Source organism: Scleropages formosus, chromosome 16 (genome assembly GCF_900964775.1).
Source record: "Scleropages formosus chromosome 16, fSclFor1.1, whole genome shotgun sequence".
Taxonomy (NCBI): domain Eukaryota; kingdom Metazoa; phylum Chordata; class Actinopteri; order Osteoglossiformes; family Osteoglossidae; genus Scleropages; species Scleropages formosus.
Window position 1 is genome coordinate 2,092,801 of NC_041821.1, and position 140,360 is coordinate 2,233,160.

At 49.7% G+C, this 140,360-nt stretch overlaps 6 protein-coding genes across 11 annotated transcripts; 1 reads left to right on the forward strand and 5 right to left on the reverse strand.

The window, feature by feature from the left end:
• Window positions 1-509: 509 nt before the first annotated feature.
• On the reverse strand, window positions 510-13,061 carry mtus1b (microtubule associated tumor suppressor 1b). Of its 3 annotated transcripts, XM_029258915.1 has the most exons (11): window positions 12,911-13,061; window positions 12,709-12,819; window positions 8,074-8,288; window positions 4,737-4,803; window positions 3,603-3,817; window positions 3,194-3,299; window positions 2,946-3,019; window positions 2,744-2,839; window positions 2,217-2,333; window positions 1,692-1,789; window positions 510-1,477 (listed from the first exon to the last, which is right to left on the reverse strand). In XM_029258915.1, the coding sequence occupies exons 2-11, from the start codon at window positions 12,710-12,712 to the stop codon at window positions 1,270-1,272; spliced, it is 1,200 nt and encodes a 399-aa protein (XP_029114748.1). In that variant the 5' UTR covers window positions 12,713-12,819; window positions 12,911-13,061; the 3' UTR covers window positions 510-1,269. The 3 variants fall into 3 exon arrangements, with proteins under 3 accessions (XP_029114748.1, XP_029114746.1, XP_029114747.1); XM_029258913.1 differs by lacking the exons at window positions 12,709-12,819; window positions 12,911-13,061 and adding an exon at window positions 11,510-12,054; XM_029258914.1 differs by lacking the exons at window positions 8,074-8,288; window positions 12,709-12,819; window positions 12,911-13,061 and adding an exon at window positions 5,893-6,633.
• LOC114912375 (synaptopodin-2-like) lies at window positions 13,061-23,404 on the reverse strand. Its single transcript, XM_029258906.1, has 5 exons — window positions 23,362-23,404; window positions 18,074-19,885; window positions 17,664-17,811; window positions 14,925-15,116; window positions 13,061-13,654 (listed from the first exon to the last, which is right to left on the reverse strand). Exons 2-5 carry the CDS (start codon window positions 19,706-19,708, stop codon window positions 13,524-13,526), a joined length of 2,106 nt encoding a protein of 701 aa, XP_029114739.1. The 5' UTR covers window positions 19,709-19,885; window positions 23,362-23,404; the 3' UTR covers window positions 13,061-13,523.
• Window positions 23,405-32,092: 8,688 nt separating this feature from the next.
• On the reverse strand, window positions 32,093-35,504 carry LOC108924432 (fibrinogen-like protein 1). 2 transcript variants are annotated; one of them, XM_018735763.2, is made up of 8 exons: window positions 35,354-35,504; window positions 34,615-34,858; window positions 34,101-34,272; window positions 33,530-33,689; window positions 33,299-33,396; window positions 33,035-33,123; window positions 32,468-32,655; window positions 32,093-32,377 (listed from the first exon to the last, which is right to left on the reverse strand). In XM_018735763.2, exons 2-8 carry the CDS (start codon window positions 34,681-34,683, stop codon window positions 32,218-32,220), a joined length of 936 nt encoding a protein of 311 aa, XP_018591279.1. In that variant the 5' UTR covers window positions 34,684-34,858; window positions 35,354-35,504; the 3' UTR covers window positions 32,093-32,217. The 2 variants fall into 2 exon arrangements, with proteins under 2 accessions (XP_018591279.1, XP_018591278.1); XM_018735762.2 differs by having other exon boundaries at window positions 34,615-34,901.
• Window positions 35,505-36,444: 940 nt separating this feature from the next.
• pcm1 (pericentriolar material 1) lies at window positions 36,445-52,498 on the forward strand. Of its 3 annotated transcripts, none has more exons than XM_018736006.2 (40): window positions 36,445-36,639; window positions 38,390-38,504; window positions 39,370-39,600; window positions 39,843-40,073; window positions 40,386-40,556; window positions 40,793-40,909; window positions 41,237-41,414; window positions 41,530-41,639; window positions 42,233-42,443; window positions 42,659-42,830; window positions 43,010-43,204; window positions 43,303-43,454; window positions 43,715-43,950; window positions 44,083-44,201; window positions 44,291-44,420; window positions 44,555-44,680; window positions 44,767-44,924; window positions 45,197-45,376; window positions 45,519-45,777; window positions 45,881-46,026; window positions 46,108-46,271; window positions 46,370-46,553; window positions 46,645-46,955; window positions 47,412-47,570; window positions 47,879-47,929; window positions 48,319-48,491; window positions 48,598-48,729; window positions 48,898-49,012; window positions 49,128-49,265; window positions 49,439-49,539; window positions 49,646-49,780; window positions 49,887-50,072; window positions 50,155-50,217; window positions 50,372-50,519; window positions 50,630-50,781; window positions 50,874-50,946; window positions 51,124-51,308; window positions 51,473-51,565; window positions 51,833-51,950; window positions 52,033-52,498. In XM_018736006.2, the coding sequence occupies exons 2-40, from the start codon at window positions 38,406-38,408 to the stop codon at window positions 52,056-52,058; spliced, it is 5,928 nt and encodes a 1,975-aa protein (XP_018591522.1). In that variant the 5' UTR covers window positions 36,445-36,639; window positions 38,390-38,405; the 3' UTR covers window positions 52,059-52,498. The 3 variants fall into 3 exon arrangements, with proteins under 3 accessions (XP_018591522.1, XP_018591523.1, XP_018591524.1); XM_018736007.2 differs by having other exon boundaries at window positions 46,108-46,232; XM_018736008.2 differs by lacking the exon at window positions 47,879-47,929.
• Window positions 52,499-54,002: 1,504 nt separating this feature from the next.
• asah1b (N-acylsphingosine amidohydrolase (acid ceramidase) 1b) lies at window positions 54,003-59,282 on the reverse strand. Its single transcript, XM_029258912.1, has 14 exons — window positions 58,949-59,282; window positions 58,533-58,579; window positions 58,327-58,417; window positions 58,105-58,191; window positions 57,329-57,407; window positions 57,148-57,222; window positions 56,968-57,013; window positions 56,662-56,806; window positions 56,518-56,572; window positions 56,142-56,223; window positions 55,647-55,778; window positions 55,355-55,478; window positions 55,207-55,263; window positions 54,003-55,064 (listed from the first exon to the last, which is right to left on the reverse strand). Exons 1-14 carry the CDS (start codon window positions 59,246-59,248, stop codon window positions 54,975-54,977), a joined length of 1,410 nt encoding a protein of 469 aa, XP_029114745.1. The 5' UTR covers window positions 59,249-59,282; the 3' UTR covers window positions 54,003-54,974.
• Window positions 59,283-60,399: 1,117 nt separating this feature from the next.
• Window positions 60,400-64,835, reverse strand: frg1 (FSHD region gene 1). The gene is made up of 9 exons (XM_018735723.1): window positions 64,735-64,835; window positions 64,256-64,323; window positions 63,997-64,119; window positions 62,439-62,496; window positions 62,240-62,354; window positions 61,868-61,972; window positions 61,662-61,753; window positions 60,664-60,774; window positions 60,400-60,564 (listed from the first exon to the last, which is right to left on the reverse strand). Exons 1-9 carry the CDS (start codon window positions 64,794-64,796, stop codon window positions 60,528-60,530), a joined length of 771 nt encoding a protein of 256 aa, XP_018591239.1. The 5' UTR covers window positions 64,797-64,835; the 3' UTR covers window positions 60,400-60,527.
• Window positions 64,836-140,360: the final 75,525 nt, after the last annotated feature.

Below are 140,360 nucleotides of genomic sequence, written 5' to 3' on the forward strand. Positions count from 1 at the left end.
CCTGCTTGAATCTCAGAAGGTCATGGTAAATGCAGCAGCAGCAGGACACAGCAGGCATCTCCTCCAGCCAAACCAACGCAAGGTGTGAGGAAGACAGGGATGATTGCGACAATGAGGCAAAGCGAAGCCACTGCACAGCTTTCATGCAGCTCTGCAGATAAACCAAGTCCCTTTCTGCCCTTCTGTACAAAATACCCAAAGAACATATGAGAAACAAACACTTTCCTTATGCACCAGGTGAAAGGCTGAGTAATGATGTTCTCAACACAGGATAAGAGTAACAGTCCACATTACTGCCCATTACACAAACTAGAGTGCAAACACTAATACCAGGTTAAATCGGAGTGAAAAGTAAGGTAGTGGTGATGGCGATGTCACATGCTGTGGGCTGAAACCACTCAGTGCTCAGGATAAAGGAATCGCAGATGAGCAGCACAGCGCTGTGGGCAGAGGAACAGCGAGACCTGACGTCACATTGTGGAGCGTTCAATCAAGAACCTGCCACGTGGTCAAGCACCTATGGTTTTATTTAATTACTTCTCGGAAAACATAAAATGCTGTACCAGAAAAGCAGGATGTGGCAAAAAAGAGCGTCAATTTGTATCAAATCAGACTCGGAAGCACGGCTGAAATTCTCAGAAATTAAACAAAAAGTTCTGCGTGTCATTAAGCCCAAGGGATTTCTGAAGGGTGTCCGCAAAAAGCTTGCCTGCGGTCCATATCTTCGGCACCGGTACCGAGAGGCCGCGGTAGCCCTCTGCCGCAGCACACGCGGTTCAGCCACAGGAGGGGGCCTCAGTCCTCAGAGCCACGTCCTTCCAACGAGGCCTCAAAGCTCCCGTTTCAAATTAAGGGGGGGGAGTGGGGATTCTGCAAAAAGAGACCCAAAGCGTTGACACCATCCTTCTACACACGAAGATGAGGGGAAACTGAGGAGTTGGGCTGGATGAGAGTCAAACAGTGCAACACTACCGAAAGGCCCTGAGAATCGAGAAAGGTTCGTTTTCCACAAGAAAGGTGAAAAAAGGCAAAAGGACAAGGCAGGCCTTGCTCTGGAAGTGCTTCTGTGCAACAGTGTCTCGAGTGACAAGTCCTTCTGGAAACATCCAGCTGTACAGGAGTTTCTTCAAGGGGACCTCTGTTTGGGAAAGCCGCTCCACGTAGGAGAGCTACGCACCGGCACGGAGCCCCAGCGAGAGCTCTTCCTCTGCCGCCTCGCCCCATTCGGTCTGCAGGCCTCCGGAGCCTTCCCAGAAGCCCCTTGGGGTGTTATCTGGGCGGCAGCGGGTGGCTGGAGAAGGCAGCGGAGTTGCGGGGTGACTGGAAGGGCGATGTAGGAGAGAGTTTGCGTGGGCTGCTCAGGTCCCCGTTGTGGAGCTTCCACAGCAGCTCTTCGTTCTCCATGGAGAGGCGCTTGTTCACCTTGGTCTCCTTCTGGAGGCACTGCTGCAACACGGCCTGCTCCGAGGACAGCTGCCTGCAAAGCAGCAACGAGGCACGCGTGAGGGAAGGGCGCAAACGCAGACTCAAATACCCCCTCAGAGATGAGCCCAGGGGTTGAGGGATGGAACAAAAAGGTGGGCAAAACACTGATGTCAGGATCTCCAGGAGGGATCTGCTCCACTCCTAGTCAGGTCGACACCACGATCTTCTGATGACGGTGACCCTGGGACGTTTCTCCACACGCTTACCTCGACAGAGCCGCGTGTTTGTCCATCCTGACACGGTAGTCCTCGTTTTCCTGCTGGACCTTCTTCAGACTCTCCTCCAGCTTCACGTTGGTCTCCACCTGTCAAGGAGACGTGCACACAAATCGAGGACGGCGTTCACACCCGTCGTTTGAGTTCCCCACGAGGACAAACAAGGCTGTCAACATGACCCCCCCCCCCACCCCACCCCCGGCAACGCTTCTCAGTTCTGCGCCCAAGCACCAGTTGCAGAAATACAAAAGGCGCGTTGCAGGAAATCCTCTCCTCACCCTTTCATAAGTCATTTGGCCCACGGCTCACATGTCAAACATATTTTACGGTCGTTTTAAGTTCTTGTTTGGGCTTGTTCACAAGTCCATTATGAGACGAGCGCCTTAACAAGCCCAGCGTAAATAGGTCTGGTCTCCATAAACAGAAATGCTTACATAAACTGTCAGTCTCTCTCTCTCTCTCTCACACACACACACAAAGAATCTTTAGCAGGGATGGAACGGCCATTTGTCCCACCAATTTGTCCATCTGCATCAGCTTCTGGTCCTGCTGGTGCAGCTGCTTGTTCTTGATGTCCAGTACCACCTTGAGGCTCTCCAGTTCCTGCTCCAGGTACAAGGTGTGGGAGTCCTTCTGCAGAAGAGGACAGCAAGAGGAGGAGGAGTTCACACTTCGTGAGAGTTCCTGTGAAATTGTTTGTCAATGTCCTGAAAACCCCTGACGCACGGGAGGAGCCGCGTGGATGTCTTTCAAGACGAGCGCGATCGCCAAAGTCACGTCAACGGCTCACCGCACACTTCCTTGCTGCCATTGTAATCGTGTGTCATCTAATTACAGATGGAATCCATTAAACATTTTACTGTAGTAAAACTGGCAAGTGTGCACACATTTGCATATTTCCCTGCACGCAGCAGCTCCGAGAATCCTATAGGTGGCACCTCACATCTTAAAGGGGGATGGTCTAAGTACATACAGGGTTCACCGTGCTCAGATCGCTACCCCCACATGTGAAGGGGGGGGCACCACTGGGCATGCTCAGTCACCTGATTCTTCTCAGCCAACACCCTCCTTCGCTCCTCTTCGGCCTTCAGCTTCTCATACAGAGTGTTGTTTTCCGCCATGAGCTCCTCAACCTGCCCCTGCGATAAGTGGAGAGGCAGTGAGGGGCTTTCGGTCACAGCCCAGACTTTCCTGCGGCGTGCGATCGTGTCAAAGTCGTGCGTCGGAACGCTGCTCGCTGCTTACGGTCAACGTGATCTCGGCTTGCTTCATCGTTTGGTTCAGAGCCTGCACTTCTTGCTCATGTGCCTTCCTGAGTTCTGAGAGCGGAAGATGTTTAGGGGTGGGTTAGTGCTGGGAATTGGAGCAACAGGAATCCACACACACAGGGTTTTATCACAGTTTCTCGCAAGGTTCAGAGGAGCAAACCCAACCTCCACCATGCAAGACAAGGGGTCACTGGCCCGAAACAGGGTAAAACCAGGGATGACAACCTTCGAAGGAAGCCTCGTACTGCTCCTTCAGCTTTTCTATCGCCTCAGCGTGGCTGGCTTCCACGGTGCTCCTCTGAGCCTCATGCCTGGACCTCAGCTCATCGACCTGGAGAAAAGGGTTGGAATGCACATCTTACAAGACCAGAGCACCACCTCTTCAGGGGAGCAGCATGTGATAGTCTTCCTGACTGTTCTCTAGTTAACCCTTGGAGACAATCTCATGCTCTTGTACTCTTCCCCACCTACTTCATCATTGAAGAAGTTATAGTCACCATTGGGGTCTGAAACAGGAGTACAACACCCCCCTCCCCAAACTGCCTTAATGTTTAGCAATGAGAAGATGGGAGAAGAGCTCGAGCTCCTTGAGCAGGCCTCGTCGTCCTCCGCCTGAGAGCATCGTTACTTGTACCTGCTGTTGCATGAGGTTGCGGCAGCGGTCTGCCTCCTTCTGGTAGGCCTGGTGTAGCTCCTCCCACTGGTCGGAGTAGAAAGCCTTGAGCCGGTCCTCCAGGTCAGCCAGATCCTGCTGGTGCTGCTCCTGAACCTTCTGCAGGACGCCCTCCAGCGTCACACGGAGCTCCTCCTTCTCCTGCTGCAGCAGCTCGCAAGAGGAGGTCGAGTTTACTGAGGAATACGAGCAAGACGCACAAGTTAAACACACACATTGGAATGAAATGCTTCCAGCCATTAACTTGAACAGCACAGGCAGCTAGTTGGAATTCCTCCAGCAGAGTGAAGATGGGATGGGGGGCCTAGTGCCTGTTCAACTCTGAGCAAATAGCGCATTCCGCCCGTGTGTATGTGAGGGCGGTGCTCAAACGTATCAGGTTGACCTCAGGTAGGTCAGAGAAGGAGGTTCGCCGTCCCTGAGGAGCGACGCAGCAGTCGTAGCGATGCCTTGGTGACACCGCGGTATCTGGTGCTCGCTGACACATAGGCGAGGACTAACCAGAACCAGGAGTGTGGCTGCCAGCCAGCCGAACCTCACCCCTCCTAAGGAGGGGTTCTCGATGACACCACCGTAAGGAATGAGGTCCCCCGCAAGAGCAAAAAACTCAAACATTACAGCAGCGCTCCTTGTGATGAAGCCAACAGGAATCCCCTCGTGCCACAAGGGTAAGACAACGTCGATTGACTGCAGAGCTGCCACATGGACATGTTGAAATAAGGGGGGGAGCGAGCATATCTAATCAGCCCCACTGATAGGGCGCCCCCTGGTGTCAGGAATCAAGCCGATGCGGTGAGCCAATCGCGCTCATCTCCAGGCAACGGCACTTCACGTTCCCAATTTGCAGGAAACTCCGTGTGAAACGAAGAAAGTCCTTCTCAGAAATTTCAAACAAACGAGGGGGGAAAAAAAACCTCCATCATCCAGGAGAACAGCGTGGTCACTGTTTGTCGAATCCCCGCTAGACTTGTGACCGCTGATTAGAGGGAGGGAGCGCGATCCATGACCACGCATGACTCCAGTTAGGACCACTCCTCTCCAGTGCGCTTGCTATTTTGGCAGCGGGGCTTGGAGGACTGGAGAGTCGGCACTTACCGAGTTCCTCCTGCAGGTTCACCAGCTCCAACATGAGCTCCTTCTTACGCTTCAAGGCTTCCTCGCGCTGGACAAGAGGGAGAGAGAGAGAGACACACCAGTCAGACAACGTGGTCCAACACAGTCACGGCGAAACGGGCGCGGAGCAGGGTGATCGCCGGTCCGCCCCGCGGCCGACTCGGCGGGACCCAGGGGTCTCGTGCGGAGCAAGTCAAGGTCACCGCTCCAAGTTGCACAAATTTCCAACAGTGAGCTTGTGCCAATACACACATTTGCCCTGTGATTATACTCAACAGGTGTGTAGCTCTGCCATCTAAACTTGGTGCGCGAGAAAGAGAGAACACACGCGAGAAGCGAGGCCACGCCATCGCTACATGTCTAAAACAAACAGGCTCCAGGACGACCGTGCGTTTCGCCGCACTTCGAAGATCAGCGTGAACTTTGCTCCGTGGCGAGGCAGGGGCTGCCGCTGCAAGTTTGCTCAATATCACGTCCCCGTCTTCTCAGCGTGAATTTGGGGAGGCAAGGCATTTATAAATAGCGCTAAGTTTTGGGCGTCGGTGCGAATGACACTCCAGTCACCCAGCATGAACCCTGGACATCTGCTGCTGAGGAAATGGGACGCGGCAAAAAGTCGTCTTCGGAAGTCTCCCGACCCCTTGCCTTATTTCGGCACCGCCGAGCCACCTCCGTGCACGTGCGCGAGTGTGCGAGAGAGGGAGGGAGCGAGCGAGAGCGCTTGCCCCTGGGGGTCCAGGACCTTCTCCCTGCTTAGACACAGCAGACAAGAAAACTTTGACTTCAAAACATGGACATGGTGAGGACACAAACAAAGAAAGGACGTCCCTCCGGCACGACTGCAGACCCTTTTCAGTGCCACTCGCACCAGTCTCCGGCTTTACCGCAGACACCGGTAGAGAGAGGAGAGCTCCTCAGATCCCACCACATGAAGATCAGCCCGAGGAAGCACGTCCCACACAAGTAGAAGATCAAGAGCCTGCGGAGCCCGAGCCCGAGCATCCCTCCCGCTCCCGGCAGGACGAAAACTGCTCAAAGGGACTCGTGAAAGACGACGACGACCGGTGCGATCTATAACCGTCAAGACGGTGCAGGAGCCACGGAGTGATCGGCGACGCACTGGCCCTCTGGGATTCACCTTCTTCCGCACGCAGGCAGGTTTCCTTGGGCACGCTTTGCTGCCGGAGGCCCCCATGGTCCCGGGACTGCCGAACGAGCGCGCGTGCGGCACAGGTGGTGCCTTCGCCTCCCGCAGAACTCGTCCGTCCACATGAGGGGAACGGCTCCGCTCCGCACAGCCGCCTCCTACGGCAGCCTCTGGCTCCGGCTGCCTGCCGTACTCCTCCTAAGAGCTGCGCCTGCCGAACTGGCCAGGCAGCGACAGAAAGGCAGCCGCTTTCCCCGCTACCGTATTCCTCCCAAGAGCCTGGACCATGTGATTTTTTTTTTTCCAGCTGTCACTGGAGAACAGAGCCACTTCAGTCTCTGGCACCAAAGAAGCAGTCCAGAGATAAGTCAGCACTTACTGCACCGCTGCTGAAGATTAAGTGTTGGGGGGTAGACAATGGCGGCACATTGCAAGGGGTTCCATGCCAGCCTGGCATGGTGTTGGAGCCATCCGCACACATAGCCCATTGGACGGAGTACAGCATTGGAGGGGAGTTCTAGTTGCCCAACATCAGTTGGGAACGATGCTCAAGTTACCTTTTGGCAACAGCTAAAGTAGATCTCAGCTACTCCAGCAAAAAGTCTAACTCCATGCTCAATTTCAGTTGCTGAGAAAAGGAACGCCAACCCGAGAACCTTGTCTTTGGAAGTGGTTCCTTTGGTCAGTTTATGGACAGATGTCGCATCCATGAACGGCGTCCTCTCGGACAAGAAAGACCGAGTCCCTGTACTAGGAGGCAAGTGGTTATTTCCAAGGGCTCCCCCAGCTGTACACTGTCAGTCGGCAGGTGATGTGTGGGCATTGGGGGCGGGGCTACAGCAGTTGTCCTGCTCACATGGGGGGGGGGGGGGGCGTGATTGGGCAGGGCTCTGGTTTCCGTCTTTTGAACCTCGGAGTCTCTCCGTCTCCCCTTTTGGAGGTCATAAAGATAACGTGTGGGACTGAAGGGTTGCAGGTCTGCAAAGTCATTTCCTTCCACCGCATTAGGAGATAAGCCCTGGTTTCTCCAGAGCTCCACTTCAACAGTTAACAACATGGTAAATATAGAACAAAGCAAATCCTTATATGCACAAATGGAAAATGGCAGCACCAGGCCGGGGGAGAGCCAGCGCTGTGGCAAATGCACAAACGAGCGAGCGCAAGACCCCTCCCAGTGTCCCCCCCCCCCCCTTGCCCTGGGGCGGGTCGGCTACACAGACCGGTTCTGATGAGAAAACCAGCCGCAACGCGAGCCCCTCCCCCAAAGCAGGACTGCTGGAGGTGGGGAGGCGCCGACCCTAACCAATAATTCCCAACGCACACGCACGTGACCCCCCCAGGCACGCTCACGCATGTTCATCGAGCTCTCGTCCCTGCAGCCTTCTGCGGTTCTCATCTCCTGCAAAACAAACAAAGTGTCCGTCTTCAGGTGGGGAAACTCCCAGAACGAGGCCCTGGAGACCAAGAAAGGCTCCAAACAAAGGAAAGGTGTGGGAAACACGCGGAGTGAAAAGAGTCTCGCATCCAGGACTAATTGCAAACAACTTGGACGGCAGGGTCGCCTTCTTTCTCCCCCCACACACACACACACACACACACACACACACACGGAAGATTGTACCGCTCCACAGCCAAACATCACTTCATTTCCTTCCAGTCACTGGCAGGACTTTCAAGCTGTCGTTTGTTGTAGCAACCAAACAACGGAGGGAGGAGTGGGACCAGGGGACGGCGACTGTTTGTTGTTCTAGAAGAAATCTCAGCCGCATTGTTTAGCCCGATCCTAGAAACCCCCCAGTCAGCAGTGGGTCCGTAAAAACACAAAATGAACACATCGGTGGTCACGCTTGCAAGGGGTTCAGAATCAGAAGGCCACAAGTCCTTGGATTCGGAACAATGCGATACGAGCTCCCCGCATCCCTCGGAGCTGCTGAATCCCTCCCACATCGAAGTCTCAAATTCACGTCATCTTCACACAGCTCTATACGAGTCCGACACCATCTGCTATGCTTATCCATTGGAGAAAAGCACGTGCTACATCAATAAGTAAATGTAGCAACTGAATGACGCCAGGCACAAACGACCTGTACTACACTCTAGTACCGCAGGTCGAGAGCAGAGCGCGTTGAGGGTCTACGGAGAGGGTAGCGGGGAAGAGGAAGGAAGCCCTACCTGAGTGGAAATGTGCTGCACCACCACAGCCAGGGCTTCCAGTCCCTGGGTCCTTGAGGCCACGATTTGGTGCAGCTGCTGGAGCTGCAGGTTCTGCCTGTCGCACTGCGCCTGGGAGCGACCCGACCTGGACGCCTTGGGATCCGGGAGCAGAAGGTCCGGCGGGCCCTGAGCCTGCTGGCTGCGGGTCATGGGTCGTGGCCTCGTCTTGTCCACTGTGGGGGGGGGGGGAGAGAGAAGAATGAATATCTGCCTTTCCAGATTTTTGAAACGCACACCTTTCAGATGCTGATTAACAAATTTACCAAAGGCAGGTGATCAAACTACCAGCATCCTTAGCGCGACCATGAGTTTCCATGACGATGCAAGAGTAGTGCTGCTACTAGACAGCTGGTAGCAGTGCTTGGAGCTGCTCTCTTTGGACCTGAAGATCGCAGGTTCGAATCCCACCTCCAGCTGTAGTACCCTTGAGCAAGGTACTTACCCTGAATTGCTCCAGTACAACATGACACTGATGTAGAAATGGATAAATAGCTGTAAGTGGATTAAGTCGCTTGGGAGAAGAAAAAAAAAGCGTCCAGTAAAGGAATCAATGTAAATGTACTGTCCACGGTACGGCGTGGTGACAAGTCACAGCTGAGCTCATCTACGGCTCTTACCATCTGTTTGCAGTTCTTTCTGCAGAAATGAAGGCTAAAAAGTAATTGTGACAACGAAGACCTGCTGGGCTGCCCCCACCCCCAGTCTCCAAGGGTTGCTAGCAGGGTCAAAAAGGGAAAGGTTAGGGCACATGACCCCGAGTGCCTCCGGAGTGAGAGTTTCTTTCCGGGAGAAACTAACAGGAGACCGGGGGGGTGGGGGGGTGTTAATGACAGAGCTGCCATTGAGTTCGAGGAACAAACCAGCTTCTCAACCAGAGACTGGCACAGCGTCGGACCCCCGAGCATGACCTCCGACCCCTAGCTAGAGCTTTGAAGTGCAGTTTGAAAGAGTCCGAGGAGACGACGCATTTCCATCTTCCACATTTTACGAGCAAGTGCTTCCGCCGCTGACGGCTCACGATCTTCGCCCTGCATGCGCGACACATCTGTGCCTCAACAGATCCTCACGCGCAGCGCCTCCCACCCACAAGGTAAACAGGAACGCTCACCTCATCGTATTTGGCCTGAGCTGTAACGGATCTGGCATGAGGAGCATTAACCAGCAGGCTGCTGGAATTTACTCGCATTCAACGTCATAATTCTATACGAACTGGATTGGGAGCCAGTGAGGAAAGACCACCTGGTCGCTTTGCTTTTTCCTCCCTTTCTTATCATCATCATCAAATTTTCCTTCCTTTCCAGGAAAACGACAGCAGACAAGCATTTGGTATATTTCACTGATTCATTCAAGAATATCTGATAGACTGGATTTTTTTATAAAAAAAAAAAAAAAAAAAAAAAAGTCATACACTTAATCACCCAGCCAAGCAGGTTAGCAGACCCCCCGCAAAGAGTGATTTCCAACAACACTCTTCCTAGAAACGAGAGGCCTGATGTTAACTGTGCTGAGAAAACTCCTCCGCCGCACTTCCTTGAGCCCCAGGGCGTCGAGTACAAGGTACGAGGTGTGGCGCCGGGCCCGAGAGCATCAAACCCGGAACCCCGTGAAACACGTGCAAGACGGAGCTCGGCAGCCCCGCGTGGGTTTCCGTTCGCCGGAGGCCACGCGGGACCTGCAGGTACACCCCCGGGCATCAAGAGAACCCCCACGTCCTTCGTTCGGAATAACGAGGCTCAAGGGGCCTCGTGGAACCGGCGCCACCTGCGGATGGAGCAGCGAAATGGAGGACGGGAGAAAGGCGGTTGTAAAAGGCGGCACGGTGGCACAGCAAGGAGTGCTGCCGTCTCAGTGCCTGGGTGGCGTCTGCCCGGGTTTTCTCCGGGTGCTCTGGTTTCCTCCCACACTCCAAAGACATGCTGTTCAGGTTCACCCGTAGTGTGTGAGTGACAGAGGGAGAGTGTGTGTGTTCCACTGATGTATGAATGAGCGACCCAGTGCAAGTAGTGTATCTAGCAGTGTAAGTCACCGCGGTGAATAAGGTGTGTGGGCTGATAGTAACACTACATAGAGTTCATTGGAAGTCGCTTTGGAGAAAAGCGTCTGCTAAGTGAATAAATGTAAAGACTGCAGTCGTGTGTGAGAAGGGGAGGGAGGGGAGGCTGCAGCACACACCAGCCACATGGATAAATATGGAGCAGAACCAGCAGAGGACAAATACGAATAATTCATGTGCCCCACAGCTGAATAATTCAGAGAGGACTGTTTCAGCAGAAGGTCGAGTCACACGCACAGCGCAGCGGGAGCACCGACGCGTTGCCGTTTCGCTCGCTGATCTGGTTCGATAGCCACTGCTCCACCTGCTGCCCGCGAGCGGAAACGCGCAGCCGGCGAGTCACTGCGAACGAGGTTCGCCGCACATGGCGGCGGAGCGACACGCCTGACCTCCTTCTGCGTTCATTCTTCATGACACACTTTTTAAGTCGACTGCCTCCAGCTGGAGGCCAAACATCTCTCTCTCGTGCACGCACGCACACACACACGGAAGGGACACGGCGCAGGGATTAACGGCAGATTATTTGGGAGAGACCGTCGCCCGCAATTGGATAGGAACACGGTGCCGCTGGGAACGCGGCTGGAGACCCAGAACCCAGCGGAGATGCCGGCGGCCCGGAGATCGGCTTCCAAACGAACAGAATTAACAGTCCGTGTGAAGGCTGCACTCAGGAGAAATTAATAAGAATATTTAATAAAAATAAATCACTGCCCCAGCGACAGGCAAGCAAGCAGATGCAGGAATTAGCGGAGGGCCTGTTGAACAAACACTGATCGTGGGCAACATGTGCAGCTGTGCTTAGCGTGATGACCAGAACCTGCAGGACCTTCAGTCACACCCCCCCCCACAAACCATCCTGTGTGCGGAAGGGATGGAGCATCTCATCATCGCCCCAAACACCTCCACCCCCATCCACAGGCAGAGGTCCAGCAGACGCATCTCTGCGGGACGATCTGGGGACGAAGGGTCCCGGGAAGCGGCAGTAACCGAAGACTGGATGCTGGAGCAGCGGCACCGCTCGTGTCACCGAACACATCAACGCAGCATCTGTCACGTGTAAACATCTATCCGGGACACGACCCGTCCGCATGCGAGACCCCGGCACGTTAGAGCGCGGGCCACGCTGAGCAGAAACCAGAGCAACACCCGTTCTAAAAATAGCCCCAGAACAGCAGGAAGAAAGCAGCAGACCGTGAAAAGGAAAACAATATAAACAGATGCAAATCCATTGGGGGGGAAAGATGTAAATAATAGTAAGTCACCCCCCTCTCCCCACCCCCGCATTCAGGGTGACAATAGCCACCCATACCCAGGGGCAGGGGAGGGGCGAGCGCCACCGACCTGCGTGGAACACCACCGTGCTCTTCTTGCATCCCGACAGCAGCTGCAGGCTCCGGAGCAAACCCTTCGCCGTCAGCTTCACGTGGATGTCGGAGAGCGAGCGCTTGGGCGACCACAGCATCTCGGAGCGCCGTCGGAGGTGGAGGCGCTCGCCTGCCGTCCCGCGCAAACAAATCCCCAAGGGGGGGGGGAGGCCGGGGCTTTTAAAAAAAGCACCAAGGAGAGATGCCGCGCTACCGCATGCCAGAGCGTAGCCGGTCTGTCGCGGTGCCGCCGGGTGGCTTTCGGACGCGACCAGGATGCGGAGGAATACGGATGAGGCGACGACGGCGAAGGCTGCTACGGCGAGCGCTCGCTCCTCCCGCGGCTGACGACACGCACGCCACCTAATCCTTCTCCCATCCGTACCCTCTCTCGTTGCCAGACAAAGCTCTCAGCAGCGACCCCCACCACACATACCCACACACACGCGCACACACTGCGGGAGCTGGGATGAGGAGGCTGGAGTGGGCGGAGCCATCAGTCTTGTTCCTCACGCTCACATCTGCTGGCTGAAAACAGAGCTGTGCATATATGTGTGTGTGTGTGTGTGTGTGTGTGTGTGTGTGTGTGTGTGTGTGTGTGTGTGTGTGTGTCAGGAGCAGCAGGACAAGCAGGAGGAGAAAATGCCTCCATTCTGCTCTCAGAGACCCTCCAGTGTCACGGGTTCCAAACCTGGAAAGACACCCTTTGTTTTGAGTACAACAATGATGGGGGGGGGGGGGGGGGGGATCCTGGTCACGGCAGCATCGTGTTCCTTGGAGGGGGGGGGTACATGGGTGAAGTGGAGCATGATGGTGTTTGCGTGACAGCGGAGACACGGAAAACTTTCATCCTGTTATCCTTGGGATTCGGAGAGCAGCACTGCAGCCTTCGCCACACGTTAGTCATGCTAATGACACGCTAATCCCCGCGGCGCTGGAATCCCTACATGTGAACCAGGAGCCGCTGGAAACGGGCGCCGGCTGCCGTTCCGCTGACTCTGGGTTTTTTGCACGAGGGCAACGGGAGCGCAGGAAACAACCATCCTGCTTCCCAGGCCAACCCTGCACGCGCGCACGCGCAGTCCACAAAGTGCGCCATTCCAGCCAGTCCGTGTCCAGTCCTGCAGCCACCCTGCCGAAACATGCGGATCACACACGCGTTCGACACACACTCACCCATCGGGGGGCCTGCGGGTCGCTGAGGACGAACTGAGCAGGGCCTTTGCGCGGGTCTCACGGAGGGCCTCGGGGGGGTGGGACTGGGCACAGTGCTTCTGGACAGTGAGCCTGGGGTACCGGCGAGAGATTGACAGGTGTTACCGTGTGCACAGAGGGTAACAAGTCGGCATGTTAGTTCGCGGAGGTTCGCGTGCCCCACCGTTGGCCGCGCTCCTCCCCGGAAGCGAAGAAGTGCGGTTCCGCTTCACCACGGCCTTGCAGGGTGGAGCCCCCCCGGCAGCGCCAGGGCGGGGGGGTTTGTCTTCCGATTGGCCGACCGCAACGCCGGACGCTGCGGATAAAGCGCAAGGTACACGTCACTGGGAAGTACAGCGTTTAACCGTAAAGTGCCTCCAGGTCCCACTTATAAGAAACTCATATGTGAAGAAGATTTATGAGAACTGGGACAGTCTCACCCCCCCAACACCCCCAATCACAGCCCTTCAGAGACTCGCAGGTCACAGGACATATTTCACAAGGACACGTCCTCAACCAGCCAATGGAGCAGTGAGCTTCTGCTTCAGGGACACCCATTTCCCAACATGCCATCCAACGCCCACTGTTGCACACGAGCCGCGTTCCCAAAACGGCCATCTCCCCGATGCCCAGCCGTCACCATGGCAACATGCATCCAACACCTATGAGTCAGAGCAGGACCCCAAACACCGAGAAACGGCGAGAGACATGCAGCAGCAGAGAAATGGTTCCTGTGGGCAAACACCAAAAGAGAAAGTTACACCCAAGACCCTCGAGGTTCCTGCTGCAGCCGACTTTCACGCAACCACCAAACACCGTTTCACGTAGGAAACACTTCTGCTGCGACGTCCAGGTAAATGCGGCCAAGCAGGCAGAGAGCAAATGTAGGAGCTGTCAGCAGGAAGGACAGGTAGCGGTGGGCTGAGCTCTACAAGACAAAGGGGAACCTCAAGTGGAGTTCAAGTGCAAAAAAAACTGCGAGAATATCAGGTGAGCTCCTAGTGCTCACCTGATCTTTCAAATTCCAGCCAATCCCCACTCCTGAGAGCGCTGTGCCCCCCCCCCCCCAACTCCAACGCATTGTTGTTCTGCTCAAGGGGACGACACCAGTTGGGGAGTCTCCTTCTCCACGTGAAGGAGACTCCCTGTGTTCCTCAGAACTGCTGAATCCCTCCCACAACGAAGGGTCTCAAAATCATCTTTCAGAACCACTTCTCCCCGATCTCCCGACAGCTCCATAAGTGAGGCCAACACCATCTGCTCCGATTATCTCTTTGCTATTTGAACGTCACTTCCATAGGATTAGGGTCACTGCAGGGATGTGAACCAGCAACATGGTGCTCAAATGATCATTTTGCAGAAAAGTACCTGCTAAATTAATAAATGAACAACAACGTTGACAAACTGACAAAGGATGAACATTTATTTTACCCGCAGCCACAAAACCACAATTCAAACCTGTCTTTGCGTCCGAGGAGCTCAGCAAATAACTGCAGAGCTTTAGTGTCAGAGTTGCTCTTAATCCAGCTGCGCCTACAGGGTTATGGGTTCAACCTCTGGGGGGGGGAAAAAAAAAAAAACCCCACGTCGCCCACAGATCTGGACCCGTCTCATCCAGCACTCGCATCTCATTTCCCTCATTCACCGTGGAACGAGTGCACATCCCACATCGGTACCCTTAGAGGGGAAGCAGTGAGGCGGCAGCAGAGGATGAAGGGATGCGATTCAGCACACCCCCCCCCCCCCCCGACCCCACTTGTGTAAGTGGGTCATGGGTGTATCGGCCTCCTCACCGAAGCCAGCTGTCACCCCACGGTTGGGCAACGGAAACCACGCTACAGCGCCGTGGCAACGCTACCATGACAACCCAAAACGACTGGGGAGGGGAAAAGACCTCTGGCTAATATCAGAGGGGTCATGTAGGTCAGACTTGGCAAATAGGGACACCTGAGGAACACGGGGGGGACCCCCTCACATCCCACATACCGGCACCCGTCTGGGACACCGGGGCGAAGCTCAAGGATTTCGGACAAATGCACAGAGCAGAAGAGATGCGAACAGATGGAGGCGTATCCATGGCAACGCAGGTTCACATTCCACCAGTGATGACAGCTCGGGGCCTGTCACCTCCCCTCCCTCCTGCCCTGTATCCCAGCATTCCCTACTTACAGGTCTCAGACTCCGGTGCTCACACTCACCTGGGGAAGGGGGCAGGGCTCCGCTCTGCTGGGCGCTGTGGCTGCTGGCCAAGGATGAGGAGCTGGGGCTCTTGGGGGGTCCTTTCACAGGCAGTTTGGACAAGGGGCGGGGCGGCCTAAGGCTCGGGTTCAAGGGCAGCTTGGGCACCATGGCGACGTTTGGCCGCTCCGTCAGACGCGTTTTTGAAGTGCCTGCGCCACACAGTGAGACGGGGCAGAGTTCAAGGATCGAGAGGACAGAGTGACGAAGGACAGATGCGTCGGGAAACGGGAGCCCCATTTCAGATACGGAAACGGCTGAAGGAGCATCGGCTGTCCTTCAGAGCCCTGCTCTGGATGGCAGGGCCACCGAAACATCTAAAACATTCATTTTGGATGCGTCCCAGGCTGCACCGTGCCCCCCCCCACTCAATCCCAGTAATTCCCCCCAGGGTAAGCTGTAATCCCTGTAAACCCCATCTGATTCGCACTTTCCCAGATTGTGCGCGTGTCCTGGGACCACAGCGGATGACGTGGGGTGTGAGAGAAGTCCCAGAAGCAGGTGTGATTCTACACAGTTACAGTCCAAGCTTCTCCCTCCACACACAGTTTTCCCAGCATCCATCCATCCAATGCCAAGCTGAGGTCAGAGGTGGAGAAAGGAGTGTGTGTGTGTGTGTGTGTGTGTGTGTGTGTGTGTGTGTGTGTGTATACACACACACACACACACACACGACACAGTTCTACAATTTGTACCCATGGCAGTCGCCTCTAGATCTAGAGCTCTCCACTCTGCTCATGAGCAACAGGAAAGCTGCTCTGTTGAGATTAGAGGGGGAGACTCAGGCCCCCCGGTGGCTGGTTCAGGTACTGCAGTTACCACACACACACACACACACACACACACACACACACACACACACACACACACACACACACACACACACACAGTTTGTGAGTCACCTCTGAACTGGGAAGTCAGTGCGCACAAAAAGAAACGTGCATTTCCCAATGTGTCACATTTCTAAAATTTAAAAAAAATATGCAGCTATTCAAGTTCAACACAGCGTTTGCCCGGCAATGTGTCCGTTTTACATCTCATCTGTATCAGAACTGAAGGTGAGCGTTTGCTCATCACTAAGTCATCCTGTGGAGGAGGGCGGGTGGGCAAAATATGACCATATCCTCAAGATGCAAAGCGATGAGCAATCGAGAGCGGTGCAGAAAGCCCAGCGGTGGCTCCGTTTCAGCCCGTCCTTCCCGAACAGGAAGGAAAACAAAGCTGCTGTTGTAGTGGGCGGGGGGGGAGGCTGCCTTGGGGAACACTAGCTGCTGCTCAACCCCCCCCCAAGTGGAAAAACTGAGGAAGGAAGGCTTAGAGTTACAGGCCACAACTCATGGATAGGAGGCGCTCCCCCTCATGCCAGAGTAGCGGAGTCGGTGCGTTAACCCCTCGCGCACCCAAGTAACTGCCTTTACCCGCCAACTGGCGTGCGCTCGGCTCCCAGAAAGGAGACTTTTGCAGGGCGCCGTTACGACAGAAGAGCGACAAAGTTTGGGCCATTAAAGTTTCGCACGGCCGATTCAACGCACACGCATGTATAAGCAGCAGTAAGAAGTTCGCGAAGAAAAGGCTCCTTACCGTTCTGCTGCGAGTGCGCCGTGAGGACGGAGCAGGCGACCCACGCACACGCCGTTTCCACCATGGCTGCAACGGGACGGACCCTTACGTAACCGCGCAGCCGCGCCGCAGCCGGTCGGGCTCGTGCCGAGCGTCGCCGACGGCAGCTGCCTCAACGGCACGCTAGCGGCACGCCTGCGGATCGCGTGGCTCGCTGCTAGTCCGCGTGCGTGCGCGCGCGCGCGAGAGAGAGAAATCTTAACCCGATGCTAATCCGCCTGGAACTCAACGCTGGGCTGCGCGTCGGTGTCCAGAACCAGGACCTTTCGAACGTTTGAGGGTTCGCGGTCGAGCGCTCGTCCTGCGTCGGCGCTGACGGGCAGCGGATTCCAGCACACGCCGGGAGGTGGGGTTGTGGGATGTTCAGGCATTCCCACCTCCCTCCCCCTTAGACTCCGCACAACTGGGATCAAGTTTTCCTGCTGTAGCGCGAGTACAGGAACGAACACACACACACACCCTAACTTGCAGAAGTGCAATATAAACACTAATTCATCTGCGACAGGCAGCGAGCCTCCAGCCTTCATGTCCTAACGGCAAAGAGGTGGGGCTACAGACACAGCCTTTTCTAGGGTGGCATAACGGCACAGCAGGTAGTACTTGCACCTCACAGATCCCAGGCTCTGGGTTCAAATTTGTCTGCGTGGAGTTCACATGGTTTCCTCCAGGTTCCTCCAACACTCCAAGGACACATGTTTGAGGTGGATAAGAGACTCAGTTTCCCATGGCATGTGTGTGTGTGCGCGGATGTGTGCGTTAGTCTGCAGTATAAATGGATGAATGATTGTAGGGAGTGGGGGTGCGGTGGCGCAGTGGGTTGGACCGCAGTCCTACTCTCCGGTGGGTCTGGGGTTCGAGTCCCGCTTGGGGTGCCTTGCGACGGACTGGCGTCCCGTCCTGGGTGTGTCCCTTTCCCCCTCCGGCCTTACGCCCTGTGTTACCGGGTAGGCTCCGGTTCCCCGTGACCCCGTATGGGACAAGCGGTTCTGAAAATGTGTGTGTGTGTGTGTGTGTGTGTGTGTGATTGTAGGGAATTTAGATGACGGCAGATGAGAAAGGGACCTAAGCAAGGCTGTTACCTGTACCTGGGACCATCTTGCCCCCGCTGGCTGAAGCCGCACCCCTGGCGAGAGCTGGGCTTGGAGACTTCACCTTGCCGGGGGATGGTCTCACACCAAAACGACTCCCACCTCCCTCGCTTGACACCGGTTGCTTAGACGGTGTTGCCTGAAGACGAGATGCCTGTTAACTCAGGAGCCTGAGCCCTGGGACCCTGGCAGTCACCCACAGCCGCTCTCCTGTAAATGCCCTCCATACAGGAAGCCAGAGAGTTCAAGGGTAGCTCATTTACAGCCACATTAACGCTCCTGATTCCAACACCCAGAAACTGAAGAATGTTCTCCTTGGTCATGACCATTGCCAGCCCAAGGTGCCCACCCCCACCCAACCCTGTACAAGGGCTCCTTGCCCAGCCCGTGTGCCGACTTACCAAAGTGCTGCTACTGACCACTCGCGGCGTCTCCGAAACCTTCCCCGCAGAGCAGCCTTTGGCTCCCAGCCCATCTCCCTCATCTCCATTCCTCCTGCTCTCGCTGTTGGCTTTGGTCAACAGCTGTCTGCTACTGACCATCATGTCGGAGGCCACTGAGCCGCAGGGGTTTGGATAGGTCTCGGTGGCAGCTGCCTCCCTCTTGGTCTTCAGAGCAGGAGCTCCGTCCGCCATGCCGCCTAACTTGCCCGAGAACACTTTGCTGACACTCGAGGATGATCTGCGCCTGTTGCCGTCGTCTGGTCCTGCCGGTCTCTTCTGTCCTGCCTTCTGGGCAACAGGGGTCTTCTCATGGCTGCCGAGTGAACCTGCAGGAGAACTCGTCCGCCGTGAGGAGCTCGTTGTTGGCGTGGCCAACTTCAGAGGGGGCGGTGGTCTCTGCACAGCTCTGGGCTTCATGATCTTCAGGTCCGGCTGCTTGGGAAAACATTTCACTTCAGCTTTGGTGGCCTTGCGAGGCATGGGCACAGGTGCCTTGGAACCAACAGTGGGCTTTGCAGGGGTTGTGCCTCGCTGCCAACCCCTTCCACCCACCGCTGGACTCTCTACGTTGGCCCTTCTCATCTGGAAGGGCGATTCTGAAAACGAGGTGAGGATGAACGTCTGATTTTCAGAGCCCTGCACAGGGGTGGAAGTCTGGGCATTGCATCCAGCGTCCGAGTCTTCCGACCCAATTACCACAAAGGTCTTTTCCGAAAGGGTCCCTCTTTCGTCAGCAGGAGAGCGCTGTCCTTCATTGACCCCATCCGCACTGTCTCTGTGCTCTTCTCTCTCGCAGGGTAGCTCCATTGATCGGTCCTCTGCAGGAAACACTGCGTCTCCATCCCTTAGGCTATCAAGTTTTTCCTCAAGATTCTGACTAGCCAAGTCCTTCTGGGGTGGGAAGGTTTGTGTTTTATCCATGAGGCCCTCGCAGACATCAGGCAGGGCTCCAGAGACCATGACCGCCTCGGGGAGGTCGGAGGAGGAGTCTGACGACTGCCCCAAAACGGAGGCGCTGAGCGGCTTGTCGGAGTCACTCTGGCCGAGGCTGCTTCTCATCACCATGCTGCTGGAACTCACAGATGCTGCCGAATCGCCTCTGGAGTCCGAGATGCTCCGGTCATCCTGACTGGCCCACTGCCTGGCTTCCTCATTAAGGGCCAGGTCCGGCGAAAGGTCTGAGCTGTCCTCGCTGCAACCATCGCTTCTGTACGCCTGCGAATCGATCACCACAAAAGTCATGTTCTTGTTCCAGCTCGTTTCAGCACTTCGAGAAAGTCCAGCGAGTTTGTCACCGGGGTCCAAGGCAGCCGTTCCCGTCCCCACACTATGGCAGCCACCTGGCTTCTGCGGTAGCGGAGCACTGGAGCACTGCTTGGAGAAGGGGTCCCCCTGTCCAAGCCTGTACTCCAACATCTCCACATCCTGTGGACTCGGGGAGCAGCTGTCGCTCAGGCTGCTGATGCTCCTCGTGGAGTCCAAGGAGGACCTGCAAGGGAACGCGTTGCCATTCTGGTCCCCAGAGCGCAGAGGGAGGCACATGCCAGTGCACAGAACCTCAGCATCAATGTTGTCACGCGGTGGTTCACTCATTGTCACACATCTGACGTAGAGGCATCCAAATGTGACCAAGACCTCTGCAGCTGACCTGCTCTCTTGCTGGAAGACGCTTCACTGGACCAACCCAGGATTTATCCCAGCTACCTCTGGGATGCTTCCTTACAGATCCATCGGAGGGTCGTCATTCTATTGGGAGGAAATGCCAAACATCTGCAAGAGAGACCATGAGTAGAATTAACACTGTTCACAACACACGAAGAAGCAAAAGGCACGTTGCAGTGGAGCGTTTCCAGTCCCACACAGAGCCAACAAAGATCAGTACTGCCCTCTAGCGGAACCCCAGCTCACAAAAACTGAAGTGGAAAGAGCACCTGCTCAAATGTGATTTGCTCTGGAGGACAACAGGAAGGAGCTCTGGGACTCAGGAGAAGCAGTAGTCCAATAGAGCGAGCTACACCGCACACCGGCGTGGTTGTCACTGTACAGTGTGCCACCACTGGTCACTATACCTCCTTGGGGTTAATTAGCTATAATCCAGGCAAGGCTGGGCACACGTCTCGACTTACTGCACAGAGAAAGCCTCATCTGAGCCTGTGGTAGAAGAGCGGATCACTATTACAGCAACACCCTGGCAGTTGCTCCTCGATTCCTTGAGCGGCAGGCGGCAAAGGGAGGGACAAAAGGCTCCATGTTCAGTGCCAGCAGTCAGAGAGAGAAACTCTCTCTCTCTCTCTCACACACCCCCCCCCCCCCCCCCAAGGCCAACATGGTCCAGACATGCAGGGCTGCCTTTAACGCTCCCATCATAGAACAGGGTGTTTGCCGGCACGCTCCAGAACATTCCCTCTACGGTTAGAGGTTTACAGTTTTCAGAGCAGAAAGGAGAGGGGAAAAAGCCACTTACCTTCACCAAAATGACCATTACAAATTAACCGAATTTCCGAAATCAACATTCAGCACTCAGTCCAGATTCACAGCAGCACGTGAACTAAAGGAGCAATTTGACAGCTGATACGAGAGCGGATTCCACGCCCCTGGCAAACAGCACTTTGATTTGTACACAAACGTTCAGTCACCGTGCTGAGGAAAGGCGCTCAACCCTGAAAGTAAACAGCTCAGAGGTGAAAGGGCAGGAGGTCACAGATTAGAGGTCATTCTCATCGCTTGGGGGAGAAAGTGCTGGTAATAAGGAAGACGCCACTGATGTGCTGCCATCCCCCCCCCCCCCGAGCTCTTTATCACCCCCACCCCTTGACGTCCATCTCCACTCAGAACAAGTCACAGCGAACACCACATACAGAATCAAAGTATCTGCTGGAATGACAAAGTCCTGTTTTCTGGACTAGGCTGTGGGTGGTGGAAGGGTATGTGAGGACAAACTCCTTCCCACCAACTTCACCAGGTGGGGATGGGGACGGAGGGGCTGTTAGCAAGGCGCTCGGCACCTAAACTGGCTGAGAGAAGGGGAAGCGTTGGACCCGAAGGGGGGGGCGGGGGGCTCAAGAGCCTGTCTGCATGCCCGTTCACACCTCCCTCTGGCACTCAGAACCGTTTAAGGAAAGTCACTGGTCACAGCTGACCAACATGCCACGCCACCCCTCCCCCATTTTGGAAAGAGCAGCTAAACTATTTGCCATCACGTCCCGATTTGGTGTCGGACCCCACGAGCAATGGGAATGCATGCAGACAGAGCTCTGCTGTGTCAGCTCCTGTTAGGATCAGCCCTCTGTGCTCCGCTGCACATCCGTCTACAGTGGTGGATGGTATACTGCAGTGAAGGTGGGGTTCTGACCGACCAGCAGACAAATTTACTCTAAGCACCACCGGCTCTAAGTGCTCAGCATCTTGGAGCTTCAGGCCAAGACATCCCGGGTGTTTAACTGAGCCCTGAAGGTAGTTAGGAGTCCACAGCACAGATTTAGTGTTTCCTGCACTCATTGGAGGAGAAACCGGCCAGTCGGCAGGGAGGGGACAGCGAGGCCCCGCAGCGGCGCACCAGTGACATTGGTTATGTCACCGGAATCAAGAATCAAGGTCCTCGAACTGTCGGTGGCACTCTGACATAATCAGTTCTGTCTATAATTGCATCACGTTCAGGAAAGAGCCCAAGTCCGGCAGACTGCTCCACTACAGCATAATCACTGAACTCGCCACCTTCACAACGTCTTGCCCCACCTGATGAAAACCGTTGTCAAGACCTCTCGGTGTCAGGAAAGAGGTTTCCGAAGAGCTGCTGAAGCGAACGCGTAGGTGCACTTGCCCGGAAACATCTCCTCCACGGGTGAAATTGCTTCTTGAGCTAGTCGACTGCCCTAAACCTTACCGGGCCATACTGTAGTATAACGACGCACGTGCCGCACCTCACGTCCATGGGTACGTTTTTTTTTTTTTTTTTTTTTGGGTACTCCCCCACTCCACTTGTCTGTGGTCCACAAGCCTGTTCCAGAAGGACCTCCATGGAAGCACATCTCTGCACCATGTTTTACCCCAAACCCCACCCTAACCCTTCCATGCCTGTAACACTTGACTTGCGTTCTCCAAGATGGGCCACCATCACCACCAGCACCACCCTGAATAAGACCAACGATTCAACCGCCCCTGATGAAGATGAGCTTCCTGTTGGAGAAATGACACCATTTTGCCCGGGAGACCCGAGTCCCTCAGGGAACAAGTTGCCCTCTTGGTGCCGTGAGTCCCAGGGGGATATTCCTGGATGTCTGGTGGAAGGGACAGGAGCAGAATTCTAGCCCAGGTCTGCAGTCTCCCCACACACACACACACACACACACACACACACACGCTCTGTGTAAGTCAGGCCCCACCTACCTTCATTAGCAGCCACTGGCATCTGAGACATTAACCACCCCTGACTGCACTAAGGAGAACTTTACTACCTTCTGGCCTGAAAAACACGCCGATGTACTTTGAACTCCTCTGCTGGGTTGTGCTGATGGGCAGAGATCCATTTCCTCAACACACCAGAAGCATGATTTTTCAAAGTACAAAACTCGTACAGCCGACGTAAAACTTAGTCTGTGACTCTCCTTGAGTTCGTCCAAGGTGAAAATGTCAACTTGCAGGTGGGGCACGTCGCTGGTCCGCAGACCCCACGTTCCTATTAAGATCTGTTAAATTGAGAGCTAAAACCGACTGACCGGCACTTGGGACTTCAGAACCCATCAGCGATAGCTCAAACAGTGATTAATAAAAGCCCTGGGATGAGAAAACCGCAGCTGCTGCTGCTGCTGCTGCTCTTCCGGCCCCGGCGACGCAGCGCTGGCTGGGACCCCGGGCGACGAACCCATCTCCTACCCCCGCGGTGTCCGCGTCAGCCGCCAGGAATCGGCGAGTCCGGAGACACTGGAGCCGCTGTCAGGATGAGGAAACGTTTTCCAAACTGCTAAAGCGTGATGGATTAGGCTGTACGTGGTTCGCGGTACTCGTCCACAAGTCTCTCTCTCTCTCTCTCACACACACACACACACACACACACACACACACGTCCTCCGTTAGGGCATGCGGGAATACATCACTGCAAATGACTCCCACACACACAAAACACATTAGTAACCAGAGGGCGAACCATGACGCAGCAGTACCACGGTACCCGGACTGTACTGAAACTGAGCGCATTACACACCAAAAACGTATACGTTTTTAAATCGCAAGTCATCAGATCAGCTCACCTTGCTTCTCATCCACCTTCTGAAACACGCACACAAAAAATGCTGTCACACCTACCCGAGTGAGAGACAGCCCCCCCGAGTGACGCCAGCGTCTGTTCGAACCAACACTGGTCTGGATCGAAGAGCAGGAGTGGAGACGCATGCAACTTCACCACCAACCAGCACACAGATGTGTGTGTGTGTGTGTGTGAGAGAGTATGTGAGAGAGAAAGAGGTACTAGAGACTAAGTACATGTGACAGTGACTGTGCCGAGTGTGTGTAGGTGAAAGATTGTGCTCTTGTATGCATGAGTGTGTATGTGAACGTGAGCGGGATGCCCCCACCACGCTGCAGCGGCTGCGGTTCAAGGTCTAGGACGGCGCGCTGGGCGGCAATCGCTGTGGGGCCGGGGGGGGAAACCCGACACCGGGACCGTGCCAAACTCAGAGCGGGAGGGGCCCGGCTCTGTCGCACCGAATCAGCATTTGCCGTTGCTAAGCAGCCGGGGCGCGCAGCCCCGCGCCGCTCTAATGGGACGGCCGAACAGCGAGACTTGGAGGCTGAACTGGAAAACAACCAGGGTAGAGAAGGAAGGAGGAGAAACATCCAGAGCAGCAGAGGAGATTAACTTCACCTGACGTTTCTGACATACCAACTTGTCCAGCAACCTCAAAAGATCGTTCGCGGTCTAATCGAGCACAGCAAAGCTCCCGCGTGCACACGCACACGGTCAAGACCAAAAAATAAGTCCCACACCCTCGTAGGTGGGAAATGCAGCCTTTATTATGCTAATTCAGGGAGAGCATTTATTTCCGAGTCCAGAGAGCAGCAACGTTGAAAACGGATCCCTGCCGTTGGCACCGCTGCACCACCAGGCTGTTCCCAGAAAGGGAACCTGTGAAGATGAGCATCTCCCGCTGAGCTCCTCCTCAGTCCTGCCTGAGCTCATGGCCACCAGAAGGTGGGGGAGGACAGACCTGATCTCCCTGCACTTCAACTGGCCTGAGACCGAATGCTTGCAAGATTGAGCCCCAAGGAGAGGAGAGCTGCTCAGCCAGAACAGGAAATACCCAGCAGAGTAAGTGGGTAAAAAGTGTGAGGTGTCTCCAACAATTGATGGAGACAGAAACCATGTCAAGGCAGACCTCGTGTGTAGGAATGGTGCCATATGCAACCGTCTCTCACACAGGGGGAACACCCTGGATACTCATAAGGTCAAGAATTTTGCCACCCCCCCAGTATTAGCGTCTCCATGACACCAAGAGGAAGCAAAGCCACCAGCCAGAAGACAAAGATCCCTCAACTGCTCTGCGGTGCGTAAGACCAGCATACCATTTCCTCAAATAACAGCCTTACTGTAGAATCAGTCACAATGTCTCCGGAGGATTAATCTGCATCATTTAGGGGCCAAGAATGTCTGCCTTGGAAGGAAATCATGCGGCGAGCAGAGGATAACCAGAGACTCGTGGAGAGAGCCACTCGTGAAGGCACATCGCTCTACATTTCAGTGGACCTACTCCGGCTGCTTGGCTTGGAACAGTGAAGATGTCCAGTCAGCACTTCTGTCTCCCAAAAAGACTCAGCCTGAGGACACAGTGTAGGAATTGCCCTCCACACACATCCCAAAAGGATGCAGTATTTCGCAACAACCTTCGCGTTAAATTGACATGCTACGGTAATAGTGACCTTGGATCAATTTCACCACACGGTTCAATGGTGGGACTCCAGGAAGCGTACGGGACGAGAGGGAACGTCCTTTGGGCGTCAGCATCAAGACCAAGAGGGCCAAACCTTCAGTTCTCAAGTCCAGTCCTAGACGGTTGCGTACTGCTGTTGCTTAAATGACTTTTCCCTCAATCACTAGGATCAAACACCTCCTGGCCACCTTCTGGAAGAGCAGAGCTGCTTCAGCACCAAAGGTCAAACCGAAGGACATGTATAGAGCATCCCTTGAAACAGAGTGACACCAGTTACTCCCTCCACACACGACATGGGGCATGAGATGGACCCTGGAGATGAGGGTCTGTGTGGCCACACCCACCTGCCCACATTTGGACCCTCAGCCCTCTATCCGAGTCAGACCTGGACAGAGATGAGGGCTGCGAGAAGAAAGAAACCACTATTTTACCACCTTCAGGACCACAGGGGCTGGTCCAACAGTCAGTGGCAAGAACCCAAGAGTCATCCTGGCAATCAATGGGGCAAAGACCTCTGTTCCACCACAGGCACAACCTCAGAAGGCCAAGAAAAGCACAAGATCATCACAAGATCAGAACGGAGCTGCTGACATACAGCATTTCCACAAACTGTTTTTCCAGGACCCAAACTGAACCCAGAACCAGATGGACACGTTTGACTTACGTGGGATTCCACAGTGTTGCTCAGTCACAAGTGCGCCTTCTGAGTCCACAGAGGTTCAGGTTGCTCCACCTACCGCACAAGTATGACAGCACCAGGTAGCAGCACACCTCACACTAATATCACACAGTGATCTCCAGAGTTTGGTCTGCAAACATTTACATTTATTTATTTAGCAGATGCTTTTCTCCAAAGTGGCTTCCAGTGAACTCTATGTGGTGTTATCAGCCCACACACCTTGTTCACCACGGTGACTCACACTGCTAGATACACTACTTACACTGGGTCACTCATCCATACAAACATGTCTTTCGCACATTTGTTGGGGCGTGACCTCACACCAAGCAGGATAACGTGGACAAACATGTGCCGGTCTCTGTCAGTCTAACGCCTGCTGATAGAAATTAATTTAAAATTTCTTTTTCCCCCCCATCTTATGATACATAGATGCACGATCAATGCCGACCAACACCACCACTGATGGAATAACCGGCAAATGAGAGCTTTCGCCCACAGAGACCAAGCACCAAACTTGAACCCAATTAGAACTTGATCTCTCCTACCTGTACATGGAACCTATATTCTGGGTAGATGTCCAACCTATCAGCTTGGGAAACTGGAGACCAACACCAAGTATCATTTTCCTGGGCCTGTGCTTGACCTGCAAGCAACGAAGTAGAACCCTGTCTGTTTCAGCCATGTCCTTGTTCTTGTGACCATCTGTCACCTGTGGGCAGAAGACCTGAACAGGACACTGGAAAAAATTAGAGTAACTGGTTACCACAAAGGACCTTCTTTTGCTCCCCCACCCCCCTAACCTGACAGACACATATCAGGTGCCTCAGCTTCTCATCCAGGAATAGAATGGAGGAAGTAAACACAGCAAACTCAGAGCAGTGGACACGTGACCAAACCTGGCGGGTAAGACAGACACCCAAGTACAGGATGGTCATTCTCCAGCGCGTGAGTCATTTACAGTCATAGTTAAGTTTATTTCCATTTTTGATTTCATTAATGTCCTACGCTAGTGGAGAAGTTCAAGACAGCAGACAATCATTGTGTTCCCCTGGTGTTGACCATTCCAAGCCTTAACTGCACGATCTCTTGTTCTACGTTGGAGAAGTAGACCTTAGAACAGCTGACATCATGGAGGGTGGAAAGCAGCAGAGTGAGCACCGCTCCACTATCATTATACCAGTCGGGATGTGCTCAGCTAAGCTTCATCACCCGTTATGAGGCCGCAGACACCGTCCAGCCCGATTCAGGTGAACCTACGGTGTGCACAAGTGATGGTGGAACCAGGAGTGTTTGTGGAGCAACATGACCAGTACTGAGCGTCACTGCAAAGCATCACCGTGAGGAAGCGTCCTACATCACAGGACCCCTTCTATGTTCACACCGCTACTATTCCAGCTGGCGTTTCCGAATCAGGCAGCGAACACAACCATCCGCATGACTCCTGCATGAGAAGTTCACGATCCTCCACCGCGCGTGGCCATTCGTGACCTAACCCATCCAAGATGATGGAACGTCACATGTGTGACTTCACCCATCAGGAGGTATATGATCAGCGTAAAAATCGAAAGGCCATAATCCATTTTGGCAGAAATGAAATGCGCTCACGCTGCCACCTCCCACAGTGACGTCACAGTGGAGCTCCTCTCCACAGCTCTGAACGGCGACGCTCAGATCTCACCAACAAAAGGAGTAACTGTACGACTGGAAGCGGCAATTAGGCAATTCGACATGTCTGAGCAACGGCGCAAAGCATGTTTGCAGTAAGGGGGGCTGAACATTCAGCCAGCAGCCGAGCGCCTTCAAAGACAGGAGGAGTTTGAGCCGAGCCACACCTGAGCACCGCTCACCTGCACAGATTTCCCGCACACAGCGGGGGCACCCAGAATGCGACCGCACGGAAGGGAAGGCTTCTCGGTACGAGTGGAATCGTCCTCTCGCCCTTTCCTACATCAAGACGTGTCTACAGGCCGGTGGTGGACATTCGCGGTCACACCATGGATCGAACAGCAAAACGTCCTGGTCCCCGCTCTGCGCCCCAAGGGTTGTCTAGCTCCGTCCACGTGAGATGAAGGCTATTCGTTTAGCTGAAGTCTCTACCCACAGTGGCCAACAAGGCCATGACCACATGGTGCCACAAGTACAAAGTTTACACACCTCCTGCCACAGCAGGGGGGGGGGAAAAAAAAAAAAAAAAAACCAGGAATTTGTTTCCTCCTTCCATCGTGTTCTTGTAAAGCACTTCATAGCCACGGTCACACGCACCCGAGCAGAGAGAAGGGAAGAGTCACTCGATCATATTCATAACCTCCAGAGTGACTCTGCAGATCTTACACAAGAGTCGTTCGCACCAGGCGCCTCGGCCACGTCCGCATTTTAAACACCTCGCGTATACGTGGTGTCGTGTCCCTCTGAAGTGCATTCCAGCAGAAGGAGCTCTTCTCACGAGAAGACCACCGATGTGTGACTGTTCACAGGTGTACAGGTCAGCGACACCGGTTCAGTCAACACCTTTTCCAGAGAGAACCCAAAGAGGCACAAGTTTACCATGTTATTACAGGGTTACATCATTCTACAGTGAAAAACAGTAGCTAGGAATGCCAAACACTCCAGTATGATCAGCCAACAGGAAAGTAAAACCTTGATTTCAGCCTTCAGGTCAAGAGCAGCAGCGGTTATTTCCAGAGGAGGAGCATAATATTTATTTACTGCTTTTTACTGGAAGCGACTGGATGAGAACAAACACCTCGCTGGGACTGAGGGCTTTTAGTGAAGTGCCAACATGGTACTTCACCGCAGTACTAATACACTTTATTTTTGGAGGAAAAGTGCAGCTAAAGCACCAGCAGCAGCAGCAGCACTTTGCCTCGACTCCCCATCCATCTTTTTATCTTCCTCCTCATCATCATCCTCCTCCATCCATCCATCCATCCCCCCAAAGCCCTGATTAAAAAAGTATCTCTGGGCTCCATCCAATATTCACCGACGCACCTCGGACGCCGTTCAGATGTCACCGTTTCCTGGACACCGAGGCTACATAGAATCTAGAGCCGTAAATAAAGGCGCAAACTTAAAGGTCCGTCCGTGTGGTAAAAACACTGCGTTTACACCACAAACTAGGAACCTTTTCCCGATGGAACCGCTAGTTGCGGACCGATGCAGCTTCTTGCGGAACCCCCCCCCACCACACACACACACACACACACACACACACACACACACACACACACACACACGGCTTTTTGCGGAGCTTAAGGACTAAAGTGCCGCGGCTTCCCCGCGTGCGCTCCGTAAGTAAAAAAAAAAAAAAAAAAAATCCCACAGCGCATACTTCGCACAACAAACCCCACCTTAAGGTCCATCCCTGAGACCCAGCAGACCGGACCCAAGTACCAAGTACAGCCTCTCGAACCCGCGACCACGTGTAAGACGTCACGTACCGAGGCGCCGCGCTCCAGCAGAGACATCAAACAGAGCCGCTCCGCCCACCCGCTCTATACCTGTGTCCTCAGTGACGTCATCGTCCCTTTACCCCTCATTGGCGACAGGTGGTGCAGTAGGCGGAGAGGTGTTCGAACCTCGAACCCCTTTCTGACCTCGTTCTCCTTCTGTCTCCGTCTCCATAACATATCAGTTAAGTATGAAGGACAGCAGGTAGAGTTACTGCTTATGGATCCAACAGTTGTGGGTTCCAACCCCCCCTGGCTGCAGTACCATGAGTAAGGCACTTACCCTAAATTTCTCCAGTAAAAACTACTCATCTGTATGAAGGGATAAATAATTGTAAGCTTGTAACTCTAAGAATAACTGTAACCTTACATTGTATTTTGCTTTGGTGAAAAAAGCATCAAATAGATACATCATTTTACATCCTTTTCATTTATGATGCATTTTTAAAAGGCACATTACTGGCTGCATAAATAGTTAATGGAAAAAATATCTGTCTGTGCTGTCAGTCTTGCGATGGGTGTACACTGCCTTATACCCTGTGCTTCTGGGATAGGCTCTGGACCACTGCGACTCTGAATTAGGGCAAGCAGTTATTACGGATGATGGGTGTTTGGACAGATAGATGTCCGATCCATATTGTTGTTTTGGGCAGCAGGTGGCGTCGTGGTTAAATAACTGCTGATTTGGAAACAAAGGTCGTGGGTTCAAATCCCACCTGCTGCTGTAGTACTCTTGAGTGAGGTAGAGTATTTACCCTGGCCAGATACAGTAATAGTTGCTGAGCAGTGTAGACAGGTGGATAGATGTGTGCAGCTTAATATTGTTAAGTTTCTATGGAAAAAAGTGTGAGCTAAATAAATGAATGTAAATGTATTTATTTAGGCAGTAGGTGGCGCAGTGGTTAAAGCTGCTGTCTCACAGCATCTGGGTGGTGTGAGAGGACGTGGGTTTGATCCCCGCTCAGTCTGTACGGAGTTTGCATCTTCTCCTCGTGTTTCTGTGGGTTTCCTCCCATAGTCCAAAGACATGCTGTTCAGGTTCCCCCATAGTGTGTTAGTGACAGAGAGCGTGTGTGTTCCACTGATGTATGGATGAGTGACCCAGTGTGAGTAGTGTACCTAGCAGTGTAAGTCACCGCGGTGAATAAGGTGTGTGGGCTCATAACACTACATAGAGCTTGTTGGAAGTCGCTTCAGGGAAAAATGAGGCAGTAGGTGGTGCAGTGGTTAGAGCTTCTGCCTTTAGATGCAAAAGGTCCAGGTTTCACCTGCTGCAGTGCCCTTGATTTTACACAAAACTGAGTAAAAGAGTAAAAATGGCCCAGCTGTGTAGATGTACCCTTCCCATCTTCGGCTTGTGGACGCATCTCTCCTGCACGCTGAAGAAACAGAACGCCCCCCCCCCCCCTCCCAGCAGCGCTCCTGTGTTCCTCCGAGGTAGGAAAAAAGACGGGAGGGCAAACACAAAGCGCACATTCTGAGTTCCTGTGAAGGGGCCCATTGTGACGCCCGCTGCACCGCGTACCACTGCTTTCCGTTTTTGTTCCACCCGGGGCAGGGGAACAATATAAAAGCATATGTGCGATCCGCAGAGCAGACCGTGGCATTTCGAAACAAATCCACTGCTGTCTTCCTTACTGAGGCACTTTGAAAACGTGGAAGATTGAGGAAATTCATTTCGCATCTCGTTACATCTCATTAAGCCATTTACAATGTTCTTTGTGACGTTCTCTTTTTTCACCCTGCTTCTGCACAGCGATAGTGTATCTGGGGGAGGTGTCATGTTCCAGACCCCTTTCCTCTGAAAGCGCCAGTCAGGAACAATAGTGCCCAGAAGAAGAGATCCTCGCTGTCCAGCACTGGCATACAATACAGTGGGTTCCGTTGGTATCATATTTCCTCGAGAGCAGCTCCCTCCCCGCAACGCTGCTAAGAGTGTTTTAACAAAGTGGAGATGCATCTGACAAGGATTGGCCTCCTGTGGACTGACCAGGTCTCGTCTCCATAAATGAGATGCCAAACAAAGTGAAGCGGGAAAGTTGCACCGCGCTGTTCTCCCTCTCCCTCTTCCTATTTCCCTGCGTGGCAGGAAATTACAGATAATGAGGACAACCGCATTGTCCCTGTAACGACAGACAAACTGTTCCGAACCCACAAACACGTTCTCGTCCCCACGCCCCTCCCTGTAACGAGAGGCATTTTTTATCTTTTTTATCCCAGGATCTGCGTGAACCTGAGAGGCGCTGTGTGTATCTGGTACTCAATGTGTCTAGTCTTTCAGCAACCGAGCAGCCCTGAACACCTAGTAGTGTGGAGTCTACTGCTCTCCAGCACAAGTCGCTTTACCCCGTTTCCAAAGGCCTTCAAGAGCAATTTGTGCAACTTGGGCTGGGTTGTGTCGGCATAATGGATCATGGTGAAATACACAGTGAACAGCATTAAATGGGCACCGGGGAACGTAGTGGCTGAGGACACGTGTGACCCGTAGGTTGGTGGTCTTGCAAAGAAACCATTTAAAGTTAATCAATTCAGCAGAATATTCAGCTGTAAGACGAGAGGCACAGAATCTCGTCAGTCTCCCAGGTCCTCGTACGCAGATCGCTGTTGGCTCGCCTCATGAAGCGAAAGCTGGGAAAATACCCTGCAGCCACGAGTTTCTTCTCTGGAATCTGACTTATGGAGAACTGTTGGAACTGGTACCTTCAGCTTTTGGAAGAAAAGGGCACATTTTTGTAGCGACCAGCTTCATCGCACGGAAAAATACCTGAATGCGGAATTGGAGAAGCCAGAATACATGAAATACTTGAACCTACAAGACTGGTGAGAGATTTTATCTTTAAAGAAATCATCTTTAAGGCATCAGCAGTTATTCTGCTGTATCATTACAATACAAAACATACAAATAAAAGGAGGCAAGTGTCACGTTTTGGAAAGATTTATTTCGGTAACTCAGTTTTGTCCCATCAGGCACACGATACTAACTAAAATGATACTGTGTGAAGTATTGTGGATATAACAGGTGTTACAGTGCAAGTAACAACTTCAGTACAACATTTACACTGTATTGGGCTCAAAATAGGCAGGCCTGACCTTCATGTGCACAGATTTCAAAGAGTACCACCATCCGTGCCAAGTGTACCAGATGATGCCATTGTCCGTGACGGCCGTGTACGGGCCCTGGTAGTACAAGCCGTTCAGGTTGGCAGAGTGACATCTAGAGGAGAGGAGCAGAAGAGTCGCGGTGAGAAGGCGCCGAACGGCAGCGGGAATCCCGCCTGGGAGTAAACAAAAGCCAGCAGCGGACCTGTTAAACCACCACCCGGCCTTGTCCTCCCGCGCGCAGTTGTGCTCGTAGCGGTCGTTGTCACGGTCGTACGTGCTGAACTTCATGCCCTGGTGGCTAGCCCACCACTGCACCTCGGGGTGGTAGGTGCCCGCCAGCGAGTCGCCCGCTGTGCCCGTGTACTCGCCGAACCCCAGCTGGTAGGCATCCTGAGGGACACAAAGCGCATGCTAGATCTGTTCTTCACTGGCGCCCTGTTGCGTAAAACATGAGAAATTTCACAGGCCACACACACTAGCTCCTTTCGCCCAAAAATAAGTAAAAACATCTGTTATGAGTGTTTTCACTGTTCTTCTTTATCTGAGCCCTTTGAAGCAGTATAGTCCAATATAAACTTTTCTCAGTCCTGCTGTAAACCACAAGGCTGCGTTTAGGAGAACAATAAGGACCCGAAATACGAGAGCCTTTGTCAGAAATCCTATCCGCTTAAAATTCCTACAGAAATCTGCACAACGGCTCGTGTGACTTCGAGAGCCGCGTGAAATTCCACTCAAAATAACGACGCGATGGGGAGGAGGAGCTGCGTACCTTCTCGTCGGCCACTTTGAAATGTTTGTACACCGCAAATCTCTGATTGCCATCAAAGTCCTCCATGTTGATCCGCAGGGTGTAATCCCCTGCAAAGCAGAGTCACAAGACATCTCTCAGAGGGACCGTGTGCTTGTGCCTCTGCTCGTAGCGCAAAATACATCGGCTGCTCATATTTTGTACCATATTACAAGACTGCATACATCATAAGATTTAACACATCATGTTACAAGGTGGTAAGTCAGGCGCTGGGCTAGGTTCTACCTTGGGATGTCAGGTAATGCAGGTTGTTGTTTCCCAGCCAGAATTCTCCCGCTGAGGAACGCATGTTTCCAAAGCCTTTCTTGTATTCTGCCCAGTTCCTGCGAAACACCAAACAGGTCCTGCTAAGAACTTCACCAACCTTTATGTCCGTCGTGGTCTTTCTCTGGTACATCTGATTCCCTTTTCTGTTAATAAATCGAGCAACGACAACGTAGGGGAAGGTTTTCTGACCTGTAGAAGGACTCCTTGCCATCAGTCCGCCTCTGAAAGACCGTCCACCCGCCCCCGTCACTCATGTCGCAGTAGACGGTCATCTTGTTTGGTGACTGGAGGGGTTTGATGACGTACAGTCCACTCTGCCTTTTTCCGTCATTGTACACCTGGGAACAGTCTGGCCAAAGGTGGTCAGCCCTGCTGCAAAGCTACTTTTGGTCTGGCATGAGTTTTGGACATTTTAGATGCAGTTTGATGACTTGGTCATGCAGCTCTTCACATGAGTCCACTTTCTGGGCCTCCTAAATTTTGACTGTTCTGGGAGACTAATTAAGCATACCACTTTGTTTAACCGTCCTCTTTATATCACAGTGTTTTATTTCCCTGTGGATCATTGCTGCTGCAATGTAGGTCACCTCTGCCTACAGAGCAGCAAAGGATAAGGAAATAACCAAGAGAGAGGGTGTTTACGCAGAGAAGTCCAGTCGAGGCCGGCTTGTTCAGCCTCATTCGTGTGTTGGTCTTCACATGGTGTGTCCCCAAGCCAAGTAAGGGAGCACGTGTCCAGCAGAGACAAGATGAACCCTACCTGTATACTCCACTTGTCCGCTGGGGTCCACGTAGATGTCGTCAGTGACGGAAATCTGCGTCTGCTGGCTGCGCAGCTGGTTCAGAAGCATCTGCTGCCTGGCGACTCGTTCTTCTAAGGTCTTCACCTGAGCCTGTAGGCGTTGCCTCTCCTGCTGGCACTCATCCGAGGACTGCATGCCCATGGTGCCCACGACATAAACACACGTCACAAACTCGCTATATGGAAGCCATTTGGGCAACTCTATTGAACACAGAACAGCACAACCCCGAGAAACAAATGTGTTCCGTGAACTCATCGCTGAACCGAATGCAAACACATACTGGAGACACATGCTGTCTAGGCTACAGATCTCATAAAGAAATGTAACAGAATAGATATAACTGTGACTACTGTATGTGTGGTGTCTATACATTTGAGGAAGCAACATACAGTTTATAAAGAACAACACATTTAAGAGATTCTGAGTCTGCAATTATGAAAAACACAAGTGAACCAGAAACCAGCTTCTTACCGAGACACAAATATGTGTGAAGAACACCAATGCAAGGATAAATTCCTTCCGCACTCCAGTTTTTCCCATCTTGGACCTCTACTATCTTCTGAAGGACCTTCAGAATCAATGTTGGGAGAAAGCTGAGGAGCTCAGAAGCGTCGATCTCCCAGTACATGCACAAGTTGGGCAATGATCCGTTGTTCTGCCTGGTAGGATGGATGCCTCCAAACCTCCTAAATCCAGTCATCTAGCATCTAGCAGTCTGGTCCAGTGGTGAGTCACGACAGAAGAATGTTCAGATGGAACTGATAAACGTGATGGCAGTAAACAAAGACTGAAGCCAGACTGACCACATGGTAAGACATCAATAATTCTAAAACAGCTCGTCACATTTGCTTTTCAAGGGGATTAAGTGTGTTTGAAAATGCTTCAATAAATCAGCACCCATAAACTGTTCAAGTCTTGAAATTTGCTACAGCATGCTACCATGGTGAGGAGCACCTGGACTGTCAACATTGGAACACTTCGTGGTGAATTTGCCGCAGACAGAAGAAATTCCAAACATTCCCAGAAACAGAAATGGTTCAGCTTTAGCACCTTCAGAATAGCCACCATGATTCTGTGTACTCATGGAGAACATGCCACAGATCACTCAAGAATGTGAGGACATGGCCTATGTCATGGAGACCAAGGGTCACTGATAGGACCATGTGTGGAGTGGAGGTAGAGGGATCTGTGGTGGGTTGATGCTACTCACAGAGCAGCATAGTTGCACTGTGACCACTGATGTTCTGTCCTCCTCATGTCCGCTTGAAGAGGCTGAACCCTCCTTGTCTGCAGAGATAAATTCATGAGGAACGTCACTGGCATCAAGTGGAGCGCTGTCTAAAAAGCACTGTGATGACATCAGTCATAATTCACCGCACTCACCGCAGTACTGCGAAGTACAGGAAAACTTACCAGACAGATCATGCTGCCTACATGGTGTATTAGTAAAATGTCGTACCCTGTACTCTTGCACCAGTACCCAAACATACTTGTGACTGCTGTAAAAGCCACTCCTTCGTTCGACCGGAGCTACTCCGAAATGGAACGTGGTAAATTCGCTTCTTTGAATATGAATACGGGCAAACTGCGTTACGACCTTTCTTGTTCTTCCTCATGTTTATCCACAAAGGCCAACTCTTCCAGACCCTTCCTCTGCCTCCCCCCCTCTCTCTCTCTCTCTCTCATTCGAACCCTTGATCCATGTGTACCTGCCTTTATCCGTCATCCATTGTACGAAAACGCAGGTAACCTTACGTTGACTCTGTTTACACCACGGTCCAAACCGTGCATTGAACAACTGGTGTTTAGATCTCCGCAATAGTGTGTTATTGGAGACTTTAGTAAATTATGACATGGCCTTTGGCAAACATTACGCTGTACTGAGTATCAAAGTTGTGCTTTTCCCAGGACATTTGTATGAAAGATTTAGCAAAATATTTTTATTAATCACTAAAATTCCATGGAAACATGTGAACTATGTTCACACTTCAGCAGAAATTGTCATTTTGGCCGAATAACTACCAAGTTCTACAGGCAGTGCCCGAAGAACTGATTTCTCTGCAAGAACCGTCTGGCAGCCACACAACCGCTCATAATCATCCGAGAGCAAATATAGTCCCAATCTTTAGTAGAATTCGTGCACTCTGAAGTGAAAGTTATGCGACGTTTATTTAAAATGCGATTTTTAAGAACACGCGTTTGAATGTTAGCAGATTAAAATAAAGCCGAAAGAGCGGCAGTTAGTAGTGTTAGTAGCGATAACATGATGCGCCGCTGCGGTATCCCTCCGCAAGGCAGCTCGCGCGCAAAGATGGCGGCGGGGCGCGCGGACGTCGCGCTCAAGCGGAGTCTATAAGTTGAGCTTTATGGCGGCGATCTAAGACACTAAAACGCCTTTCAGTGACGGCTTATGAAACGTTTCTACGACGCGGTGCTGGTTGACTTCTCAGGAGCGATCTGAGGTCCCTCCCGGCTGGTGGTTCCGTGGATTCTGAGGTAAATATTATGTGTCACTCACTCTCTCTCTCAATTTCTGCCCGTTGTTCAGAGTCAGTCACTCAGTGTTGGCCGAGCTAGTAACTAGTCTTAGTTGGTTAGTGCCCTGGGTCACTAGTTAACTTAACCAGGGCAGTGCTGTCCCCGGGGAGCCCTGGCAGGAGCTGAGCAGCTCGTTGACTCTTCTTCTTCAACTGAGGCGACTTGTGGGTCCGAATCATTCGGCGAATGTGCGAGTTTGAACGCAACCCGGCCGGGCAGCGCCAGCGGTGACTAACTGGGCGCGGGGCGACTCGACTGGCCACGTTTTTCGCAGCGTTGGACACATTTCTCCTAATTTCTGAGGTAAAAATGTTGTCCTGACCTACATCTGAAGCCCAGGGAGGCGCGCGCGCGCGAGAATTCACCATTAACCCATTTTAGTCAAAGTTTCTCGCCGTGGCCTACTTCAGCTGCTGGCAGATCCGATCGGGGCTGTTTTTCGCTCTGCGTTGACTTTTGCCACAGTTCTTATATTGAATGGTGACATTATCATGTGAAAATGGTGCCAGTTAGTTCAGTGGCCGTTTCGTGGACTTTATGGACGTGTTTAGGTGAGTGACGCTTGTAACTGTCGACCTGGACTTTCACTGCGCGCGCGCGCCAACGGGTTGCCATGGCAACGATGATGGTTCTTATTGTTAGTAATCTCAAATCTCGTTATTACTTATGCTGCCAGCGTTTTTCTCACCCCTCTCTGTCTCACTCTGTAGTAAGTCTCGTTTGCATTCCCACATGGTAAATGTTGTGTACAAACATTCCTCCAGACCAACTGCTCCTGTACTTTAATACGCATTAATGCAGGGAGAAAATAACTTGCTACTGATGTGTGCTGAGGATATTAATATCTCTGAATGGCTTCAACTGGGCTCTCGTAGCTGTTATACTCCCAGGGCACTATGTAGGAAGGCCATTGTTCATTTTGAGGGGAATGGAGATGCACAGTCTCCGGGGGGGTGTAGGGGGTGGAGGGTGTGTTACTGTTTCCCGGGAGAGCTGGCAGGTCAGCAGTACGCGATGGTTGTTAACCAACGCCCTCGGGAGTAAACAGTTTTCTGCTGCTGCAGTCATTTCCTTCAGAAAAGTAGCTCAAGGTTGTCTTCCGGACCTGAAAATCATCCCCCTTCACTTTCACCAGGTAAAGCGGTATTCGGATTACATGTGGACCCACAAAGATCTGACTTTCCTGCGGCTTTGTGTACTACCAGGTGTCATTGGAGGATCTTTGTTTATGTGCAGCCTTTGTTAATGGTTTTGGGCCATCTGTTGGCTAAACACAGTAAGGATGGCAGCAGATAGTGTTGGTGGTTTCACCAGATTTATTGGTTATTTTTTGTTAAGCTAATGTGATCTCAGGATATCTTTGTGAAGGATTCTGCTTGTTGGCTATACCCGGGTGTACATTACAGCACTGTCAGCTTCATTCCATACCTGTAGCACAGGACTGTTTCTTCTAATGAAATTGTGCTGCTCAGCAATTTGTAGTGTATAAATTACTAGTATTAAACTCATTTGGTCTCCTGATTTTTGTGGATGCTATTTTGCTGCAACACTGGGCACTATGAGTTATTTCACATGTATTTTTCTAATTTCACTTAATGCCAGACTGTAAAGTGTGACTGCTGTAATTCCTTTGTCCTGTTCACCTTGTACAGGTACAAGTTCATTGTTTACTGTATACTGACTGTGTATGGATATGTGTGTCCTGCAGGTTGTGGTCAGTCAGGATGGCCACAGGTGGGGCTTCGTTCGATGAACGTGTTGATGAAAATGATCTGGCGGGGTGGACAGTCAATGGGACCTTGGAGGATCGACTGAACAACAGGGTACGATGAAATGCGGTCGGGGGATGAAATGAAATCTTATCAAAAACACAGGTTAATTTTTTTGAAAAATCACCAACTTTATCTCATGGCACTGGGTTGTGCCACGCTCGAGCTTTACTTGCTCAATGACCTTGAGTGAATATTCAACACCCACTGTGTACTAACTCTGCATCGAGGCCTGCAGAACTGGATATGTGATCTGAAAGTTGCCATTCCTTCCATGTGTCTTGCTTTCTACCACTGAGGAGAGGATTTAATGTCTGGCTTTGGTGAGACATCATGCCATGGGGCCACAGGGTGCATAGGACTGCCTTTGAACTTGAAAGACCCAGGTTGAAATCCCACCTTTTTCTGTAGCACCCTTGAGCAAGGTATTTTTTGTAAATTGCTCCAGTAAGAGAAAATTACCTACCTGTATAAACTGGTAAAATCATTGCAAGTGGCTTTCATTTAGTTGACAGTTTTCTCCAAAGTGACCTACAGTGTTAAGGTACCTACGACTGTGTAGCAATCTTTATACAGCTATGTAGTTTTACCGAAGCAGTTTAGGCTAAGTACCTTGCATAGAGCAGTGAGACACTTTCTCTCTGTCACTCGCACACGGACTGATTTTAGTCACCAATATACCTGAACAGCATAACTTTGAACTCTGGGAGGAAACCAGAGCAGCCAGAGGAAATCCATGCAGACATGGGGAGAACATGCAAACTCCACACAGATCGAGCAGGGGTTGAATTCACATTCTCTTGTACCACCCAGACACTGAAAGCAGTGCTATTTGCTGTCCTACTACTACACTACTAGCTGCCCCATAATAAATGTAAGTAAATTTACTTTTTCCTTTTTGTTCTTGCCCCTTGTGTAGGACTGGGGTGTGCAACAGCAGAAGGCCAATCGGTCCTCTGAGAAGAACAAGAAGAAAGTGGGTGAGGCAGCTGAGAGCCGATTGACCAATGGCATCTCCCCAGAGTCCACACCAGGGACCGGGCGGAGACGTGCACGCACCCCACACTCTTATGGGACGCAGATGTCTGTGCCAGAGCAGGCAGAGCTGGAGAGGCTGAGGCAGAGGATCAATTTCACAGATCTGGACCAGGTGGGTTGAGCTGGCATGTCAGCAGTAATTGCAGAAAGTCATTGCTTTGTTCAACGCGCTCTGCTGAGCATAAGCATTTTTTTTTTAATTACCTGTCTACAGCTTTTGGCTCTACAACTCTTGATATACACTCTAACAAGTGAACTGAAACTTTCAAAATTAGTTGCAGGGTGATTTCACCTAGAGCTGTCAACACCTAGTGTGTACAAGTCACATTCTGAAATTTTGATTGTTGTTAATAGCGAAGCATTGGGAGTGATTCTCAAGGCCGTGTAACTGCAGCCAACAACCAGAGGCAGCTAGCTGAAAACAAGAAGGCCTTCAACTTCCTGCCACTGCGTGTCAACACTAACAACAGCAAGCAGCCTCCCCCAGTCGCTGCCTCGCCTAGCAAAGAAGTGCCCAGCCGCCCTGAACGGGGGTCACCTGCTGTGGCTGATGGAAACGGAGACACTGGGATTGACAGCAGTCAGGTATCTTTCCTTCTATTTTTGCTTCATTTTGTTATGCCAGCTTTCCAAATGGTAATACCAGTCATTCAGCTTATTTGAGGTATAAATGTTGATTGTAATTTTAGGTGTGTTATCAAGAACTTGGAAGGTAATGACTAGCTCCTGTTTTTGAGGGGAGCTGCTACAGGTTTAAGTTGATAGTCTCGCATCAATTGATTTATGCAGTGGAAGTTGTTGTTACATAATGTCTTCAGTCAAGTATTGGATCCCAAACAGCCTTTAGCACACACCGCTCTGTGTACTCAGCCTCTCCACATTCCTTTTCTACTCGAGATTGTTAGCAAACTTGTTCAGATCCGGGAATATATTGGCAAAGCCAGCACCATGCGTGACGACCTGGTGGAGAAGAGTGACGTGCCGGCCAATGTCGAGCGCTTGTCCCACCTCATTGATCATCTGAAGCAGCAGGAGAAATCCTACCTGCGGTTTCTACAGAAGATGCTGGTAAGTATGCTGACAATCTTAGAATATGACTGAACACACATCATTGGAATTATTCTCGTTCCTGTATGCAATTCTAGAATGACATAAGCAAATTTGTCCAGTTATTCATGTTTCTGCTTCAGTTCAGTGTGAACTGTTATGTCTTGCTGTCAGTGAAACTTTTTGGATGTTTGCCAGCAACCGGTACCTTTAAACATATCTCAGACCATCTGCATGTTCCCTCCCTTTTCCTCCAGGCCAGGGAGGACGAGGAAGATGACCTTCGTGCTCTAGATTCGCCAGCTGGTTCCAGCTTGGCAGCCGAAGGCACATCTCTGAATGTCCAGTTCCCGTCTGAGGGCAGCCGCTCTGCCGTGAGTAACTTTCTTCAGAACAGTTTTCTTACAGTACAGCAGAGCATAACTAGGAGTATGGAAATCCCCCTCCCTCAACTTGCAGAGTAGACTGTTGGCATTTTGACCCCCTCTTTAAAAATGTAGTGTTCTGTTAAATATTAACTAAATATATATTTAAAATTGAAGTAGTTGTTAAATATATTAAAACATTGCCTAGGGACATTTCTTAGTTTTCAGATTAGGATTTCGAAAATTATTATTCCCCCCCCCCCCCAAGAATTGTTATAAAACTGGAGGACTTGAAGGAGAACATGTCTCGTTAATAAACCTTTTTGCATCTGATAGTCCCGGGACACTCGTAGTGCTGCGGCAAAGGAGGACCTGGAGAACCTGCACAAGCAGCAGGACCTGCTGAAAAAGATGCTGGAACAGCAGGAGCAGCTGAGGGCCCTGCAGGGGAGACAGGTTGCGCTGTTAGCCATGCAGCACAAAGCACCGCAGGCATCTGCTGCTGATGACACTAGTGAGGCTGCACCCCCTATTTATGCACCTCCTTAAATTTTGAAGCACTCCCCTTTCAACTTGAAATGTGTTCAGTTGAAATAACTGGCCTTTTTTTCCCTATCTGCTTGATATAGTTATAACAGAAACAACAGGAAGTGTGTCTGGCCTGAGCATCACTTCAGAGCTGAATGATGAGCTGAATGACTTGATTCAGCGCTTCCACAATCAGCTTCATGACACACAGGTAAAGTGGGGAATGTTAGCATCTGATTCACCTTACTAGTCAATTTAGACACTTCAGTGGTTTTAAGTGAAGCGTTTGATACTGTCGGTCCTCAACAGCCTTATGACATATGCAACTTTAGACAGTTTGGACCTACGTCAGTCGTTCCATCAACCTGTTATGACCTTACATGAGTGATCTGGTGGTGCAGAAAAGAAGTAAAAGAAAACTGATCTACAAATGAAAGTGAAAATGGCACAACATGAAAATATCATGCTCTACTCTTTATTATTGTTAGTATTATTGTAACACTGATGTATGAAATGAGTGGAAAAATATAAAAGCCCTATTATACAGCATAGCATTCCTGCATATTAGTTGTTTATCTAGCTTTATGGCTTATGTAATACAGTATAAAGAGATTTGTGACAGGGTTCCATTCCAACAATCTTGTAAGTTGAGTACCACCTGTATTTAAATTAAAAAAAATCATGATTCCAGTGAATTAAGTAAATTGAAGGTGTTTATGCTGAAATGAAAGGTTCTCTTCTGTTTGAAATATACTGGTCTGGCTCTGCTTCCTACTTCACTGACCACTCATTACATTTGTCCAGACTAAAACTGTTCCAGACAACCGGAGGCAAGCTGAAAGCTTGTCTCTCTCCTGGGAGGCCTCCAGGGGCCGGACCCCATCCACAGTCACCACTGCAGCAGCCAGTTCTAAGCGTGCCACGTTGAAGGAGCTCCAGGACAAGAAGGAGACCATGGACAAGATTCTTCAGGAGCTGCATGCACTCAGAGATCAGACACTGAACAACAGTTCCTGTAAGCAGCTTTGGTCACTCATGTTTCCCTCACTGCCATGTTTTGCTTGTTCTTAGACAGCTCCTTTAAAGTACAGTGCTTCCATGGTTCTTAGTTTCCCTCAGCTCTCGCTATAATACCAACATCAATCTGATGTGATACTGTGGAGTCCTGGTCTTGCTATGGAATGAAATCTTTATGGAACTTCATGCCCTTTCTTTCGTGACCACCTTTAGGCCGAACTGCACCTATTCCTTCTCCGCGCAGTGTGGACCACAGAGGTATTGCGTCCACTGGGTCTGCTGAGCGTTCCTCGGCATTCGGTAGGGAGTCCAGTGCTCGTGTGACCCCTGCACTGGACCCAAACTCCTACCCTGAAGGCAGTGCCAGCCCAGGTGCCAAACTTCGGTATGTCACTAGCTCAGTTTGATCAGATTTGGTTTGAATCTCCTCTTCTCTCTCATCCTGGTGCCTCAACAGAGATGTTCAGGGCAGTTGAGCTAGTACAGAAGTGTCCACTTCAGGTTCATTCAGCCAAAATTAACCAGCATTTATATTTCAGTAGTGAATGTGTGTGTCCACTGCAGGAAGCTGAAGGAGGTGCACACACGACTCAATGAGCTTCGAGAGCTAGTGCAGTACTATGAGCAGACCTCAGACATGATGGTTGACACAGTCAACGAAAACATCCGGGACGAGGAGGAAGAGAGTGAAGATGGCTCCATCTTTGAAACAATCTTTGACTCCGAGCAGGAAAACCGAGAGCCTGCCACCAACCTGAGGTATGTGCTGTTTTCTGTTGTTGTTCTCCTCATTTTTAGTAAGTTGTTTATTCAGCACTCTGTTTTTATTTTCTCTGTTTGTTTGTTGGGGTCACCAGAAACCCTAAATGTAGCAGCAACTGGATGGATATGAATAGTCTTGCCAGTGCTCGCTGTTCCAACAACCGTGAAGGAAGGCTGAACACGGAATGTGAGATCAACAACCGCTCAGCTGCTAATCTGCGCAGTCTCAATACCCCCAAAGTGATAGGTGGGTCGGGTCTGTTTCAGTACTCAATTGCTGTTGTTTTTTTGTCTTGCAAATGGAAAAAGCACCTAGATGCTTTCGTGTCAGTTGACTTGTGTAATCGTTGTTTCTTGAATCCCTTTAATTGTATGAACTGTGCTCTATTATTCAGCGCTGCATCTCTCTGAGCACTTGACAGTTATAAATGAAATCAGTTGTTTACAGTATAGATTGTGTGGACCAGATTTGGTCAGTTTTTGAGTCCTGTTGATTCTCTGCTCCAGAATGCCAGTACAATCGAGACCGCTCATACAACGATGTGAAAGACAATGAAGATGAGGAAGAAGAGGGTATGGAGGATGAGGATGATGTCCGTGAGCAACGGGGAGACAGCGAGGGCTCTGTGTCCAGCCGCAGGAGTAGCCTTGGGGAGGACCCTGAGTTTGTCCAGAAGGTCCACCGCCTTCAGACTGCCAAGGAGAAGCTAAGGCAGCTGCAGGAGCTGGTGGCCATGGTCCAGGTAGGGCAGAATACTGATTATCTGGATTTTACAGAACAGTCCACTGTTGTTTAGTAAAGGCAGTTGTTTATTTCCAATACAAGTAAGTAAACTCTGAGGTGATCTCTTCTCCCCCCACAATCCCAATTACAGAGTGACGACACAGATGCCACCACAGGTAATGAAGAAGACAACCCCAAGCAGCGACCCAACAATGCCAGAATTCCTGCATCCAAGTCTCCAAAGGATGCGTCTGCCCAGGAGGTCTCCAGGCAAGTGGTCCACACTTGTAGGGTGGCAGGAGGGTGGGGTAAAAGGGAGGGTCATGGGCAGGCAGTGAAGCAATGTCTCTGCATCACAGGGAAAAGCTGTATGAGGCACGTCTACGTGAGCAGCAACAGGAGCTGAAAAGGCTACAAGATGAGAGACTGCGGCTCATGGAGATCCAAGGCAAGATCCAGGACCTTCAGTGGGCCTGCCCTGAACTTCAGGTACCACCGTCTAGAGTGGACTAGATGAAACATTTTACATCATTAAGTATTATATGACTTGATGGCTGAAGGGAGTGTGTGGAAATGGTGGTAGGTGTGTTGTGTATCAATAGGCTATGTCCTCTCTCCCATAGTCTTCAGTGTCCAGCATGAGTGAACAGGGTCTGAATAAGGCCCCAGCTGCTACCTCCACCCCTTCAGTAAACGTTGGTGTCACCCGACCAAAACCAGTGACAGCAGCATCTGCCCCAGATAATGAGGTACATGTCCTGTCCCAAAACCTGATAGATGTCTAGTAGGATGAGGTGGGACCATGGCCTCTTAACCCTCCATCATGTGGATGCAGCTGTGGTCAGAGATGCGCCGCCACCAGATCCAGCGAGAGGAACTGAGGAACCGGCGCAAGCAGCTGGAGTCCCTGATGGCAGAACACCAGAGGCGGAGCGGCCTGGCGGATGTAGGAGTCAGTCAACATGCCTCTCTGTTGCTCAACCGTGATGAAAGGTCTGCTTTTCTTTCCTTGTTTCTCCATTGGTCTTACCCCTTTGTTAGTGCAGTGGGACATAACTTTGTGTCACAGGACACTGTTGGAGTGACCAGGTGTTTCAGAAATGACATCCTGCTATGATGTAATGCGGCATCATTCAGCTAACTGTCCTTTCCCATGTAAACTACACAGAGGAGGTACATTTGTTCAGATTCTGGTTATTTTCTCAAGCTTTTTGCCTATGGAAGTGATGGTCATGATTGCTTTATTGAAACTGGGTGTTTTGTAGGACAATGGCCACCTGGGGCGATTCCACACAGAGCCACCAAAATGAGGAAGATGATAATCCTTCTGAAATGGAGGCCAGGGAAGGAGAGGATGAAGGAGGGGACTATAGCTCCGGAGAGGACGTGGCCACGTATCCTGATCGAAAGGGCCAGCCCTACAGTGCCAGAGCATCAAGGGGCAGGTGCCTGAGCTCTTTGTAACAAAGTAGTGGGAGCGGGGGAGTGGGGGACAGGTGCTTGTTTATACTGGTCGTGTTCCCAATGGTGTATTTGTTGTTGGCCACAGTTCATGCAGTTTGGTCTGATCAGTCTTTCTTCTCTCAGTGGTTTCAAGGCCACAAACCCCTTTTCTGTGGATGGTGCGGGTCGGTCTTCATCCCAACCTAGACCTGACTCCAGGACTAAGATGCGATCCAAGCGGTCGCATGACAGTGGTGGCATGAAGCGCCAGGAAAACCTGCGCTGGGCATCGGATCTTTCTTTCACTGAGGGTCGGCGTCACTGGCAGGAGCAGGTAGCCCAGCTCAAGAAGCAACTGGACTTCAGTACCAGCATGTGTCAGACTCTCATGCAGGACCAGCAGGTGGGCCTTGGGTTCACTTTTCACCTGGCTGTCTTCAAATGTTTCTACCTCCTGAGATCCCAGTAGCACTGTGACCCTAAAGAAGCATGTCTTCCACCCCTAGACGCTTTCCTATATGCTGCAGACCCTGCTGTCCAGCCCTTACAGCCTACTGCCCAGCAGTGTGGGTTCCCCTCAGTTACATTTTGTCATGCACCAGCTGCACCAATGCTACACACAGCTGGCATGGCAGCAGAGCAATGTGCAGAGGTAAGGAAAGATACACGTATGAAAGGACCTTGCAGTCAGTGTCACCAGCATGAGCTTGAGCGGCTCATTCTCTGCCTGCAGGCTCAGACAAGTGCTGGATCAGCTCATCCGCCAGCAGCAGTCCCAGTCCTCTGGAGCAGTATCCCCCAGCCTCTTTGCGCCCTTCGGCTTGCCACCACCACCGCCTCCTCCCATGAGCACACTGGGTATGCCTGGATTCGCCTCCTTCTCCCCCTTGTCCTCTGGTAAGGTCCTTGCTTCACAAAGCTGTGGAGCCTAGAAAGTTGTGTTCCAGGTTCAGTCTGGCCCATGTTCTTTTGGGTTGTTTTTCTCTCGGTCATAGGTATGGCCTTTGACCCCATATTTACCCCTGCGGTGGGAGAATTCACCAGGACCCCAGTTCCACATGGTGGTAGCACCAGTCAGCCACAGCAGACACCAACAGAACACAATACCTCTGCAAAGACCGAGTATATGGGCTTCCCTCAGGCCTTTGACCGGTCTCCTCACAGTGGCGCTGACAGCTGGTGGGTATGCGTGCGCACACCTGCATTTGTAATATTTTCACCTGTTAAACCATTGATTTTAAACATTGGGACCTGTGTTTTGGAATGGAAGGAGCAGGAAAGATGGTGAGGCCAGTGGTCCCAGTGGACGTGAAGAGCCAAAAGCGCCTGGCTTCCAGAGTCGTAGGGACTCCTCCGGCCAGAGAAGCAGCCACGTGCCGCAGCAGGCACCCTCCCAGCCGAAGGAGCAAGGGTCCTTGGAGAGCCTGAGCAGTATGCCGGACCCCACAGACCCCACCACAGTTACAAAGACGTTCCGCACTGGAGGCAAAGCATCAGCTCAGGCCAGCTTGGCCTCCAGGGATAAAACTCCAAGCTCTAAGGGCAAGAGGAGGAGGAATAAGGGGCATGTCAAGGCACAAGGTGGGTGTGTGTGTGTGCGTGTGCGCATGCTTGTATGCTTATATATGCTTGAAAGTGGATCTCAGTGTGTCTTGAATACCCTTTGAGTCATTATGCTGGTTTAATTGACTCACTGTGTAGAGTAACAGTAACAAATCTAGATTTGATCTGTACACCTTGTTAGATTTCATGTTGGAGGTGGTGTGTGTGTGTGTGTGTGTGTGTGTGTGTGTGTGTGTGTGTGTGTGTGTGTGTCAGTGAGACAGAATTTCCTTACATTGATCAATAAAGTACCATGCTATGCTATCTATAGCAAGAGCCTCATCTAGAGAAATGCATCTAAAGTTCAGTGATGTTCTAGAAGTGTCCTAGATGACAGCACAGCACTGCTCTTGTCTTTGAAACTGCTGAGCAGGGCAGGGTCAAAGGCTTGTGTGTGGCCAGCCTGTCTGACTGCCATCCTTCAAATTCTTCCAGGGGTGGGAAGTGATGGTGCCTCAAGTGGCACTGAGTCAGTCCAGGTCAGGGCCAAATCCACCAAGCTCAAGGAACCAGACCAGGGCCTGCTGGACCGGTTGACCCGAGCAAAACTAGATGGCAAGGCCAGTGTCCACAAGACCAATGACCTGTCTTCAGGTATGTCAGATTCGTCTGGGCTAGAAGGCCGACTGCATTCAAATACCACCAGTTGGAGCACACGTCATGTTAGCCCTGGGATTTCTCATGTCATCTTGCTGTTGAGTGTTAACTTTGCGGGCAAAATATTGTGGACATATAAAGTGCAGCAGATTTTTTTTTTTTTTTTTTGGTGCCTTTCTTGTGGGTTTCTTTATTTTTTTGTCCCCGTTGTGCACAACTTCAGTTCTGTCCCACTTTGTCATTAGGCGTGTAGTTTTTTTTTTTTTTTTTTCCACTTTGTCACTTGTTTGTCCGCTTCCTCGCAGCATGTTCTCCGAGAGCCCCCATCCACTCTAACAGCTTTGCATGTGCACCAGGTAACGAATCGCCTGCATGTGTTCACAGCTGGCCCCACATCCTTGACCCCTTGTTCCCAACAAATACTGCCAGTACAGTTCCAGTGTGTCTGTGCAACTCCGTTTGGAGTTGTTACGTGGTATGTTGGTGGTTTGCATAGTCTCCTGTGTGTTGCGGAGTCATGTGATGAATGGGTTTTTGGACTGACTTGATGTATCAGTAACTGTTCTGAGCTTAAACAGAGTCACAGCAGTGAGTTCTTGGCTTTGATCTTGTTTGAGAAACGAGCAGCAAATGGCACTTGACCGCCTCAGTGCATTCTCTTTACAGCAGTGCAAGTGTTCATCTGAAGTGTTCTTGTAGTACCTGCAGTAAATTACACAGTATCTGGGATAAATTCCTTCTGCAGATGCAAGCAGTGACTTCTCGCTCTTTGAGGCCCTGCGGGAGACCATCTATTCAGAGGTTGCGACACTCATCTCACAGAATGAGTCCCGGCCGCACTTCCTCATCGAACTTTTCCATGAACTACAACTGCTGAACACAGACTACCTGCGCCAGAGGGCGCTCTTCTCCCTCCAGGTACATGAGTGGTGCTGAAAGTGTCCATCTCTAGTGCTCTACACTGGTGCAGTGTGGTACGGTGATGATACGGAGTTGTAACTCGGCCCCCGGTGCACCCTGGCAGGACATTGTGAGCAGGCACCTTACAGAGAGCAAGGTCAATGGGGAGCAGCCACTCCCCATGGGACATGGGGCGTGGGCCACAGCCTCCAACTCGGAGCTCACGCCCAGTGAGAGTCTGGCCACCAGCGACACTGTGAGTGTGCCTTGTACTGCCTCTGGAACTGTGTGCTCCTCCAGATCTCTTCCCTCAAGCTACAGGAGCCTGGCTTAGATATTCAGGTTTTCTGTGCAGCTGCTACTTTTGGGTTTTGTGATCTTTTATTTTTGTACGACTTTTTCATTGATCCTTCTGGTTTTTCAGGATGTTTCAGAGAAGAATTGTAGGAGTAAATTCAACCTGGGCAGAAAGCAGAATGAGTCTATGGAAAAAGATGACCAGTCTACCCTTTCCAGCTACTTTGCTAGCAGTGACTTGGGTAACCTTTTTTTTTTCCTTTTGGCTTAAGATGGAAATTGCTGTCTGCTAGGCAGATCTTTTTAACACACCGTGGGACTGTTGTGTAATCTTTTCTATCTTGTTTGCTTGTTCAGGAAACACTGTTATCCACATGGACAAAACCACGGCCCACACAAAACTGTACGAGCACTCCAAGCTGCAGGCCGAGAGTAACAGCAGTGGAGCTGATGCCACTGCTGCTGCTCATCATGCTGCAGCACAGCTTCTGGAAGGTACAGCTCTCTTGTGTGTCTTGCTGCTTGATTTGCCTGGGTTTCATTACAGTTAAGTACATGTTGGCAGAGCGGTTTGTTGTGGAACACCAATGATCACTTGTGTCCTGGGAGATGGAATTCTGGCTGCAGACATTTTCTACCTGACCTTGCGGTGTTGTGGTCTGTCCAAGGTGCCAGTGACAACACAAATGTCCACTGTCCTCAAATAGACACGCAGCAACTGGACAGGCAGATAAAGGGCATCATGACAGAGGTCATACCTGTCCTCAAGGTATGAGAATGTCTATGTTTGAGGGGGAGGTTTCTCCCTCTCCTTTCCTTCCTGCTACCTCCTGTGTATTGTTTTTACTGTACTAAATTACCACTCCTCGCACCAGGAGCACATGGATGAAGTTTGTTCCCCCCAGCTGCTGTCGTCCATCAGACGCATGGTACTGGAACTCACGCAGCATGATGACGATAGCAAGGAGTTTGTTAGGTTCTTCCACCGCCAACTTGGAGGCATTCTGCAGGTAGGATTTACTCGGGCTCTGGACTGTCAGCATTGTTTCAGGTCTCATTGCAGTGGTCTGTGATATGGGTGGAGCCTGTCCTTTGAGAGTCTCCATATCTCCTTAGGACTCTCTGAGCCGATTTGCTGGCAGGACCCTGAAGGAGTGTGGTGAGGACCTGCTGGTGGAGATCTCTGAGATCCTCTTCAACGAACTTGCCTTCTTCCGCCTCATGCAAGACCTGGATGCCGGAGGCGCAGGGCGGCAGAAGACCAAGAAGAAGGTGGCTGGGCCACGGGTGCCTAAAGTTGAGGTGAGCACCGACGGCTGACCTCTTGGGTGTATGTGTTGTGAGAGAACCCTGGATCTGTTCCACTCATTTAGCATATTTGCAGGGAAACCAGTGCTGGGAAGCTGAGAAGTCCCAGTCATCTGCCTGTTACAATGAAGAAGACAAAGTGAGTTGACCAGCAGCCAGCTGACTGCTCCGAAACCAAATGCTGTGTGTGTGTGTATGGGGTTACGCCCTTCAATCCTGCCCACACCGGAACATTCCCAGCACAAAGTTGTACTTCGGTTCTGATCCAGTGACAGGGGCCTCTTTTTCTGCAGCATGTAGAGAACATGGAGCAGGAGGATGCAGCTGCCAACCTGCGGCAGGACAAGGGTACTGGAGTGAGAGGTGAGGGAAGTGCAGGTCCCTCGGACAAAGAAGAGGAGGAGGATGAAGAAGATGGCAGAGTACTACCGCTGTCAATAAGTAAGGGAACTTATGCAACTACATACCTGACCTGTTGTGGAGCCCCCACATCCAGGTTTTTTATTCCTCCAGCACACAGGTGACATCCACCCCCACACTGGTGTTCACAGGCTTATCAAAGGCAGAGACGCAGCCCCTGACTAACTATGGCAGTGGTGAAGATGAGGGAGAGGAAGAGGAGCTGGAGGAGTTTGATGCAGGGCCTGTGGATGTGCAGACATCTCTTCAGGCCAGTCAGGACACGCCATGTGTGGAGGAGCAGGTAAACGAGGTGGAAGGTGGCAGGGCCAGGCGGTGGGTTTCACTCGGCTCTGGTAAGTTCTGTGGGTGATGTGGCTGGCTGTGGTTTTTCAGGGAAAAAATGAAGTTCTGGACAGCAGCAGTAGAGAAGAAAAGGCTGATCTGGAAACCACTGACTCCACCGATGGTAGGAACTGTTGCTATGTAGTAGCACATAGCCTGTGCGCTGTTAACTTTATTGCCACACACCCTGTGAGGTGTGTGTTTCATTGTTAGTTTTGGTGGTTTGGCTGAAGGAGGAATGGTCCTCTTATTTAAAGAATGAGCTAGAATGACAGTATTGGTCTCTTCTCATTTCCTGAAGTGAAAAGCTCCAAGCCAGAGTCCACGAAGGTGGAGGACATCAGTGGGACAGAGGCTGGCAAAGGGGACATGGCGAGCTGCCCCGGGGGTAATGAGAGCACCCAGGCGGAATCGGGAGCGCTCTCTCCGCGGAGCTCGTCGGCCTGCAGCCCTGACACGGACTCTCCTGTCATGATTAATGAACACGTGAGTGGTGGGGCTTCTCTGTGTGTTCACTTGTCACACATTGACTTTGTTTTGCACTACTGCATCCCTGTGTGTAATCATTGTACAACAGGCCTAGCAGGACTTGAATTCCTGCAAAATGTTTTGTGGATCTAAATGTGCATCATACTCACTTGCTGAAACAGGAGGTTGGATCAGCTAATTTGAGCCAGAAGTCAGATGAAGAGGACTTTGTCAAAGTTGAAGACCTGCCACTACAGCTCTCTGTCATGTGCAAGGTACAGGAGGTTCCACAACATACAGCTCTTTTAAGATGTGGCACACAGGGTTTCTGAACTGATTTCATTGATTGCGTAATATTGGAGACGGTCTGTACATTTCTTCACACTCAATGCTTTGTACTATAACGCAATGCAGTTGCTTCACAAGGGTCTTAACTGGCAGTCTTTGCGTTGGAGGTCCATGCCCTTAATGACTAGGGAGCCAGCCACCGTTTTACGCACAAGGACTTGGCGTAATGGAAACTTTTTGTTTTGTAATGGAAGGAGGAGCTCCAGAAGAGGATTGCTGAAGAGCAGCTCAACAACAACTTATCAACAGAAATCCTTAATGGAAATGTGGGAGAAGTTCTTGTTGGAAACTCGCAGACACTGAAAGAACCAGGTAACTTGTAGCACAGTATGTCTGTCAGCTGAAAGGTTTCTAGTTTTGACAGCTGGAATTCATGAGACCTGTCCTTCCACAGAAACGGTTGGCGCACAAAGTGCATGAAATCAGGCGCATGGTTCTGATGGCAACATCCACGCTGGCACTACGACTCACCCATCCAGTTAACATCATTGCCTATAAATGATCATCTCCTTGCTTTTAGAGAAGGTGCGTAGGACTTGGAGCACTAAGCATAGGTTGTACTTGTTTTTAATCAGTTTAATTAGAAAGGCTGTCTGCAAACAGCTCTAGCTGTTCAGTTTGATTTTCACTTTTATCCACAATTAAGGGGCTGTTTCCAGTGTAGCATTAACACTAAGATGTTTGTTAGCCCCCTCTTTTTTTTATTGAGGAAAAAAAAAAAAAGCTGTTCTGTTCCCTCATTTGTCCATTAATGCTGCTTTTTTACTGTCTGCCATCTCTGTAAGGCATGTTGTAATTTTTAGGTGGACTGAATTTGGTTTTTCCCTTTCTTGAAATTAAAATGTTTGACAGTTTTAAAATTAAACTATTGTCTGTTCATTTACCATGTTAAAGCGTACTTCTGTAATTCTGTAAACTTTACAGTTGTCTTAGTTGTAGCATTTTCTGTGGTTTTTTGTCCAATCTAGAGGACATTTCCTCTCCCCCCCAGCTGTGTACAGACGCCCCTCTAGTTGTGTAATTTGACTTGCGTAAATCCAGATTTATGTAAAAAAAAAAAAAAAAAAATTCCCCACATGATCATTTATGGACAGCGCTCACACAAAACATTTGAACTACGTTAAGCTCAAGTTGGCGTAGCCAAACAAGGCAGGAAGTTTCATCTTCCTAGTTCCATGAGTTTTGAGTCATGAACACATCGCTCAATTAGTGTATTGCCCCCCCCCCCCCCCATATTTTGTACCCTTTTCTTTATTCACAATGCCTTGTGGTAAATGTGCGTTTGAAGGAAAATGAGAACCGCCTCACAAGCGTACAGCAATGGATTTGGAGATGGAATTGAAAATAAGGAAGTATGAAGGTGGACAAAGGTTATGGTTTGTAGGAACCAGGTTTAGCTGTATTGACTATAAATACAATTGTGAAGGATGCTGCATGTATAAAAGAGTACATGATGATGGTGAATGGTGGGGGGGTTCTGACATGTAAATTTTGACTTGTGTAAGGGGTTGAATGGTCTATTGGTGCAAGTCCAGGGGTGTCTGTCTTGCTGTACAGCCTTAATGCCAGAGCACATCGTGTGATTTGAAATGATGCTATATATGGGTTTGGGCTTGGATAACTTCTTAATGTATCCAAAAACCTTTTTTAGTTGGGTCTCAGGAGCATGTGTGTGAGTGCAAAAAACACCCATTGCACTTAGAATTCAATTTTGAGTTCTGTGTCCCTCCTTTGGCTTATTAGGCAGTTGACATTTATATTTGTTAGTTTTCTCCAAACAGCTGTCTAATAATTCCTATGTACTATTCAGCTGATATCTACTGCATGGCAGAACACTGTCCCTCCCCCGTGCGCACGCACAAGGTGTGTGTTCACCTGAAATACAGGGGAGACCCATGGGCCCACGGAGTGAGTTTCTACATTTACATTTATTCACTTGGCTGGGAAAAGCATCAAAGTCACTTACAGTTAAGCTACTTACAATTTTCCTGAGTTATACAGCTGGCTAATCTTACTGGAACAACTCAAGGTAAGTACCTTGATCAGGGGTACCACAAGAGTAGGTAAGATTTGAAATGGCAACCTTCAGCTTCAAAGGCTGCAGTTCTAACCACCCCTCTACAGTCATGTAGTTTGACTTAAGACCACAATTACTGATGTTGTTTGGAATGTTAAAACCCTGTCAGCTTGTCCCTTAAGTGTGAATTTGTATTGTTCAGTGATTTGTCTTTCCCTATGCAGGAGCCAAAATAGCCTTTAAAGGTAATATGTTTGTCAAGTAGTTAGAATTCTGCTTAGGAAATTGGAAGAAATGTCCACAAAATGATCTGTTAAAGTTGGAGGTGGGGGATACAGGCAGACGAACCCATCAACTTCAAAAAATAGGACAAACGCACCTGAGTCTTACTTCAACATTACATATTTATAAACTGGCCATAATTCATTGGCTTTCAGTAGAAGTATTAAGGCAGGTACAGGAAATGCAGCCAATAGCCAATCACAGTAATTTCAATCTACATTGTTTACATTTAAACAGTGATAGAGGCAGCTGTGAATATTTCAGTAGTTAGAGGAATGTTGAAAAGCAGAAGCCATCAAGTGCTGCAGGACACAATAGGATACACACCCTAACCCCCCCCCCAATCATGGCCCAGTCATATCTGATTTGGTCATTAAGAAAATTAATTCAGTACAAGCTAAACATTTAATGCTTTTAACCAAAATTCAAAGGCTGAGAAACAGTCAATACTGAGAGTGAGTACACATCTCACAGGTACCATGTTTACCTCATACCTTTACATGGGGAGTAGTGCTGCTGGATACTGGTTTCCTGAAACACAAACTTGCAACATGAGCCATACTCAAATGGGGAGGCTCTTTTCCATAGCAAACATGCCACTGAACCAGACTGGGATTAGAAAACAAGCAGAATTGCTGTTATTCTTTACAGCATGAAAGATGAGAAGCCAACAGGCAAAACAAAACTATTAATTTGTTGTAGATGAGGCTCCAGCAGCACTTATCTTTCATGGAGTTCTAATGAATGTGATCCTCTGTGGTTAAGGGACTACAGCAAGGATCTGTACACACTGGCAGCAGAAATCCATGTGTGCAGATGGTTGGCATGTGTTGTGTTTCCAGGAAAGCAGCAGCTGACTTAAATGGTCAGCATTCATATGGACCAGGGAAATGTTTACCCAGAATGCTCTGCTCCCTACAGCAAAGTACAGGCAACAGTTTCAATCAAGAGTATCACACATTGAAAAGAACCAGGAACCATGAAACTACGAGGAGGAACAAAATGTGGAAGTGATCAAGGGCCAGTGGTTGGTGTCTTCACCACGGCATGCAGGGGTCGGGGCAGTCGCGGATGTAGGACTCCAAGCGGCCCTCAGACACGTCCATGAGCGTCGTGTAGGTGGTCAACTGGAGCCAGATGACATGGAAGGAGAAACAGTCGTGAAAGTGAGGTACAGCAGCAGGGTACCACAGGGAGGGGGTTCACTGAAGGATCAAGAACAGTCTGGAAGATGGAGGAGAAAATATGGACGGAGAGGGCAGAGCTCACCTTGTTCAGAACCGGCTTTGTTGATAAGACATCATAGAGTGTCTTCGGTGAAATGTTCTGCAGAAATGAAGTAACCTCATCAGCCCTTTCTGACAAGATGTATTACCGCAATCTTGGTGTGGTAACCGAGGTGAAACACTCCACTCACCGCCCGCGTGGTCTGATTCATGCACTTCATGGCTGGTGTCCGGCGGTCGTCCAAGAACAGCGGCTCCTTCCAGTGGTCGTAGTTGGTCTCCAGCACATACCACCTGCCCAGGGTGCGGTCCAGCCTTAGGATCCATCAGAATCAAACAGTTAAGGACCATCTTCAGTAGGATGGACACCATCATTGTCAAAACCTTGATTCAAAGCAGTGAAGAGAACAGCAAAACTTCAACCAACAATCCCACCTCATCCACCCCCAGGTCCTCAACAAAGGCCCTGTCCATGATACTCACTCCCAGATGTCGAGGCTGAGCACCCTGGACCTGGTTATCACACAGCCCTGACCGGTCTGGTTCCCACCCAGAATGAAGTAGGCTGGAGCCAGCAGCTTGGTTTGAGACAGCTTCTGCTTGGCCTCCTCATAGCTAGATGGAAAAGGATGGAGATCCTTCTGACACATCTTTCATGGCCCCTCTAAGCTCTGATAATATAAAAATCCCCAGAAAGCTACAGCATCCAACTACAGAACACACCGAAGGTAAAGTGACCTAAACAGAAAATCTAACAGACTTATCTTCACTTCTTCTTGAGCCTTTCTCTACATGACCTCATCTAAAGCACCTAGCAAATTGCACTAAACGGTGGTGGTTTTCCAGAGTGGTAGCCAACTACATGTCAGTCTGGACGCGTGTGGCAGCAATAAAGCCTGAAGACAAAGTATCTGAAGTGCAGATGATCCCACAAACCCAAAAGGTGAACCCAACTCCAGGATCAACCAAGTGTGCTACCTGGTGGCGTTCTCCAGCACAGAGCGGGTCAGAAAGCTCATCCACATCCCGTCCCTCTTGCCCAGGATCCACTCCATGATACCTGGAGATGGAGACAGTAGTCATGAGCACCATGATTAGTTAAGGAGCATCACGCCGATGCGTTTGCCACTGGGGACAACTCCCCGAGTTTTAATTATGCAAATTCTTTGTCCCTTCTCATTGGATGGAGATGAAATGTCAAGCTGGAACAAACCCGATTGTATTCTACTGTAAAAAAAAAAAAAAAAAAATGTAATACATCCTGTAAGAAACATCAACCTGTTGGACTGATCTCAGGAAAGAGAAGCCGTATAAGGAAGCCATGGATGAAACCACCGGAGACTCAACAACTCACCTATGTATCCTCCGTCAAGGCTGAAGCGCTCATTCATGGTCAGGGTGAAAGCATGCTGAAATGGACAGTGGAGGGAGATTCAGCCTTGAGTGGGGATGATGTGCCAGACATGCACACAAAGTCCTGATTACTGTGGACACCTACTGGATGGATGCCTGTCAACATGCCCACATAACCGGCAAAGCTGGTTGACTTGAAGACGGTCTTGTTGTTCCTCTGGAAGTCCACGTTGACCACAAGCGGTCTGAGCTTCTCAGTCATAAGCCATGACTTGTTCCTCACATCCCACCTTCACGATACCAACAAGACCCATCAAACCCTGTCAAAGTCCCTCGAGGGGGAGGAGTGTAGAACTCAAGATCTGATCCAAGAAGAACTGGGCCAATGAATGATTCTGGTAATGAACATTTCTATTCATGGCATTGCTTATTTGGTTTATGATACACTCACCCCATGAACAAACCAAAGTCCAGATTCCTTGCATGGAACAAATGCCCTAAAACAGAAAAAGGTGTCCAACACACAAATCACATTAGCTAAGGACATACAAACACATCAAAATGCCCCGATATCATCTGCGCACAAACAACAGATCTAAATTCTACTGTGCGGGTGGGGTGTGCGGTTTACCATTGGAGTCCTCGGCCACCACCGAGGTGCACGCGGTAAAAACTTCGTAGAAAATGTTGAAGAGCAGCACCTCCCCTGCAGGAAGGGAAAAATCACAATTACAACCACAACAGGCCCAAACGCGGAGCTTCAGGTGCCGAAAGCAGAAAGAAAGCCAGAGTCGGGTTTCGGTTCCACGTACCGAGGGGAACGCCAGACGCGGCGGAGATGCCTCGGATCTCCTCGTTGAAGGGAAAGGGGAGCGTGTCCAGAAGGAGCGGCTGCCCAAGGCAAGCAGACACACCGAACTCAGAAAACAGACCTTACTGAAACTTCACCAAGAACCTCGTGGAGTAACTCTTTGGCTGGTGTGTTTTCGACAGGCCTTGGACCTTTGAAAGCAGTTCAAGACCAGTTTATGACCAGTTCAAAAATCACAATCAAGTGGGCTGGAAACAACACATGGATCAGAGTCTCAACACACTTGACTGCTATTGGACTGTAATGACTGGGAAAGTTGAAAACACAAGGAGAAAACAAGGACCAGCAACCACATGGATGGACTCAATCACTGTAATGGACACACCCTGTTCAACACGAAGTAGAGCACAGAACTTTCTGGAGGGATTTAGTAAGAGTCTGCCTCAATTCAACTGCACAGAACAACCATTGGACAAGTTTTATGGTTGACTTTGCAAAAGCTCTTCCATAAATGACCAAAACCCAAGTTCTTAGTCTAGAGATGCCTTTGGGACACGATGTGTCCAGCGTCCCCAACAATTGCTGGATTAAGACCACGTTTATCTCCTTGGAACCGACACAACGTCAGTTCTGACCCTAAAAGACTGAGTGGTCTCGAAAACACCACGCCTGAACCGCAAGTCCAAAAGGACGTTGTTGGGCCGGCAAGCAAGACCATCATGGATGTTTGGGGTGCGGTTCTTGGACCCTGACCGCGAACCTCCCCCAAAAACTTACCAGGTCCCGGTCCACAATATCGAGGAGCTTCCCGCTAGGGACGAACGCGTTTGCCAAGTCTCGGACCACCTGGATCATGCCGAGCAGCTGCGGAGAAGCAGAATTTGGGGTTAAACTGCGTAGGCGCGCCGGTTCCTACGGCAACAGTGACCGCAGCAACCTCCGCATGGGAACAGTGACCACGCCGTCATGGCGGCTTTTCCCACGCGACGAGACACTTACGTCATCCTTCTTGTCGCTCATCACATCCGTCCACCTCTTGGCTGGAGGCAAGTCGAGGTTCACGGTGTACCACGTGACCGCACCTTTGAACCTGGTAAACAAGCAGTCTTACCATCCCAGTCAGTCCCACATGAAGGACAGCAGAGCTGCTCACGTGACACAGACAGGTGTGTGTGTGTGTGTGTGTGTGTGTGGAGGACACGTACGTGGGGCCTTTTGGTGGGTACATGCCGCTCCGACACTCTTCGGTGTACTGGAGGAAAACAGAAACACGGTAATAACACATGTATAGTAAACAGCAGGGTATACAGGGTGAACAAAGTAACGAAGGCCAGCAGGGACACAGTGCTCACTGTCGGTTGACAGTCAGTCAGTGTGTATCAATACAAGAAGAGCAGTTACTGGAGTGTTACTCTTTCATTCATTTACATATTAATTTAAATATAATAATTAATATTAATAATTATATCACCTCCCCGGCTGTAAACAAGTTAAAACTGCACACCGGCTGCTTGCGGTTGCTGTTTCTTAGTTAAATTCACTGACTCAACTGACCTGAACTACCAGCTAACCAGCAGCTAACCTCGTAACCAACCAACCAACCAACCAACCAACCACTCACCGGTGGCACGAACTGCGGCCGCGCGCACCCCACGGAGCACGCGGCGACCAAAGCGAGGAGGAGCGCGCGCCTCGGACCCGAGCCCATGTTCGCGTGCCGACGGACTGCGGTTCGACTGTCCGGCTGCGTAACGACAACACCCTCCTCCTCCGAAATGCGATCGCGGAACCCGGAAGTGGGGAGTGTCCGCGCGCCGGCCCTCGTGACTCCACGCGCAGACGGAACGAACCACGCGCACTCCACGGGGGGTGGCGTGGGTGTCCGCAGGGTCCGGAGTGACGGGTGAAAACGGTGAAACATATCGACCGTCTCGCGAGTATTGATACACGCAGGGGTGATTTTGAGAGCGTTTTGTGTGTGTGTGCGCGCGCTAGCACCGAGGTGTTGGAAGCGCGTGCCGAACAAACGACGGGTCTCGAGGAGAAGCGCTTCCGGTCGCTCTGACCCGCCTGTTGTCTCGTGCCACTATCAGCGCGCGCGCCTGTATTTGGCTTTTACCGCAGAAAGTGGTGATTTGAGGAGCGCGTCGTGCAGCCGCTCTAGCGTTTACACATTAAGCACGGACGTGGAGATACCATGGTATTATGTGGTATCGTGTGCCGAGACGAGCAAACACAGTGAGAATAAGAGGCTTATCTTGTTTTTACCGTGTTTACTGTGCTCCTTACACTGCTCCGTACGGAAGGAAGGGTTTGGCACGTTTTCACTTCGGGGATAATAAGAAACTGTAGGAGTTGGTGGACCGACCTCCCCCTGTCACTCAGCACTGCTGAATCTTTGTCTACATTCAAGAAGGGTCTGAAAACTCACCTTTTCCGGACTCATTTCACCCAACATCTCCAGTCGTGCAGCGTAACTTCATGATCTTCCCCGATACACCTCGACACAGCCGCTACTCCGCCCAGTGTGTATGTTACTGTTAGTGAGTATATATATATAAAAATTGTAGGAAGTATCGGGATTCATCTACCCTGAGTTTTATGCACCTACTTGAGCGATGAACGTCATCGGTGCATCAAGTGGAAAGAAACAAAGTAACTGCACTTGAGAATCATATGTCTGCAGCAAAGTGTCTTCCAGCTAATGTAATGAACACATTTTATTTTCTATGAGATGTACGTCGCTTTGGGTAACACACACACACACACACACACACACACACGGCTTTCTTGACAGTTACTTATACATGTATCATTTACCAAACACTTTTCTCCAAAGCGACGCACATCTCAGAAAAATACCGTAAGTTCGTTACATCAACAGCTTGTATGGAGTTTTTTTTTTTTTTTCCCCCTAAATCAACAGGTATTTATAACTGCCTAAAACATGGTAAAAGCAGAAGGGCACAAATGAAACCAGGTGCTTCATAAATGCAGTTACTGCAGAGCACCGAAAAGTCCAATTCAAAGGTAAAAAGTGAACAACAAACATTTCAACCAAGATTTCACCCAAACTTTAATAACACAAACGCCAATGGAAAAGTCCTGAATGTCACTTTTAATAAAACACACTCAACAAAAGTCATTGTAACAACAAGAAAACAACAGAGACGTAAAGACCACACACAGCAACGATCTTCTCATTTGCAGTATCTGTCAGCTTTCATCTTGGACCTCCTGTGGAGCCAGAACACAAACGAAGATGTCATTAACCACAAAAACACACAGGGCGGTGGTGATGGGTCGGGGCGCGTGCATCACGACCGCTTTACGTACCGGTCCAACAGCGCCTCGTGGAACTTGCCGTCCAGGCGGGCCTTCTTCAGCTCGCTGCAGTCGCCCTCGTTCACGCGAAGTCTGTGGTCCTGGAAGCTCTGGAACTTCTTCCTGTGGGTCAGAAGGTCAGATGAGGGGAACCCGAAGGAAGCAGCGCAGTAGGTAGCACTGGTGCCTCACAGTACCGGGGTGAATACGGTCCAGTCTGTGCAGGCTTTGCATGTGGTCCCCGTGTTCGTGTGGGTTTCCTCTGGGTGCTCTGGTTTCCTCCCGCAGTCCAAAGACTTGTGTTCTATGTGAATTGGTGTCTTTAAGTTGCTCAAAATGTGCGTATAAGAGTGTGAAGCACTGTTGCCCTGTGCAGGAGTACCCTTCCTCACACCCTGTACCTCCAGGACAGGCTCTGGACCACTGCGACCCTGTACCGGAGAAGCAGTTACTGGCAGCGGACAGAAGTGAAAAGAAGCACTTCCAGAGTTTATCTTCCGTTCCTCCAGACAGCCGATGTAATCGCTTTCGGCATGAGCTTAAGTTTCTCAAAACATTGGGGCTTCTGAGGAGTCGCGCAGGCAACCATCATTGCGGCCGCGCAGCATCGCCGAGTCGTCCTGCGGAACGGCGGCTGCTGATCCTTCCTGCTGCTTAATGGCCCACAAGGCAGCAGCGAACGCCTGAGGCCCAGACGTTTCGGATCATCCGCTCTCACCAGGCTCTAATAGCCCATCCATCCATCCATCCGACGGTCACGGGCGAATGTGGGGCGCGTCGGCCTGCCATTTACACACACGCGGGGGCCTGGCCTGCTGCATTGTGGGAAGGCGTGTGCACTGAACTAGGAGACACCCCGCAGGTGGCTCCACCACGTCACTATTAGACACATTACGCTTCATTGCCATTTGAACGCCATTAAATTTCAGCAGCGGGTAATATTTTCGAGTTCACGCTAGTGTTTGGTGTGTGTTTTGTGTATGTTTCGGGAGCCATGATAAGATACACACACGTAGTTGATCTCGCAGCTCTTCACGTTGCCGCGGTCCTCGTCCGCAATGTCGTCGTTCTTCTTCTCCTCCCTCTCGGCGCAGCAGCGGATCTGGTCACGGGACGGGACACATTCGCATTCAGAAGCCGCGGGGGAGGTGGCGATGTGCGCCGGCACCCCCCCATGAAGCCAGGCTGAAAGAGCCCCTCGAGGAACACGGACTACCTTTAGCATCTCCTCCTCTCCCGCCATCTTGCTCTTGGCCACTATGTCCCCATCCTCGCTGTAGGACACAAAACAGCTGTTGGCGGCCAGCAGGGCCATCTTACCCTGAAAGGGGGTGTGAAAAACAGGACATTTTCACATTTAACTGTCATTGCCTCAGACAGAACAACTCGCCACACAAAGAGTCTGCGAAAGAGAAATAAAAGCGAGCTTCCGCAGCGACCGCAATTAGGTTCTTTTAATGCAGTGGACACCGAAACTCAGGGCCGTTTCCCTGGACTCTTATCTTTTCTTTTTTACTCAAAAGCGATTTGCACACCATGCATATGCGGGACTGGAACCCACAACCTCCTGGCGAAAGGGCACACTCACATCCTGGAACACCGGTTCCCACTGCTCCCTGGATCCAATGGCGTCGGAGCGGCCCGTCACCACCCCCTCGGAGCTCACCCCCAGGTACTTCCCGTAGCCCGACTTGAGAGCGATTCTGGGGTGGGGTAAAGGCCACAAGGGTCGGTGCCCTCAGCCTTCACACAGAGTGCCGTGCGGCGTCAACAGCGGCAGATCTCACCTGGTGTCGGACAGCTTGACAGCAGTGAACTGCTCGGGGGGGTCCGGCCCTTCGTCTTCTGCAAATCGGAACGAGGAGGAGGATGTTGACGCAGGAGAAAGGATACATTAATGCAGGGGTCTGCGGGAACGCGGAGACACTCGTAGTTCTCTTCCCGCTTTGACCACCCTCGGCACACCCTTAATACACTTCTATGCCCCTTTCCCTCCTTATTTATTCAGCAGCTGAGAGATGAATTTTCAGCGCTTCTGTGAATTTAATACGGCTGCGTACTGGTGGGCGGCATGGCGGTACAGCAGGTAGCGCTGGTGCCTCCCAGCTCCCGGACTCTGGGTTCCTGGGAACGGACAGGTGACGGCACTTGAGCCGCTGACTTTACGAGGACCTCGTTCTCTTCTCTAACCCGAAGCAGCGTCAGCGTGAAGAAGGAACCTGTCAGCACGGAACCCGGCAGCTCTGAGAGTCACTTCCCATTAGCCACGTGCACTCTTCACTACGCGGCTCAGCGCACCGCCTTCCACACGACGCCTGCGGGAAGCTTTCCCGACACCCTGCCGTGCTGCCCAGGGGGCGGAGGCAGTACAACCAATTACGTCTCTCACCCGAGAGCAGCCGAGCATGCAGATCAATGACAAGCGGAAGCGTCGGCGAGGAGCCCATTATCATAATCAGCGCTATTCCATCAACAGGCAGGAAATTTGCCTTGAAAAAAGCACGGAGCCCACAGCTTCCAGCCCTGACAGGACACGTCCATTAATGTTGTTTCTTCTTCCTCGGCGGCGATCGGCGAGTCGAGGAGAAAAGGCTCCCTGGGGTTTCTGGCACTCATTAAGTGGCACCGAATGGCAACTGCACACGTCCAGCCGCTAACAGCACAAGGCAGAGGAGCAGCAGCTGTTACGATAATGACCATCACACACACACACGCGCGCGCACACAGAGAGCAATGGCCGGTGCCGCCGTCTCACAAGTGACATAAAGAAAGAGAAAAGACACTTTTCCCCCACTTTAATGCGAGTGGGAGTAGGAACTACTAGCAGTGCAGATTGAGAGGCAGCAAAGTTATTCATTAACTCAGCAATTCCTGGGTGGCCATCTTTTTATTGCTTATAAATTTCATAAAGCTTTTCATGAGGAAAATTGTACACGGTCTGCAAGCGCAATACTAATTTATGTACTCAATATTATAGACTGCTGAGCAGTGCAGAAAAGTTCATTTGTGGAGCTAATAATTCTGGACTTTCATGGCAGAATGAACATCTCACACAAGGCCAAGGGTGTATAAGTTTGGGTCAGGATCTAAAACCACCATTTGTGTTTTTTTTTTTTTTTTTTTTTTTAAAAAGTCTGTATATATATTTATATTCATTCATTTAGCAGAGAAATTACATATATATATATATATATATATAAATGATAATAAAAAGGCGGGAAAATCCAGAAGCGAAGGAAGGCACATAACCGCAGGCACACGTAGAATGTGGCGGCACGTGACGCTGCCACGCGCTGCGGGGACGCGGCGCCTGGGTCACGTGGCCGCGCGGGAGCGGCGCCGTACCTTTGTGCGGAGCGCCGACGGTGAAGAGTCCCGTGTCGAGCGCGTGCACGTAGGAGCGGCCGTGCATCTCTATGGCAACGGTTCCCGTGATTTCTCCCAGGTTGCTGACGGCCCACCAGCCTCCTGCGGGGAAAGAAGAACGAGAAGAGGAGCAAAGTGACGAGTCGTTTCCAGTCGTTTCCGAGACACAATAACTGCCGGAATGCAGCATCCATACGATCTTTTCTTCATCATCATCATAATTGTTGCTTTTTGTTACCAACAATGTCGACTTTCCCCGCCTCATCCTCCCCTTTCCTCTTCCTGTCCTTGTGTTTCTTCTTCTTGCTGCAGAGACACAGACGAGACAAGTGGCAATAATAACCACGCGTTCTGAATTAACCTTCTTGTATTGTGTGTAATCTGTTAAATAAAATTATATTATAACCGCGCGCGCACACACACTGTGTCTGCGCCTTCCCGTCAATTACGACGTTCTCCAGCCCCGGGCCGTGGACAAACTCCCGTTCAGCGCCAACGCAATTCGGACACTACACCCACCCACCGCACGTTTAGACAACATAAACGCGAAAACAGACCAAAGATAACACAATTGATGATTATCATGATCCATATTTAATACAGTGTGTCGCCTGGGCCTGGTTGTACACACACAGGGCGGATGTTCACTCCCAAAACCGCTATTTCTTCGCATATTTACAACCTTCTCTGTTCTCACAAGAACCTGTAGCCCTTCACCTCTTATCTGTCAGTCCTTTCAGCACCAGTTTGGTAGACTTCACACGTGAATATTCCGCCATTCTCTGTTCTCACGGGCATTCCGGAAGTGACTGTCAGAGAACAACACTGAAAACAGGAAACAGCGGAAACCAACGAGGGACAAACGGTGAGGATGGGAAACGCGTTTCGTATTATAACCGCTCCCTTTACAACAAGATTGGCAACGTAGAAGACGAGTCGTTATAAATACAATAATATTACTTAACGGACGCCCCCCCCCAAATGACACTCAGTAATTAACTTATTTGAAAAGAGGAATAGTTCAGCCTAAGCTGTTCTCTTAACAAGTTTATCGTACCATACAGTGTTTGGGGACTCAGAACAAACAGCAACATTAAGGTTACAAAAATACAAGTGTTCAGTTACTCTGCTCCGCCATTTTGACATTATCATATATCACCTACATTAAATTAATTGTTATGACATGAAAACATAGACGATACACTTAATTATTTGTGGAATTGAGTCAGTTAAAGCTTAACTTGGTTAAATGTGTCAACTGTAGTGTTTTACACACATACACACACTTTACACACTGGTACACCTACTTAGACATGCTTGACGCAAACGCACAGAGTCGCAGCAGTTTCCTTCGGTTCCCCCACGTCGCCTGTTTTTCAACGGGAGCAGCCTGCGTTCCTCCTAACGAGGGCCTGGCTGCAGGCCGGGATCCACAAACCATCTTCAGATGACTGACTGTGGCTTTGATCCGCTGTCCTCCCGGAAAGGAGGAGAACGCGCTCGGATGCGAGGAGGTCCTGCGCGCAGCGAGAGATCTCTGCTTTCCCTTTCAATTTGGACTGTACTGTGCGGTCCTGCAGAGGAAGGCAGGAGAATGACCCCTCCGGATTGGGGCGAGATCACAAAACAAAGGCCTTTGACCGAGCAGATTGGCTCTGAGCCCCACTGGCAATGCAGATGGAAACTGTAGCATTTTCCCACAAATCTATAACGCCTGTCTAAACCACCGCACGATTTGCAGCTGAAAAGGTTACGTCTCCACAGCGAACAAAACCGCTGAACGTGAGCCCCAAATCGAGAAGTTGTCATATTTGTACGGTGCTGCGATCCCCCGGTCGGCACCGCTGTGCTCTCGGGCACGTTAAAGGTCACTTTTCCACACAAGATTAAGAGAACCTGCCGGGGGTCACAGCGGCTAATCCCTGGGATCCTCCGCGCAAAACTCATCGATTTTCAGGCTCGCTGACAGAAGATGTCACGGCGAAAGTCTGAGATCGATTTTTGTGCTAGTTGCGGGTGCCGGGTCTGTGACTCTGAATGCTGAGGAGGAGGGGTGTCTGATCAGCGCCCTGGATCACCTACAAAACGCACGTTCGCTGGCTACTTATTCATTTGTCAGGCGCTGTTTCTCCAGACAGACGTAGAAATGGTCAATAAAATTGCAATGTTTGACCACAGGGTTATTGACACACAAGCTGTCCTATTAATTGTCCCCACTGTGACTTCATTGTTATTCCTAGGGCCCTCGACCTCGATTTGCAATTATTTGACTACCACTTCTATTGGAGCAGCGCCTACAGAAGTGGCAGTCGAATAGCAAATACATAGATAATCATAGCAGGTGGTGTTGGGCTCATTTGTGGAGCTGTCAGGAGATCAGGGGATAAGTGGCTCTCAAAGAAACCCTTCTTGAATGCTGGAGGGATTCAGCAGCTCTGAGGGGCACAGGGAGCTCATTCCACTGGATTGGAGCCGAAACTGCGACCCCGCACGCTTTCAGTTTTGGCCACTTCACTCTTGTCGAGGGCCCTACGAATAACAATAAAGTCACAGTGGGGACATTTAATAGGCACAGGGGTAATATTTTGTGTGATTGATGACTAATTATTATAATTTGCCTTTCTCTCATCACTCATAGTTACAGCGACTGCCTTTGGACCCAGAGGTCGCAGGTTTGAGCCTCACCTCCAGCTGTAGTACCCTTGAGCAAGGTACTTACCCTGAATTGCTCCAGTAAAATTACCCAACTGTATAAATGAGTAAATAATTGTAACCGTAACACTGTAAGTCGCTTTGGAGAAAAGCGTCAGCAAAATGAGTAAATGTAAATGTAGTCATAGTTTTGTTGTTCATCTCTCGCTCCAACGCTAAACACTGGGAGGCGCTGTTTTTGTCAAGAACGCTTTCTAAAGACGAATTGATTCGCCTCGTTGTTCGATTAGTCACGGAATTTGTCGGCAGCGTTTGCTTTAATGCAATTTTGAAGCACCGCTACCTTTAGACTTTAATTAACGAGAAATTAAGATGTATTTATATGGTGGCCTGAGGGCGACACTTTCCTGGGGAACATGGAGTCTGAAATAAACACGTGGAGTGCTAAGGAGCCGCAGATGAATAAGCGGCGTCCCACGCGAAAATGAGAAGGAGCCCGTGGCATTGAAAGGCATCTAAAACTGATCTTGAGAGCTTCCTTTTTGAAGGAGTGAATTCCTCGCTGCTCGGCTCCCCCCGCAAAGTGAGATGCGCTCTCATCATCACAGGATTACGGAGACGGCTGAGCGCACAAAGCGTCTCCTGCTCAAAGTCGTGATGGCTTTCAAAGAGCTCGCGAGAGCCTCATGAATAAGGCATGGGTGCGCGTTCACATGTGTGCGAGCTGCGCTTCAGGTGATAAGGCCCGACAGAACACCCCCACCACCCCCACACACACACACTCATTTATACAATGAGGAATTGGAACATAGGATCACACTGCATGCTTTGCTGGGAAAGACAATAAGACTGAGGAAGGCAACATTGCAGGGAGGCCAGTTACTGGACAGTGATGCAGGAACTCCGGTCCCGAGTTAACGGGCTACCAACGGCCCCGTCCATGCACTCTGTGTGTGTGTGTGTGTGTGTGTCTGTGTTACCAAGGCCCTCTGCCTCCGGGACACGTTAAACTGTGCATTCCATCAAATTTCCACAGAATCATGTCAGCAGCCTTTGTCCCACCTGCTGGTTGCATATGGTGCGAGGTCAAAAGTGGGGTGAACAGCAAATTTCTAAAGTGGGATTGAAACTCATTCTCTCAGCTTTTTTCATTCTGGAACGTGATGCCACCGTTTCATTTATGGCATTTGACAACACGTGGAAAGCAGGCGCATGCAGGATGAATACATGTTCATTTACGAAGGCAGAAGTAGTGGCGTTCATGCGTCGAAGCCACAGAAACCTGTCACACCGCTTTCGATTGCTGGGTTACGGTTTATTGTTGGGATTACAGAGAGCAGCTCGACTACCGACAGTATCCGCTTCAGAACCTCCTTCGTCATGTATGGCAAGACACACACACAGCGCACACCCTCACATCCCGGGTTAAATGTGATCCATGCTGGGTCAGTATGACACAGAGTACACTTTGGGTACTGGTGTAATGCTGTATGAGGGGTCATGTTCTTAAGCAGCGCTTGGATTATGAAAACAGCTCCTCTGGCTTCTCATTCTACACAACTGAGGCTGAAAGTCTCTTTGTGACTCTCCCTGTTCATATCTCCAACACCACTTTTGTCTCTAAGTCACAATAAAAAAAGCTTGATTTATTTGTCCCTCTGGGGAGTGCGGTGGCGCAGTGGGTTGGACCAGGTCCTGCTCTCTGGTGGGTCTGGGGTTCGAGTCCTGCTTGGAGTGCCTTGCGCTGGACTGGAGTCCCGTCCTGAAGCCCCTCCAGCCTTACGCCCTGTGTTGCCGGGTTAGGCTCCGGCTCCCCATGACCCCGATTGGGACAGGCGGTTCAGACAGTGTGTGTGTGTATATTTGTCCCTCCATCTGTTCACTGATTAAGTTCTGTAAAAAAGTCTGATGTAACTATAATAAATAAAATATTTTGTAATACTTTAATATTTCCATAAACTGTGAGTTACATTAAAACAAATTAAGCTGAACATAAAATCCTTTGGTATCGAACAGGAGCATGCAGGCGCAACTGCTGACCAGCCGTGCCGTATTCCTTATGCTGTCGTTGATCCATGACCCCAGACACGAGCTGTAAACACTGCGGAAGTGAGTTGAATTAATCCCTGTACTGCTTGGGTGCTCTTTATTCCCACCGGTTGAGTAAAACCTGGTTGTGTTTGTTCCACTACAGGCGGAAATTTCATTGGATGGAAAAATGAAGAGAATGCAGTTGAAAACGAACTGGGGCGTTTGTATCTTTAAAAAATTCGTAACTTGGACGTTCATAACTCAAGCAGCCAGTGTACAGTGCTTTGTACACCCAAGCTAGGGACGGTTGTGCTGATGTAAACGTAACAATAACGGAGTGAAACCAAGCTGGAACACAATGTTCTGTATTCTGTCGCTCATCCACCAGCACTGGGTTACTTCTAAATGTGTTTTTAGTGTAATTTCCCTGCTGTTGTAAATGTGCTGCCTCCGTCTGCGAAGTCGGACTCGCGCTCTTCACAGCACGTTCTGCTCGCTCTTAAACACGGAGGGAAATAAATAATGAAAAGCGTTAAACCAAATCTCTTTGCTATTTATTAATTACTGATTTGGTCGGTTATTTGAACATATCAGTGCACAGAAGTGCAAATTTAATGAACTAATAAACCCTGGTAAGTTTCCCGTGGTGATTAGCGTTGATTATGGCGCTCGGGGACGCGCGCAAAGGCACAGCGCTGCAAAAACTTTCACTATCAGAGGAAAAGGCCTTTTCGGAAAGAAGGCATTGTGAGATGCAGCACGTAGGGCGCATTTCAGGATTGCGCTGCGCACCATGAGCCGCGTCAAAATGAGCCGTAATGGGACGACGGGCCGGAAATCCCGCTTAGCTCTGTCGCCGCGCAAACGGCCATGTCGCGCCCAAATCCGTGGCACTTCAAATAGCGTCTGGAGAGGAAGAGAAATGTCTTTGCAGGAATCATACACTCGAAAAAAACAATTAAAGCGATCAGTCATCGGAATGCAAAAAGAGAACATGTTTAGAAATCTGGGATGCACACGTCTTTGTTTTCTTTCGTATCTAAAACAATGGCACGGTTGCGTGTTACAGCTCATGCGACGTGTGCGCCAACACGCTTTGTGGACTTTGCGGGGAATGGGTTGGGGGGCGCGTCGCATGCCTGCCATCTCCAATTAGCGTGATGTCGGTGCAGGACCTCTGGCAACATACGGCGAGGCAGAAGCCCACCGAGCACCAGGTGGGGAGTGGGAGCACCAAATGGGCACGTGGGGAGGAGACGCCCGCAACCGGACCGCTCAGCGCTGCCTCGCCTGCTCCGGCCGGGGCAGCTCAGCAGGGTGACCCCCAAAGTGCTTCCAGCCCAGCTGCCCCGGCGCCGGTCAGCAGACACAGATGCCCTGAGGCTGAGGGTAACAGACAAATTGCTCTACCACTTGTCCAAACTATCATCACACTTCTGACACCATCGCCCGAGGGATTGCTCAAGCTCCTTCATGATGCATCTTTCAAGAGCAGATAAATGGAGCAGAACCAGGTTAGTATGACTATACGAGCCATTTGCGACCTTGGAACATGTGTTTAAAGGGCACGCTGGTGTACTACCGTTTACGGGATCCTTTTACAGCAGTCCTGGACGCTGTGATATCCCACAGTGCAGCGGGCTCCTCCTCGCTCTGTCTGTATCTATTAAAGAAACGAATGGTGAGCACAAGTGTTTTTATTCGCCCTGTCTTGTGCCGACGTTCATTCTTCTGTCCGCACATTTACTCGACTCTCCATCTCGGGGTTGTAATTTCGGCCTGTTGTGTGTGAGGAGAGGGCCCGGCGCCGTGATTTACAGCCGTAATTGGAGCACCGACATGAGTTCGCTGCTAAGTGAACATGTACCGAATGGGAAAACAACATTAATTATGAAAGGAAAACAATTTCCATTCTGAAAATAATATATTTTCCTGTTTTTCGTGCCTTGATTTGTTCGGCAAAGCAATAGAGCAGCGTCTCCGGGCCATTGTGTTTTGTCCCATCAGTGGCAAATATTAAGGACTCCCCATCTTTCACAGAAATTGCATATTTCGCTTCGACTCTAATGAAGCCTCTACAGCAGAAACTATTGAATTATGTCTCTGTGCCCTTTTGTAATTTCCTACCCTCAGCTCTCCTCCAGAAGGAATGACGCGAGGCAGCAGCTAGGGGGCACTGTACACATGTCAAAGTGGGACAACGCGGACGTGGACAGGCTCCAGTAAGTACGCTGGCGTCACGGATTGGGAAGTTTAATTAAATCATTAAAAGTGATGAGAACGTGTTTTAAACCAAGCATAATAAATAAATTGAAATGCATCATTTAAAGAGAGGGAGAAAACCCACTGTCCAGCACCGTGGGGGCCCATCTTCTCCGTCTGCGGAGTGCGCGTCCGTGCGCGTGTGTATGTGTGTGTGTGCGCGTGTGTGCGAGACAGGAGGCAGGCAGGTGTGACGTGATGAGTCCGGGCATCTGCCCCTTGCGGTATGAAGATCCCGTGGTCTTGCTGATCAACGCAGGGACGCACGTGGGGGTCCCGCTGCCTCCTGCCAGCCCTTTCCGAGCGCGCAAACTTTCCGGAGCTGTCAGCGCTCATTACACGCAGGCGGGTCGCAGCGAAGCTGCACGACCTTGAGGGTCTTCGCCATTTGGCTGAGTGCAGGGCCACCTGAGAAGGACGCACACATAAAAGAAGCGAAAAGGAGGAATGTCCACTGGGTCTCACCATTTGAAGCCATCTGTGTCTTTGATTTTGTGCTTCTCTTACATTTCAAAACCCCAATTTATCCTTTTCCGTAATAAAACCAACAACACAGAGCATAAAAAACTGGGGCGTTTCTCGGTGCACTTCCTGAAACCTCTGCCCGTGGCCGGCCGACACTCCTGGCCGCCGTTTCCCCGTCGCGGAGCCATCGGGACGGTGGCAGTTGTAGCCGCACGTGTCTGAAGGGCTCGGCTAAATTATTCACCAGCGGTATTTTTAAACCTCGCCTGCATCTGTAATGCGCGCAAGTCAGAACCGCCTCTGAGCTGCCATGGGCCCGGCTTGTGGTAAATCATTCATTGCGCTCACCGCGTTTACCACGTTCACCGCGTGGCTTAATGGAGGCTTAAAAGGCATGTGGACTCACCCTGTGGGGCACCGGAGTCTCACTCGGCGGAGGACAGGGAAGCGTCGGGCTGCTTGTGGGTTAACGGTTCCCACACGGAACCGGGCCACGAGTTAGCCGCGAGGAGCTTCACAGACCGCTCCACGTGTCCGTCGACGGAGATCACATTGCCATCGCTCTCGAACCGCCACCCAATTGAGAGCAGAACGGATGCAGCGCTGGGGGCCAGAATGAGCCGCACTGGAGCCCATGTGCCAACTGGCGGTGCCAACCAAACACTGACACTCCTCTGGGTAAAGCAGGTGTTGCTCACCCTCCCGCAGCACCCTCGTGAGCGTGTTTGCGGGTGCCCGTGCGGGTGTGTTTGCGTGTTTGTTTGGTTGTCCTCGGCAGGAGCTCAGTTCAGCTTCCCGTGTTTGTTTGCCATTTTGCTTCGAGGCTGCGAAGAGTGATCTGCACAGATTGAGGTTTGCAGCCCCAACCTACAGAAAGAAAGGGCACAACCGTGAATAAGTGCACGTGCGAGTGTGTGTGTGTGTGTGTGTGTGTGTAACTGCACTGTAAATGCTCTGTTGCCTGCTCCCAGGGACCTTCCCTCCATGCCTTTGAGTGAGCCCTGACCCTGCGTCAGTCTGACGGGAATGCAATTTGGAGTGGCCCAGCTGTGCTCCGTCTCGGGCAGCCGGTCAGCGAAAACCGATTAAGAGGGGTGGCCTGGTGTCGCCTGGGGAGTGGACCGCTGCACGGTGCAGGCCGTTGGTTTCGCTAAATGAATTTGCGTGGCCTGCGTCCAGCTGGGGAGTGTTTTTGAAGTCACCTTCCCCGCCATAAAGTGAGTAAATAAGTTTAGAGAGTTTGTCGCCGGCAACCCGCTGACCCATGTGTTTGACAAGGCCTGCGTCACAGAGCATGGGGACTGAGTCCAGGAAAGAAGTCCTTGTCCTTGACATTAGCAGCGCCTCTCGAGGAAACCAGATGAGGTGTGCTGGATCGAGGAGGGTTTGCACTTCCTGCACGATAAGACGGACATCCGCATTCTGACAACACTCTGGATTTCTCAGGACGCCGTTCCTTTAAGAGCGGCATTCACATGAGTGTCCCTGTTCCCGTGTTGTCGAGCCATGTCTCGGACGTGCGTAGCTGGGCACGTCTCTTCCCGAACAGCTTGATCCGCCCTTGAGATGTGTGAATAATTCAATCAGGTAGGACAGCCATAGACGGCGTGCTCAGCGGCTGCCCCGGATGAATGCAAACCGCACGGACCCTTGCTTTGTCTTTCCACTCATGGCGGCACCCACAGGGCGCAAATAAACATATTTTATCCCTTTGTAATGCATTTAAATGAGCAGAGTCAACCGCACGGTTGAAGCTCGGTCCAAATGTGCCTGCGGAGGGTTGACTTTTGACATGTTGCAAAGCACAGCCAATCACAGCGCTCGCGTGGAAGGGACACCATAGGTGGACGGGACCAACATCATCATCTTTAATCAGGAGAAACGCCAGTCATCGCTTGGGGCCTCGTGGTGGGGACCACATGACAGAGTAAGAGCCTTTTACGACTAAGTGGAAACATTTGGCGCAAGATGCCAGAACCACATGTGCAGACACCAGAATCTCTCTTTCCCTCCAAATATCACTCCCTGAACAAAGACTCCCAGACTCCGGGTTTTCGTCACAAGCAGCTGCTCTGTCATGATTTATACTGAAAATATTACCACATTGCCTTGTGATGGATGGGCGTCCATCCCGTCCAAAAGTCCGGGATAGACTGTGGACCACCACGGCCCTGCGCCGGCTGAGCACTTATTGGTAATGAATGGGTGAATTTACCACATTTGCTTGGTGCCGCTGGCTATGTGGTAACCCAAGGAGGGACGTCGCTGTTCTGCCTCACGGCTCTTGCAGGATCAGATGGGGATCCGAGAAACCCATTAACCTCCCAGCACACTCCGTGCTCCTGGGGGGGGGGGGGGGGGGTCACGGCACTGTTGCGCTTCTGATATAGAGAGACCCGCCTGTTCTCCCTGTCCGAGCGCCGTTAAATGATGGGGGGTGGGAGGCATGAGTGTCAGTTTCTGCTGAAGGTGGCTATTATCACCCGCTGCGAGAAAGCGTTTGCCGGAGAGTCGCGTCACTCAGAAAGACAGAGTTCAATTAGAAGCATTTATGGGACGCTGCCATTAGGAGCAAATCGGGGAGCTGTGGAGTGGGGGGTGCAGTTCTCTAGTTCCTGTATCCTCCGTAATATTTGTTCTAATGAAAGACTTGATGCCTGCTGGTGATGTGAAGAACACAGAAATCCAGACATCTCCCCAGAACTCCTAAACCCTCATTTAAAAAACTCCCCATCTTTAAGAAACTTACACAGAATGACCAGAGTAACATAAACACACACACACACACACACACACACACTAGATATTTATCTATGCTTTTCCTCAAAGTGACCTTCAATGTTAAGCCAATGACACTGATTTACCCATTCATACAGCTGGGTAACTTCTACTTTATCAAATCAGGGTAAATAACTTGATGAAGGACACTACAGTAGGAGGTGGGATTCAAACCCGAGTCCTACGAGTGGAAGGCAGCAGCTGTAAGCACTACACACCTGGTGCCTTGAGTATCAGGTCCTGTCACCTGACCAATGAGCCTGAGGGAGACGCTGAATGCCGGAGCTGCACAAAACGTGACTTTCGAATGGAGCAAAGTGTGAAGAAGGAGGTCTTACTCTTAGCTTCCCTTAAACGTTAGAAAGAACACGAGGGCCAATGCTGAGGTCATCGAGTTGTCTAGAAACAAATGGTGAAGTTGCCCAAACCCAAAGCCGTGGCAGCGTCACATTTTCTCTTTTATGTTTTAGTGTAGAAGAGTAAATGCTCCCAAGAAGAAGAGCGACACCACCCCCCCACCCCCCCAACACAGGGCAGAGGACGGGGGGGTTTACAGGGCGTCCGCTTGCTAACAAGCTTCCTCACCGCGCCGCTCGCTAATGGGCTGAACTGGACCGCACGGCGTGCGGAAGGGCTGCTGACTCGGTCCGGCAACAGCTTTTTATGTGTTCACCGCACACACACGCACACGCACCACAGCCCGGGAAAAAACTTGACATAAGCGTTGGGGAAAATCGATGGCTGCTTTTAAAGTGTTTTCTGGAGCCCCTGGGGTTTACCGAGCACAGGGGTCGGTGTCCTTGCCGCATGTAGCTACGGCGCTGCCTTCTCAATAACTCACTGGGACCTCCCCGAGTGTCGGCGGGAATTTATTATTCCTGACATTACGTGGCGGGGTCCGTCCCTTCAGAGCGCCGCGGTCATGTTGAGGTTCCTCCGAGCAGATCTGCGGCCTTGACAGCTTGGCACAGCAGCTAAAAATTCCAACTCGGTCTCACAGTTCGGCTTTCTGTACCGCCGCGCGCAACCGTCATGGACGCTACCGTGGTCGTGTGCCCCTGAGAGTGCGTGCGCCTTAGGACACCCCGGGCATCTTCCATTGTACTCGAGCAAACTGAGGAGGAAATGCGGCGCTAACTGCGCTGGCGCTGTGCCGGAGCGAATGCAGACGAGCGTCTCGGTAAACATGGGCAAGGGACCCGGAGGCCAGCGGGGGTCACGGGCGACCGGTCAGTGCATTGTGCAGCAATAGGAGGCTCCTCCACTCCCAGCCAGGTACTTTGTTTATTATTCACGCCATGACCTTAAAGAACTGCTGATGTTCGTGAAGGCAGAGGAGTGCAAAGCCAGGCATCGTTAGCGGGTGGGGGGCAACCCTAGGAGCTTCCTTAGGAGACGTCAGTCCGCTGACACTTAGAGCACCGGCAGCCCCTGCGAGACCCGACGTCCTTCCCATCCCGCAAGGTGAAATCCGAGTCCTGATCCCGAACCAGCGCGGGAAGCGTGTCAAGGGCGCACGTCCTCGCTCTGCAAGAATGGGCCAATAATGAGAAACCCTTCATTGGGTGTGATTGGGAAAATGCGGATGATTCAGCCCTTTATTTCTGCTCGGTTTTATTTGCGGCACTCATGAGATTAAAACGGCCAGGCGTGGAGAGAGAGAAGGAGTATCTGTTTGAAATGCGAGCGGAACGGCTGAGCCCAAATGCGATTTGAACATTCCTTTGTGATCATTTCAGCACGGAGCCCCATCCGCCGGCGACAGGAAGCGGTTGAGACGCGAGGAGGCTGGCCTGAGAGATGGATTTCCAGCATCAGAATCCCTTCAAAGTCACATGGGGCCCAGCGTTGGGTCCGTGAATTTCTACTGGGGACTCTCCGCTAAGTGGGCAACACAAAGTCACCGCGCTTCATTGCTCAGGCTCTCTGAAGTGCTTCTCTTCTTCAGCTCCTCATGCCGCTCCGCTCGTCTTCGGCTGACTCCGCTTACCGAGCCGTATGGCTGGTGACAGAAAAGCTCGAATGCCGACTTAAAAGGCGGAGGAAAGCAGCTGGGGAAAAGAGCACTTGACGAGTGTTTTCATAAGAAATCGTGAGCTCTCAAATCCCCGGGTTTCCTGCGCGGCCACTCTTGCGCCCGAGCGCTGATGGCTGAGGGCTGTCACAGATTCCCTTTGTTCTCACACTTGTTGTTGGTCACTGTCTGTCCAGCGCGTGCAAGGAGAGCCGCTGAAATACTCATCAGAGTGTGAGAAGAAATGTCCTTGAAGTGGCTGAGAGAAGAGTGCGACGAAATGGGCAGCGCTCATGTGTGCAGAGTCAACGGAGGCGTTGCGTCAACCGCCAAGAGGAAGAAGTCAAAGGCTGAGAGATTCAATCATGAGCCCCTTCAAGAGGCAAATTAGAAGCCTTGAAAATGCAAACACGCTCCGATATCGGATTTGCTTCATCGGAGCTCACCGGGAGGGGGACGTGTGGCTAAAGAAGCGATTCAGAATTTTGGTCAATTCACAAATTCTACGAGGAACATTTGAGCACGAGAGCCGTTGCCGATCTCCGCCTCTGTCAATTAACACACGGTTACGGACAAGGCTGATGGAGACCCCGCAGAAGCTGAAGTTATCGATCGTATATTTCTTGTCCAGACGCCCTCGCTGGCTGGAGTTTCCCCAACCGATGATGTGCGTTCACACAAAAGCCGGCTCAGTTTTCCCCATTTCTTCTGGCACTAAATCTTGAGGCTATTAAAAAAAAGGCTTTTTCATCGCGGACCTCAGCAAGGAATCCATCAGCAGCGGCCACACACTAACACACTGTGAACGCGTTTTATTTTTCCATTTCACACACGGGTCCGATAAACACCTCGACAGCGGACAGCAATCTGCTCACCGCTAAAGCAGAAAATCGACAGAAATTAAACTATAAACTGATAAACAAGATATATAGGAACAATAACAGCTTTTCGTTTTAATTACGAGAAATAATGACAAAGTTTTGGAAAAGCACAGCCTGGCTGGGGTGCGTTTCGAATGACTACGAGATCCGCTGTAACAGCGCAGGGTCATGGGGTCATCCTTTGGGCCATGGGGTCGGTACCCCGTCGCTGGAGGACCCATCACTCCTGCTCCTCACACACTTGTTTGTCTCTCGGTCAGTTGAAGCTGCACTTTGAATGTTTTCAGATGGACCGACACTTCAACTCAGTCCTACAATTCAAAGCCAAGGGCAGCTGAACGCAGGAAGGACTTGAAGTCCTAGTCGCGCTCTCGTTCTGAGCTGTGTGCAAACGGTTCATGTTCTTTTCATGAAAGAATTAAAAAACGAGTGAAAACGATGGGTGAACTCGTTCCACAGTCAGAAAGGTCAAGTTCTCCACTAGAAGCACTGTGAACCACTTCTTGCTCTTCACCAAGGAGGTGATGAACTACTTCTGGGTCTTTGCTGAAATGAAGGTGGACCACTTCCTGCTCTTCGTCTGGATGGGTCGATGCGATCCCGGAGCTGCGAAAAGCACCTCGATCCACCTCCCCACCCCACGTAGAGGTGCCGTCGAACCCGCTTCATCTACGCCAACAGGCAGAGCATGACCGCAGCGGTTGCTGAAGGACCGTGCTGGAGGACCACCTCAAAGAGAGCTGCTCGTCTAAAGCACAGAAGACTGGCCTTTTCCGGAAATGCAGCAGCCCCCAGGTCTCGCACCCGTCCCCAACCCCGCCACCATGGAGGCCAGTCCAATTAAAGGGAACGAGTGAAAGGGCCAAAGCCCCCGCAGGGGTCACGACCCCTGGGTGCTGGTGTACAGGGCAGACGTCAGACGGCGCTGGAACGCCAGCGGCTCTCCGCAACCTTTCGTCAGAGTCACCTGCAGGAGGGCCGCGCTCCTCCGACGCCCGTCTCAAATGAGTTTGACCTTTGCAACCGGCGCGACTCATCATGTCCCCCGCAGATGGAAAGCAGGACACACAGGGTGTTTCTCCAGCTTCCTGGGAATTGCGTGAGGATGTGATCCCTGCAGGAGGGTCAGCTCAGGGTCCCCTGCGGAGTGCGGACGCATCTTTAACAGCAGAAAAATCGACGACAAAGTTGTTACGCTGTCAGGTCTGATCCCCATTTACTCTTTCCAGGCACGACTGTACAGCTTTATTGTAACGGACTGGGCCAGCAGGTGGCGCAGCGGTTCGAGCACCTTGTAAGCAAAGGATCTGGGTTTGAATCCCACCGCCCGCTCTGGTTCCCACCCTGAAGTGATACAGAACTGATGGCCAAAGGACCTTGTGTGCTCGTTGCCCAGACAGTGAGGAACCCTTCAGTCGCACTCTGACTCTTTCTGTCTCAGAAGAATCACTCTCTCAGCTCTGCTTTGGGACGACTGTTGGAATTTACATTTATTTTCCTTGTTTATGCTTCTCTCCAAAGTAAGTGCAATATTAAGCCACCGACACTTATTCACTTACATAGCTGGGTCATTTTTACCGCATCAGTTCACAGTAGGTACCTTAGTCATGGGTACTACAGGAGAAGGTGAGATTCAAACCTGGATCTTTCATGCAGAAGACAAGAGCTCTGACCACTACACTACCTGCTGCCCTCTGCTTCACTGCGATATTCCGAAGAGACACAGCAGCCGAGCGCAGGTGCTCCAGCATCTCACCCGGCCTGGTTCTGGTCCAGTTCTGCTCTAACGTCGAACCGTGGGACAACACTCGTCACTGGATCCACAGCAAAGAGCATAAGCATGCAGGGATTTTATAGGCAGCAAATTTTGATTTGCAGGAATAAATTTATATTTAGTGTTCGACCCCTATCATCTTGCTGAGCAAATGGCCGATGAGTTGCACCACTTGCGGCCCATAAAATCGAAAATAACGGTGCAAACTTTTATGAGACCAGATACATCCGGAGTGAGGCGGAGCGCCGGGAAGAATTAAAGATGAAAGAAGGATGAATTAAACATAAGCTGTGTGAGAAATGCGAAAGCTGGGGATGCAGATGTGGACGAGGGCTTGTAAACGCTGGCTGGCTGGGATCTTCGCACCCGACACCGCTCCCCCGCCCCCCCGGCCGGTCCCTCAGCCAAAGCTCGGTATTAAAGGAGGGAGTGGGGGTGCGGTGGTAAAATGCTGACCTGCAGTTCCGCAGCATTTCTCGAGGAGTGAACTGATGTCCTCGTTGAAAGGCGTGCCATTTTTAAAAAACTGTCAGCAGAAACAACAAGAGCAGCAGCAGCAGCAGCAGCAGCAGCAGCAGCAGAGGGAAGGAAACTCTGCAGGGTCTCTCTGCATGTAGGGCTAAAGTTGCCCGTTTACCTTGTTTCGTATTCCGCTGCTCGGCTCGCAGCCCGACTTCGTGTTACGGCCTTCGGCGGGGAATCCAAGAGAGGGATGAACATTAATGGGCGGCACAGCGGTGCAGCAGGTGGCAGTGGGGTCTCGCAGCTCCTGGGCAGTGCAGCTGGTCATGGGTTCGATCCCCGCTTTGTCCGGAGTTTGTATGACCTCAGGTGTCTGTATCGGGTTCCTCTCGCTGCCCTGGTTCCCTTCCGCACTTCAAAGACAGGCCGACTGGTGACAATGAATTGTCCTTCGTGAGTGTGAGTGTTTGTTTTACACTCCTCTCTTGTACAGGTGTGTGAATGACTGTGGGCTTTTTATAGGACTGTATGTAACACTGTAAGTCACCTTGGATACAGGTGTGGAATCAATAGCAGTTAATAATCACTGTAAGTCACTTTGGACAAAAGCATCTGCTGGATGAATAAATGTAAATGTAATGGATGAGGTCGGTTCCGGAAGGATGAGTCCGGGGGGGCGGCGGGGGCGGTTGCAGGTCGTGGGTGTCGATCACAGGGCGCTTTGCGTCGGGTTCGTGCGGTAATGTGTGCGACGCTGATGTGGGAGGCAGCCAGCGAGCGGAGTCATTAGTCTCAGTGGATTTGACCGCCGATGCCTCACCCAGCCCAGCTAATGCGCGTTAAATACGTCTCGCGGGCAATTCAATCAGCACCAAATGAACCACAAAGGGCCCCGGTGCCTCTGCCAAGGAAGTGTCGCTTCGCCGTTGGATTACAGCGCGCCCCGCGCCCCCCCCCCCACTAAGCGCTGCAGCAGGGGAAGCGAAACACGCGTAAACTTGAATTATTTTGCTCATCGTTTACGCCGCCGCAGAGGCGAGAAGTTTGGCCGCGACACAAAGCCAAGCGGCTGCTTCTCCAGGTGCGCCGCTAGCAGGGCCGCTCCCTTCAGCTCCGTTCATCTCGCTCACGTACCGGACCCGCGGTCGAATGGCTTTAGCGCGGCTGGTTTCATGTCCATCATCATTTCCATTTTCATTTTTGATGCTTCAAAAGCTCCTGCCGCTTTGCACGGAGATCCGACCGTTCGGTCCGACTGCTCCATCAAAGAGCTTTGGTTCCCTTCCAACCATTTCATGGCATCGGCGGCTTTGGCTCCGGCCTGTCGACGCGTTCCACCTTCTTTTGTTGTTGCGCTGCGGTTGCTCCCTTTCCCCCCGCATGAAAGCGAGTGGGAAAAAACCGGAGCAAATGTCTATTTTTTCACTTCAGATCTGTAGATGATCCTTTGACGGTTTCCACCTAAAGCCCACAAGGTGCACATGGACCATCGTTCACAATATCGATTTTCTGGACCAGCAATGGTCAGCGACTCGCTTGTAGCGGTTCGAGGAGGGACTGCTAACACATAGATGGAGCAGGACCGCTTGCGGACTGCCGGCGAGCGTGAGGTACAGTGTTTTCAGAGTGATTAACCGCGGTGCAGCTTTGGCTCGCGGCGAACGGGCAAATTGTGTTCTTCGTCTCAGGTGACTTCTGCGTCCGAGCCGGGTCTGCTTCTGCGTTCTGCTGGCTCACTGTGCGCTGAGGTCTGCTCGCGAGAGGCTCTTACGTCCCCGGATTGGCGCCGAAAACTTGGTTCTGTCTCTGAGGACGTGGAGACGAGTCCAAGGGATTCTGGGAAACTTCACTGCCTCTAACATCAGTCTGCAGTGAGCTGAACAGCTGCTCTTAGGAATTCCAGAAGAAACGCAGCACAGCGTTCAACAACTGCTCATCAGTCATCATACATCCAGTTACGGCACAGTCTCACATGCTGGCTCGCAGTTTGACGCACGGTCCAGTTCCACATTTTCACTCTTTTCCCATTTCTTTTTCATCTTTCCTTTGCATATTTTCAAAAATATTTCTCTGTAGAGGAGCAAATGCAAACTCTTTGCCCTCCGACCCAGTAGATGGCGGTAAAGAGCCCCCAGAAAGAACAGGTGTGCAGGACCCCCGTAATTCAACTAATTCGACTCACTTCCACAGCATTTACAGCTCATGTCTGGTGTTTCTCAATGTTGGTGATCAATAACAAGATGAGGAACATTAAATATTAAAAAGTCTTTCAATGCATCTGTAACATTTGACATTTTCCCAGATCCAAACTTTTGTGACACATTTCTGGTCCAAGTCGTGTCTCTCAGATGAAGAACCAAACGTTTGACATTTCCCGGGGTTTATGGAGCGACTTGGTTAAAGGGTTTCGTTGTCCAGGCGGCCGTTATGAATATCTTACCGACATTCCTCTTTAAAAGATTAGAACACCATTATGATTTGCAAAATTAATAGACCTTTCAAACGTAAGAATCAGCAAATGACATTTCACTGTTTATTTGATTTCCGTATCCTGGGGCTGTTATTAAACTATTAATACATTTAACAATGGTCTTTTTCATTTGTTATCCGCTGCCCAGAGAGTATAATGAGTTTGCGTTCATAGTGCGGTTGAAAAGGTTTAGAGGCCCCGCGGGTCCTGTGGCACCTGGACCGCGGGGGGCGCGTTACTCCTTTTACAGGCCCACTTCAGTCAGACCATTAAACCCGAAGCTCTGCGCTCCTTTAAGGGCTCCTCCGGCACCGGGCCGCGTGCTCTCCAGGCGTCCGAAACGACCGTCGTAAAGGCCTTTAATGAAAGGCGTCCTTGCAGCGGAGGCGGCCGCGAGACGTCCTTTCGACACACACCCCTCTCCTAATGACCGCAGAGGAAGCGTTGGGTTTCACTGCTGCCAAAGTGCGTCTCTTTCCTGCCCAAAGTGGGATTAATGGGTTGCGCTGCGTACGCTTTCCAGTATCTGCTGGATTGGTCTCGGCGGAACTGAGCAGGACGTTCGCGTCAAGGGGCCCATCGCCGCCTTTCGCCGCGACACTTGTGGGATCCAATTAGAGTCCGTATCATTCCAGCTGCGCGTGTGTGTTTCAGTGTCTCTGTGTGTTTCAGTGTGCGTACGGCAAACACCGCTCACGGTTGGTTCTTCAGCAAGTGACATGGTGGTTAACGCTCTCGTACTGTAAACCAAGGACACAGGTTCAAATCCCGCCTCCTGACCGGTCGCTCTTCCGAACTGAAAGACACTTCTGGAAAGGAGTGTAACGAAGGTGCTGTAGATAGTGGACTAACGTGTCGTTGCATCGACTTCCCTTCAACAGATATTTGTGCGCTGATTTTGTATCACCGGTTAGCTTTTTAGAAAAGGTAAAATACTTGAAATGAGTGCAAATTTCTGTAATTTCTGCAAATGCAGTTTAAACGGGGAAGCGCTTTGTCAAGATGAGACGCATTGTTTGTGGCCAAAATATAAAAGAGCGTCATAATAACTGCAATGGGGTAGAAGTCAGCGTAGTAGGTAGCGTCACCTCCTTGCAGTGGGAAGGTCATGGGTTCGAGTCCCACCTCCTGCTGCAGTGCCCTCGATCGTTGTAACTCGCTTTGCAGAAAAGCAAAGAATTAATAATAATTTGAACCCCTGACATCTGTTCTCTCTGTTTCCTGAGGACTCATTTACCGCCTTGGCATCTGGTCTCCATCCTGGACACCAGCACTGGGGTGTAACCTGGGGGAGGGCAGGTGAGTCTGAGAGGTTCATCTGTTTTGTTAATAGAGTGGGGAAGGTGGTGTGGGGGGGGGGGGGGTGTGTGAGAGGCGAGCGCCGCGGGAGCGCCGCCGCCGATGAAAGGGCCTGGCGTCTCTCTCAGTCGCTTTCTCTCTCCTCGGAGAACGTCTGCCGCACTGCGAACGCGGGGAGTGCGCCAGGAACGCCGTTTTGATGATATAACCACACACACACACACACACACACACACACGTGCGCACCAAACACACACAAGCCTTTGATGGCTTTTATACAACTTCATACCAGTGTTTTTTGCTTTTCGTCTCATGTTTTAGGGATGAAAGCGGCATTTCATGGTGACGTGACGATGCCATTTAGCGCTTGTGCTTCATGTGTGGCTCTGAAGCATCGCGGGAGACGACAGCTGCGCGACCGCACCGTCTGCGGCCGCGTGTGCGCGCGCGCATATGTGCGTGTGCCCGTGCCGATGCGCAGCTCGCTCAGACAAAGGCCTCCTCACCCTCTCAAGGTCCACGGAGAAGTGTGTGTGTGTGTGTGTGTGTGTGTGTGTATCTGCTCTGTGTGTGTATCCGCTGTGTTTCACACCTGACTGCTCTTGGGTAAACTTCCCACATGCGTGGACCTTTGGCTCTGCGCTGTGAACACGGCACACGATACGCCTGCTCGCATGAGCTCAGAGTTACACACACCAATAAGCATAAAAGTGTGGCATTAACACACCTCTCTTTGCCTGAACTGTCAGTGTTACAGGTGTGTGAACAAACATACATGGATTACAAAGAATGCATATAACTAAATATATACTGTAATATCATAATTCAGTTTTTTGGAAATATTTTTTACGATTAACTCGTACCGATGTTTCCACCGTGGATTAGGGAGAACTGGGAGAACGAGTTTATTTTAGCTGCAGCAAAAAAAACCGACAAAGAGCCACTTTTCCCCTCCAAATCGTTTCCCTTTTGACACTGAACGCCGTAGAATAGAGACGGACAGTTTGAACGCTGCTATTAAAGCCCCTCCGGCGGCCTGTGAGCCGTCGGCCAAATAACCACAAGGTGTGAAAATGTCCATGGATCTAATTATTATTTTTGACTAAAAAGTTTAGAAATAAAATTTCAAAGCGCCGACGGTCCGTGATGCTGAGATATCTTCCCTCGGCTTTGGTGAACACCGACTAATGAAGCGTGAAGATGATGAGATCTTCCTGCTCCTGTGAGGAATTAAAATGGCCCAGACTGACCCCCCGTCACTGAGAAGGTTTGGAAAACACAAAGTCCTGTCCTGATTCCTTTCCTCAGTCCTGTCCTCAGTCCTGTCCTCGCTGCAGGTCAGCGGTTAGTCGGCAGTGAAACTCCCCCAGACAGAGCAGGGTTGAGGAACCGGTTCAATGCAACTCGTTTCCACAGTGTTTACAGCTGAGTGCCGCTGATCGGTGACAAGATGAGGAACGCTGCATATTTACAGGATGAATCAGTCAGCAATCAGTACGGATTACTGTGGAACCCGGTAGTGAAGAGGTAAGAGCTCTGGGGGTGGCAGAACTGGGGTGGCACAGGGAGTAGAGCTGCTGTTTTGCGGTGCCTGGGTGCTGTGCGAGGATGTGGGTTCGATCCCTGCTTAGTCTGTGTGGAGTTTGCATGTTCTCTGCGTGGGCTCTCTCTGGGTGCTCTGGTTTCCTCCCACACTCCAAAGACATGCCGTTCAGGTTCCCCCATAGTGTGTGAGTGACAGAGAGAGAGAGAGAGAGAGTGTGTGTGTGTTCCACTGATATATGGATGAGTGACCCAGTGTAAGACTGTATCTAGCAGTGTAAGTCACCATGGTGAACAAGGTGTGTGGGCTCATAACACTACATAGTATCCACTGGAAATTGCTTTGGAGAAAAGCGTCTGCTAAATAAATAAATGCAAGAGCTGCTTCCTTTAGACGTGAAGCTCAGAGGTTTGAATCCCCCCCCAGCTGTACTACTCTTGAACAAGGTATTTGCCCAGCTGTATTAATGGGTAATCGTAAGTGGCGTCGGAGGGAAGTGTCAGCTAATCGAATAAATGTCAATAGGCGCTTGCGGCGACAGACTGTTTTTATTTTCATTCATTTTAAATTAGCTTTAGTTTCATTGCGGCACGTTTTGATGCAAGAGCCGAGCAGAACCCCGTTCGGCCTCTGGCGCAGTTCAGCGGCGCTCGTCGCCTTCGTCCCGTCTCCTCCGTTCGTCATGCAATATAACGGCAATGGGAAAGCGAGGCGTCGCGGGGGACCCACATCTCCTTTCTATCCGTAATCATCCCTTCGCACGGCGGCGCAGCCATCGTGCGCTTTAGAGAGCGCTCTGAGCTCCCTCCCCGATAAGAGGCCATCCCCAGATTTCTAGATGAGCAGCACGCGAAAGAGTCCTGCAATATTCCGGATTACGTACGACCCGTTTCCGAAACAAAGACGCTGCCTCCAAGCAGCGGATTCTGCGAAGATGACCTACTTGGCATCTGCGGACGTGAGAAAAAATGGCAGATGTGGGAATGAGCTTTCGGAGAGCGAAAAGCCGGTTGTCCGCAGTCATTCCCCATTTGATGGCTGCTTGTCGCTTCCTCGGCTGGGAGGCAGCGGAATAAGGATGAAAATGAGTTTTTGGATTAGACCGCTTTGCCTCTTTGCATTGGTTTCGAGACCACATCAATCGTCGCGCGGGGGAAAAAAGGCGGAAAGTGCTTTTCTACCTCGGCGAGCGAGTCAAATCGCTGTCCTTCACAGATCCTCAAGGCTAACCCGCGCTGGAAATGAGCGGCGGCGCGGTAATGTTTTACACAGATGGCTTCCATTTTCCTTTTATCTGAAATTAGCTTTAAACACGCTGCCGGTCGCCCAGCGGAAAGGCTTTTTAAGTGGAGGCATCTCGATGCGTCGAGCTCGCCGTCGGCCCCGGGAGGAAAACGCACCGAGTCCCGAAACCACTTCAGCGAGGCGCACCGAAGGCCCGCGGCTTTCTTCTCTTTTCCGCATCATTTCTCCATTTGTTGTGGCAACGCCGAAGGTTACGAGGGCTCGGAAACCTCAGAGCTCGTTTCCTGCGTTCTGTGTCTTTACAGCTCCGGTTTCCGCGCCCCGCGTGGGACCTCGGCGATGAAACGCTCAAGGAGCGTCATCGATTTCGGGGACAGGCCTGCGATTCCAGCGCGTTTCGGAGCAGCGCCTCCCGCAGACCCACACGCCGCCTCTGCGTGTTTCGTAAAGAGTCGCATCGGGTTTTTTTTTTCTGCCGAGAAGGAAGGTTGAGCGAAGAAGGCCACCCCGTGTGGCTCGCGAGCTGGAAACAGCTAATGCGCTAGCAGTACGCTAGCTAAGTAGGTAGCGCTCGCGAATTCGATCCATCGATCGATCAATCAATCAATCAAAGGCCGATTTGTCAAGTGCACAACAATACAGCGTACAGCAGCGGTTGATATTTCACACAACGCCCCCGTGTATCTGGGCCATCTCCATCTGACCCACTGCTCCTCTGGGCTGAGTGCTGCGCTGTGCATGATCCTGTTTAAGCCACTCTAGTGTAATGTATTTACCGCGGTATTGCAAGTCACTTTTGACAAATGTGCCTCAATAAAGACTGGTAAAAATAAACAGTATTGCTTAACGAACATTCCTGCAGTTCTAGTGACCGGGAAGCAGTTAACGTATCGGGTAGAGACGTCACCTTTGGATCCAAAGGTCACATGTTCACATCCCACCTGCTGCTGTGGTACCCTTGAGCAATAGGCCAGTTAAATTACCCAGCTGTATAAACAGGTAAACAATTATAAGGAATTAACATTATGAGTTGCTTTGGAGAAAAGTGTCAGATAAATGTAAATGTACTGAAAATGTTAGTGTGACTTTGCAGTGTGTTTAGAGCCATTACCTTGCCACGAAAGGTCTTGGCATCAAATCCCACTCCAGCAGTACTACTTACTCTGAATCGATACTGTAAAAATTACCCAGCTGTATGAATGGGTAAACTGTTGTACATAGCATGATAAACAAAGCTCACATTGTCAATGACTTTGGGCAAAGCAGTTATAAATAAAATGATAAATTAAAGGGATGTGAGCAACTGGGATGCCAACAAACATCGGAACGATTCTGTGGTAGAAGGCGGAGGGGCTCATGCCGTCGCTCACCCAGGTCCGAAGGCGGCCTTTTAACAGAGATGAAGGCTGTATGGACTCTAATGCCCTGCACCATGTCTAAGAGAAGGCCCATCCCACCCCACCCCCACCCCTTGTCTACCAGACCACAGAATACCGAGTCGTGTACGTACGGGACTCTCGCTGCGGCCAAAAGGCCACCCTGGTGATGGTCGGTATTATAGGGCTCATCTGTGAGAATGACTTGTAAAGCACAGTAGGAGGGAAGAGCTCATCCACACGGGCAGGAGATGAATGAGAAAAAGCAGAGGCAGCACATGAAGGGGAAGGCAGGGGTCATATTCATTGGAAAAGAGCGTGTTTATTTTTATGATTAATGATGTGAAGGTCAGCGGGAGAGTGGCAGACACCCAAAGAAAGAATGTGAATCCATATTTAGCGCATGATCCTTCATTCGGCGTATTTCACGTACGAAAAGACCGCGTCTTTGGTCTTTTATCACATTGAGGTTAATTTAACATCCAGCACTATACTTCACATTAGCCATATTGACTCGGGAGCCCTTATGGGTGTAAGTCGTATTGACTGGGGGGGGGCTGGCAGTGACTGACACTTCATTGACTCTCATTTCAATCTTTGTGTCTCGGCCTCGAACAAGATGTCATTTATCAGGAAGAAGCGCTGAGCTGCGCTGTCACTTGAGTGGGAAAAAATCAGCGCGACATCATAAGAAGAGAGGCAGGCGTACAAACATGCCCTCTCGGCGTAATCGGCGCCATCATGACCGTTTGCGGCTCGGTCCCTGGGGCATTTGGGCTGCTGAATTTTGGGGTGGCTCGCATTCCGGAGCAGTCGGACCGCCCCTCCCGTCGAAGCCAAGCTGTGCCCGCACGCCGGCAGGTCCCCTCGCTGGCACGGCGCCGCTTCACAAGGACACCATCTGGTCGACTTGGCAGCGGGCAACTTCCTGCTCTCGACCACCGTTTCCCATTTGGTTCGGAGGGGTGGGGCATGTGGTGTCCTGTTGGTAGACCCCAGCACACGGGCCATGAGGCAGCTTGGAGAAACTGCTGAGGTTCGCGGGACACACACACACACACACACACACACGTCGTGAAGGCAGCTCCTACCTCTGCGACCGTCTGGGAAAGATTTTATATCGCTGCCAAGATCCAGACGTACAACAATCGCGTTTGTTACTGTACCGTCCAAGTCTGAGTCTGAATCGGCCCCTTTGTTTTCCCCCCTCTGCGCAGGCAGCTGCTTTTACTTACAAGTTCTTTATATTCCTTTACCGTTTGTCATCATATCCGTCGCACATGCTGTCCGAGACTGTCGTCCAGCGAAAGCTTTCTCTCTACGGTGGTTCGAGCCATTGCTTTGCATCACAAGGTGCTGGGTTCAAATACCTGCTTCTGCTGTAATACCCTTGAGCAAAGTACTTATCCGAAAGTGACGCAATAAAAATTGCCATGGCGGATAAATGGGTAAACCAGGGTAAGAAGCTTAGTTTAAAAACCTCACATCATAAGTTGCCTTGGACAAAGGGAAATGCGAGATTTCAACAGCGGGGCCCATGTAAATACATCAGCTTGGAAGTGAAGCTGCGTTTGGACCGAACGGGGACCAGGAGTAGTGCGTAAACTAGCTAGAGAGCACATGTCTGCCCTGGTGGTCTATGTTGACTTTCCCTGTTTTCGGCAAACTTGCGGCACCGCAGCCCCGGGGTTCGGGAATTCCATTCTTCACACGTCGGCTGACGGACTCCCAGACTTGAGTTTATTTTTCCACGACCAGTCAATGGCCAAATGACTGCCTGGTGGTGGGGTTCGCGCAGGCTGGCCGGCTGCTTGCTCCCTGTGCGCGGTCAATAGGAAGTGACAGCCATTCCCTCACTGACGGCAAAAACCCAGCAGAGAGAGGGTCAGCTGCACCTCTATCGGACTTGAACGTCGCCGTCCCTGTGCTGAAATGTCAGGATCAATGTCCTAATAGCCACCTTCCGCTGGATGCGGTGTTTAGCTCTCGCTTGTCCAATGTTAGTACCGCAGAGGGGGGCAATCTCCTTCGAGCCGAACCCCATCCCCCCGTCACGTTCCTGATGCCGTGAAACCTTTCCTCCGCGTCATTTCAGAACCACTCACAAGAACCATGTCTCATCAGACAAATGGGATTTTAATAAAAGGAGAAGACCATTTTCCATTTCCCAACCTTTGACCTCCCCTCCTTCATAATTCATCTTTCCATTAATTTTCAGATGTGTGAAAGTAGACGGCTCGGTGTGTCAGGAGGTGCCACAATTAAGATGAAAAGCGGAGTTCATGCCAATGCAAGTTTGAATGTTTAAGATGGGGTTAAAATCAGCCATGAGTTACTGGAGCGTAAAAAGCATACTGCGGTATTATTCATGACATTCATGAGCACTTCAGAACAAAAAAAAAAATCAGTGGTATGGTTTATCCTTAAGTCACTCTGTAACCCAAGTGACCTTGCGGTCAACTCCATCTCCCCGCTGTCCTGCAGTTTAATGCCTTTCTAAACTTCTGTTAGCAGAGCACAGAAAAGTTCTCTGTGAAGAATCAGATAGGGATGGTGAAAAGCAGCCATGTCTGGATCTCCAGTTTCGCGTGTGCACGTGCGCACACATGCACACACACACGCACATTGACAAATACAGAAAAAGTCAGCCGGTGTTCCGCAGGGCTCAGTCCACGGACCCCGAGCAATTTAACTGTCACTGTTCTGCAAAGTGCTGTTATTCTGAATGCTGTAGGTTTCTAACCATGGTGCAGGAGCCTGGTGGGGGGGTGGTCGGAGGGGGAGGTGGGTCACCATTATCATCATCATATGTTAACACCTCGATAAGTGCACTTGTAGTGAGGTGGTAACTAAGCAGGATCTTCAGATGAGCAGCAAAGAGGAGAGTAACCAACTGGAATGTTAAAGGGAGAGAAACGGCTGAGGATGGAGGATGTAATTCTTCTACAGGAATTAAGTGCGATAATGATCATGGGAGGACTTCTTTATGCTCCTTCCAGTTCAATTTCCAAGGTATTTATGAAAGGGAGGGTCAATAACTGTCAATTCTCGAACAGCATATCTATTGCAACTAATTAATTTCGTATCTGAAACTGAATTGTCTGAACCGCACTCTCCCAACCCCATCTCACTCCATCCAGATGTGCATCTGGAAGGTGCTCTCTCCTCACTTGTACAGCTGCTGCCTTGTTCAGCTCTTTTTGTCTGGACATGAAATGTCTCACTGTGACTGAAACATATCCACCAAGGAGAACTGGGCCATAGCAGGCGACACAGCCCTCTGAGAAGAAGTCAGTTTGAAGAAATGCACCCTATTTGGTGGCATAATGTCCCAAAGACTCCTCCCAGACGTTTCTGGCAGCCAGGATTAGTTTGAAAAATGTGCTGTCTACCTGGAGAAGTAGTGAATATTGAACATATTGAGGCTCATTTACAAGTGTCACGCGCCCAGCAGCCATTATGCTGAACTTAACCAAGAAAAATAGGTGGTGGAAACAAACAGCAGGGCCTCGGTGTACCGTTTAAACTCCAATGTGTTGTTGTCCTAATGAGGTTGTGTTCACATGTTCTGATTTTATAGCGATGATGTGATTGCACATTAGCAAGCGCCGTATAATTCTGGATCGGCCTGCCGTCTGTTCAAACATCTCCGATCTCATTTGCAAATGTATTTTCCATATGTATAAGCTGATTTATTTATAAACCGAGATTCTTTCGAAAATCTAGGTTGCAAGTAACGACATTACACTGAATGTGCATTGTGTGTAATATTCCAACGTTCAACTTACGTGACAATAAAAAGCAAATGAAGGTGACCATCTCGGGAATTGAAACGTGTGAAAGGACCCAAATGTCAGGAAGGACTGAACTAACAAAACACCTTGTTTTACATGTTTGGTGTGGTCGCTGATAGGTAAGTGGGCCCATTGTCTGCCTCTGTGGTGACGTCCTTGGTGCCGCGACCCGACAAATCCTGTTCCGTGTGGCTGTTAACCCCCTCAGAAGACCCTATCGAATGCTGATCCATCATGTCTCAAACCCTCATCCGCTTGCGTTTCAGGTATGAAAACGTCCCGTGATGCTGTGAAGGACTTGAACAAATGCACTCAAGGTTGAGAGACACGTACAAAACACAAACACACCATTCAGAAAGAAAAAAGTTCACCTCGAGAGATGATCCCATGCTATTAATCGTGTCGTTGGGTCTTTACACAGTTGGTTATACAGTCTACTCCATGTATTGGTAAAATTTCAGTTTCCACACAATGGGATGACCTGCGGAGAACAGCATGTATCAGATGTTGTGAAAAAGACTCCCAGCTTTGTGCTTTTTATCCAGAAAGACATTCTGTTGTTTTTTCTTTTTTTAAACCCAGATTGCCTTATTAAGTTGTTTATTCCTCTACTCCCCGGTGGAGCATGGTAAAAGATGTGCACTTGGAAAACCTCCCAGAAAAAACCAATAAGCCGTGCCCCCTGAAATAGAAACTTTATCGCTGCATAAATTAACCGCCAGTAGATTTGGGTGCGGTGCTTCTGACCTGTCATACGAACAGTGATCATGCAGTTCACCGTGATCACGCCGTGCAACCTCATGTCTCTCGCTGTGTTTTGAATGCTGTTGGAAATGAGCCTTGTAAGAACAGGTTTTACCTAGTACCATGGTTTTACCTAGCTAATCAGATGAACCTGTTTGTCAAGGAAATGTATTGTAACGACCCGCGTTACCAAGGGTTTGAGTGGGAAAACAGGTCTGTGAATAGTTGGATTATGGGAAAAACGGAGTTAAGTGTTCAACCATTGGCGGGACTTACATGGAATATAAGGGTGTGACTGTGTTTGCCCGTAAGAAAGAGAGAAAAGCACAGGGGTGCCGAACAGGTAAGGAAGGCTGGCTTGAGGTATAGGTCTGTAAGGAAAAGGGGGCTTCGGACCCAGAGCGTTGTTTTCCTGCGTCCCGGTCTTCTGTTAGATGCTCGTAATGAACGCAATCCACGTGTCCTTCTTCTCCCCATCCGAACCTGGAATGCAGCATGCTCTAGTGTAAAGGATCACAGTAAACTAAGGTAATGACACAACTGTTGGCAGAGCTAACAGCTGCTAGGTTTTGCTTGGGATCATATTCACTTAGTCCACAGCAAGTGAGAAACGCGTGAATCTGAGCCCAGTTTGTGAAGACTGGGGGTCTGGTTTCTGCGAGACAGAGGCTGTTGTTTAGAGCATCGTGACGTCCCATTATGTTCACCCATTATGCCGATCTATCTGGTGACCCCATCATGGCAAGAAATCGTAGTGATCAGTCACGGCAACTTCATCATAGTCACCCATCACGGTGATCTATCATGGTCATCCATCCCTGGGTCTCATCATCGTGACCCACCAACTACATGAAGATCAACAGCCCTGCTCTCCAGAAACCAGAGAGGACATAGAGACGAGCTGTTGCCTATAGGCCTGCCTGGTAGGTGGTGGAGGGAGGGGTGATAAAGTGCCAGGTCTGCAGTGTCATGTGACTTTTCATTGAGCCAGCAAAGACTCATGAGCTCCGCTCAAACTCCTCCATCCATCTCAGAGCAGGAATGTAAAGGCAAACTGATTCTGAAAGACGTCAGTGCCCCCCGTCTCCGCATCTGTTTTCCATCACACCTCTCAAAACGCACCCAAATTGCTTTATACACATATTTACTTATTCATGTGTTCTTCTGCTCTGGAGGCACTGGTTATGATGGTGCCAGGTGATCAGGTTTGTAGATCCAAATATGTTCTGACATGTTGGGCTATTCCACCTCCCTGCTCAATTAGTAATGCGTGCTTTAGAAACACAGATAAATATGGTGCACGGTTCAAAATCCTTAATATAGCCGAGTGCCTCATCCATTGTGAATAATTGAGGTTTGTGAAAAAAAATTAAAAAATAAATGTTTGCTGCTCCAAGTTCAAGCTGGAATGAATTTAAACAAAGCACACTCAACACTCACACTCATGGCAATTTGTAAAGCCCACTGAAACACACTTCACAATAATCCCTTATGGAGATACAACGGTGTCACACAAAGCACGCAGGAGCACTCTGAAAAGCAGACATGGTTCTGGCCAGATTTAAATGCACGACATGCGGCAGGCAAAGCAGCAACAAAACGAGCGAGCGAAATTTGCATGTCTGCCGCAAATTATTTGAGAGCCATTAAACGCCATTGTAGACGGCCGCTTTATTAAACTAGGGGCATAAGGAGCTTCATTATTAAAACTTCGGTGCGAGGCGATCCGGCCGCTTCCTTCCGAAGAAAAAGGCTCGTGTGAGCTGACGCCTCTGCAACGTTTTCAGAATTAAGTTGCCGATAAGATAAAAACCGTTTTCACGCGTGACCCCGAGTGGCGTCCATCGCCACATGTAGCCAATTAGGCAAGAGAGGAGCGGGAGCGAGATGATGGACCAGGCTCGGCTGGAGCTGCGAGAGAGGGAATTTGCAACCGCGCGCACACACACACAGTTGACCCTGAACTCACAATATCATATTTGATGTCTCACTCAGCCCTTGACAGATAAAAAAAAAAAAAAACAAGACACAAGGTGAACTACGCCAGACAGGTATCTCCACACACATGACCGGGCACCCGGGCACCGGCAAACACAATTTCGCTCTTGGGTACCAGGGGACCACTTAGAAAGACGGCGATGAGGGTGTTTGTTCAATAAAACAGCAGCACTGAAAAGGAGACGGTGGTTTTTCACGGCCTCGGCGGAAAGTGCTCGAAACAGGCATCGCGTGGATGACATGAGCCGCCTCCGAGTCGCTCGTCTCCAACGCTGCCGCAGCGCGCATCATCTCAAGCTTTGTCTGCTCCGGGGAAAATTCTGCTCTTGTCTCCTCGCAGCCCCATCACTCCTTTCTCTCCGCTGCTGCGTTTTGTTTCAATTTTTTTTGTAAGAGTGAAAATAACTATATTTTTCAACACCACGGGGCATGTAAAAATATAGGCTACTTAGAAAAAAAAATGAAAACGGTTGGAAAGAACATGGGGATTTATCTACTTAAGAAGACAAGAGCGGGTGGTGCTTCAGAGGAGCGGTTGAGAGCAGCGGGGAGCGGAGCAGCGCGTCACAGGGTGCGAGGGCTCTGGAGGGACCTGGAAACGCAGCGGGTCTCGCCGCTCGCAGGACGTCACTGTCGGATGCCGTCGGGTCGACGTCGTCTCGCGGCGACCGCACGTCTACAGTCCTTCCAGAAAGTTCTGTCCTCCACTGGTGTTCTAGAAGGGGCTTCATCCGCCGTTGCTGTGACTGAGCCCTTCCGTGTGCTTTCTGCTCTTCCTCTTCTTCTTTTCCCCTCCAACTTTTCCAATCATCGCCCTTTTCGAGAGAACGCGACCTTCTCATGACGTGTCCAGAGTATAATCATCTCATCATCTCTGCTTCCAATGAGAAAGTGAAATAATAACTCTCGCACAACTTGAACGCGAAAGCAGAGTTTTCCATTTTCTAAATTACTTTCATAACCATATCTTTGACCTCATATTTGCCGGCCCTTTGAGTATTTCGCCGGTTAGGGTTTGCAAATCGGTTTTCCTGCTCAGCGTCACCAGTCCGAACAAGAGCAACAGGTAATTTCCGAGCAGAGCAGGGAGCGAAACATTGGGGTAAAAAAGTAAATCGACACTGAAGAGTGCGTCAGACACTTTGCAGAAATATTCAATATAGCGGCCAAACATCCATAATGCTTGAAATTTCGAGAGGGTCAGAGTGACACTGATTCACCTTGAGTATGTTTATGACAGACCGCCCCGGGCGTCACGGCGACGTGACAGGAAAACGAAGCAGACCCGAACACTTAGAGGTGCGGTCGTGACTGGTTCCTGCCGGGGGGATGCGGGAGCTCGGACCCGTGGACTCGACCCTCTGTCCCGGGGGTGGTGGGAAAGGCCAAAGTGAAAGTCACTTGCTGCTGCGTTACTCTCCGGCCTTCTCGCCTTTCACGCACCGCTCTTCGCCGGTTGGTCCCCCGAAGTGGGTGTTTGCGGTCACTGCGGTCATCTGGCCTGCTGTCACTTACATGCTGATGGCATATTGCTGCTTGGGCAGTCAGAGCACCGTTTCTGACCGCTAACTGGCAAACCGAACATCGCAGACATACTTTCGGAGCTCATGCCTCCGTGTGTTTGGAGAAACCGCTTGTTTCACTTTGTGCGTAAAAGCGACTTAATCTTGAGTGGCAGAGGTGTTCAACCCAATTTCCAGCGTGCTGTGTGTGCGTTCGCCTTCATTTCAGCCTTTTCTCCGTTCTTAATTGTTCCAATTACTAGTTCATTATCTGTATTATTAATGCTAATGCGTTCCCCTTAGAATAGCGCACCGCATCACAATAGTTCCTGTACGCGGAGCGAGACGGAGAAACGCACCTCTACCACTTTGGCTTCAGCCGAGGACCTGAAACGATGTAAAGAAAGAAGGTAATTAAAGGAAGTCTGAATACTGGACACGGTGGGAAGTTGGACACGAGACACCGTTGTCTTCCGCCAACTCTTGGTCTCAAACACTCGGGGCTGATGCTCGAAACCCGGCGAGGACAGCCCCAACGCAGGGAAAGAAATGTATAGAATTCTCGAGGATTAGTGCGCCGGCACTTTCCGTTTATGTTCGCGCCATCGGAGAGCTTCGAGAATTTCCTCCGGGTCTCCCCGAGGTCCCGGCTTTTCCTCCCCATCCGCTGTCCTCTCCGCCTCGCGCCATCGCAACGTTTTAACGGGGCTCACAGAGCCCACGTCGGTGCGGGGAAGCGGCAGAGGCGCAGGCCGGCCGTCGTGATAAAGGTGTTGTCCCACTCTAATTCTCCAGCACTCAATTAAGGTGTGATTAGTGCGGAATTTGTGCCTCTGCTTTGTGTGATTATAAACCAGCCATGAATCATCCGCTACCTCTACGGCGCTGCTTGGCCCAATTGAATTAAAGAAGGTTTTTCTAATTAACTTTTAGGTTAATTGTTCCTTGCAGGTCCGTGCTGTTTGTGGCTGTGAACTCAGATTGTATGGTAATGTTGCTGTTGTTTTTTTTAAATTTTTTTTTGGCCAGCTGGGATCTTCCGGATGCTACAGTGTGCCGATGCTGCAAACTGTTTGTAAAAGCAATGGCTGTCTCATTATAGCCAAGCTGAGTAATGGAGATGCACGCGCTCATTCATTATTTTAAGATTAAACCCAGACGTGCAGCTGGGCAAATATATTGCAGCGGGTAGCTTAGTGGTTACAACTGCCATTTTGCTACTGAAGGCCCTGGGTTTGAGTCCTGAGTCCTGAGTCCTGAGTCCTGAGTTCTGAGTCCTGAGTCCTGAGTCCTGAGCCCCACCCCCTTCCACAGCTGTAGTATCATACCATGAATTTATATAGTAAAAAATCGTTCAGTATTAATGGGTAGATCATTAAAAGTACCAGGCAGCAACAACAATGTTACTTTTGTATAGGGACTTAAACCAATAACCTTTGGTTTATAAACCTGGGTCCTGCTGTGTGTTCAAACCCCACAATGCCTCTGCTGTTGATGTAGAGGTTGGAAACTTTTAATTGGTGTTAGAAGTCCTCTGGATGAGAACAAATGAGCGGGACATTCATAAAGTAGCAGTTCTGTAAAGGCAGGATGCATGAAATCGATGTAGGAAGCAGGGGACGCGCCGGTCTGATCGGTGGAGTCTGTGACACGTCCTCGCCGAGGATCGCGTTGCTGGAACAGTTCATCAGTAATAACTGGCAAACGCTCCTTAATAAAAAAGAGAAAAATACAAGAGATCTCTGGCGGGGAGCACAAGTGCCGGTGCTTTGGCCCTGGGGTGTCTGGGAATATAAAAGCGAGCCGCAGCGCTGCCTTTCACTTGCAGTGCATTCATTTTCCCAGACACCCTGATCAATAGGATGCAACGCCAATCCATCGGTCCACGATAGTGCCGATCGATTGAAAAGTGTCAAGAAGAGGGTTAATGATGCACAGACCACTTATTGCCATTAACCTCTAATTACTGAGGGGCTTTAATTTCAGCCTTGATTAATTCTGTACCAATTGCAGGGGGTCCTTAAGCTGCTGACCTGATGGATTTAAAACGCAAGAAGCATGTGGTTTTCGGTGCCCGAGCCCCCGCTTGTGTCTCAGTTTGTTTAGCCGCACAAAGATCAAGGTCCCTGTGATCCCTTTTCTAAAGGCAGGCGGACGCAGACGCTAAGGGACGGTAGGTTCTCTCCGGACCTCCTCTGCTGGGGCTGTAAACGTGTCTGTCGGGTTGACCGGCGCTCGGCGCGGACGCAGGTAACCTCAGAACCGTCGTTCTAAGAACTGCGGAGGAAAGTGAACCTGTTTAGTTACACATCAGTGTGTAACCCCCCCATGTGATGAACCCATCGACGGCTCTGAGGTCCAGTCATATTCACCACCAAGTTACAATCAATAAAAGCTTAATATTATATTGAATAATGTTCTATTATTTACAGACATTCTTTGATATATTTCTGTAAGAACCTTGGATATAACGGGACTAATAAAAAATAACTTTGAGTTACATTAAAACGAAAACTCATTCACAATGATTCCTGTGCTCACTGGTGAGAGATTCACTTCGTAAGAGTGTGACGCTTCTCGTCTTGTTATTGATCACCTGCACTGGGGAACACCAGACACGAGCTGTAAACGCCGTGGAAGAGGGCTGAATAAAGGAGCGCCAGCACTCCTACTCTGTCTGGGTGCTCTTTACTGCCACATTTCGGCTCAGCGGATACTCAGAGGTCGCGGTCTCTCCCCGACAAGAGGAAATGTTAGGAAATAGATAAGGGAAGGAAAGGCGATTCAAAATTATTAAATAAAGTGGAAAATGTTTGTATCGTCAATTATTCATTACTCGGCTGTTTGAAGCACAAAGAGTCATAAGTGTATGAGTTGCAGTTGCAGGCAGGAGGGAAGCAGAGAGCTCACACACTGTACATATACAGCATATATACGGCATGTATATACTGTATCTATGTGTGAAGGGATGAATGAAATGATGAGCTGTTCCTGTGAACGTGCTTCCATTAAACCGTCACCACCTCACTTTGATGGATTCTCAGCTTTCCTCCGGGCCTGCACTATGACAGCAGTGATATCGATGGAGGGAAGCAGGTATCTCTGTGATTTAACCCTTTGGGGAATGAGGGTTGCGAAATCCACTTAGCTTCGGTAGATCGTGAGCTGACAAAATCAGGTTAATGATCATTTAAAATTCACATTAATGCCTACTGCGATTTGCTGCTGTTTACCTCTGCAAACAGAGTGTGCATTTGCAGTCTTGGTGCTGCTGCGAGTTTAACAATTTTCATTTTCTTGTGCAGGTAACAGCTGCCCTCAGGCTGCAGATTCATTGTTTTTATGCACGTTGGTATCTTACAAATCCTTGTGAAAAAAAAATTATTTTACAGATCCAACGTAATAGAAGAACCTGGGTTTGAATATGTGCTCTTGCTCTATTACCCATGAGCAATGCGCTTATGCTGAATTTATACTGGAAAAATTACTGTGCTGTGTAAAAGGGTAAATCATTGGAAATATTTTACTGTACAAACATTACATGGCAAGCTGAGAAAAGTGTCAAACAAATGAATAGAAATTTAACAAAGGTGATATGTTTGGTAAGTCTTTCTGGGTAGAACTCGAATAAGGATCCAATTTTTTTTCCAAGTATTGACTCAAAAATGCAAAGAAAAAAATGTGTGTGTCGGGATGTGGATGTGTGTGTTTTGTGAGGGTGGATGCAATAGCAGCCAGTCACACGTTTAGGAACTGATATGAATACGGACCACCTCCCTGAACAAACGGAGGCCTACCTCCCACCCCGATGCCTTCGGAGCATTTTCAATTCTGCAATTACGCCTATTTATTAAAACCTCAATTTGCCACGTGAGCTCGGTGCCCCCAAATCGACATCCTATACACTTTCGAATCATTTATCATTATGGTAAAAGTGCCAATTTCAAAACAATGCTGTTGTAATCACAGGGGGCAATTGAATAGTTTTCAGTGAAATAATCCAAAGCAATTACGCTGAGCAGTAATTGCTCTTTAAATAGTCCCCTATTGCTTTGTGTGTGTGTGTGGGGGGGGGGGGGTGGTGGTGTTGTGAATGCTGCTGCTGCTTCCGTCCTCTGTTGCGAGAACTGTTTCCACGATCGCTGGCGAATAAGGGCAACGGTGTGTTGACAAGGCCCATCTGGCGCCGTGCACTGAATCAGCACGCTGGAGAAATCTGCTCCTTCCTTCGCTCTGCTGCCGCAGGAAGAACCGCTTTTCTTTGACCGTCTCGCCTTCCTCGGCTGTCGCCTCGCACCATCTCTCTGTCTCGCGTTTCTTTCTCATCCCGCTATAATTGAGCTGCGTGGCTCAGCGTTGAGCCTTTGAACCCTTAGCTGTCGCTGCGACCTTCAGCAGCATGTATGGCGCTCTTTTTAATTCTGCTGCCAATTAAGGCGGAAAAAATCCAGCCCTTACACTTAGGGTGAACAACTGAGAGGACAAATGAGGAGAGGTTCACGCGCTGTCCTTGTTCCACCCACAGGTGGCTTGGACACCCACAATACCTTGGACTCGTTGGCGAGCGCTAAACAGTGAACGGCAGCAGTGACGATCTGTCCGAACCCAGCTGTCTGACCGGGTAGCCTCTGTCTCTAAAGCCATTCACGTGACATCATCACAGGCCATCATCACATGTTCCAGTCCCTCCCTTCTGGGAAGTGATGCTCGGCAATCAGAGCTATAAACAACAAGGTAGTGAAATAGCTTTTCCCCTCCCGCAGTGTCCCTTGTGAACCTCTGAAGTGCACATTATAATCCATATCTGCACTTGAAGGGACATTAACATTCTTGTGTTGGTCTCCAGCTGTAAACTAACTGAAAGCAGTTGGGAATTTGCACTGCCAACATGTATATGTACATCCATCTGACACTTTTCTCCAAAGCAACTTACAGTGTTAAGGTTCCCATTATTTACCTATTTATACAGCTGGGTAATTTTTACTGGAGTAATGCAGGGTAAGTACCTTGCTCAAGAGTACTACAGCCAGAGGTGGGAACTGAACCTGTGACCTCTGGAGCTAAAGCTAGTAGCTCTAACCCCTACGCTACCAGCTGGTATTTACTGTATTTTCTTAAGACTTTATTACTTTATACCAACTGCGTTCCTTTGATATTGTTCCTTTATGTCAAATGTGACCAAATGAGCACGATCGTGTCGAATTCATCGTGTGTGTGAACATACTTGACCAGTCGAGTCCGAAAGGGTCACCGGGGTGTGTCACAGAGCAGCGCTCCCCCCACACCCCCATCGCCCCCAACGCTCCCACAGCCCCCCGCCTCAGGAAGCGTGCTTCATCTGTGGCGGCAAACCACTTCCATGACGGGTGGTTGTTATGGGGGAACGTGCATGGATCGGGCTCATTTGATCTGTCTGGGAGGGACAAGTAAACAAGCCCTGGTTCCACATGTGTTCTGGGTCTGTTTGGCGGAGAGCGATGTAGCGGTTCGATGAACATGTGACAACATTACCCGTGAAGGAAACTACCGTTGCACCCTGGGGAGAGGTAAATATCTGGCTCTATAAATAGGTGGCGTGCAAAAAGTGTTGAAACGAAGTTGTCTGAGCCGCAAACGAAAGGATGCTCGGCAAAAGATGATTTTGTGTTGCTGTTAAATTGACCTTGTCCAGAATAGAGGGCTCCTGTTCCCGTCCGCATGGCCGAGCGCAATGAGGACGGTAGGTTCCGGCAAGGATCTCAATGCCTTCGACCGTCCTGCTCCGTGCTCCCCATCCACTTCAGAAGTGCTGAACTGACACAACTCGAGCCTGTTCTCAATTATGACTGACATTGTAATGGATGCGGCGGCTCCTTTCAAGACACGGGGGTACCTCCGCAGAGCGGGCGGAAACGCCGCGCCGCCGTTTTAAAGCAATCCGAGTGTGAGCTGTCGGATGGACGGCATTCACCGCATGCACGCCGCGCTTCGGCGGTTCCCCGCTCCGTGTCCCGATGAGCCAAGGCAACCTCGGTACGAACCAAGAGGTTAGCGGCCCTTTCTTAGGCTTTTCGTGTGCCATGCGAATGAGGCGGAAGTGCTGGCAGGAGACTCGTGTTGCTTTCCTGTTCCCCTCGAAAGGAATGCGATACAAACTTGGGGTCTGAGGACAGGATGACGTATGGGAGCTCAGATCTTGCTCACGACACCTGAAAAAAATTAGCGATCTCCGTTTTTCTGGTATCGCTGTTGCCCGCTTCCGTCTGGTTTTTTACACAGGAGACCCAGCGCAGACTAACATCCTGTTATCAAATGTGCTCTGATGTGCAAAAAGAGGGTCGGCCTCGGAGGGGTTCGGCTCACGTTAGCCTTACCTTTTGCCCTTGTTGTCGGTGGGCAGATAACTGACTGGAGGAGGTGTGATGGATATCATCTGTAATTGTGGCGAAAGTCTTCCGACGCTTGAAGGAAAGGAAAGCGGCTGGGTTGGACTAGGGCCTCGAGGAGGCGAGGGAGGGAGAGAACAACCGCGATGAAGCGGCGGGAAGCGCGAGGAAGATCGAATTCTTCAAAGCGCGACGAGATCTGGAGTGCGAGCTGACAAGGTTGTCGGGGCATGTTTAGCCCACCTGCCCACATGGTCGGCCCCATCCGAGCGCGCTCAGAGAAGACCCTTCGCTCGCCCTGTCTGGTGTGTGTCCTGCTGATAGGGACTGTTAAATTGCACCACATTTTACGGCTGAGGCTAACCTAATAGCTTTAGCCTCCAGGCCATTTTCCCCCTATATCTTCAGTGAGCGGTAATCCCAGCACTCCCGTCTCACCCCCTACCCCCGCAGTGGGCCTCCTTCCGCCATTTGGCCCCCCGTGTCAACGGTCCAGCACTGGTCTCAGTCACTAGTTTTGTACAGCGGAACGATGAGTGTCCAGACTTTAACCTGAAATCAATTTCCGTCTGTTGTTTCACAGAGACGGTGCCTGCTCTTGGCCACGATGACATTTACTCTTGCCGGCTCTGGAACCGTAGCAGTTCCCAACTCATTGCGTGCATAAAGAGTCGGCTCCGGACGCTGGAACAGCAGACGGCACGGCAGGATGAGGGTGCCAGAGCCATTTTGCCCAGCTGAAGACTTGGACTGCAATTTGTGAACTAGCTGCCAAACACTCCGACGTTTCTGGTGACGGCAAACTACTGCTGTCCGACCGCTACTTCAGCAACTCTGTCGTTTGTTCAGGAAAACTTTCTTGATTACGGAGACGTAGATCAGTTTTTTTAACATCATGTAAACAGAACAGCGGGTTAAGGACAGGCTCGGAGCAGAACGATATGACTCAAAACTGTTGATGCTGAGAAAGGGAGCTGGACGGATTTCGGTATCCACCTGTCTAAATGATGTATGTGTTGAGCTCTTGAGCTACGCGAGTTCCTTTGGATGAGACTGTCTCATCAACAAACAGATGATGTAGAAAAAATAAGTGTTCCATGAAACAAGGTTGGTAGCTGGACAGCATGCATGAGTTTTATGGACACCATGCGTGGCTTTTATAGGGATCGTGCAGGGTTTGTCTTGGGACCAGGAAGTTTTCACAGGGACTGTGTACCTTGTGCACCGTGGTTTGTAGACAGCGTTCGTCTGTTTTCCACACTCCGTTCATTCCACAGTTACACTAGATGTACGTACATCATCTCTTTTACTTGCCACCAATGTCGGAGAGCTCAGCGTGGACTTCTTCACCGCGGTTCGACAAGCTGCTGTTAGGCTCCAAACGATAAGGTCTGCAGGGGACTCGGCCGGCAGCGCTGATAAGAACCCGACGTGACAGTGACCTCGCGGCGGCAGGATGTCCTCCGCAAGATGTTCCCACCGGTGAAGAGCACACCGTGTCACCGTCGCGTGGAAAAGGTTACATCCGTTGTCCAGCGTGAAATCGCAAATGTACATCCAGAAAATGGTTCTAATTCTCAAATTCCACATGACATATGCACGAGTAAAACCATGTTTAAACAGTCCGCACAGAGAATTTGTTTCTATGGCAACAGTTTTAAGTTCCTTCAGTCTTGGCAAATTCAGACCCTATTTCAGTCTGACTAATTTGTGGTGAGGCTCTGCCAATGTCAAATATGCATTTGGATTTGTGAAGCCTGCTTGTTAAATCTATTTTTTTTTTTAAATTTCTTGCCAGGCAAACATGCAATAGCCAGCAAGATTTTTAAAGTCCGAGGAATAGTAGGCGTTTGAACTTTGACCGTCGCACAATACAGCTCCTGATTGAACATAAATCCCTCAACAGAATTAACTGATGACAGTCTTAGATAAAGATTTATTAATTATATCTCCTTTCCTTTTACTTTTGCGTGGCAATTTGTCACCGGAGTGAATTATTTCCTTGTTCTATGATCATCGTTTGTCAAAAAACATCGGGGAGGATTATAAATTAGCAAGTGGCATCTAAACCTCCCAGCGATTTGAATACCATTGATGAATGTACGCACACACAGACACAGACACACACACACGTACGCACACAACTCTTCAGATGTAGACATTCCATTCCAGCATCTCCTGCAAGAACATCTGGCAAACATATGCTTCCTGGTATGAACTCTCACATGTGCGGCAACCCGAAGCACACGCTCAGACATGCATGTGCACCTAAATATACCCGCACAGATAAATGTTTCCTGCTGCACAGTCCTGCTGCAAAATGACAGACGAGACCAATTGCAGCCCATTTTAAGGAGCATCGCTGTGAATACATCTGTTGTGTTTCCTCTTCCTTTCCCCCCCCCTCTTCATGTGGTGTTAATGCCTCAAATGCCGGATCCTGGCGCTGGAATCCGACGTGTCATTGACGCAAATTTTCTTGGCGATGGGCGCGGACACGTGGAGATCAAGGATGGGCGAAGATCTCAGAAGCAATCTGTACTTTCTTTTCCACCGCACTCAAAGGGAGCTCTCTGTGACCCAGAAACCCCGAAGAGTTTGTCAGCTCCGCGTCTCACGTTGTTTCAAGGGATGGATCCCGCGGCACAAAAATTCCCTTCGCCTTTGCCAACAGGACAAGCTGACACAAGGCACTGAAAAGTTGAAGTCGGAGTGATGCAAAGTGACCTGTCATCGCGTAACCTAGATAACCTGCCATTTACAGGGACGCGTCAGCGCCGCCGCACGCCAAACACAGGAAGGGAGCCGAGCTTTAGCTAACCCGGTGCCAAAAGGCTACAAACAGTTGTCATAGATAAATGGAGCTGTTGAAGTTTGCAAGCAGCACCAGTTTGTAAATACACTGTCTTCTCATATTACAAACACTTCAAGTTTATTTATTTTTAACAGCATCGCTGCAGTTATTTCTCACATTTCTGTTTGTAGAAGAGTGAGTGTAACTCGTTGACCCTCCAAGCCAATAGATGGCGGTAAAAAGCACCGAAACAGAAAAGGAGTCCGGAACCTTCTCGATTCAACTTGCTTCCACGGTGGTTACAGCTCGTGCCTGGTGCTCCTGAGTGGTGGTGATCAGCAAGATGAGGAATGTCGCCCGTTTTCTGGGACGAATCAGTCAAAAGTTAGAACACAATAGGACAATGTATTTTATTTTCAGTCCTTTCAAACTACAGGCTGTCCTTGGAACAATAGACTATGTTGGGGGGCAGCGTCTGTTGCTCCAAAAGTCCATCCGTTGTTCCCAGTGCTTTATATTTTTGTATGCTATATATACTTATATGTACGTACAATGGGGGGGCGTGGTGGCGCAGTGGGTTGGACCGGGTCCTGCTCTCTGGTGGGTCTGGGGTTTGAGTCCCGCTTGGGGTGCCTTGCGGTGGACTGGCGTCCTGTCCTGGGTGTGTCCCCTCCCCCTCTGGCCCTACGCCCTGAGTTGCCGGGTAGGCTCCGGTTCCCCACAACCCCGTATGGGACAAACGGTTCAGAAAATGTGTGTGTGTGTGTGTACGTACAATGTTTATTATACAGAAACATAAATATGTGTTACTGAAAAAGCACCGCAAGTCAAAATAAAAAAACTAAATAAAAAAAAAAATGGATAATGAGCACTGCAAGATGTGCGAATTAGAACCTGTTGTGCAAACTTTTTAGAGGGAAACACCGAGTGAGTCGTGAGTTACGCTTCCTCTGATTGGCTGATATATAACGTGAGCTGTGATAGGGCTACACACACGGTTCTGAAGGCGCAATTTGCAAATTGGCACGCGCTCACACACACACACACACACACACAAATTTTTAAATTGCTTTTAATGTCTGTTTGTGTGTTTCGGAAGCTGAAGGGCCAGTTTAAATCGTCAAATGTGGAGTGTGTTTATTGTTATAGAGGACGAAGGAGAGATAAGACTCAGCGGTGTGGTGCTCCACTCTCGCTTTCTGCGTCGCATCGCAGACACGGGTTCCAGAGCTCTGCTCAGGTCCAGGCCGTCCGAAACACCTCGGATGAAAGAAGAAGTGAACGCGCCAACTGATGAGGGTTCGGCACCACCCGCCTCCGTGTAATGACCTCACGGAGCCACAGCTTACTCTGGAATGGCACTTCCATCTGCAGGCCCCACAGCTCGATGCAAACGCTTTCATCGGGGGGGCGGTATGGATCTGCTCTGATGCCTGTTACCCATCTAACAGCTTCCGGACTTTGCGCTGAGATATTTATCAATCCAAACGATCCCTCTATTCCACTTAAATGTTGCTCGGAAGGCCCACGCGACTCGGTTAGGGATAACTTAAGCCTTAATGAAGTGAAGATGTCAGAATCAGCCTAATTTAGAGCCAACGCTTTAATCATGGTCTTGCTGAACCACTCTGCAAAATTCACTGAACTGATTACACTTGAGGATCGATGGGGTAGCCCTTACTATGTAAATGATTTTATTTAATTATGTTAAGAAACTGTGAAATACAATGACCCTGTAAGTTACATGTTAAAGCAATGTGAGTTATGCAGCCTGTCTTTTTAATGACTTTGCGTAGGGGTTTGTGCCATTTGGGCAGGATTTGAGTCACTCCCCCTGCTCCAGAGCTCTTAATCAAGGTACTTACCCTGATTTTACATGGTAAAAATGACCTGGCTGTATAAATGGGAAAATCGCGGCGAGCAGCTTAGTGTACAAACCTCACACTGTAAGGCTCATTAGAGAACAGAGTCACAGTAATAAGTGTGAGTAACATTTCAATGAAATAATTCAAGGAAAACGGAAGTTTCCCACTCGTATGTTGCAGCCTTCAGTCCGTCAGTGCTTCAGATACTTATCGACACCGGTGTGCGCTGCGTCCTCGCCCTGCGGGGATATTAGAAACATGCTGTGAATTGCTGCACTTTGCAAAACTGTTGCTCCAGATAAAAAGTGTGGCGCACGTATCCCAGGTGTGCTGGGACAGTGTCGGCCCGTGATGTAGGTTGCAGTGGAGGAGGGAAAGGTATGAGAATGTTACTTGTTCCAATCCCTTTGCCTCGGCATGTACCTATTTGCACGAACAGAGGATGCTGGTATCTAGAACCCAAGTTGCTTAGGGTTATCGCCATGTGCTAAGTAGATAATGCAATCTGTCCTTGAGCTGTAGCATCATCTCGCGCTTTATTACATTGTTTATAGACAATGGACTGGAATGAGGATATAGTGGCAAATTGTATGGCTGCGCTTGTTCATTTAGATGGTTTCTAGGACGTCAGCTGCAGTCGGTGACACTGAACGCAAGATGAAAATTCATTCATACAAGGAAAACTATTAAGAGATGGAAAAAAATGTAATTTATTTTCTTTCGCATGTGAATTGAAAACGACGACGAAGACGGAAAAATACACCGGCATATATACTGCAATTTGCACTCAGAAAATAATATTTCATTTGGGGATGTGAGCTGGCATCCAATTCTGCCAAGCAAAATGCTAAATATATTTATGAGTATGAGTCCTAAAGTGCGCTCGCTCCTCACAGTTGATCAATGTCCTTCCCATCCAGGCAAGAAGCCATGGAAGTTAATAATATGATATTTGAAACTGTCTGGCTGTTTTTTTTTTGCAGCTGTGGAGAAATGAGGTCTAACCTGAGAAGCACTCCACCCTGGGATGTAGGCCTCAAGTCAGACCCTGGCAGGGGCAAAATGCCCACATCATTAGTGAAGCGGTTCAGCAAAATTATCTTTAAAAAGTCATTTCAGTAGATCCATGTCCATACTGGTCATGTCTGCCATTTGGCTGGTGTTCCACCTGACCCCATCTCTTCATCTTGCAGGTGGAGAGCACACAGGTTGGCTCTATGTCACCATCTTGGGCTGGGACCAACCGAGTTATGCGGTGTTGCCCGGCAACCTGGTTCTCGCCGGTATACACCAGCCCCAGGCCTGTCTCCATGGAGGGATTCTGGCAATCCAAGGTCGGGCAGGGTACACTTGGATTTTTACATGAACTCTTTGTGGAGGGCTCTTCATGGAGTTCATGGACTTCCGAGACCTGTTTTCCAAGGAAGGTCCTACCATGAACATCAGGCTCAAGCTCCAGGCAACACAGGTTTGAGTTTTGCTGGGACTCAAAAGCTCCACCACCATGCTGAGGTGAGACACTGGAGACTGTGGTTGTAGAAAGGAAGGTTTTTACCTGGCTGCTCAACCTGCTGCCACCAGGACCTTCACCACGAAAACTGACTGGGCGATGTTTTTGGATGCATCGGAGGATTGCATGATCCAGAAACATGATGCTTAGATTTATTACTAATGAAGTTTTTTTCCTTTATATTGCACAGAATTGATCCCTCAGTTAATGGTTCACACGGTGATGGGTGTAACTGTGCAGCCAAGCAATGTTAGGTGTACTCAGCGACAGTGATGGCATGAAGATGATGACGCCACCATGACGATGATGACACCATTGCCAGTCTTTCCTCTGAAAACCGTTGATACAAGGAGGTCAGTTCAGTCGCCCGCAACCAGAATGCAGGGTTTTGTGCCTTCTATTTATTAAATCACAAATGTTAAATATGCAAATTAGTTTCAGTGTTTTTCTCCAGCGTAACAAAGAGGAGCAGCTGTGAAGCTCTCAGTGGGAGGCTTTCTGGCGCCTCTTAGCTGATGAAAAATTCAGACCTCCATGAGAGCGGCAGGCTCTTGGGGGCCCAGAGGACGCGGCCCCCTGCCTCCCGCCTCAACTCGCTGCCTGTAGCCATGGCCTGATGCCCCATGAGTGGAGGCCGCGGAGGTAGCACGCTTGGCTGCCCGTGGACGTGCCTGGTTGCTTTCCTTCCCGCCACGAAAACCTTGGCCGTACCTCAGAAACGGCGCTGTCACCGCTTACTTCTGTGGGGCTGATCAACCTCAACGTTAGATAGGAAAAAACTGCTAATGAACTCCAACAAGCAAAAGCTAAAAACAATGGCTGCAGGGCGGGGGTGATCAGCTAAGACAGCAGCAATGCGCAGTAAAACCGCATTTTGAGCAAACTGTCGGTAAGTTAATTGAAGAAACAAAGAAGTAACGGGTGCAAAGTGGAAAAAGTAACAATCGCTGTGCATCGCGAGGATCTGGCTTGTGAGACGGTACTGCCGCATCACGGTGATACCATAGGCTGGGGCTCTCCTAGATCCCTAGCTGTCCGAGGGCCACTTGATGACACTGAGCCGGGGGCCCTTGTCCTTCCAACAGCCCACTCCTCTGCCTTGCAAGTCTGGATGGTTCTGGGTGGCTCTGGACAGCTCTGGGCGATCCACATGCAGATCGCTCAGAGGGGATGCAAAGCTAATTAATTTTGTTCTTTGCAACAACCCACCACCAACCGCCTGCCCGGCTGCCCTAATTGTCCTTCCTGCCCCTTCTCTCTGGAGTCATTATTAACGCAGTCAGACTTCAGTGGTGTCTGGTGACCGCCACTGAAGTTCATTATTATCCTTTTTGCTCTGATTCGCTGCCTAATCCCCTTAGCTGGGCGGCAAGGATCGGGTTCTTCTTGCATCTCCGCCGGTGACTCCCCCTCCTGCTCACTCGTTTGCTTGCCGTCTTGCTGTGAAAAGCCTGCTGTCACAGTGACGGGATTACGCGGCCGTCGCCTCCACAGAATTATCAGCTGCCCAACCTGGAGGAGAGTGTCCTTCCCAGCTGGCCGAGGGACTGGCGGAGCGGTGTGAGCTATCACAGTGGCCGGGGCAAATACGGCCAAGTGGTGGGAAATGGCTCTGTTGCATCAACTCAGCCCCTCAAACATGATATGAGGGATTTACTGCCATTCATCTGAGGCCTTAGATGACACCGACTGGAGAAATACATGAGAACCTTCTGAAACAGAACAAAAATTGTGGCCATCGTTCACTTTGAGGAAAGTATGTGAGGATAAGTTCTCACACGTCCAGCTCTCAGGTGCTGAGGTGATACAGGTGATGGGCATTTTGAGAAAATTAACACAGAGTAAACAAATTAAACGAAAACAATGTACATTTTTTTGGGGAAAAGGAACAAATCAATCACTCATTTATTCAGGGGCAGCAGGTAGCTTAGTGGTTTGAAATGTCTGCCCAGTTGTGCTATACTATCCTTGACCAAGGTACTTACCCTGAATTGTCAAGGTAAAAATCACCCAGCTGTACAAACGGCTAAATCATAAGTAGCTTCTTGCACAAGCCTCACAATGACAGTTGCGTTCGAGAAAATTACAGATAACCGGATAGATAAATATAACAAGGTCTGGCCAAGTGACAAGAGTGCAGGTTTAAAAAGGTCTGCTCTTGTACCACTGAACGGTTTCCTTAAACCAGATTCTTGTAGTTAGACATCCAAATAAAGTATAAAAAACTGAAAGTTATGTAATTCACATTGCATTAAAGCATCTACTAAGCAAGTAAATAATATATGCAAAGCTAGATAGAGACATTAAATTTGGAACAGGACCTACTCGTAATATTGTCTACGGGATTCATATTTATCCAGGTCTGTAATGGTTTGCTGGGTAGAGCAACCAATGATAAAAATTTTATTATGAGTTTACAGCATCCATCCATCTGAGATCTTTCATTGATCTTTGAAGCCCTGTTTTGCATTTTAGCTCAGTGTGATAGAGCAAAGATGAAATTAACGTTTCCTGTCAGGAGCTGCTTACACCACAGACACAACAACTGACAAACTGTCAATTTCTAAGACAGCCACAGCCCACCCAAGAACTTGGTTGTTCAGTTAAATCCCAGCTTCCTCTTTCCACCTGACATCTGCTTTCTGACTTAATACACCAGAGATGGTGATACCAGCAACACCAGTCAGCCAGTTTAACTGGAAATGGATAACTGGATGGTGTTTGTGTATAGCATCCATTTTTATGGAGTGGCTGTGTGTTTTATGTGAAGAGCTTCATGTCTGAAATAACTTTTTGTCATCAACACACAGGAGCAGTGCACGGCATTCAAGTAAAAAAGTGAGAAAAGTGAATATTTTACTTGGAAAATGAGTTTTAATAGGTACAGATAGGGTGTTTAAAATTATGGAAACGTCTGATTTTCCGCTTCCTTACGGAAATCTTTCAGCAGCAAATGGCTTAGTAGTATAAATGAGTAAAACTGAGTTATGTAAGTCTCTGTGGATAAAAGTATCTACTAAGCAACGAAATAATATAAGATAACGTAAGAAATGGCAATACACTGTTACTAATGAAAGGGGAGAGGAACTAAGTTGTAGAAGATGAACAATTTGTATTATAATAGCACAGGTGTGTAAGAAGCACAGAAAATGAGGGTTTCATGAAATAATAGTACAGGTTCGATATAAGCATAGAGGAGAATGTTTTATGCAATAATAGCTCAGGTGTGCTATGAACTGAAAGTGTTACTAAGGAAACATATGCTTTTGGAAAGACACCGAATATGCATTATGTGTCCTTAGGACTGCATTCTATTAAAATCCTATGATAATTTTAAACCAGCAATGGCTGTGGCAGTGTGTGTTAATGAACGTATGAACTGTTCATTGAATAACAAGTAGAAGCAAAATGGCCTTCAGGAAGGTGCTGTAACGCCTGCTGCCGTACTTATCAAATGGAAGAGCTTTTAGTGGTGGAGACAAACTGCTGACCTGACCCTATAGAAGTCCATCATCCTATCATAGATATTTAATGAGCCTGTTCATTGCCATGTTGTGATGGACAGGAAAACAGCACAAATCACCCGAGCAGAATATGATGTTTGATATGGAGATAAGTAACAGATGTGAAACAGGAGAACAGTATGGTGACAAATCCCATTAGAATGACGGGTTTGACTAGTGGAATGAGCGAAGGAGTTAATGTCAGGGACGCGGGTGTGAGGACAGCACGTCTAGATCGAAAGAAAGCCGTGTCCGTCACATTCCGTCGAGACCGCACTGAGATCTGCTCTTAGGAAAGGGAGAGTTGAAGAGAATAAACAGAAAACTTGGCTCCAGAGAACACAGACAGAACAGGCTTTCGCCAAAGGTCAAGTACAGATAAGATTGAAAGCGAAGGTGCAGTATAGCGAGGCAGTTCTGTGTTGGTTAATATCCTTTGGCAAGTGGAAAGTGCTTTAGCTTAGGTTCCTGTACACATTTTGTCGGTGTTGTAAGATGGAGGACCATAAGGTATGCCAGCTGATTGGGCAACAAAGAAAACCGCACATTTCTCGGAATGCTGAGGGCTGCTGTGACATTTTGGTGAGTGTGATGCAGTGTTGTACCCAATTCCTTCAGAAAAGGCAAAACTGTGTGCTCATCCTTCCAAATTTGTGTCATGCTTCGTGCAAATCATAGACTGTTAATGAAGATTTATCGGCTTTGAGATTCTCTTCTCTGCCCTCAAGCATCCATGCATCCTGTAGCAGGCACCTGAGTTCGAGTAACCATTTGTACCATGGAGGGCAAGGTAACAAAGACTCATATAACACAGCCGTCTGCTAACGTGGATTCCTAACATGGCTGAGATTCTTTCCCCTTGGTTCTCACAGAAACATCTGGACGTACATCAAATGCTTACGGGGCTGCGGGTGGAAAAGGGTGAATAGTGCTCTCTTTCAAGTGTAATACATCACCAAGTAAACCCTTCAGCCTGTAGAATGAAAAGAAGTAAGCAGCTCAGACAATGAACTTTGGAGGTGTACTCACCCCTTTCAAGTTGACATGTGTGTAGGAATTAGGTAATAGGATACTAATAAACTGGCGGAAAAACACAGAATGCGTTGATAGGTCATTCAAGTTTATGTATCATCGTTCTTTAATATCATTACTGTTACATAAGGAAGATAAAATGGTATTCTGTCCTTAATTTAGCTAGGTAAATATAGATATTAAGAAACTGGGAAAAGATGGTTCTTAAGCTACGTGTGGGCTTCTTCAAGTTTGACTGAATGCCATTTGGGCTCAGAGATGCTCCTCCTGCTTTCCGTCCAGGGGTTTGTGACAAGGTGTGATTGCAGATGCTGCAGCAGCTGTTTATCTCACTGAGGTAGATGCTGTACTCTGTAGGTTTTGAGTCTCATATGTAGTGCTTAGAAGCAATGCCAAAAGCTTTGTGCAGGACGGATTAAAATATAGACCTCGAAAATGCAGCTTCTTCCCTTTTCTTTCTTTATCTATTTCTTTTGCTCTTTTAACTCAGGCAGCTGTGGGAGATGCAGTGTCTCTTGGCTCATAAGCTGAAGGCTCCCTGACTATAATCAGTTAAATTTAATCTTTTCTGGCTTTTGTTAACCACTGCAAGACATTCAATGGGACCTCGCCCTTTTTTTTTTGGCTCACGGTGTAGAATTTATGCTCTAGCAGGGTGGCCGCTGCGAATTAGCACCCTAAAAACAGGCATTGGAGGCTGCTCTGTCAACACTAGTATTAATGGACTGCAGCGCTTGCTAAAAGAGGTCAAGGAAGGGGTTAATAGTCTTTGCTAGCCATAGTCCATGTCCAGTGAACAGAGTAATGCAACCACCAGTCTATTTTATTGACCTTTGACTTGATTTCAACACTAAACCTCCTTCACTGATGTGAACTGGCAGAAGCTGTGAGATTCTGGATTCTCTAGGACTCCTGAACAGAAATTTCCGTGTGAGACAAAGTCATCTTGGAGTCACGATATGCTGTGGAAGCGTTCATTCAAATTAGTGCACAAAGGTCGACCCTTAAACACGCAAGACAAGACTTTTTCAGTGCGAGAGGTATAATTTGCAAAAGTAAATATAGTTCAGACAGGCCAAGCTGCTAATGTCTTTGATAAAGGATTAAATGGTTTCGTCATGCTTCCTGCTGTTTTACGCCAGCTTCCCGTGTGTATGTTTCTGTTCCTGTCTTTGCAGTCTCCTTCTTGTCTATTCTCTTGTCCTGCCAAAGATGAACAGGCTGTTCTTTACAGCGAGCAAGGCCTTCGCTCGCTAACAAGCCGACAGGCTGTAACGCAATAGAACATTAAGTAAAAAATGGACGAACGGAGCGAATATGAAATAAACAAAGACCCACTTTGCCTCCACAGTGAGCTGGGGACCACCTGGCACCAAAGCAATGAAAAGTGCAGGTATTCATTTCCAGGATAAATCACTTAAGCTAACTGATCAAAAAAATCCAGCGCGAAGGATGCCTCACACGGGGTACGGCGGAAGACGGATATGTTGCAAGAGCAAGAGCAGGTCGGGAAGCTGCAGTCGTGGCCAGAGATGGGCCGGCTGGGATCGATCGATGGGGAAAGATCAAAGGCAAGAAGTCACCTCTGGTGCGGGCTGGAGATGCGCTGCCTGGCTGCGAGTACCTCCCATTGCTCAGATAAAGTTATTTCTGGTGTCACCTCTGCTCTCTGCTTCCACGAAGAGCAGGATATAATAATTCAACGCAAGACGGCACTGGGGTGTATCAGGAGCGAACTGCGCGACATTTTGAGCTGCGTGAGGCTGACACTCTGGGGGAGCTGCCAACTCCCCGCATGCGAGTTCGCTCAGAGGCACAGAACGAGTCGGCCGCATCGCTCGGCACGATCATCGGTTTTCACGTAGCCCAGGTGAAAAGGTTCTCGCTTCGCCAGGGGGATCGGCGGCGCATCCGCGCTGCCCGGCGCTTGCCCCGGCACTTACGGTCTTGTTCCTACAGGATGGTTATTAAGGGCCGAATTTCGGTACGCCGCAGAAACGCTGACGCGCGGCGATGACTCAAAATGGGGAGCCAACATCCGAGGGTTCGCAGCGCGTGCCAGGACGCGACCGCGCTCCGCCGACACTAATGCGGGACCTCGTCGCAGCTGTCGGCGCTGCATGTCCCCGCTAATCTTCCCTGTTCCTGACAGCAGGAGCATCTGCCAGGCTCTGCCGAGCATCGCGTCCCGGGCCGCCAGGCGCTCTGCGACGCCCGGGGGGGACGGGGCCTGGCGCGACAGGAGGACACCTCCGTGTTGAAGCCCACGCTCTTTAACGTGAGATGAAAAGCCTGTCTTGATACTAGCGCAGAAGAAGGAGAAAGCCTGGAGGCGCAGACCAGTGCATTGCGCAGACCAGGCAGAAACCTTACTTACTTAAGCGTAGTCTGTGGAAACGCCTTCTTGGCCTTGTGCAAAATACTGGCATGTGGGACATTTGCATATGTTTATTCGGGTAGAATATTAATGTGCCATGGTGCGAGACAGATAAATGGTATAATAGTGGCTGTTCTGTCACAGCGCGGATATTTTTATACCGATGAGTTTGGTGGAAACATTGCCGCGATAATTAATTAAGCAAACGCTTGCGCGAGAATTTTGACTTTGACGAACAAAAAGACCGGAAGTGAAGTCAAGCGTAGTAATAGGATGAGCGCATTCCTGATTTGCGCCGCTTTAAAGAGCAATCGTAAAATCGTTTAGAATCTCACGCGTACATTACCCCGGAAAAACTCACCATGATTATTATATTTCCAACCTTTGAATTAAAAAAAATGAAGCGATTGGATAGGCAGCGCTATTATACTTTTAGAGAAAAAGAGTTTGCAGCAGCGAAATCACTGCAGCTGTAGCGATGAACATCTTTGAAGCTCTTTGAATAACGCTGGAACATTAAAAATAAAGACGCTGCTTTGCTCGACGCGCTCCTTGCGATTTTTTCACAGTGGGGGACCGTGCGTTTGGTATTTTTAAAGCTACTTCCACAAAGAGTGAGAAGGTCCTTAACAATATAAATGGCAGAAACAATGAGATTAGCGACTTCCTGCAGGCAGCGATTTACTCTGAGACTGGGAACTTGCCATGGGCTCACAATGAGCTGCGCATGCTTTCATTATTAATATTTAGTGACAGTGGAAATGACTGAAGGAGAGGAGGAGGAAGAGAAGTAGGCCGACACGCAGTATCATCCATGCCCCGTCAGTGTGGTGACCCCCACGCCACCCACTCCCACTCCCACACACACACACACACACACACACACACACACACACACGCACACACACACCTGAGCTGGCCCTGGGTAGAACAAATTCTTCGGACCACCAAAGCGGGACCACCAAGGTCGCCGGCGGTCTTTGAGAATCGACAAGTAACTGCAGACAATTTACGGATGTTTGCAGCTACCTGGAACACGGCGCCTTTTTTTGCGGACGCGGACACCATTACCGGTGGACACGGTGTAAATTGGACTCGTTCTAACAAGCTGTATTCCCGTAATGGTTTCCGGCCAGTTTTGCAGCCCCGACTCCGGCTCGGTGTGTGTTTGTTCCTTGTAGACGACGACACCCATAGCGCGCGCGTATTATTTATTCATTTATTCTTTCTTTCTTTCTTTCTTTCTCAGAAATCCTGTAAAAACCTGGTAGTTTTCCGTGACTCACACTCACAGCTTTATTTGAGACCTGTCTGCGACCGAACAGCAAAGGTGACCCGAGAGGAATAGGAATATAGCGTGGTGAACATATAGTAAATGTGACAGTACACTTATGACGTCACTCTTGTCGTGCAGATGAAGGCAATTTTAATCATGTCTCTTTGGGCGAAACCCCCCTACTGCTACTGGCCGGCGTTGTTCCACACGTCGGCAGGTTGAGAGACCAGTTTGTCATAAATTCCGTTTTAAAGCTCGGTTCTAATGCACGACACAGGAGCAGGAAATGTGTGCGAACGTGTATTTTTTTCCGCCAATCTAAAAATAGAAAAAGGGAAAAAAGAGAGATGAAGGACTTAAGCTTGTCATTACTCCCACTGCACAGGCTCACGCACTTTATGATTAATTCCCTGTAAATACAAGGGTAACGGGATTTTTATTGTCACCACTATTTAGATTAATTAAAGCTTATATCAACTTACAATTATGTGCACTGTGGCGTTACACGAGCGATCCCGCTGCAGCGTGCGTATCCGTAGCACATCGTGCCCTTGCTTTATTTAGATGGATTTCGACCCCACGTCGCTGGTGCGGGCATTTTTTTCCCCGACACGCAAAACAATTGTGCACCGAAAAGCGTTGCCGGTATAACTTTCCTTTCTGCTCTCCTGAATTTTAAAGTCCGCTGATTAATCGTCCGTGTTCTTCTGTGCTAATACACTCCCCTGCCGCGGCGCTGGTGTTCTTGAAAAAGTAGCAGGTATTATCCAGTTTTTTACACTGCTCTAGTGTCACCGGGTCTTAAAAGGATTCTTTCCATAGTTTGGAGCCCCGTGGCATTTCTGACCAGGAGGTTTTGTTTCTCAAAAGCACGTACCCACTGCGATTACACCTGGCCACATTTACAGCGAGCAATAAACAAACGGCATAAAAACGCGGCACAATGGGCAATACATCAAACGGAGTTCCGTCACCAAGGGTGATAAGCGGAGATATTCCCTGTTATCTCCGCACTGCATGCTGTGCCCCGCCGAGGAGCAGCTCGCCAAGGTCGGCGCGCCTCATCGGCAAGGCCCCACCGCGCACGGCATGCCCGGCATGTGCCGCAGAGGGCGCGCGCAGCACCGGCGCCTCCCTTGCGGCGCCGCTTTCTCCATTTTACACCCCTGGATTTTTTATGAAGCTATATGAAGGAGACACAGCAGTCCCCTTGGGGTTATTTTATTGTCGCCTCGCTCATTTCTTCATCCGCGGTCGGACATAAACGCGACGGAAGGACGGAGACGCCGCGGCCCTGTTCGGCGGTGAATTTGAAGTGCGGTTGGGCACCTTTGCTTTCACCCGAACCGCCTTTCCAAGAAGGAAAAGCAAAGAGCGTGTCTTGATCCATCCCAGGAGAGCGGTGGTGTCGGAAGCGCCGGACCCCCTGTGTCTTCAGAATGAAAGATGCACAATTATGCGAAGCAACAGTCTCCTGATCAGTGGCTCGGCACCAGAGATCTAAGGGACATCTGGCATCAACAGAGCACATGTGGAGCACCTGTAGGGAGAACACAAGTGTGATGGTGTTACAGGTGCTACCACCCCCCCACACCACATATTTAGCGATCGGTGGGGTGATTTCGCTTAACAGGGACCCCCCGAGGGCTCGAACGAGAAAACTTCATTTTATGAGCCATAACCTCCAGCGCCCAAAAAGCATGAAGTCAAAGGGGCCTCCTTCCTCCTCCCAGCGCCCTCGTCGGGACCAGGTGTCTGTCTTTCCCGAGTCTCGACGAGCCGGTCCGCGTAACTGTAGGGCCTCCTGGTGCGTTGGCTGCTCCAACCACCATCGTCACCATGGGCATTGCGGCAGTGGCAAAGTGTTTGTTTTCCCTGGCTATGCCAGGCTCTGCCGTAGCCCGGAATGCAACAAGGTTTCCGTTTAATTGCCAATATGGGCTGGCAGTGATCATGTTTAAATAGAGTGATGATCGCGCATGGGGAGATTAATCCGCGCTCGAAACCACTCATGAATAATTTATGCTCGGTACAGTAGAATTTAGCAGCGGAGTAATAAGATTCAATGCACTGGTCGGTAACTGAATCGTCGGTGTCTTAGTGCTGGATTTGGGCCATTAGTTTTGGCGGCTGTTGCTGGGTGTGTAATCTTGTTGCGTGATTGTGTAGCGCACCGGAAGGAGCACTGAACAGACTGCGTTTGCCGGATGATCCGCTGATGCAGCACGTGCGAGCATCTCCCCGTGGCTCCGCTAACTGCCATTAAGCATAAGAAGGTCCACAAACTGCCGTAAGGCACCAGAAGGTCCACAAACTCCCGCAAAATCCAGAAAGTGCTGTAAAGTGAAAGCCCACAGGTCTGTGTAATGTGCGTTGGCGCTACTCTACATTCCTAAAATCAATGTAATGTTATCCACATATTGCAGGATTTGGGGAATACTTTGTGTAAAATTACTAGTTGACCACTTTCGGGTTGCTGCACACTGGCTTCTCATGTCACAAACTATCGGGTTATGAATTTTTCATCATATGGACATTTCCTAGTTTATATATTTCTGACTACATTTTCGTCACTTATTTGTTTTCCTGATGTTTCTCTGAATAAGAGCAAATGTGACTTTTCTTAATCCTCCGATGGCAGTGAAGAGCACCAAAACAGTACAGGAATAAAAGGCCGCCTTGCTTGAGCTCACGTCCTCAGTGTTTACAGGTCATGTCTGGGATTTTGAGCATCTCTGCTCAATAACCAAAGGAAGAACCGCTGCATATGTTGACGGGATGAAATGAACAACAATCGGCATTGAATAGGAGTTTGTGGAGATCATGTATTTTTAATTTTGGTTATTTAAAATTTAATTTTTGAAATGTTTTAAATTTTTGTCACGTTCAAGATTTAACTTTAATGAAGGTTGACGTTAGAAAAATAAAAATTTTTTAAAGTAATTTTTATTTGTTATACCTTGATCTTTGCAGATCGTGACCGGTCAATAATGTGAGGAATGACTGTATAATTTACCTTTCATTGATCGTGCTATTTTATTTAAGGGTGGAAGTGACTTCAGACTTAAAGCAGAATGAGTTACAGACATCTGCTAAGCTATGGAGCCAATTTTTACACTAATTCCCTTGGTTACGTAATGCATTACGGTAAATATATATAGCACATTCTATTGAGAGTGTTGAAAATGTATTTATTTCTTTATTTATTTTGCTTTAATGAGGCGACAGATATGCTTGTATTTGTATGTAAAAAATCAAAGCTCAGAAAATCTGAAAATCCATTTCCAAAAAAATCAATTTATAATATTCGCAACTGAAGAGTAAAAAGAGGTATCTCATTAAAGCCAGCACATTAAATTTTAAAGAACATCTGATCTGCGCCAATTAATATTCATGAATTATTGAGGTACAGAGAGAAATATTGCCAAAGTGCATTGCAATGCAAATGGGGAGAGGATGGCTTTTATGAAAACCTCTAAAAATAGACACAGATTTTCAGAAACAGAGAGGGAACGCGGGCGAGACGCAGGCGGGAGAGCAGGCAGACAGAAGGAGGAGAAAGGGCGAAGGGAAAGCAAACAGGAGCGCTGATGAGAGGTAAATAAAATAGAGAATTTGAGAAAGAAATGTATTAAAATGAAGTGCACTTTGAGGAGAGAGGGGGAAACACAGCAGCAGGGAAACATCCCAGGTTTTATTCCCACCTGCTGCTGTAGTACCCTTGATCCCTTGATGCTGATCTTCTTACCCTGAACTAATACAGTAAAAATGACCCTGCTCTATACGTGGGTAAATCAGCATATAAACCTAACAGTGTAAGTCGCTTTGGACCGTTAGAAAAATAAATGAATAAATTCTATTAAGAGAATCTGGTCATGTGACCAGGCTGTGGGTTGGAGTTTCGGGAGTTCTCGGCTGTTTCACCCTCTATAAGGCTGCTTTAACCACGTTCCACATTCCGAAGGTTATGTAATTCACGGTGCATAAAAGCGTCGACTAAACAAGTTGAAAATATAATACAAAGGTTGATGGAGGCACTGAATGTGGCCCAGATACAGTTCACAATAATGTCCTTTGGGTTCATATTAATAATGGCCTGTAAGAGACTGTTATTCCTTCCTTTATTGCAGGGTTACATGTAGAAGTGTGTAATTAAAAGCAGAACCACTTTTTACCTCTGCAAAGTGGGTACCGGAGTGACGCCTTGCATTAAAGCTGCTGCCTTGCACTGGAAGGCCCCTTTTATGAATCTTTACTCCTGCTGTAGCACCATTGATCGCAGTACTTACCTTGAACTGATAGAGTAAAAATTACCTACACCTAGTATAAATGGGTAAATCACCGTAGGGAGCTTAGTGCGCAAACCTGACATTGTCGGCCACCTCGGAGAAACGAGCCAGATTAATAATGTGACCCACGTGACCCCTAGTCAAGAGCTTCTCCAGCCCGAGTATCACACATGGCCTATTCTGAACAGGCGGAAGATGCCTGTGGCCATGGACAGGGCGACTTTATGCAGAAGAAGAAAAATTCTGATGGCATCAATAGAGATTTCTGGTAGTAATGGTAATAAGAAGCCAAACACAACGTAATACTCATAGGTTCCCGTCCACACGATCTCTAACGCAACAACGTGCCCAGAACATCGTTACAGGCCAGTTAATGGCATGACAAAGATGCACCATTACGTTGTCTTCAATAATTCATGCAAACTCCTTCGCCGCGGATCGTACGGAACGGCTATCAAATTAGGCCTGGCCAGGGCTCATATCTGTGTAATTGTCTTGCAGATCGCGCAATGAATCACTGAAACAGTTCCCTCTTGCCCACCCCCCCAGCCTCATGCCTCTTTGCGGTACGCCGGGATGCTGAGGGAAATGGTACCAGGGGAGGAGCTGCATTTCCACATAAGGCTGATGTAGGTGTGTGGAGATGGCCGGTTGCCACGGCAACCCCCTCGACAGGTTCGGCACATGCTGCTCTTCTACGACGGCGCCCATCCTCATCATCATCAACATCATCATCGCGCTGTCAAAAACAGCATGATGTACTTGGGCAAAAAAAATTGCTTTTGAGGTTAATATACTCCCATAATGAACTTGCTCTTAATTTTTTTCCTCTCTTTGCCAGATGAGCCTGTTGCTGATGTTGTACTTGTTGATTCTGCGAAGAGAGTGGAGAGAAAGTGACCAGCGAACAAGAGGGTTCACGCCTCTTCCTGGCGCATTGATATGCAGCATCTCGCCATGTCTCTGTGATGAATGGCCTGTCCTGTTATTTACATAGTGCCAAGTGGCTCCTTTGAAATTTTCAGAGGTAAGAATTAAATTAGTATTTAATTTTTTTCCCCAGGTTATGTTCAGAGGCCTTGACTTATCAGGGATGAGGGACAACCCCTGCTCTTGTCTCCTCATGTCCTCTTGATGACTTTGCCTAAGTGATAGTGATGGTAAAATGAACTCCGATAAACATGTTTTCTCTCCCCTCTCTCTCTTCCCCTCTCTCTGTATCTGAAGGAATTATTAATTCTGAGTTTATCTCCTTGCGAGTGTGTGAAGTCAATACAAAAGTGTCTTTTTTGATTTATGGGGCTATTTGGCTGTCGGCAGCCAGTCCCATAAATTACAGTATGTCCATAGGAGAAGCAGAGAGGCCTGGGCTGCCTCGATACGAGTCGTGGTCCACAGCCTTCCTTGAGCAATTAAACCCTCGGCAGGGCGGCTCTCGCACCCGGCGTGTCCAGCGGCGATCGTGGACCACTGCCTCTTGCCGTTGTCATTATTTAACAGCTGAAGGAAGCTCACCGGACAACAGAACCCGGTGCCGCGGTCATTGAATGTCTTTTAAAAGTCAGTTTCTACTTCATTGTGTTTCTCATCCCCCACACTCGGGTCTAGGCCCATTTTTTTTCTCCTTTTCCCCGATAGAATCGTCCATTTCCCTCATTTTTGTAATCAGGGGATGTGGTGTGTTCTGCAGTGCAGAACAATGCAAAACGATTTCGCAAATTTCATCAATATGGTACAATTTCAGCACTATATACAGCCTGACATAATGATGAATAGCAGCTTTGCTGACCGCTCAGCAGTGTGTCAACCGCGAACGGGATGGGAGAGAGCGGCGTTCGGCTCCCAGACGGATGTGGAACTCGAGGGATCTCATGCACAGAACAGTGCAGGTATGGAACCAAAGTCCAATTAATATCCAGTAGAGGAGTTTGAACTGAATGAAATGTATACTTGAGCAAGCTGGGTAATGCATGTGAACATTTAAGTCTCCTTCTGGAAGAAAAGATGTACTGCGTACTTTGTTTTCCAATCGATGAGGTGCAAGTAGAAGCGAGCAACAGGAAGAGTGGAGAGGAGGAACGGAGTGAGTCAGGGCAATGATGGAGGGACAGTGGGACAGCAGAAGGACGAAGGACAGAGGGATGAAGACGCATGAAGATGAACACAGAGCAGAGAATAGAGGGTCGATGGAAAGATGAGGAAGAACGGAGGGACAACGGAAGGAAGCCGAACAGAAGAGGAGCAAAAGACGAGAACCAGGATTTCTCTCAGCCCAGCTGCTGGTGCCTCCTCCTCTCTCGGGCACTTTTAGACACGTCTGAGTCCCAGTTTTATTCTTCCAGGTGGTCTTTCTCCACATGGCTCAGTGGTCTTACCTCCTGTAATTGTCCATCGACAGGTCTCTCTACCATGTGGCGGTAAAAACGCAACGCATCTCTGCTGTCCTTGTCTTACAAGCACCAGCGATGCACATCCACCCCTCTCCTGTACTTCCCATCAGATTGGCCTTCCGATCGGCTGTCATTTGTGTGATGAGATCTCCCGCCGGCGTAGCCTTGGCCACCGGGCGAACTCACGCTGTAATGCACACAATGGGCAGGAGGGCATCTACGTGGGAACACAGCGGAGGATGAACGCATCAGATGGGAAACTCATTTTCTTACACGAGAGAAAAATGAGAACTTCAAATCGCATCTGATACCTTTTCACAAATGCTTTTTGTTCTTTTTTGATCACTTTTTGGCACAGTGGCGTGTGGAGCCTGGGGACAGTAATGTGCAGAGTAAAGCAGCACGTTTCGCACCATATTCCAGTTTAACAGAAACTGTAGGGGGAGATTTTGTCATGAAGTCTTTCATTTACACCAAGTTTTTTCCCAAACTGAAATCAAGATTATTCAGTGAAAAGGGAGATGATGCATGTTGACTGGATGGGGGCGCAGTGGCGCAGTGGGTTGGACCGGGTCCTGCTCTCCGGTGGGTCTGGGGTTCGAGTCCTGCTTGGGGTGCCTTGCGACAGATTGGCGTCCCGTCCTGGGTGTGTCCCTTCCGCCCTGTGTTACCGGGTAGGCTCCGGTTCCCCGCGACCCCGTATGGGACAAGCGGTTCTGAAAATGTGCGTGTTGACTGTACAAAAAAACTTCCTGAAAAGGGCAACTCCTTCCACAGGCTGAAGGTATGGGATATGAACCCTGAGATACGGGACACCAAACCACCCCTCCAATGGTACTGGAATCCAGAGTGAAACCATCTCCAGTGATCCTCTTGGCATCGAGTCTAACAGGAGACTGCGCTCTGGACTTTTCTTTCATCTGGAAAGTCTCAGCTGTCATTTCAGGAGCGGCGGAATTATAAATTCCTGTCAGATTTAAACAGGGACTCCAGCCTGTTTCAACACCTCGCTGTTTTTTCTTAATTACCTTCTGCCTGTAAATTTTTAATCACAAAGGAATAGATAGGCTTTCACTCGGCTGCTTGTTGCCCAGAGACAGAGCGGTGCGGATCTTTTGGGTTGGATGGCGTCTGCCAGGCGGCAGAACTCGCAGATAACCTTTGAATCGAGGAAGGACGCGGCTAGCTGTACATCGACAAGAAATAAGCTCCATGGAGGAATGAATTATTTACAGTTCTCAATTATTGCCTTCATAATTATTCCAAGCAGAGTCCAGGTGATTATGGCTATTTTAATGGTAATACTGAGGAGGACCTGGAAGACCTCAGTCCAGACCTCAGTAGGATTGGCTTAATTTTGGAGGGAAACTCTAGCAGTTCTTCACGGGTTAATGCTTCCTACAAACGCAACGGTTAAACAAAAAAAATTGAATTGATTTTTAACTCAGAGCCATGCATGATTTGTCTTGGCTCGGCGGGCCATCGACTGCACCCAACAGGGTCAATAAAACGGAATTTTATTTAAGCGTCCAGTCACCCCTCGTCAAGAACATCTGCTCTCAAGCCGGAGATTAAAATAACGCGATTCATTTCCTATTCGTGCGTCTACAGCTAACCACACGCTGTAAAGATTACCCTTTGCATCTTTTCAAAATTACTGATACGTAATGACAGGTATGTATTCACAGAGCGGAACCAAAGGGCCCGATGGCACGGATACCTCATACATCAGCATGATGAGCCCAGGTGTGAGGTCAAAACTCCACAAATCTGCTCATGGTCCAGGAGGACCTCTTCTCAAGCTCAAATATAAAATATAAAATGAATGAAATGTGAATTCGAAGAGGGAACTTTTTGCGTCCGGACAAATGCATTTGTTGCATCTCAACAGAAGAGAAGCGTAATTGGCATTCAAACAAAGCTTTATTGTTGCAGCGCAGTGCCGAGTCCAGGGCACTCGTATCCGCACGCTTCACGGAGCCATTTGCGCTAATTCATCATCGCTTATGTGCAGCTGCTGTGTCGCAGAACTCGCATGTGGGACAGTTTGTTCTTCCCCCTCTCCAGTCACCTGAAATACCAAATGCATCATTTAGCCGCTGTTGCCAAGTGATGCAAAGAGATTAATATGCAGGACCTGCTTGAGATGAATGGGATGTAAACAACCTTGTCAAAACAGCAGCTTCCCGTCAGTAGAGAACACGGACGGCTCAGTAGCACCGAAAGGCCGATCATGCGTTCGGTAATAGTTCAACATGCGATGTCTGGTGCCTTGAATATGGAGTATTCCTCTGCATTTCTTGGTTGATATGAGATGTGGAAACAGCCTATGGCGTCTATCGGGAGCACCCATGGGCTCCTGTCGGCGCCGCATATGCGGTATAGAAATGTCGCGAAGGATTCCGGAGCTGCGCCTCCCGGGGCTTGTGAGGACATCAAACCGCATGAGTTGGGAATAATCACGGTGAGATGTAGCCAGGTGAAAGCGCGAGCATTTCTACACTGAATTTCTGAAAGTCAAGCTAAGACGGGAGCGAACACAGAAGCTTCCCGAAATAGTTATGTTTTTTGGAACGAGACGGATGCGTTTTGGCAGGATGCCTTCATCAGCGACCTTTCGGAAAGCTTGTGTGTCCTCTCCCGTGTTTGCTTTACTTTCACATGTACCAGGGGATTCTGAGCACCGAAGCCTTTAACTTGATTCTTACACTAAGTTGAGCGCGTCTTCTGTTTTTTACACAAATCCAATTTTTGCCCACAATGAATCTTCTAAAAGCAGTGCAGTCAGGCTGGTAATCCCTCCCTGAGGGAAGCGGGTTCAGGTGTCTCGGCTTTCCCTCCCTCGCGGTCAACCACACCTGGATGAGTGCGAACGAAAAGCAGGCGACTACCCATAGGTCATTGTAACGGAAGCGAGATTCTCAGTGAGGTGCAGTGTGTCCCACGCTTGCCGTAGAACACCGCAGAGCCGTAGGTCTGAACTCTTTCTCCCAGCATCCCCTGCTCAGGCTGAGCCTCAGGACCGGGGGGGGCCTCTTGCCTCCGAGCGTTTCTCACGCCTGAGTCGGCCCACGTGTCTCCCTGAGCGTGATCCCTGCAAAAGTTGGAGTACGTCTCTCCTGTGGTGTTTAAAAATGAACCACCTTCCTTTTAACGCGTCCAGATGGTCTGGTGAAGAGGGAGTGGAGAGTAGGGTGAGGAAAGGGGTAAAAATGTCTTGCGAGGTGAGGTAGAAACCCTGCCAAGGGTGCTATTATGGCTCATTGGTGCGCCCCCTACTGGTGCCACGTGCAATAATAGTTCAATAGCATTTCAATACTGCACACATTCTCTTCCTTTTTGTGTAATTACCTTGTCAGATAAGCTAATATTCACGAAATGTCACACCCAAGGTACTTGAGTCAAATTGCACCAGCAGAAATCCAGCTGTATAAACAGATTACAAACCAAGCTTTAAAAAAACACTTGAAAGCAAATGAACACAAGATTTATGGGAAACATCAAAGCACTTATGGGTGGTGACGTCTCAGGCTCATTGTTAGAGTATCAGTCAAGAAAACGCATGAATGCGGAGCTTGAGATGGGTTTAATTTGGCAAAAAAACTTGCTGACTTTGGACTGCTCAAAGTTTTTTTTCTTTTACTGTTTTGCTTCCTGAAAAGTGTTTTTTTTGCTTTGCTAAATGAAAATGACTTAAAAAACTGTCAAACAAAGCGGAAGCAACTGTTCAAGGAACCAGCTTGCAGTTCCTGACAGGTCGATTAGTTTAACCTGACCGATGTCTGCAGAGCAGCAACCGAGTGGATCGAGCAGAGGAGGCGGACTGATAGCGGACGCATCCGTGAGTCGAGGCTCTTCTCCGCAGACGGAGCCTCCTCTCTCGACATAACACTTCCAAAAAACGCCAGTCTCTCCTCACGCTTCCCCGCTTTCTTTTCTCCTCTTTCTACTCTTAGATTTACATTTATTGATTTAGTGAAAGCGTCACACAACTCAGAGTGAACCAACATGCATCACCAACAAAGAGATGTGTGACTTGAAGCACAGTCAGTGTGTCCAATAGCTCCGCTTTTGTCAACGTACATTTCAGTATCTTCCTGGAAAAGTGACAGGGAACGTAAAGGGGATTGTGGAAGGTGATGCGAAGCAAGTTTACGGACCTGTTAGGACATCAGGAGAGAAGCCGGTCTAAAAGAGATGTGTTCTGAGACCCTTTTTGAGTACTGAGAGGGATTCAGTTGCTCTGAGGGATAGAGGGAGCTCATAACACCACACTGGAGCCAAAACCGAGAACCTACAGACTTCTGGTTTTGGATCCATTTTGAGTGGGACTGCCAAGTGACCAGAGGTGGAGAAGCACAGGGCTCTTGCTGAGCTGTAGGGACTGATCCGCTCCTGTACGTATTTGGATTTAGACCCATTGACCCTCCTGAGAATGTCTAGCTGCGCGTAGTTAAATATCGACTGGCTGTATTAACACTTTCTTCCCACTTTACCCCTTCTTTTCGTTCTGTACTTTTGCCTTGTTACCTTGATTACTCACAAAACATCGGCATCCGAAACGCTAAGCCTGGCGATCTACTAGACGTCAAACATGCCACAGTCATCTGTTTCTCGATCCTATTCCCATTTACATTTGTCCCCTTTCTGTACATTTCTCCTTCCACCCTCTGCGACGCTCCATTTATCTCCATCAGTCGTTCACAGTGCATCCCGTACATTTAATATTTCCGGTGAGATTTACTTACAAGTTGCACTTATAGAAAGAGGATGCGGAATGTAGCAATTCCTCGACTCAACTGCAGAACAGCCACGTGATGTGGAGAGTGAGCATCCTCAGACAGTCATCTGCCTCGACAGCTCTGAAGACGTGCCTCCGGAAAAAAATTGCTGCACTGAAGGAAGGCACCTGCTAATGCTTAATTATAATTGGGATGAATTCATTTACAGTCATTGGCTTCCTCCTGTTTTGTCAGGTGTTATTTGATCGTTAGCTGGTAAATAACGCAATTCTGTAGAGCAACATCTGCCAGGAGCAGTGGCGCCACGATCCGGGCGCGGGGCTTCGGAGGTTAGCGGAGCCGCAGACGCGTTCGCGGCGCTGAGTTTGAGGCCAGAAAGCGAATTTGTCACCGTGCGGCTAATGAGCGTTTGAGAATTTGCAAGCAGGACCACCCTCTGGGTCGAAACACACCCAGGTTCGCTCCTCTCCCCGCGCATCACGGAGAGATGTCCATGCATCGTGCGCCGTGTCGCTGCCTTCAGGCGTCCGTTCGAGATGGAGCGAACTTTGCTCTCGCGCACTATCAATAACTGTTGGAAGTAAACAGGAGGCGACTAAACTGTGTCAGCTGCAGAAGAGACAAACGAGCGACTCAGGAGAGAATCTGAGGTCCCTAAGAGGAGCCTGAGCACGCAAGGTGAAATAGATGATTCGCGTTCGGAGGGACGCCGGGTGCTTTCGTGAGTTTTAACGCAACGGCCGAGGCGAGGAGTGCAGGTACGGAAGGTCACGAGTCCCGAAAACTGGAAACCCATCGTACATGCGGATGTCCTGCTGGGCGTCTGCCTCAGATCGGATGCGGGCTGAGGCTCTCGAGGAAACGGAGGGATCCGTGGAGGATCACGCAGTCTTTTTGAAGTCTGACTTTCAGGTGGCGTCAGTAAAAATCCACATTTGCAAATCGACGCCGCTCATAAGCGACGCTTTGAATGCGGTAATCAGCGCTCTTTGGTACGTGCCGAGGCAACGCGGGTTAAGCGACTCGCTCAGTTTGAAAGCTTTCGTCGTTCTACAGTCGTGGCGCAGGCAGAACCCGGAGATGGGACGCCGTGTTCTGCGGTGGGGCCTGAATCTTGTTTCGCCCAATGGGCGACACCTGTTTGCTGTGAAACAAACAAGATGGCATTAATGCGGGGATTTTCACATCGCCGTTCACGTATTCGGCTCGAGTCGCGCAGCACTTAGCTTCAATTTCCACCCGTAATGCGTCACATTTAGCCCTTTCTGCCGCCTAATGGGTGCTAATGTTTATCCGATGTCATTTCGAATCGTCTGGGTAATTATTCACTTTTCATTCAGTGTTTTGCTTCCCCCGTGACTTTACGTTGTCTCTAATTTTCGTCTGTTTGCACGCCATTTATATGATTCCGCAAGTAATTAGCCCCTTTTTCCTCCTCCTGCGCGTGAAGCTGGAGGGATCCGAGTTTGTCCGAAAGATGAGCGCTGTGTTGGCGACAGGTAATTTGACACAAAAGAAACCCTGATTAAGAGGGTCGGCGATGACCATGGATTGCGAGGCGTCGGCCTCCGCTCCTCCGTTATTAGAGATGATTGAGATGATTGGCTTCATGGAGCGCCAAACTCTCTGCTCAGCATTAGCACGATGACAAAGTTCCTCTATTACATCATTAATTGACCTGGAAGCTTATGAAACACAGTTTTTACCCATTAATACAGCAAGATGTTCACTGAAGCAAGGTACAGGAGCGGTTCTTCACTTGGGATTCAAAGCCACATCCTTCTGGTCACAAATCTAAGCGCAAAGGTACTCGCTAAATAGAGAATAGCTAGCCACCCCATTTGTCTTCGAGGTATCTATCTCGGAAAAAGACCTGTCTTGTGCAGTTATTTTTCCTCTCTCTAATTGAATATTCATGTTGTGCAATGGCTGCCTGTAATGGGTTTGCTTATCTCCCGTCTTTGTGCGAGACCATTATTGGGTTCTGGTGTCGCTCTCTCTCTGGTGGAGCGAGGCCTTCCGAGTGTCTCTACACTGGTCCTGAAGGCACCTGCACACTCTGTTGCGGAGTGTGTGCACATTCGAACCCCCCACCCCACACACACGTACGGTTGAAGATACGAGGGCTGCCGAACCTCACGCACATGCTCGGACCTCACACGCAGCCTGCCGAATGTCTCGGCACAGCTGAAGCCCACACACCACACTGTACTCCGCCTCCCATTACACGCTGGGCCCCCCATTATCCCCAGATTTACGGTTTTCCTCAGACGAGTGCACCTTCTTTTATGGGCCACCGTGATTTATTTATTTGCTTAGACAATTTTGTCCCCTCCTTAGCCCTTTCAACAGCTATATATTTGCCTATTGCCACAGCAAGGTGTTTACTGTACCAGTTCAGTATCCTAATCAGACAGAGCTCCACTCATTGGAGTCAAACCAGCTACCTTCCGTCTGCTAACCGTGATACATTTATTTATTTAGCAGATACTTTTCTCCAAAGCGACTTCCAACAAACTCTATGTAGTGTTATCAGGCCACACACCTTATTCACCACAGTGACTTACACTGCTAGATACACTACTTACACTGGGTCACTCATCCATACATCAGTGGAACACACACACACTATGGTGAACCTGAACAGCATGTCTGTGGACTGTGGGAGGAAACCCATGCAGACACAGGGAGAACGTGCAAACTCCACAAGACTGAGCAGGGATTGAACCCACATCCTCTTGCACCACCCAGCCACTGTGAGACAGCAGCGGTACTCACTGCCCCACTGTGCCACCTGGTGATTCTCCTACCCAGAGTACTTTTCTAATCGTGATGTTTGCTGGACGGCACTGAAAGTGTTGGCAGGAGAGGCGAGCTCGGCTGGGCGCACTTCGTGCACAATGACACACATTAGCGTGCGCGTGGCGTCTTCTCGCTGCGACTCGCTGCGCGGCACTCGGTCTGTATCGAGAGCCGGTAAGGGCTGTTGCACCGCGGTACAGAGTACGATCGCTGGCACCCTCTCCCGTGTAGCTCTCAGCCATCTGTTCTTGCGAAAAACAACCCCTCCGGTCGAGCGCTGTTGCCAGAACCTTCTGTTGAGACACGGACACTGCAGATGACCAGTCACACACTCTGCTTTCCAGCACCGCCGGACTCAGCTGAGCTGGACTGAGCCTTCCTTTTCCACGCTCGGGTGCGGGGGGACAGGGCTTGGCGCGTGCCGAGGCGCACAATCACAGAGTGCTGCCGTGTCACTGGCACGGGCCGCCGCGTGAGGCCAGATTCCCGCCACCCTCCCAGGCGTCCCGACGGTGCCGTGGGCCCTGAGCCAAAGCCCCCCGGCTCCGCGCGTCCAGGCCAGCTCCGCTCACGCTGCGTCACGTGGCAGACGCACAAGCGCTTATGTGACACCGAGGCCCATGTATCCGTCAGGATGCATCGCCGCGTGAATCTGTTGGCAGCGGTGTGAGCGAGGCTCACGGCAGGCGTCCAAACCGGCGCTGGGTTTGCTTGTCAGCATTATTGCTTTGTTAATAAGACTCGGTTGACATGCCGTGGTGCAGAGGCCGTGTTGTAGAGGCATTTTTCAAAGTCACGCGAGCATCGCCCCGCTGCGGGGCTCGGCACCTGACCCGCAAGGTGTGAGACGGAGCGCCGAACTGCAGTCAGCCGTCACTGGGCCACGGACCGTGCCCGGAACCGCAGGGAGAGAGCCAACAGCGCACTGCTGAGGGGAGTGGCACACGGCGATGGATGTAAACGTAACAACTTCTGGACCGGCTTGCAGCCATGGAGGAAGATCACTGTGCAAACGTGGAGGCGCTACATGTAACCGAGGTAAGGTGGCAGCTGGCGAGGTAAACCGTCACCTTCGGACTCAAAAAACACAGGTTTGAATCTCGTGTCCTTATTTACCTTAGCAAGGCACTTACGACCAATTAATATGCTGCATAAATGGGTAAATAACTGTAATTAGTGTAACAGTGTAAGTCTCTTTGGAGAAGATGATCCGCTGAATGAATTAGTGTAACTGGTCATGCTGCCGAAAGGTGAGGAAACGCTACTTTGCCTTCGAGCGAAATGTGTCCTTTCATCCGCTGCATACGTGTTGCTTCTCCAGAGATACAACGTGGCTGTGCAAAATGAGGACTGTCTCGCGTGGGAGGCACACGGTGATGCCATGTTGGGTGCGCATGAGCAGGAGATGTGAGAGAGGTGGAAAAGCGGTGGAAAGTGTCGGGATGAGAGCTGGGGTTCCGCATCTATCCGGATTCCACCAATGACGTGGGGAAACAGATCCGGTGGACGAGGCTGAAAGCGGCCAGCGAGAAGAGGTGAGCCGGAGCCGTGACCACCACGCAACCCGACTTCGTCACGACGGAGCTGGTGAAACCCCCCTCCCCAACTGAACGTCTCACACCGCAGTCCCAGTTCTCTCGACTCTGTCCTCCGAAGCTATAAAATCCAGATTTATCCTCCAAATATTGCCGCTGCGCTACCATTTTCAAAGGTTAAAAAAAAAAAACGTCCGCGCATCTCCCAGCAGGATTTCAGCGCTCTTTCTCATGCACGGCATGTTGCATGAAGGTAACTTTATCAGGCGAGGATCGCGGAGCAGTTTTTGAAGAACATCCAAAGGCACTTCACTTATCTGAGTAATTAATTAACTAATTGACCTGTGCAATTGATGGAGTGTGTCAAATTAAAAGACCTCATTTAAATACCCAAAAAGGTAATGAAATCATTTACAGAGGGCTGCTCCTTTTGGGGAAACTGTTTCTGCGCACAGCCCCCAGAGACCAGGCTTGTTTAAGGCAGGATAATACTCCTCATTAATTGTAAGCACAACACCGGCATCCATTACCATCCGTTAAAGAGAAGGCGTGTTCCAACTCGCCTCTCGTCAAGTCAGCCGCTCGATGGCCGCGAACACCGTCCGAGTGCATCCCCAAGCTTGACGAAGAACAAAACTCCTCTTCCCTGCCCTTTTCACTCCGAACGGGACCGTCCGGTTTGTTGCTTTACGTTATTTCACCCAATGAGGATCGCACCGGTGCCTCAAACTCACGGGGCTCCGCCGCTGGAGAGTCGTGTGTGTTCAGCGCGTTAAAGCAGCTCGCAAAGGGCTTCGCGACAAGAGAATGACAAAGGGCTTCCCAAGGAGCAACACTTCCACATACAGTAAATTCATCACCGAACCTCGGCGGCCGACGGCTATTGAAGTCCATCATCCGTCTGTCGGCGGAGAAAACAAGTCAGATAAACAGCGTTCGACGTACATGGTGGTAACGTATTCTGGGTCACACGCACACGCAACGCTGCCTGGTGTGACTCTGTCCGTGTAATGAGGTTAGCGTGACTGAGCCATGCGCAAGCTCATTACCTTCGTTATCTTTCTGAGCCAAGAGTGCTGCTTCAGAGCTCTGTGGCCATCGCGGAACGAAACAAAGGCTCGGAGAAAGGGTTCCTAATCTGTCTGTAGGTTTTACCCAAGTACCTTTCCCTCCTCTGCGCCGTGCCTTGATGAAGGGGGAGGTGAGACCCGAATCCGTCGTGCCCTTAAGGAAACGCCTGCTACGCCGTCTTTTATCCGGAATCCATGCACCACTTTACCGTATGTTTACTGTGATTCTCCGGAACAATGAAATAACATCGGCGTGCGCCGAAACAAATTAGCTTCCCCTGGCATCTGCCGGCATTAGTACTGTCTGTGTTTCGAGTTGAAAGTCGGCGCGCGCAGGCGTCGATCCGCCGCTAAATATCCGTTTGGCGCAGGCAGCAATCGCACGCTGCTGAGCACTGCGGTTCTGGGCCCAAGTGTGCGCACACGAACGCTTCACTACCCTGCAGTCCAGGGAGCCCATGTTGGATTGCAAGTGCAGCTTTCAGAGGTCCGGGAGCTCAGACGTCACTTCTGGTCACCACCGTCCCAGCCACCCCTCCCCCTCCCCGTATTCCCCCACTACTAGGCCTTGGGGGGTACGACAGAGGCGGGGAATGCGGGTCTGCCGTTGCCAGGGAGCATTTTGCAAAACGGCGGCAAACATGTTGACCCAACAGTTTGGGTCTTCCTGTGTTCTAGCCAGCCTGATCCCCACGATGTGACCTCCAGGCAGCAGAGGACGGTAAGGCTGTGTTGCAGAGATCACTACTGAACATGGTTTTACAAGGCCCTGGCTGCACTTGCGCTGGATGTACCGAATGGAGAGGTGGCCTGGTACGCATTTCAGATGAGACTGCAATCCAGCGAGATGGGAACTGGGATCCCTGCGCAGCTGGATGGCGGAAAATGTCAAACACCATCCTTATAACGCAGCCCTCTTAGCTACCATAACAAATTTCAGGATTTTACTATTAGCCTGCAGTTGTTGCTTGGTCAGATATCATGAATAGTGCCAGAGAGATCCTAAAAAGTGGGAAAACAGCACCGGGCATCCAGTGATTTCTGAAGCAGTGGCACAAAGCTGCGCAATAACATCATAATTAAATTGAATTATCATAGCACCTTGAATTAAAATCCAAATTCTGCACCGCGTTCTCTGCTGCGCTGTTTATCGGCAGCTTTTCTTCCCTTTTTTTTTTATGGAAAAGATAACAGGAACCAGGGTAATGTGGTTTACTGCTAATTGATGTGTTCCATCATTCATACAGTGGAAATTTCGAATTTGATGCTTCATATAATATGCGACAAATGCTGCGGATCAAATGCGGGTACATGGTTTTGTCGAGGCTCCCGTCAAAGCCCCAGAAACAAGGCTGGTCTTCCTGGCGTTTCGTCAGCCATTTGTGCGCTTTGAAGGCTCTCCAGCAGGTTTTGTCGAGATTCCTTTGTGAAGCGTCGCCCCCCCCGAGGCCCTCGAAACGTTCACGCGCTTCAGCGGAACAACACCTGACAGGAGGAAGCAAACAATTTATTGTAGATGCATTCACATGAATTACGCCCGAGTGTCTGATATCTGATTTATGGTTTCGCTGGCAGAACATTTGCGTAGAGTCGGAAATGATCCGAGGACGTTAACTCCCACAAATGCGTAGGTAATCTTTTGTTGCGCTGCAATAAGTTCAGCTGAGGGCACAGTTAGCCGTTTTGCACTTTTACCCTAATTGCGTACAGTTTTCATCGCATCGCTTGAGAGACGGAGCTGTTGTGAGGACGTTCTAGTAATCTTCTGCACGCTGGCCCCATAGTGTTCACAACTTCACACTTTCAACGCTGGAAATCTCCAACGTTCACATTTCTTTTTGGTTTTTTTTTTTTTTTTTCCAGAACATTCGACCTGCAGTTTCCAACAGATGGTGGTAAAAAGTTGCGTTATGGTAAGAAGTTAGTCTTAGGCTAAGCTTACTGTCACCTCAGAGGGCTCGTCATCATTTGTCTTTACCTTGTACTTACAAAGTATAGTGCACTTGAATTTAAAGGAAGAACTTAAACGATGTACCTATGGAAAAGTGCCAGTCGGAAAAGTACAGGCCACAGGAGAAGACTTCATAATATGCCGTTGGTTTTGATCTTCACCTCCGGAGCCATTTCAGTTACCTTTTATATTCTTTTTCAAATGTAAAAAAAACAGGTAATGTGTGCCAAAATCATCCGTGGGTAACAGAAATCTGAATATAAACTGGAATATTGACTCTCTGGAGAGCTGATGGGGGAGTATGATGAAACTGGTGACATCACAGAACCCAAAAGAGAAATCTTACTGCCAGAAATTATGCACATGAACTGGAAAAGTTTAAACAAACCTGAGTCGTCACACTTAGACGTTGGCGGAAAAACATTCTTCCAGCATGGCAGCCCATCAAGACCTTGTTTATGAAGATCCTGACAATTCACCGCTGCATCTGCCTCCGTGTTCCTCGTTTCCTGTCCGTCCGTAACGGAGCACGTTTGCATCGATGAGTCTCGTGTCTTGGCGCAAACTGTGGCGCCTTACTGGGGCCTGGGGTACGTGGTCTGAGGTGGAGTAAAGGGTGAGTGAACCTGAACCTTTGTAGTTACTTGTCTCACTGCCCACACTCTTTTCCTCCTCTAGCAAGTACCACATATAAATACAGGCCATATTGATTACATTTCACCTCTTGTCTGAGAAGAACAACTAACATTGTGGCCTCAAGCTAAGCAGCTAAACACATTTTCTGATTACAACTTCTTTAGCTTCTTTATTCGCCTCCTCTCCCCCACACCGTATTCTGGCAAATTTATCCATCTTCAGACATCTCTAGCACAACCTGGTCTACAATGCCTGCACTGTTTGGTCCTGGAAATTCTGTGTTCCAAGAGTGTGCATTTCTCCACACGTGCTCCTTTCTTACAGATCGTTTTCTCCCCACATTGAAAACCGCAGCACTGCTGTGCGAAAGAGTTGTCACACAACAGAAGTGGTCATCTGAAAGCACCTGAAGGGTTCTTGTGGTGTGCTTCTGAAGAGGCGTGCTGAGACATCCCAGATGACCTCTTCCTTTTCCAAGAACAAATGCCAGTACGGAGCCCCCTTTGAAAACCCGTGGGTGAAGTAACCGAATCTGTGCCGCAGCATCGGCTCTTTCACCGTGGTTGAGTGAAACTGCAACATGCAACAAAATGACTTTTATTTGGCGTAACACCTAGAGAGGCCGGTCAGATTCGTTCAATCAAAGAGGGGAGGACAGAGAGATGCAGAACATCAACCTGCCTCTCCGCTGGGATCCGGCATGAGAGCTATTAGTTTCAAGCAGGCAAGCAGTGGCATGAAACATTTAACAACCTGCTGAAACGCAGGAGATGAAATAGCAAAATCTGTGCCGCTTAAAGTTCCATTTAAAATCTCGGAAGAGAATTGATTCTGCCGTTTCCTGGATCGGGGGATTTAAACAAAAATCTGAAAAAAAGTGTTGAATACCTATGATTTTGTGAGGCGAGGAAGTACTTTAGCTCTAAACAGAGCCGTGAAACTCTCACAATTTAATTTATGCACAAAAGTGTACTCTGGGCACCTATTTGCCCTTTAAGCAAGTCAGTCTAAGGTTAGAACATGCCTGAAACTGTAATGCTTTCCAATCGGGTTGCGTCAGTTTGTTGTGATTCCATTTGGCCTTTGCAATGCCCACGGTGCAGTTCTTTAGTGGTTTCATAGCATGTTAGTCTATGCTGACTGTTTGCCAGCGACGACATGCCAGAGAAACCCATTCGTGGAGCGTGGAAACATGAGGAAACTTGAAAACATGAGGTACGCAGAGGATGTAGCACCAGAACACGTCAGGGCTCAGCGGTGAGGCACGTGAGACTCAGCACAAGTGTGCTGTGAATATCAAGAACATTTAGTGACTGTTAATATTTATATTTATATTTATTTTAGCGTGACACAGCGCCCGGCACTCCTTCGATGTTCTCCGCACGCACCTGATACCTTCAGTGTTTCACATCTTTTCTGGATGATGAGATGACGTTCATGCATGACAAGTACCTGTTTGAAACTGCAACTCGTTTGTCACGACAGCCACGTAGCTGGAGAGCAGGGGGCGACGGTGGGATGGGAACATGCAACCCGTGTCTCTGCGTGGGATGCCACTTCTTGTGCTGAGACATAGGCTGTGTTTTCATCTCCAGCCCTCTGTGTTGCAGCACCCATAAATCGTGCACCTCTCCGGAGAACGAGGGCAGGTACTCATAATATGCCGCATGAGCTATAGCCGTAGGACCAGAATAAGTAGCCTGTTATTGTGTTACATTCCCAAAGAATAATTGCTGCATTACGAAGTAATTATGGATTTCTGAAAGTGGGACTCTGCAAATACATTTTTAATTACATGCTATTTAATCCTTATTTTATTTAATTAATGCAAGCTGTTAAATGTACATCAATGTATTTTCGCCGTCGCCTGCCGGTTTTTTCCTATGTGTACGATCATCTCTGAACATGTCAGGGTATTAAGGCCGAATGAGCGGAGGCAGCCAAGGGAGAGAAGCAGATCTAGGGCATGGAGGGCAATCTTAGGCGAGGAGTGTTAATTCACCTCTGCTCTCCCCATCAAACTCGTGCACTTTTCCTGTGATGTCTCACTATAATTAAACACATGGGACGGTGGCTTATATTTTGGGTTAAATAACAACAGTTTCGCAGACTGTTCTGGCAGTGACCAACAGACACGGCTGCCTCAGGAAAAAAAAAAAAAAACACTGACATTTTCATGGCATCACCACAGAAATTGATGTGTTGAAAAAGAAAATAATCACTTTTGTAATGGCTTTGGTTTCACTTTGCTCTAGGCAGCTGAAAATTACAATCCTTCAGCTAACTGTAATGCAATATATTTGATTCATAATTACTGAATTTAAAACTATGTTGTTGTTGTTGTTGCAAAGCGGTGATACGATTTAATACGTCCAAAGAAGACTATAATTTCAATGTTTATCAGAAGAGGCACAGTTTAATTAAAGTGGCCTTTAGTGTGCATTTTGGATTTGCTCCAGAAGGAAAATCTGAATACACGCAGATAAAATTCCCATGGCAATGATCTAATTTGCAAGCTTGGTGGTTTGCATGATATTCTAGACCACATTCGGTGCTGCAGTGCAGTAACATGCCTTTGATATTTACAGGTCTGGGGATTCTGATCCACAACACAGCATGATTTTAAAATCATCGTGGCCACCGGTTTCTTCGCCAACATGTCTTTCAAAGAGTTACTCTTTGTTCTCTTTCTCGAGATCATCCTGCTACTTTCTTGTGACTTAAGCACCGCTGTTGCAAGTCACGTTACCGTGGACTCGTGGTTCGGGTCCAGCTTTGGATCTTCAGTTATACTGGGGCTGCATGGACTGCATGTGAACCTGCAGCGCTACAACAGCTTGACAGCTTTGATTCCTACTTACGGTGAATGCCGTAGGCTCTGTCGGTCAGATTTGCATGCATGCTCGCACGCTGACAGCAAGCATAGCTGTATGTTGGGCGGCAGCCCGTGACTTGCTCGGCAGAACCTCTCCAACGAGTCGACCTGGTGAAATGGCAGCTTGCCGCGTGCCATCCCGTCAGAGCTGTCTCGGTGCTTGCGAGAACAGAAAGATCTCAGCGTTGACTTGTGGGAAAGTGGAGCCGTTAGGGTGTTGCAGACAAGACCCTCGTGTCTTGTTTGACAGGATTGTTTTCTGTCCTGGGTGTGTAAAGTGCAAGCAGTCATGTGCTCCTGCTTTGTCTTCCTTCCAGTGGAATCATAAGCTCTGCTTTGTCTTCCAACAAATCCCGTTTTACACACCGGCCCCTTGCTGCCTCCCCTACCGATGGCCTTCAAATTGTCTGGGAAATAAACAGCGAAACCAAACAATCGGCTCGTAGACGAGGAAGTCATTATCATCGTATCCATGGCTGCCAAAATTCAGAAGCAGTAGACGTGGGTCACGCTCAGAGAAATATTGTGACGAGAAGAGATGCGCACAAATTGTCTGTCGGCCTTTGTTGTCTACGACTGTAGCGATGCAGGGAGGAGATGTGAAGGAATATGGGTGCAACGGTGTGACTGTAGATGGACGGCATGATGGCGGTAAACGGTCGTTCGGTGCGGGACACACCTCTGCGGACGAGACAACCCGATGCATCCTGGAAAGAACAACCTGATGTTGTTCAAAATGAAGGCTGAGAAGGTGTTGAGAGCACGCGGGTAAAACCGGACGGGATTCTGTCCTGCAACCGGAGAAGAAACATTAAGGAAACGGCACGGCTCTTACCGGACCCTCTCCGTCCGCTGAAAATTTCCACAAATGTCCTGTCCTTCTGCTGTTTTCCCCACAGTTTAAATGAAACTCAAGTAGTGGTCTTTAAAGATCACCTTTTCCTGACCCAGGGTGGTGATTGGGATTACCGTGGGATGATAGCTAAAGTAATTCCCAACCCCGAAATCTCTTGCTTTGCCTTTATGCTCCTTGTTTTGCGTACGTTTGCTTTTCAAAACGTCCGGATGGAAAAAATTAATCTGGAAAGAGTGAAATCTGCAAGTGCGCTTCACGCCTTATTTACGGGTTTACTCTGTTTTCTGCGGACTTAAGGTATAAAGACGGACTGAATGCAGGCGTTCCCTTTGTCGGCGCCGCGGCATGGCGTTGTTAACGTGAGATCAAGTAATCTGGGTGCTCGGCGCCAATGCAAAGCGCACAACAAAACGGCGGCGGCCCGAGCGCAAGCTTCATCTGTGTTATCGTGTAAGAGCAAAATCGAGCGGCGCTGCGGCGAGGAGGAGCCGTTTACTCCTCACCAGTGTTTATGTGGTGTGGAGAATTGGTGGAAAATTAATCCCGCTCAAAGCTGTATTCATGAATGCCAATTCCTACTTAACCTAAATACTCGGTAATGTTGTTGTCATCATGTTTGCCTGTTAAAGCCCCTTTTTCTTTCTCGTTTTTTTCCTCTCCGCATCCAGTTGTTATGTGTGGGATCCTGTCAGCGATCAGAGAGAATCGTGTCCTTCGCAAAATCGCGGGACAACAATGTAATGAGTCACTCGGAGACATCCGATTACCGCCACAATGGCGGGCAGAAATGGAGCTGGAAATGTACACCTCTTGTGGCGTTTAGAGAGTTTCACGGTTTCAATAAAACGATTTCCAGTGCTTTGTCCAAACGTGAGCCCTCATTACTTGAAGAAGGCAAAAATACACAGGTATTAATCCATCTGGAAAGGAATACAATTTCATGTTATTGCTTTAGACCCTTTGATGTTGAAAAAAGTGCGGAAGCTCCGCCCACTGCGTGTTTCGCTACATCTGCTGTCCCCGTGCACATTTTTCTTTTGATGGCCGTCCACCCGAGGAACGACAGATCTATCCGCAGCTGCGTCTCGTGCGCTCGTGCAGGAGCGCGCCGCGTCTTCGTTTGACGGGAAACCAAAAATGTCGCCCGTTTAATTTCGTTGCCTGGCTCCTGTTTCTGGCTTTTGC

Bases quoted from the DNA above. Each gene is read 5' to 3' on its own strand.
- mtus1b (XM_029258913.1), bottom strand. From the start codon at position 11,630: ATGCTGTGGTCGCCCAAGCGCTCGCTCTCCGACATCCACGTGAAGCTG. The intron at 8,289-11,509 runs GTCGGTGGCGCT...CCCCCCCCACAG, and splicing joins CACGGTGGTGTTCCACGCAG to TGGACAAGACGAGGCCACGA. The intron at 3,020-3,193 runs GTTGTCATCCCT...TTCCGCTCTCAG, and splicing joins GTACGAGGCTTCCTTCGAAG to AACTCAGGAAGGCACATGAG.
- LOC114912375 (XM_029258906.1), bottom strand. From the start codon at position 19,708: ATGAGTGAACCACCGCGTGACAACATTGATGCTGAGGTTCTGTGCACT. The intron at 17,812-18,073 runs GTAAGTCGGCAC...TCTCGTCTTCAG, and splicing joins TGGTCAGTAGCAGCACTTTG to GCAACACCGTCTAAGCAACC. The intron at 15,117-17,663 runs GTAACAGCCTTG...TGTGTGGCGCAG, and splicing joins CAAGATGGTCCCAGGTACAG to GCACTTCAAAAACGCGTCTG.
- LOC108924432 (XM_018735763.2), bottom strand. From the start codon at position 34,683: ATGGGAAAAACTGGAGTGCGGAAGGAATTTATCCTTGCATTGGTGTTC. The intron at 34,273-34,614 runs GTAAGAAGCTGG...ATGGGCATGCAG, and splicing joins TCACACATATTTGTGTCTCG to TCCTCGGATGAGTGCCAGCA. The intron at 33,124-33,298 runs GTAGAACCTAGC...TCTGCTTTGCAG, and splicing joins GCATTACCTGACATCCCAAG to GGGATTACACCCTGCGGATC.
- pcm1 (XM_018736006.2), top strand. From the start codon at position 38,406: ATGGCCACAGGTGGGGCTTCGTTCGATGAACGTGTTGATGAAAATGAT. The intron at 48,492-48,597 runs GTACATGAGTGG...GCACCCTGGCAG, and splicing joins GGGCGCTCTTCTCCCTCCAG to GACATTGTGAGCAGGCACCT. The intron at 51,309-51,472 runs GTGAGTGGTGGG...TTGCTGAAACAG, and splicing joins CTGTCATGATTAATGAACAC to GAGGTTGGATCAGCTAATTT.
- asah1b (XM_029258912.1), bottom strand. From the start codon at position 59,248: ATGTTTCACCGTTTTCACCCGTCACTCCGGACCCTGCGGACACCCACG. The intron at 56,807-56,967 runs GTGAGTGTATCA...GGTATCGTGAAG, and splicing joins GACTTTGGTTTGTTCATGGG to GTGGGATGTGAGGAACAAGT. The intron at 56,573-56,661 runs GTAGGTGTCCAC...TGTCCATTTCAG, and splicing joins TGTTGACAGGCATCCATCCA to CATGCTTTCACCCTGACCAT.
- frg1 (XM_018735723.1), bottom strand. From the start codon at position 64,796: ATGGCGGAATATTCACGTGTGAAGTCTACCAAACTGGTGCTGAAAGGA. The intron at 64,324-64,734 runs GTGAAGGGCTAC...GTGTCTCTGCAG, and splicing joins AAAGGACTGACAGATAAGAG to CAAGAAGAAGAAACACAAGG. The intron at 62,497-63,996 runs GTACGGCGCCGC...TCCGATTTGCAG, and splicing joins CGTCGGCGCTCCGCACAAAG to AAGACGAAGGGCCGGACCCC.